The 117,442-nt window shown below is 41.5% G+C and overlaps 2 protein-coding genes across 4 annotated transcripts; one reads left to right on the top strand and one right to left on the bottom strand.

Moving 5' to 3' along the window:
- The first annotated feature begins 5,470 nt into the window (after nucleotides 1–5,470).
- ESCO1 (establishment of sister chromatid cohesion N-acetyltransferase 1) lies at nucleotides 5,471–36,422 on the top strand. 3 transcript variants are annotated; one of them, XR_015183865.1, is made up of 12 exons: nucleotides 5,471–5,490; nucleotides 5,695–5,893; nucleotides 6,463–7,834; nucleotides 8,489–8,600; nucleotides 9,900–9,963; nucleotides 12,113–12,227; nucleotides 21,437–21,568; nucleotides 28,975–29,064; nucleotides 31,448–31,591; nucleotides 32,498–32,685; nucleotides 35,208–35,481; nucleotides 36,322–36,422. XR_015183865.1 is itself a non-coding variant. In XM_009952031.2 (11 exons), the coding sequence occupies exons 2-11, from the start codon at nucleotides 5,697–5,699 to the stop codon at nucleotides 35,353–35,355; spliced, it is 2,562 nt and encodes an 853-aa protein (XP_009950333.1). In that variant the 5' UTR covers nucleotides 5,471–5,490; nucleotides 5,695–5,696; the 3' UTR covers nucleotides 35,356–36,219. The 3 variants fall into 3 exon arrangements, 2 of the variants coding, with proteins under 2 accessions (XP_009950333.1, XP_086328732.1); XM_009952031.2 differs by lacking the exon at nucleotides 36,322–36,422 and having other exon boundaries at nucleotides 35,208–36,219; XM_086472606.1 differs by lacking the exons at nucleotides 31,448–31,591; nucleotides 36,322–36,422 and having other exon boundaries at nucleotides 35,208–36,219.
- A 3,368-nt stretch (nucleotides 36,423–39,790) lies between these two features.
- Nucleotides 39,791–101,775, bottom strand: GREB1L (GREB1 like retinoic acid receptor coactivator). The gene is made up of 32 exons (XM_086472582.1): nucleotides 101,607–101,775; nucleotides 101,173–101,370; nucleotides 92,355–92,531; nucleotides 89,182–89,358; nucleotides 87,118–87,255; nucleotides 83,532–83,666; nucleotides 82,905–83,042; nucleotides 82,446–82,565; nucleotides 80,553–80,690; nucleotides 78,637–78,822; nucleotides 73,475–73,801; nucleotides 72,460–72,588; nucleotides 71,739–71,873; nucleotides 68,261–68,458; nucleotides 66,221–66,401; nucleotides 64,704–64,896; nucleotides 63,148–63,281; nucleotides 60,625–60,964; nucleotides 57,404–57,519; nucleotides 56,786–57,030; nucleotides 55,159–55,721; nucleotides 54,561–54,663; nucleotides 50,752–50,907; nucleotides 50,410–50,549; nucleotides 48,523–48,690; nucleotides 47,989–48,193; nucleotides 47,135–47,300; nucleotides 46,001–46,228; nucleotides 44,397–44,538; nucleotides 42,783–42,983; nucleotides 41,506–41,644; nucleotides 39,791–39,954 (listed from the first exon to the last, which is right to left on the bottom strand). Exons 1-32 carry the CDS (start codon nucleotides 101,773–101,775, stop codon nucleotides 39,791–39,793), a joined length of 5,949 nt encoding a protein of 1,982 aa, XP_086328708.1.
- Between the last annotated feature and the right edge of the window lie 15,667 nt (nucleotides 101,776–117,442).

Genomic DNA, 117,442 nt, shown 5'->3' with positions numbered 1-117,442 from the left:
TTACTACCGCCCTTGACGTGCAGCAAATTACTTCTCCATGGAAGGATGTGAGAAAATCTAGCTTTACTTGCTTCATGTTCCTAAGAGGGATGGGAAAACATCATGTTACATTTAAAAGTTAGTGATAACATGAGAAATGCTTTTATCATCCTCCAGGAAATGTACAGGCAACCCAGTGATTAAAGCCTCCTTCACCTGCAAAGTGTCCCCTAGGTTACTGTAGGAGAGCAGGAGACCACATGCAGATTGTCACGCATTAGAGAGGAGCTTTTATAGGGAGTTATAAATAACATTTCCTCCTATCAGCTTTTTCAAAAACTGCAGCTGCTGAAAACTTCCATTTGTCTGGGACGAACTGTGCTTCAGCGTAGTCTGTCCAGAAAGAGGACTTACCAAAGAAGGCAGTTAACAAAGAGACAAAAGAAATTCACAGGCAGAACAAAGTATCTCCAGGTAATTTGATCTTTATATAAAAACCTTTATGCCATTCAGCAACCTGACTGCAATTTCCAACAATTAATCCCGTAAACATAATAGCTATAAAAATCAATAAAATGCTTGGAAGATTATAAAAACGGCCTAAAATCTTTTATTATAAAAATAAAACTATCCACTTTTTAAATACTCCAAACATTAACAAAAGACTATTTGCAGAACATCTACACCGTGTATCTCCCGTGTACTAAAATTACTTGTGTGGTCTGTCAGATCGGCAAGCTATAACCAGAAATCCGTAGATGAAATCAGAAATCCCTGGGAGAAACCCTGTCACGTGCTGCCATTCCAGAACTTCTAACGCCTTCCACAGTCACTTATTGGTTGGCTCATGCCAAGGTGTATGGATGTAACACACCCCTACGTAAATTTACGGCCAAATAAACTGAGGCTGTGCCCTATCAGCAAGTAGAACATACCGACAGGAGCGGGTAAGCCCAGCAAAGCTCCTTCGTGTGGAGAACCTGACCCACGTACTGCATGCGCGTCAGGCAGGACGCGCTTCAGGTCAGCCCCAACCTGGTGACGTGGATGGAGTGCGCTTGGTACGCAGGAGGTACCTCGGCATCAGCGTTTCAGCTAGGATCAGCAGCGCACTTTTGAAGGAAACCTTCTGATTGCTCCCACTTGGAGCGTGCCTGATGGATTCCTTTCGAAGGGAGCCAAACCGACAGGTACATCCCCAGAACATAGCCAACCCAGCAGCCACTGCATCCACAGGACTGGAATAAAGCTTGTCTGGACTGGCAGGTCAGTGGTGTGGATGTCAGATCCTCAGCTCCCCTTCTTTCGCTCCTCTTCCTGGCCAACATAGACATAGGCTCAGACATGGAAACATCCTGAGGCAATGGAAGGTTACACGAGGTACAAATCCATCACCCAGCGTAGTAAGGACTGAAATATTCCAGACAATGGAAAATAAAAATCACAAATCCGTAGTTATGCTGTAGAATGAGTTGTGAAACAGTGCAGAATGCAACTCCTCCAACAGCCAGCTAGCACCTGGAGGGTTCCTGCTGAACTTGGGAAAGCAAACCTCACTGGACTCAAGAAGGCAGTTCACCGGGTGAACTCATTGCTCTGGAGAGAGAACTGGACATGCCCAGGACCCGTCACATCCAACACGCCTCTTCGGTCTGAGACACAGGCGAGCGTTTATCCCGCTTTTATGCCGAAGCGGCGCACACCGGCACAGCGGTGCCCCCGCGTCAAGGAGGCTGAGTGCTGCCCGGGCACCTACAGCAGAGCTCCCCAGCGGGAAATCCCCCGTAACCCCAAAACGTGTCTGTATCCTCCGGGAAGGCGGCGTTAGGGTGGCGCTCGCTCCCAGTCCAACCCCGAACCTGTCCCCAGGGGCATCTCCGAGCGCGTCTGGGAGGAGCGGCGCACACACGCTCCGGAGACGCTGCCGCCAGCACCCGCTGCTGCACCACCGGTTACCGGGAAGCTGACGGGGGGAGGTTTCCTACTTCGCATTTAGCGACCGGTGCCCGCCGTGAGGCGTCACTGACGCACCGCTGGCCCCCACGTAAGCCACTTCGTCACCACCGTCCCGCCAGCACGCTGCGCCGCTTTCTGCCCCCTCGTTTTTGGCAGGCGAGGAGCCTCCCGGCAGAGAACGGGGCTTAACAACCAGCCCGGGCCCGAGCCGGTGCGCGCTGCCCGAGCCGCGGGGATGGCGCCGCCAGGCCGGAGGGGACGGGGCCAGCGCCGAGCGACCGCTGAAGCGGCGGGAAGAGACACACACACACACACACGCACACACGCACACACGCACCCCCCGCCTCACGCACAGCGCGGCCCGCCGGGAGCTCTCGAGGCCGGGCCCGCCATCCCGCCCACCAGCGGTCCCCTCGCCCGGGGCGTCGCAGCTGCGCCCGCGCTGCGCAAGCGCAAACCGACACCCGCCGGAAGTGTCCCGGGGGTGGCTCGAGCGGCGGCGGGGCGGGGGCGGGGCTGCCCCAGTGCCCGGATGTGAGCGGGGCTCGAGGCTCGCGCCCGCCGCCGCTTCGCAAGGAGAGAGGAAGGGGGCGCGAGCCGCCCTCCCCGCGACGCCGCAGCCTGCGCGCGCCCCCGCTCGCCCACCCGCGCGCGGGACCGCCCGCCCGCCCGCGTGCGCGCTCCCCTCCCCTGTCGCGCGCCTCCGCTCCGCCCCCTCCCTCCCTCCCTCCTTCCCCTCCCCCCCCCCCCCCCCCCCCCCCCCCCCTCCGCAGCTGGCGAGCCGGGCGGGGAGGGCGGCTCGCGCTGCCGGCACGTCGCTGACACTCGCGCGAGGTAAGCGGCCGCCTCGCGCCGGGGGGTGACGAGGAAGTTCGCCCCCGCCCCGCCCGCCCCCCCCCCCCCCCAGCCCCTCGCCCCCGGCGCCGCGGCCCGTCCTGGCGCGGAGCGGTGCCGCTGCCCCCGCCGCGGGGCCGGCAGGCCGGCCTCCCCTCCTCGGGCCTGCCTCGCCGGCCCGGCCCGGCCCGGGCTCGGGCCTGCCCGCGGCCGCCGCTGTCTCCGCGATCGGGTTGGGAGGGAGTGGGCGAGACCCTTTTAGCCAGCTGCTCGCGAGTGGGAGCTGGAGGGGCGAGGGGGCTCCCTGCGGTGCTCGGCTGCTTCCCCACAGCCCCCGCCGTGGCCCTCGGTGGCGCTTGCCTTGGCCCGAGGAACTCTTGGCCGGGCGCGGGGGCTGCCCGCCAGGCCCGGCTCCGGGAGGGTTGTCACGGCGGGGCGCTGAGGCGGGTGGCACCGGGCCGCGCTCGGAGGCCTTCCCTTCTCTTCCTTCCTCTCGAGTGCCGTCGTGGGGTCTCAGCCGGGAGTTAGGGTGCGGGGGCTGCGGGGCGCTGTGGTGGGGGAGGCTCACGCGTGAGACCCCGGCGCCCTGTCAAGCGGGTGGGCCCCCAGCCTCAGCAGGGACGTGGGGCTCGCCCCTGCTTTAGGGACCTGAGGGTGTGTTGCATGCCGCCGTTTCTCCTCTACTTCTTGCACCAAAACCTTCGATTGTTGTGTAGTTTGTTCTGGTACTTCTGTGTTTTCCCTTTTTTCCGTAACGTGGCTTTTACTAGAGGGGAATTCTGCAGGGCAGAAACTGCCAGTTCTTGAATGTCTGGAGAAGTCCAGCTCTGCCGTGCAAAGTATGAGTAGGAAAGAAATGACTATTAAAGAGCTAGTTCTCTTTGTGGGAGGAGAGTGTATTCGTCAGCGTCCTGAGAAGCAATACCAGTGAGGGAAAGATTATATTTTCTTTTTTGTACTTGAAAGTCTTTCCCGAGTGTGCCATTTCACGTGGCTGAAAGTGACAGCGGTGTCTGTATGTGTCTGGAAAAAACCCAAGGAGGTCTAGGTGTACACGGTATGTGTCATGGCGTCCTCAAATTCTGAGAGTCAATGCTGTGCTCTAAACTAAGAGAATATAAGACCAAAGACTTACTCAGCAGCTAGAGCTGTTATTTTCAGGGTGAGTGGCTCTGCCGTGGCTCTAATGGATAATCTTTGACTAGTGGAAACCCGTAGGCTTGCTAAGTGTCATAGAGCTCATGAGCTATTAGAAGTAAGGCTCTGTTCCTGGCTCCTTAGGGAGAGACATGGAAATAGCACCATGAAAAATGCTATTAGAGATTTCTTCCCTGGGTAGAATTAAAAATATGAGTCACTGGTCGTGCAGCTTCTTTAAAGGAGAAAGTCAGAAGACAGCACTGGTGTCTGAAATCTGAGCATTATCGGTCTTGCCTGGTTAGAAATGTCTTCATAAAGCAGTGGATACGTGAAAAAAAGGCTAAGGACAACTTGAAGTCTGAAAGAGAAAAATAGTACAGGTCTTCACTTTTTCCTTTTGGATTATGAATAATTATTAAAAGAAGCTTAATGTAAGTATCTTTCAAACTGTTAGAGAAGGACATGCATTTGACAATACTGGAAGGCTTACTGTAGGTGTAATGAAGTGAAGGTATCTGGTCTGTGTTATACAACTGGTAACTTAAAGTTCCTGTTTGACCTTAAAATCTGTCAAATTTAACATCGGATTAGTTGTGGTTTGAAAAGTAATATAACTTTATTACAGAAGTCTTTCTTTGTCAGTCTGTCAGTGGCAAAAATTAATAGCTAATTCTTCACCTAAAAAGGTAATACAGGAGTTCCGAGCACTGAGTCTTCCAGTAAACTTGTTTTTAAAAAGATATTAGTGAAACTTTGCTGAACAATTATTACTTATGCTGTAATACAAAAAAACAGTGTCTTTGAATAAGAATTTAAAGTTTCAGAAGCCACAAATAGATGTGAAAGGTATGATCAACCGAATCTGTGAAAACCTTTCGCTGAGGATCTCTGCTGGTTTTCTGACTCTTGTGCAGCTTGACTCTGCATCGTTAGCATCATTTCAGTTCTCATGAAGACATCATCTTTAACTGCCCAAGGCAAATGTCTCAAATAATGCCACTTTCTAGGCTTTCTGTCTCTGTTTTGTAGCTTAAGTCGTATTAGAAGGAACAGTTACAGGCAGTTGCTGATGTCAGTGAAGTTCTGTAGTAGCAGCCACCAAACTTAGTAGTTTCTAATGGATTTATTCCCTGTTGCTGTGAGGCACCGTATTGACAGCAGGCCCGCGTTTTTGCAGGCTGTGAAAGAGAGCAGCATGCTTCTTTTCTGGAAAAATGCGAACGGCTGAGAAACTTCCTTTCAAGTTATCTGCCACCTTTCGAAAGGGAAGAGGGTAATGCTTGAGACAACAAAGTGCCAAAAATTGTTGGATATGGAAATAAATTCCGTAGGATTTTTTTTTAAAATTGATTATCAAAGAAACTTTAAAGCTAAGCGTGGTTTGAAGGGATGGAAGAGGGTGAGAATGCCAAATTCGGAGTCTGAGAAGGAAGTTAATACAGTGCTTACTGGATGAACACTTTTTTATTCCTCACAGGTGGCATGAAACGTCCTGTTCGTAAGCATATACATAAGGAATGCTCTTGGCACACCTTGATAAGTTACTTTGGCCTGAACATCGATTGCCTCTTGTAAAAACCTGTAAGTAAAATAAGCATGATTTGGTTTGAGATTGGTTTGATGATTTGCTTTCTGATCACAGTTAGCATGATCTGCCTCTCAAAGGAAAAGTGATTATTGGTTACCTAATTTTGTAAAATGGGCAGATCTTCGGTTATGTTAACTGACACTGTAACAACAGTTGACAGAGACTCTAAAAGCTCAATCAATTGTTGTGTTTTGCAGAAATGGCAGCTCAGAAAAGGAAGTCTATGTTAGTAGAGCCTTCTGCTAAACGTCCAAAGCTGGACAAGAACAGCAAACCGTCATCGGCGAAGAAGGAAAAAGAGGTTTCAGATACAAAACATGTCTCAAATAAATCAAAGCCTAATCAGTGTGCAGTGCAGGACAAAACTGTACTCGTAACTTCTGTCAAATCTAACAGGTCAGTGACAAAAAAATAAGTGATTTTTCTAGGTTATCTTTGTAGACTGAATTAGTGCGGAAACAATTAAGCAGAATGAATTTGAGTTAAAGATACAGCTAAATAGTTAAATAGTACTAGTGGGGAGACCAGCTTTAAATCATTAATTATGATATCTGCTATGTGATCTTTCTCTGGAACCATGTTAGCGTCTTGAAATCCAGAGACTTCCTCCAAAAAAGTGTCTGAAGCTAAAGTAAATCTGATGGTACATAAGCTAATACTTCATTTGAAAGCCACAAGTCTCAACAATTAAAAACTGCTAGAGGTGTTGAAAAGCATTCATCTGGGGTTCATAGTTCAGTCTTGCCATGCATAAAAAACACTAAGCACTGCACTTAAGGGTAATCAGGTGGAAGTGAAGTCTTTTTAGAGTGATTCTAGAGAAAATTCTTCTAAAAGTATTGAGGGTGTAAGATCCAGTGTTTTAAAAAAGAAAAGAAGGAGGCAGAAGTTAGTAGGAATGAGAAGAGTCTTACGACAAATTCTGCTTTTTGGATGCTGGAAAACTAATTGTTTGAATCTTTCAGTGACAACACCAATGAACCTGAACTAGGAATGCGTATGACTACAAGATCATCAGGATTGAACTTGAATAATAAAACAATACCTGACAAAAAGGTGCAGCAGCAGCCTAAATCTACAAAAAATAAGGAGGTATGCCAGAAAAAATCTGTGCAAGAAATTCCCAAGTCAAAATGCACAGTTGCACCAAGTGAGCCAGTAACAAGGAGATCACAGAGACTGCAGCAGTTAACACACGTGCATGTACCAGCAAGATCCCTGCGCAGCAGAGAGGTTAAAGAAGAAAAAGCTTTGGAAGTTAAACAAAGTAGCCAGGCGAAAAGACACGCTCACAGTGTGGCAGCAAAAGTACTTAAATCTGCTGGAGGGAAAACGGAACAGAAAAATGCAAAAACGAAGCCAAACAGTACAAATGAGGATAAAGAAATACACGTGGAAGTTACCAGCTCTCTGAAAGAGAAAAAATGTAAAGCAGACAGTAAAAATGATAATTCCAGCAGCTGTCAACACAGCCCTCAAGGATCATCATTATGTCCTGGTGAGAGCCCGGAGGAAGTTAGGAAAGACCAGACTGGCCCTGTATCTCCTGTTCCTAGCAACGCAAAGAAAGTGGAAACAGATTCTCTTAAGCCAAATTCTAAGACAGTAACTAAGGAAAAGCAACAAACACATCAGAATGTAAAAACCACTACAAAAGCAAAAAAGATTTCACAGCCATCTGTAAGTGAAACAAACGTGGCCGATCAGCCGGAGAACGATGCGAAATCCAAAAGGGTAAGCATCCTTGAACTTTGTGAAGAAATCGCAGGTGAGATTGAGTCGGATACAGTAGAGGTGAAAAAAGATTCCCCTAATGCTGACTGTAGCAAAACAGCAGAAAAGCATGCTGAAATACAGCTTCAACCAAGTGGAATGCTTACTCAGAAAGAAGCGAGTCAAAGTGCTCAATGCAAACGTTTTTTCCCTAGCAAAAAAGGAATGCCTGTCAAATGCACTCTGAATGGTAGAAATAACTCCTCAAACAAAAACTCTAAATGGACCAAAATTAAATTACTGAAAGCCACTAACATGAAGCAAAGCAACTTAAATTCAGCAAACACCCCCAGGCTTTCTTTGTTAAAAGATTACCCTGAAGTTTCAGAAGCGAGTCAAACAGCTACAGAAGCAGAGCTTTCGAAGGCACGAGGCAAGCTGTCAATCACAGGACTTTCTGAGAGTGAAAGTGCAACTTGTGTGCAGGAGAAACGGGATCCTTCATCTGAAAGAGCTGGAGCTAAAGAAGAGACATTAGAAACAAAACAGCCCACAAAGAGAGACGCAGAAAATGGTTTGTTGCATAATTTGACAAAACATTTATGTGAGCCAAGACCAGATGAGGTAAGTCATTTTAATTAGGGTGTACGGTGGGAGGGTGTTCTGAATCTGTTCTGTTCTCGGAGAATGCCGTGCTCGGAAAGCTTGTTTTGACAATGACTTTATTTTGCAGTAGCTTAAAGTTTTCAAATGTGTTAAAGATCATTTACTAGTGCGTTGTCATAGGCGGGGTGATAGTAAGTGGGAAGATGAATCTGTTCCACCCTCCTAAGTTCTGTAGTTAACTGAATGGTGATGGATAAAATTTCCCGCTGGAGCTGGAGGTTTTGCAGGTTCACATGGACACTTTTTGATGACTTAAGCTTGCGTAGCTGTTCTGTTCTGAAAAGGTATATTAAAAGAAATGAGAGAGGAAAAAAGTGTTCTCAATCTGAATGAGCTTCTGCTAAAATGTAAGATTTTAAGGACAAAGGTGTTCTGCAGGAAATCTTTTACAAGCTTGTATATAAATGAAGAAGATTTTTGGCAAAATTAATACCGCGAAGTTCAATATGGACTGGCTGATCAGTTGCATTTTGTTTCCTTAAGATAATACAGGAATCGGAAACGTGGTGCTGTATTCAAGCTGTTAATACTTACTCACCCGGTGATTTTATTAATAGGTTGGAGGCATCAAATAGCACAGGTTTTTTATTGAATGTTTTCTGTTTTGTTTAGAACTTTCGATTACATCTGGAATCAAGTCCAGAAAATTCTCCAGTAAAACACGTTACAGCTCCTAAACCGCCAAAACAATTAAAAAAAGAACCCGGAGAAAGTGAACCTCAAGGTAACTATATGCTACTGATTTTTCCTCTTCTTCTGACCTATTATATGGGAAGCAGAACTCTTCCTTTCAGAGGAGTGTTTCACAGAATAAGTTACAGTTGGTGCAGAATTAAACTTCTGGGATTGCAGCTGTTCACCAGGGTTTTCATGTTTCTTTGTGTGCTACTTTAGTGGCAGTGAATGTCCTTTTGCCTCTGGGCCGTATAGTGGGAGAGAGGTGTCTGCTTTTTCTACCCAGGTGTGATTTTAGTGCGTCTGTGTGCTTTATGCATGAATAATTTAGTGCTTAAATACGTACCATTTTAATAAAAGTGAAGTGACAGCTTTTAAAAGAAAATAGAAAAAAAAACCCAACCAAATCCTTTCCTTTTCCATGTAATAAAGTAGTAAAACTTCCATGTTTCAATTGGGTTCTTCTCTTGGGTTGCTTCTGTAAGGATTCTCTGTTGGTTATTGCGTCCTTGGAGTAAATGTCAGCATTTCTTTCTCTTAAATTGCTCTACTTGATCTTGACCAAATTATTAGTTGAATTATCACTCCGCAGTTTTTATTACATAGTCTTCACTTATCAGCCTGTGAATTAAGTTTGTCAAACCTTATGATGAGTGTGATGTGAATATTTTGACTCAAGTACATTTTGTCAAAGGAATATTATCGATGGATCACTAACGCCTCTCTTCATAGACTTCCCTCTTGATACTTCCTCCTTTTGCTTTTGGGTTTTTTATTTGTTGGGGCTTTTGTTTTGGGGTTTGTTCTGGTTTTCTTTTTTAAATCTGAACCTGATGTTGAGTGCCCTGTTTAACTATTTAGCTTTACTAAATAGTTTTGTAAAAAAATATTTAGCTTTACTAAATAGTTTTGTAAAAAACTATTTAGTAAAGTTTTGTAAAAAATGTTTTTTTCTTTCTTTCTCTATTCTTGTTTGTTTCTTTTCCTTAAGTGTTATAGAACAGATCTCGGATGGGGGTGTACTATACATTTGTGATTCTAATACTATACATGGAGCTATTTATATGAGTGTTGGTATAAACAGATTTAAACTCCTATGTAGTTTCACTGCTGGCCTTGTTTAGTTGCTGGCAAACTGCTATGGAAATGCTGAAGAAAATTGCGTATTTTTAGGAATATGTGAAGGAACGTCTGAATGCTGCCTCAGGGTTGCATCTTTTTTTATTGGCCATGAAGAAATTGCAACATTGTCTTGAATATGTTTTTGCAAATCGCTATTTGTGTAGCTGAACTATCCTTTGTAATTAAAAAACTTTATAATGAAGTTACAATCTTTGATTAATTACAGATTTGGCTCCCAAGCAGTTGACGCGGACTTCATTTACAAATCAGACTTCTGAAACTGAGAACAGGTATAGTATTTCATACATTATGAAATTACAGTAACCTTCCATAGAGTTATGAGAAGTTTTATTATAAGACTGTTTTATTGTCTCCTAGCCTTAACTTTCAGTTTCAAATACGTGATTTGTCCTTTTTAAAAATAGACTTTTCATTTTACTCAGTTATTAAGGGATGTTTTTATTCTGTTAAGAAAATTATTAAGCAAGATATTTGTAACTGCACATTAATTTTAAAAAATAAAATTTAACAGAGTTGAGAAAACATTTTCTAATGGTCTGTTCCTCAAATCAGACAATAACCAGAGAGTATGGGATGGATTTACCACATGATTTTGGCTAATGGAATTGTTTCACTTCTGGAAGAGTTTTGTAATTCTTAAACTATGGGAGTCTTGTATATATGAAACCTTTTTAGGTGGGGAAGAGGGGATTTAGTTTGGGATTGTTTTGTGATTGCTGTGAAATGAAGGTGTCAGCTACCATATTAAAAAACCAGTTCTTGTTCTTACTACTAACTGCATTGTTCTTGCTACTAACAGTTCAAATTTACGTTTTGTCCTTGATCATGTTGGCCGTTGTAGTTTTTGAACAATTCTGAGTTAGTCTCTGGTTTTAGCCAATTATAAGCTAAAGAGAATAATTTTTTCGTACCTGATACCTTGAACAGTAACATAGTTGGCACAGCGGTTAGTACATTGACACTGTTTTCTATATTCATAATGGAGACAAGAAGAAATTATGCAGTTCACTTTCAGTGCATCTGTCTGAGGCCAGATTAACAATTCTGACTAAACAGCCCTTTTGTACATGTTGAAACACTCTGCTACTATGGAATTTCACAGAATATGGATGGTAAGGTAGTTATAAAACTAGTTAAATGAATATTTTTAGATTTTTCAATACATATTGCAATAACTTTGATTTTTTTTCATATTTTTATTCTCAGCTGCCAAACAGCTTTATGGTTTCTAATCAAATTTATTAACTTTATTAGCTGAACAAGCCCATATTGCCTTATTGTAACTTGGATGTATATTTTTCTTGTGAGAGCTTTCTTATCCTGCTCTCCATACGCTGTCCAAGACTTAAGCCATCGTTCTTTCTGTGGTACTCCTGCCATAACGTAGAGTAATGTGCATAGCTACAGCGTAGCTCTCTTCAGGGCTTTGTAAGAAAAGGTTGCAGCAGGAAAAGGCAAACCTTGAAGTAGCTACTTAATGCAAATTTGGGGACACTTGACAGGAATAAAAAAATCGGCTCTGGCTTAGCACAGAACCCACTGTTTTAAAAATGTTTGGCAAGAGTTTTTATTTTCGAAAAAGCTCACTGAATTAACCTGCTACATGTACTACAGCAGCTGCTACAATTTGGCCCTATAGCCTTAGTTTCCTCAGAAACAGAAATTATGTGGATACCTAGTTGAAGTATGGGTACTTTTAGTGTGTGTTTTGCTTTGGTGATCTCCATAAGTCTTATCCAAACCTGGAATTAATGTTACTTTTCCCCTAGTAGCAAGTTCATAGAATAACTTTGTTGTTGATGTATCTTGGTACTTCCCAGTGTTTAAGTTGTGAGAAGGGGAAGATTAAATTGAGTAAGAGATTCCAGTGATACCCATCTACTTATTGCTCAGCTCGTCTGCCCTTTGCTGACAGTCATTAGACGAGAACAAGTTTGAACTGAATTTCAGATTTATGGTGTCTATTTTATATTGCCCACTTATATTTGTGGGAATATTTACGTGGTCTGCTTCGGCAGCCTGATGTATGATACCTAAAACTAGAAACCTAAGCCTTACGTAGGAAATATGTAGCATTAGGCACCATCAGTCGTGCTCTGAAAATGCCAGTTAAATGCTTATGTTAATGGTTGTGACTAACCTACCCCACTTGATTATAAATTTTATATTTAATTTTTTTTCATTTAAAACCCCCTTGTAATTAGGCCAGTCACAAACTGTATATTTTGGTTAATCCTTTCATTTCCTTATTTTTCCATTTGAATTACAAATTAAAATATATAGGACTGTGTTTTGGGTAATTAACTTGGATTTGCATCTCGTTAAAGTTTAGTTATACCAATCACAACGGCTTTGGGTATCTGGGATGACATGTATAAGCAGTCCCTTTTTTAACATGAAATATATTTATATTTCAAGGGTTCCATTGTCAAATCCTTCATTAGCATCAAAATGCGGTAACTTCCTACCATCTGAGGAACATATTCAGAAGCTAAAAGAAGCAGGAAAAGATGGTGATAAGCAGCTGATCATAGTAAGTAATAACCTTTTAGTAAGGCTTGTAGCTTCTCAAAGAAATTACTTTTGAAGTGCTGTGTTTTATGAACTTGTGTAAGATCGTTACTTACTTACAGATACTACTGTTACCGCTGTAAGTGATTTGTGAAAGCAGAACCTGTGCTAGATTGTCGTTCGATGTTGATGGAAAAACGATGGCAGACAGACTTAATGTTTAAAGCTGATTCTTGTTAAAACAAATTCTGCATTTTTTTAATAGAATGGCTATTCAGTAAAAATACAGTTGTTTCAGTGAGAATGAGTTTGCCTTTATTTATGTGCAAAATCTCAGTTTCTTAAAATTTCAGAGTTATAGGGAGTGGTGCATCTGGCAGATTGTGTGCAAAATTAATATCAACAGATTTATTCCCGCATCATTTAAATGTCCGTTGTTCTGAAACAAACTTCAAGGTTTTCGTGTGGATGCACTCATTTGTACCGTAATACTTAAGCAGCAATACTAGTTTGGTTATTTGTTCCTGCCCTTTTTGCTATTAGCTACCGAATGCGGATATCTCTTTTAAAACAAGAAAATGCAAAATGAGGAGGAAGAGAGCGACACGCAGCCTTTTTTCTGTCTTGTAGAATCACACAAGTGAAATAATTGGAGTTTTTAGTTGTGTTTCACTTTGTGTTTTTAATAATCCACACATCAGATAATCCTTGAGAAGTGAAAGCTGGAGCTGGGAAGCTACAGAGGGAAAGGAATGCAGGCCATTAGGAAGGAGGACTCTGTAGTAAGCTTCTAATTAAATTACCCCTCTCACATATATAACTGGTGGTCTTGCTACATAGCAATTTTTTCATGTAATACATGGGTTATACACATTAAAATATTAACTGAAATAGAACCAGAACTTAAATAAACACTCTGTAATATCCCTACTGAAATAGGTTAAAATCAGAGCTTCTGAGAACTGAACTGATAAACATATCACAAATCTAGGCACTTGAGTGCCCAGTCACAGGGCGATAAATGAACTGTATCTAATCTTTAGGAAGTATCTCAGCTATTGCCTCTTTGAAACTGATTTTACCAACACAGTTAAAATGCATGATCAAGTATCTTAAGTATAGTAAAAGGCCTATAAGAATATTCCTTTTCATTTCAGTAAAGCTAACTTAGTTTTTGCTCATACAGTAATAGAACTTGACTGAAGAGTTGCTAGGATCTTTGACGAGAAGAAATACATGACTTTCTGCTTAGCTGCTGAAGAGAGGTTGTGTAACTCTCCTCTACAGTATTCATATAAAGGGATTTTTTGCAACTTACTGACTATGCTGGTAGTATTCTTGTTTTCAGCCCAAATTAGGAGATTAATATTTTTTCCCTAGGTATTCAACAGTGAAAGTTTTTAAGTTAATTACCTAGAAAATTTTAGACTATAAAGGATGTGTTATCAATGCAGAATACTAGGGAAAATGGGAGACACCTGGCTTCTAGATTTCTGTGTGTGTTTCTGGAAAATGCAAGTGAGCACTGTATTTAGTTTTTAAATGTGAAAGTAAGAGCTTCATAAGATCTAATCTATTTCAGCACTTCGTACAAATCTAATTCACTTTGATTTCATTGAGTTCAGAGTAGGTTTTTTATGATGTTGAAAGGGCATTTTGGTGATGCCTGTAGTTTGCTTTACCAAGAAAGCATTAGGTAAGATACTGCTCTTTTATTCTTCTGCCTGAGGGGAAACTGTTTAGCATTGTCAAAATGTATAGAGGAACCCAAATATTTGTTAAGCCATTTTGTAAAATACTATCCTTGACATCAGTTACTGTGTAGACAAGACATAGTTATGTCTAGAGTAGTTTGTGCTAGCATCTGGAGGGGAAAAATTGCAAAATTGACTTCTGAAGTACCAGACTTTGCTGGTGCAAATACTCAAAAGATTAGAGATTAAATGCATGTAATAAAACAAGGTACGTTTTGTAATTAATGGTTTTGTTTGCAAAACTATGGTCAGTTTCTTAGATGTGGATTCTGAATGGCTGGACTTCTTTTTTTAGGAAATATTTTCAAAGGTGTTTAGGTACTTCTGTCACGACCCTCTGAGAACAGAAAAAAGATCCATTTGGTTTAAAAGCTGTTCAGGTTGAAATTTCTGCTGTGCAGAGAGTAGTTCTACTACACACAGTCAAATCACTTAAATTGGCATTTACAGTGTCTGTAAAAAAATTTATAGTTAGTAGCTAGAAATCATTTTTATTTCAGGTTTCTGGTGAGTTGTGTTAAGAGAAGCAGTTTCATTATTCTTCACCTTGAGCAAAGTTGGGAAGTCATGCTTTTATTCTTCGCAAGGAACATTTAACTTGCGCTTTGTTACACTTTTAAAAAAAATTAAGTTCCTGAAAGGTGCAGTTTTGGGCTCTCTACTGTGAGATCTGATTCTTTTGGAGTTCTGTCATGCCAGTCCATCTTAACGTATGTACAGAATCCTTGTTTTCTTGTAACTGAAGCTGAAAAACTACTTGGGCTTAGTTTGACTCACCACATGATACACTGCCTTTGTTTTGATGGTTTTTTGCTACTGAATTTTCCTAGTCTTCTGTATTTAAGTTTGACATCTGTCCTTTTATCTGTCTGAGGGTCAGAGTTGGGGATGTTACAGTATTATCTGTGCATTCTAACATTTTCCTTTCCTGAAATGAATGACCTTTAGAGAGGTGTTATGGTAAAACTAGTCTTTGTTTCCACAATACGCTTTATTTTTTTTGTATTTAATCCTTAAAGATAGATCATACCTTCCTTCTTCTCCCGTATGATTGCTATAATGAATAGGTTAATTTTCTATTTTTCTTCAGTAGTATAATCTTTAACAAGCTTTAAGGCTACGTGACTGTAACAAAAGTAAAAGAGTACAACTTCTGTTTGTAGAAGTATTTAGAAGCTGTGCTTGCACCATTCCTCTTTCTTGGTACACATCTAGTTATCTGAGAAGCTTTCAAACATAAAGTTTTTGTCATTTTGTAGTACAACTAAGTCAAAAGACGAGTTGTTTCTGTTTTCTTCAGAGTTGCTTGCTGCCACACATCTTAAAGAGCAACTTCAGAGCATAGAAGTTCAGCTGAAAACAGGAAGCTAATGCTGGAACAAACTTTGTAAAAGTGACGGGAAACAATGGTGTTTGAAGTGATGTGCAAAGATTTAGGTTCAGACTGAGGAGAGTATGATCAGTTTTTCTGGAGGAAAAAGATTAAGAATGAGGCTAAAAATACGCTATGTTCCAAATCCATGACTTGCTGTTTAGAGACATACTCTGTTCAGAATATTTGTGAACTGCACCCTCGTGTCTTCATTTAAGTGTTCGGGTGGTAGGTTCACAGGTTCCGTGAGGCTCCATGTTGGAAGTTTTATATAGTAGTGCACTAACATTATTCTTTACTTTCCCAGTATTTGAATCTGATGTGCAAATATGAGAACTTGAATACGAAATCATCGGTTCCTTTAACTTCTGAAATGGAAAGCAATACAAATGTGCAAAGTATGTGTTTTCAGTTTTCGTAAAATGAGATAGGTTTTACATCCAAGACTAGGAAAGTCGGTTGTTCGCTTCTTGTAAAAATTCTGCTTGCCTGCCAGATCTAGGAGAAAATTTTGACTGTAAGAATAGGAATTGATAAAAGCATTAATGCCACAAAATAACGTTCTAAATAATGGCCTGTGAGGTACAGGGGTACTTCTTCCATTTTATGCCACTAGGGAGACGTGTTCCTTTAAAAATTAAGCTAGTCTTTTGAAAATTATACTCATCAATTTTAGGAAAGAACATGCAAAAGGAATGAACAGTGAAAACAAGTCATTGAAGTGATGAAAGATAGTAGAGTTACAGAGACTTTTCTGCCTTTCTAGAGATCTGAGTTAATGCCTGGATGCAAGCAAACATGCTTAAATGTAGGTAATCTTTATAAGTATCAGCAAATGCATGGATCAGGATTGCTTGATGGAAGATGCTTTTGATTCTGAGGTTTGAATTGGTGCTATACGTGGGAGTCATGTGCAGCCTAATTCAGTTTACGCATTTGGGTATCATACGTGAATTTTTCCTTACATGTATTTTGGTTAAACTTGAACATAGTTTCCTGTTTGACTGAAATATGTAATATATGAAAGAAATATTTTGATTTAAGCTGAAAACACATCCTTGGAAATATTAAGTATAAAAGTGATTTATTACGCGACTGAAGAAAGTTGCATAATTTAAAGTTGCTGTTTTCTTCCTTAAACTGGTATAGTCCAGTTGGCAATTTGTCTGAAGAATTGGAAAGTGGCTTTGGGGCAACGTTTTGTTGGTCACATTAGTTAAGTACTGCCTCTTTTCTTTCCTGTATTCCCAGTGAAAACAGGGCAGTGGTTACTGCATAAGTGACTGAGGAGGGAGTTTGGTAGTTGAGAGCAGTCCCTCTTCCTTTCTTGCCACACCAATCTTAGCCTTTGGGACAGCTCTGCTCTTAGCGGGGCGGTAATGGCCATCCTTTCTTACTGTCACTGCTTCCCATTTCTACCTCACGGCAGCAACCCAGCTTTCTCTAGCAAATTCGTGTGGGTTGTGTGTGGTGTCCTTTGTCCTGAAGGTGAGAATGTTCTGTAAGGTTAGCAGGGACCTGATACAGGAGTTTGGGCACCAAGGCTACTAACATTGTGTTTTGGGTTAACCCTGGCAGGCAGCTAAGCACCGTGCAGCTGCTCACTCGCTCCCACCAAGTAGGATGGGGGAGAAAACTCATGGGTTGAGATGAGGTCAGTCTAACAGGTAAAGCGAAAGCTGTGTGTACAAGCAAAGCAAAGTAAGGAATTCGTTCAACACTTGCAGGTGTTTGGCCATCTCTGGTAAAGCAGGCCTTCATCAGGTAGCAGTTGGGAGGACAAATGGTGTAACTCCAAATGTCCTCCCCTTCCTGCCTCTTTCCCCGGCTCTTGCTGCTCGGCATGATGCCACGGGGTGTGGGAGACTCTGGTCAGTTGGGCTCAGCTGTCACAGCTTCTTGTGCCCCCCCGGCCTGCTCACTGGCACGCGGCGTGAGAAGCAGAAAAGGCCTTGATGCTGTGTAAGCACGGGGCGGCAGCGCTTGAAACGTCCCTCTGCCAGCGGCGCTGCTTTGGTCACAGGTCTAAACCGGCACCGCCGCGGCTGCGGTGCGGGAAATTCACCTTAGCCCAGCCCAGCCCGCGTTGGAACACTCTGTAGGGTTCTTGAGTAATGTTTTTATGTGGGTTGAGAACAGATTAGTTGTCCGTTGTAAATATTGTGCCATTTGTTTTTTAATTTCATATTTTTTTCATATTACTTTAGCTAATGACCAGTGACGATATCAATGATCCTCCATTTTCAATTTTTCATATATGTTAAATAAGATTAGGTACATCACAGTTCTGAAAGTTTCAAGTTGATTTATATATCCTTTGGCTCAACTAGCTTTTCAGGAAGGTGGATACTGGTGGGGGGGGGCGTTAGTGGTTGTTTTGGGGGGTTTTTTTGGTATGGGAGGTTTTTTGGGTTGGTGATTTGGGGTTTTTTGTTTGTTTGTTTTTTGGGGTTTTTTTTGGTTAAATTCCACGGTCTTCATTTTGAAGTGAAGCTTGTTTCTGAGTTGGGTCATGTCTTCTGATCCTCCTGGTCAGCAAGGGGATCTACCCATCGGCTTCAGTCTTGAATGCATCTTTCGTTGAAATAGCATTCTTTGACCTTTTTGTTTTCTGTGGAGAGCCCAAAAATCTTTTTGTTTTTCCTTCCTGCTCTTCTCATATTTCCTTTCCAGCCTGCCTGTTTCTATGGCTGGGTTTTATTCTTTGTTCTATGAAAAAACTAGAGGAAAAAATAATCTTCCTCTAACTAACACTAGGTAATCAAGGAGGTGATCTAATCTGTGCCTGAAGAGAGAGAAAAGAAAAAGGAAAAAAAAAAAAAATATAAAAGGGCCCCTTTTCATCTCCTACAGAGGCACCAAATGCCTTTTTTGCTTGCAGGGCTCCTTATCCCACATATGGAGGATCAGCAGACATGCACCTTCTCAAAGAAGATATTGGTAAGACTTTTCTTTCTGTCTAACACAGAATTAAGAAACCCTTCTGGAGATTAAGGCAGCATTGTCCAATGTTCAGTTACAGTTAGCCTTGAAACAGTGGATCTCGTATGTCCTGTGCTTATGTTAATGAGGATTGCCTGAGATGTCAGGAATGCTTAATTGCCATCTACACGTGCAGAATTTGCTTAGGAAATAAAAGTATCCTTGCTCTTTATTGTTACTGTTTAGAAAATAGAGTTTGAATCGTACCATTTTCTGCCTGGAACCCCACATTTTCTTAAATGCTGCTCTGAAAAACATTGATCTAAGTTCTGAGAGTCAAACCTCTTACATCTTCTGGTTGTGACAAGTTGGCAGGTTATTCTCCAGTACCCACTATCGGATCTTTGCTGTCAAGAATTTTTCTTTTTTTTTTTTTCCCCCAAAAGAAAATGCCAATTTTAAGTTTTTGTTTACTCTCATATGTGGTGCATAGGGTGTTCTTGGATTAGGTTTTTTTGTTGTTGTTCCTCCCTCCCCATTAGGAAGGACTGGCAACCTTTAATGCAGTATCATTGTTTGGGAGCACTTTTTCCCTCTTGATGTGTGCCCTTTCCACTTTTGCTTATGCAATGACATCGAGTTAAAAGTAGTCAGATTCTGTAGATGCTTTCTTAAAGTACAAAAATGCATTCTTCATAATTCCTGACTTTGTTTTGCATATCCAGGTTTTTTTGTGGTTGTTGTAGTCTGCACTGGATTTACAAAGCTGCTTTATTATTATTATTGTTATTATTTATGAAGTCTGAGGCATTATATCCTGCAGTGTGGCTTTGAAATAGTACTTCAGTTACACAAAAAGGCTATCTTCTTTACTGGCCTCAGGATACTTTAAAGTATTTGCTAAAAAGTATAGTCAGCATTTATTAGGGCTACAGACTTCAAAAGATCACTTTAGATACTACAGTGTGTTTTTTCTGATAATTCACATAACAGGGTTTTAATATTTAATATTGACCTCTGTGTGTAGCCCATTGATACAACTGAATGCATGTAAAAATAGTAATATTAGTGAAGTCCTTAAAAAACAAAAAACAAACAAAAATCCCCTGAAAAACGCAAACCCACTGATACCAGCAACATCCAAGAAAGAATCTGTTCCTGGAGACTTGCAAAACAGCATGTTTATTTACAAGGCAAGGTGGGGTGAGCTAAGGAGTCCAACAACTTTGAGGATATCCTTGGCCCAAATTTTTTTATGTCTTCCTACATAGCTAGCTTTTTTTTTTGCTTGAGATTTTTGGTTGTAAACTATCAGATACTTAAATACCTTTAGCTTCTTGATCATTTGAGCAGAAAATGTTTCGTGAGACTTACTGCAGTACTGATATGCCCTAAGTTTTTTTAGGAGTTGCTTTATGTAGCTGATTTTCTAATTTACATGTCTTAATTTTTGAAATATATTCCAAGCATCAGAGTAGACTTCCTCTTTGCTTATCCTACCCTAGAAATAAGGGATATATTCTCCATCTTCAAGCCAGGAATTGCTAAGTTTGGTTCAGTTGGTTCATCTTAAGATAATCACCATATGTCATCCTTTCTGCTGAACTGCCTTTTTTTTCGTCTGTCATGTATAAACCCTTGAATTGCAGTATATTTTCGTGGCCAGATGGGTACTCTGTTTTGAACTATATTGCTGCTTTAAAGGAGGTCTGCAGGTAAAATAAAATGTGTGGGATTGAATTTTTACACCTTTAGGAACCTCATCTTGTTCTGACTTTGCAAATCTAACCTCAGGTTCAACTTTCCTTTTTGCTTCAGAAGATTCATGTGCTCCTGTTTCTCCTTCTGTGCACAGTAGGAATGTATAAACTGACGTACCGTTAAAGCAATGACTTCTCAGATTCAGCGTCTGTCTTTTGGCCGAGTTCCATGTATGTGCTCTTAAAGAGAAGTTCAGCTCTTTTTGCCTGGCCAGTTGTACCTTTTGTCTTGGCTTGGAAGGAAACTGATGCCTACATTTTAGATTTCTCTAATGACTGCTTGAAATAAGTTGCTGTTTTGTGGAGAACCGAGCTGTCATCTAGCTCTTAGATGTACTTAAACATAGCTCTGAAGATGGAAGGAGTAAGAAATTATTTGTAAACACTGTTGCTATGTTGCAAAATGCTCTCTTCTGTAAAGTAGGCTTTTTTACTATGAATATTTTCAGCTCTTAGAAAACAAAATTGAGTTTGGGTGATCTGTTTTCTTGCAAATTGTGCACTTCCAATTTATGCACGCAGATTGATTTCCTTTTAAAAAATACCCCAACACCCTCAAGTCTTCTTTTGCTTATATAGTATCCTATTTTAGAATATACAGTAACTTTTTGTTTTTCTTGTCATGTGTGTTAAAATAGATTAAAAGTGACATTTATTGCTGCTTAGATAAACTCAATATCCAAATGTAGTTAAAGAAAAAAATGTATTTGAGCATTAAGCTATAACTTAAAACATGCCTTTTGGGCTGGAGGCTTCAATCTAACCTGTATTCTTTTGCTCTTTGCAAAGGGCAGCCCCTGCTCCTGACACGTCACTCTTTCTTAGGCACTGACTCCTTAATCTGAGCATACTTCCTAATTAATAACACTGTTTTAATGAATAAATAGCAAAGTAATAGGTACTGAGTAGTGCCCTTAATTTGGTAATGGTTGGTCATAGAGTAGGAGGAGAACCTAAAGGGTCATGAGTAAAATTTCTATTTTATTTCCATTTCTATTTTAGCTGCTATCCAGTGTCTGAAAAATAGAAGTTACGAACCCTGTGCAGTTAAGATAATGCGTCAAACATCAAGAGTTAAGATTTAAGTCCTGAGAATATATTAAATGAGGCTTTTAATCAGTGAAAAGAGGGATAAAAATCCATAATCCTATTTGCTTGCCTTGAAATATTTGGTTTTCATAAAAACCTAAAAGGTAGCGATCAGCTGTTGCAGATGTATTGCTGATCTTAATGATTGTTTCCATAACTTGTTCTTTCCCCTGTTTCCCTCCATTTTAGCCTTTGTGTTGAGTTTCCAGAAGATAAGTTATGAAAAGCGTGTCTGATGAGATGAAAGTTCTGTTGAGTTATATTTACTGTGCTTGCAATTGACGAATACCTTTCTTTTTTTTTTTTTTTTTTTTTTTTTTTCTTTTTTAAACAGGATGCAGGACAGAAGAGATTTGGTGCTATTTCCTGTAATATTTGCGGAATGCTTTACACTGCGTCAAACCCAGAGGATGAAACCCAACATCTGTTATTTCATAACCAGTTCATAAGTGCTGTAAAATATGTGGTAAGAAAACCTTATCTTTTTAAAGACATAAGCATTGTCTTTTACTTGCTGTGTACTAGTTAAAATTCATGTTACATTAAGTCGTGTTTTAATAGATTAGTATCACAGTAGGCCATAAATAATCCACTTTGGGAAATAAATGTTTTTAAGAGCCATGGTAGACGGGTTAAATGTAACGTATAAAGATATTTAGTTGGATAGTGGTGTTTCATTGCCATTGTATTCTTTCTGTTAGAATTCCCTAACTTGGGATGGGTGATAGGAAAACAAAGGAATGTCACTGTTCTGAAAGTACTAAATACAGGTTTCCATACGACTGGTGTTTGCAATGGTTGGCTTGATAGTCAGATAAAAAGCTGATTGTACTGGTTTTGTAATTGTGTAATCTTAGAACACTTCTAATTACTTTTTCTTAATTATGTGTAATTTGAAGAGAGACTGCCAAGGAATCCAGCTGATACAACTTCATAGTATATTGAAACTTTACTGAATTTATAGTGTGTTTGTAATCTTTAAATATCAAGTCCAAAGTATTACTCCATAACTTCATTGTATGTGCTGTATCTGAGTGTATCTCTCATTAAAGCTCAGATTTGAAAAATTTTGTACAATTTAAAGTATATTGTAAAATCAGCTACTTCAAAGCAGCTGATATTACAAGACTTACGGGAAATACCTGTTCACATGTCTGAAATCCAGAATAGAATCCACAAAGTCTATTTTCTTTATCACACATGTTACCTTCAGTACTCTACACTCTAGTAGATAAGACCTCCAGGATAACTGAACTGAGGCCACCAATTCATTTCATGTAGGTACCAAATGGCTGTTGGGCTACCCTTCAATCTCAAGCTCAATTTTATCCCACTGTTTACAAACATAAAGATAAATCTTCGTAGCTGAAGTGTTTGAAACGATCTGGTAAATAGTTCTGGTATTTGTTCTGTTCTTGGTTAGTTTTTGCTGAATAATCCAGACATCTTGAAAGGTCTGATACACACTAGCTACGTTGTAGGGTGGGGCTGGGCAGAAAGAGGATGGAGCGCAGTAGTTATAATGCCAGCATGTAATACATTTCCCCGTCTTAGTCCTCTTTGCCATCCCATCCCCCGTCCTGTCCCACCCCAGGACTTTCAGATCTTGACTCTTACCAGAGATGTAAACATAATTTACAGAATGTGCTGTTAGTTCTTTTGGACAGAAGCTAGCAGATGAGTTCAGTAGTTACTTAAAGCTGCCATGTTCATGTAGGTAGGAAGTTGCACCAAAGTTTGAATATTTTGGAAGGTGAAAGAGCTGAAGTTTCTCGTCTGTGTGTACGTCTAGAGTGACAACATGATTAACATAAAAGTGAAAGAGCAGACTGCCTTAAACCAGTTGTAAATAACTATGTATAAAGTTAGGCATGCTTTTAATTTGGGAAAAACTTTCCCTGTTGTTTTCTCAGTTGCTAGGCCTCTTTTTAAAACTTCACAAAATGTGTACTCAGGCAAATTATTCGTGTTGTCAGTTCAGTGAGTAAACAGCTCTCTCTGAAGTGTTTGAAGACTCTAATTGCGCTTTGTGACATTGCAGATGGCTGTGGAGCGATGATTTAGATGGTTATTCTAGAATAGAAGCTGTAGGGTAAGGAGGAGAAGGAAGGAGTCTTATGAGTCTTTAACTTCCCCTCTGATTTATTTTTTTTCTCATAACAATTTGACTGATGCTGTTTTCTGCATGGGCAAGTAGCTTTTGCCATGCTAAATAACGAAGTCTTTAACGCTAGTCATTTGACTCGTAGTCAGTGGTTCTTGGTGTGGTAATGTCTGTGACGGAAACATCCTCACCTCCTCTTAGAAAATAATTTGAATTTTAGGTAAGCCTTCTTGCCAGTGAATTAGTACATCAAGTCTCTGCTTCTTAATGCTTAGTCATCCAGAAATTCCAGAAGAATGATTGCTAGTTATCCTGGTTTTGCTAGGAGGTTGGTAGTGGGTATTGTTGGGAGGATGGCTCAGAGGTGTGCTGTGCTTGGTTTCTGTGTGTGTAACTACCTTCCTTTCCCTGACAGAAAGTGTTAACTGGACAGTAGCATCGTGGGATTAAAAAAATTGTACTAGAGAAAGTCTTAGTAACTTCTTGGTTAGACTTTCTGGTCCAGGAACATCTGGTCTTGGTGACCTTGGTATGTTACTTTATTAGCTCTCTAGATACTCTTTTTTTATGTAGTTAATGCATTTGGCATAACTGTTGATTTGGAGGCCACTCTAAGGTATCTTAGAAGCATTTTTTCATTCTTTTGGTATTTGCATTCTTCGTGCCATATGATGCAGTCCCAGTCTGACTCGAGAAGACTTTTCTTACGTTTTTTTTCTCCCTTTTGAATATCTCTTGCTACGTGCCTAGTAATTCTATTGAAGATTCCATTCACAGAATCAAAAAAAAAAAGGCCTATATACATCATCAAGCTAGAGCTTGCTGTGAACTGTGAAAATGGACTTTATTGTTAAGTGTCTTGCCCACCTGCATGCAGCTGCTTTGTGGGTTTTTTAAAAGTACTGAGTAGCCAGAAGATAGTTTGCACGTAAATAATAAATTATTTTTTGTCTCCAACAAAATATGCTTGGGTTTTTTTTAAAGGCCTGTCTTGTTTCTTTTAGTAAAAATCAGAAATTCCATGATGCCCCCAGAAGTAGGCCAGGCTAATAAGGAGATGGTATTGGGATACTTGTTTCGCCATAGATGGCCAAGAGAGACAATAAGGAAATCGCAGGCTTTGTGTGGAGAGAGAGATTTTGGCAAGTTTAATGACATTTTCTAGTTTTGGGAGAGATGATTGGCAAGGACTGATACGGGCTTTCTGAAGGGTGCCATTTGCGATTAATAGAAGGGTGCCAGTTGAATAAGCAAGAAGGTAGGGTGGTCAAGGGTAGTGCTGGAGCAGGAGTGGATTAGTGTGAGAGGTGTCCCCTACTGCAGACAAGTGCAGGAGTCTGTCTCACTGTCCTTCTGGTTTCAGACATCTGAAAGCACCCAGAAAAAATATGCCATTCTAGCGTGTGCATGCATTGAGTGATGACATATATCCCTCGAGTGATAACTCCACTGGGATGGATAACTTTGTGGGATGGATATGTGGTTCAGTTTTATAAAATCCTCTAGTTGTGGTACCACACAGTATCAGTTGTCTGTCTTCTCTGTGATACCACGTAGTATCGACTTAGTATTTCTGCAACGTTTTGTTAAGAGCAAGACGTTATTTTTAGTGACGTTTTTAAGTTGCAAAGCCAAAAACTTAAGTTAGGAAATGCCTGTGGATTCAGGTGCCTGATGTGAATGCAGTTAATGCATTTCTATTTCAAGCTCATTCTCTTAGCTAAGAATATTTTGAGCTGAAGAAAGCAGAAGAAGCTGTTATTTGAGCAAATGTCTAATCTGATAAGTTGTAAATAGCTATTCTGCTGTAACTGCACACAAGCCCATCTGTGAGGTTCTTCGCTTTTCAGATTAAAAAAAAAAAAAAGCAACATTTGACTTCTTGGGACCAATAAGGTTAATAGAATATCGGGATTGAAGGTGATGATGAACCTCATGTCATCTTAAAAAGATTTTGTGCTTATCTTGATTTACATTAATTCTGAAAGTGATACATCTGTACGATATAAAACTTAATAATATTTCAGATAAAATTCTTACATTAGCTGTCTTCTGTGAGAGTATTAGTTTTAACAGAGGGCAGTATTTGGTAGTTACATCCAAGGATCTTAATGTGTTCTACAGTCAAAACCTTGTTCTCCATATTACGTTCATAGGAAAGAGAGGCAGAACATCTGTAATTTGATGAAGACCTCAGGAAGAAGAATGCAGTAGACATAATTTTCTGCTACAAATGACAAAGGATAAAAGTGCACAAAATTTCGTACTGAACTTGATTATTAGGGGAAAATTTCATAAATGCTTTTCCTGGTGAAGATCAAGGATAATACAGTATTAAACACATTTTCCTCACTACCTCAATATTTTGGAGGAAAAAACGGTATAAGAAAACACCACCGATTTTCGTGTGTTTGTATCCATTTGAGAGACAGGGTGTACAGACAAGCCAGAACTGACATATAGAAAGATGCTAGGTTTGCTGTCCCAGTTCCTACCCTTGCATAAAAACTTCTAAAACATGAGGAGATGCATGGGAAGCAGTCTGTTGTGTCTTCTAATTTATGCATTTAAAGACAAAGCTACATCAGAGATTATTTTAAACTATAAGCAGAACATAGTTCATATGAAATTGAGTGCTGAACGTTTCAGTGACCATGCTCTTAATGTTGGAGCCAGCTTTACAACTGTATTCTACATCACTCATTATACACATATATAATATCCAGTGGATGCAGTGCACTACACAGTGTAGTGATAATTACTGTCTGTGCTGTCCCATGATGTGGTAGCAGCTGCTTGTCTGCATTGCCCTTTTTTGAATGATTTCTTTCTTTTGCAGTTATATTGCCATTGCGCCTTAATAAACAAGCAGAAGCAATCTTTAATCTTGTTTGAATTGGGAGGAAAAGTTAGAGGTAGACTGAAAAATGAGTTGGCTGTGCATTGCAGAGTTGCCTTATGTTCTCAGACAATTACAACTGCCTGTAGGGTAAATCGGTGTAACACGGAACAGGGGAGGGTATCGCAGCAGGTACTACACACCAGTGGGGCTTCGTACAGCACCAGTCTGCCCAGCTGGGGAGATAAGGGCATATGTGCCTTGCTACTGCTGGCTATAGGTAATCTGTTGTTGAGCAGAGACTTCCAGTATCGGGGAGGAGCGTTATAATCATGTTCTTTTACTCCAGGCCTTGCAGAATGTGTATCCTGGTGGGAACACTAGCTTTCCTTTTAACTTCTTTGGTCATCACAAGCGATGTGTATCAATGCTTGGGCGTGTCATTCAACAGTAAATGCCCTAAAGTAATTTCAATTAAAAGGAAAGGAAAAGCAATTTTTCTGACATTGCGGTAGAATAATATAGAGTATAGTGCAGATGTAATGTCTTTGTTCCTTACTGCAGTGATCTGCCGGAGTGAAGCAGTCCTACTTTAGTTCTCGGTGTTCAAAATACCTTGCAGACTGGTGTATATTGCTTTAAAATAGGTGTGTTAAGGGAAATCAGACCACGTGCAAGATGCTTGTACTAAAGCATGTTTTGTGTATTGTATATATCTAATAGGATCAGTCTCAGATGAAGCTATAGCGCATTTTCCGTAACAGCTTTAATGTTAGACTGTGACAGAGCTGTGACCAATCTTGTGCATTACTTCCATTTGTCTGGTTTAAAAGAAGCACGGGTCATTCCTTACTGAACAATAAGGATACTGAAGATGCAGGTACTTATGTGAAATGCTAGTTTTGCTTTTTGAAATTCTTAGAGCTGCATCAATAACGAATATGACTTTAAAATGTCTTTGCTAAAAATCTTGGATGAGCTTAGGGTTTGCAGAAGGGTTTTGGGAAGCTTCATTTAAAAGATACATTTCTGAATAAATAAATAAACTTCAATTTAAAAACTACCCCTCCTGTGAATATGATCACTCCCTATAATACTGATCACTTCAGAAAATGAACAGGTGGACAGTCAAGAAAATCATGAATTCTAAGTGTTAGAGAGTCAATGATGGCATTTTTACAGAATTAATTTTAGACTTCTGCTAATATACTGTTGCTTAAAAGTATAACAGCAATATGATGTTCAGAAATGTTTTCTTCCATCGGATTTAATTTTGGTGGAAATACCTGGCTGTGACGTTAACAAGATACCTTCACTTAAAACTTAGGGTTGAATATTCTGCCTTAGGCCTGCAACATTCTGGCTGCTGTAGGGGTAGGGTTGTCAAACGCGTCACACTTACCTGCTGAGTGATGGTCACGGTTGGTTTTAAACAGGCTCTAGAAAGGGAGGGAAAACAGGGAGCCGAAAGGCAGCAAAAGACAAGAAGTTGAGAGAGGTGGTGTTTGAGGGTGGAGAGTAGTGATCTTGCCTGAATCTTGTGACGCTTTTCCTGACAGTCTCAAAAAGCATGTCACAATCCCACAAATTGCACTCTTCTGCTTACCTGAGTACTGCGACGCTGCTGTTTACTGCCCTTTGTGCTCAGACCATAGTGTATATAAATTCAAATAGGATCTTAATTTGCGTTGGTGTTTAGTGCAACTACTACTGAGAAGAAAAGCAGGCAGAGTCAAAATGGTGTCTGTGTTGCAACCGTTGCCATGCTGGGTGTTAAACTCGTGCTTAAATAGTTCCTGGGCTACCAGCAAGTAGAAAAATTTCTAAAATTATTCTCATCATGTCTTGTTTGGGGTGAGGGAGTAAAATCAGCATGATTAAAATGAGATACAGATCAAGTATTATAACACTTGTCTTTTTTTTTGGTGGCAGTATATATGGCATTCATCCAGTGCCAAATTCCATTGTTTGGTCTTTAGTTGAACATTATTTTATGGGAAGGTACAGATTTCAATGAGAATTATTCCATCACTATTGTTTCTTGAAAGGCTTTTTTATTTAAAGTTGCTTTGAGTAAGACTTGTAGAACAGCCTTTTTAGTGGCTGAAGTTAATTCTGCATTCAGTATTTTTAGGTCCCATCAAAGCAACTTGAGTTCTAATATCTACCAGTCCCATCTTACTAGATTTAAGTGGCTTTTTTGTTTTGTTTTTTTCCATGCAGGTACTGCTCATTATTCACCACGAGTGTGGATCTGAAGAAGAGTTAATTACCTCTATTTTTTTGAGTATGTTTATACTTCAGATACACACAACGTAGCCTCCTTCCCCATTAGATTCTTAGAAGGTAGTTATAAATTTTTTTCTAGTATCCTTCTTGTGGCTTTAACAGTTATGATCAGTAACAAAATAAACTATTCCTTACATTTTGGGCAACTGCATGCCAATCAGTTCACTTAGAACCTCCTGGAGGTCTTTCGCATGCCAAACTTTAAAACTGAGTGTGTATTTGTGGAGGTAACTATGTTAAAAAGAAATCTTTTATTAAAACTTAGGGGTTTTCCCATTCACTGGACTTTGGAAAATTAAGTATTACCTAGGTTTGGAAATGAGTTATGTGAGACAAGTTTGCTACTTCCGTTTGCACTGCAATCCTGGGGGAAAAAAATGTAGTTGGGAAATTAAAAGACACTTTCACAAATTGTTTCTAGATATAGTTAGGCTATTGTATAAATTATTGTGTAAATAAGATCATACTGTATCTGTTGTGCTCATTTCAAAAAGCTAGCTGAAGTTTCCTTCTCTAGCAAAGCAGCTGCTAACTAGTGTGAAATCTCTGCATAAATTCAGTGTCTAGAACAATAATATGCAATTTCTGCTTGTGAAAGTACATCTCGTATATGGTTTAGATAAGTGTTTGTTTTATTTAGGGTTGGAAAAAAGAGAGAATTTTGGCTGAATATCCCGATGGAAAAATAATAATGGTTCTTCCGGACGACCCAAAGTATGCACTTAAAAAGGTATGGTGAAAAGGACTGGGGCTGGTGCTTCTCACCTTGTTTGATGTTTCCATGTAAGTAATGAGAATGTTCGTAGTAACGCTTGTGTAATTTACGTGTGAGCAGTTGAAGTCGGACTCAAAACTGCAGCGGTTCTGTAGCTTTTTTCCACAAGCAGGTCAGACGTCTCACTCTTACCGCACTGCTGCTCCCTTCAGAGAGAGGATGGGACTGAGCAGGCGTGGGACAGCATCAACCAACTGGTTATTTTTAATTTTTTTTTTTAATATACTTGCTGAATGTCTGCCAGATATTTTAGATTATATAAACCTCCTACTATATTTAAACAAACTGAAATGGCTTCACTTTATTACACAGCATGAATATGGGACCATTCTCTAAATGATTTTTGGATAAAACCAGATTTAGATGGAAAGGGCCCTCAAAGTCATCTAGTCCATTCCCATGTCCAAAGCAGGATCAGCTCTGGTTATGACGCCTCTGACAACTTTCTAGAACTTCTACCCCTGGAGGTTTTTCTGACCTCTTGAGCCTCGTGTTACAGTGCTTCGCTCTCCGTAACATTAGGTAATTTTCCCTGAATGTCCAGCAGAATCTCCATACTGCAATTTAGGCTCATGAGTGCCAATCATACCGCTGTAGCTGTAGAAAACATCCTTTTTTTCCTCTTTGCAACAGCTTTTTTGTGCCTGAACAAACTCTTGATTGTTTCACCTTAAGGAGATTGATGGGATGTGCTGGTTTTTAGTTTATACTCCTAAATAATGTTTTCAGAGAGCTCTGATTGTTGTCGTACTCTTCTCTAGATTATTTCCATTTGGGCCACGTCTCACATTTCTTTTGAAACTCTTGATCTCCAGCTGGGCACAGTACAGTAGTGAGACTTAGGAGCAGCAGGGTGCTTCGGTGGCTGGCTGGCTGGCCTGTGTTCGTGCACCTTAACGTGCCATTACGTTTGTTTTTTCAGTAGCGTGGCATTGATACTGTTTAGCTGGGGATTTGCTGTGACTAATAGGTACTTTTTACAGTGCCACTATCACAGGATCACAGGATGGCTGAGGTTGGAAGGGAGGCTGAGTTGATGCCCAAGACAGCTCTCTGATGGCGTGACTGTAGTGGGTTCTCTTTAGACTAACACAGAATTTTTTAAGTTATTGAATTGAAAAGAAACTACAAGTTGTCTTTGCAATACTTAATGCAGATAAGTTTGTTTATTAAGTTTTGTTTCTCTGGTGATATTATCTTAATTTTAGTACATTCATTGCTTGTTCATTTTTTACTAAAATGGCTGAAGAAAAAATTACTTAAAATACCTAAGTGGGGCAGAAGAAAGGAAGAGTGTAGCAAACGAAGTCATTTAGGATGGAGTTCTGTGTGGTGAAAGTTGAGAGAATTTACAACTGTTACCACTGTGGGTGACTGACTTCGAGAACGGTTTCTTAGTGTTTCAAATTGGCTAGTTGGACCTGTCATTAAAGGACTGGTACCTGAAGGTTAGATGAGAAAGCAGAGAGTAACTATCAGTACCACCGTGCCTTTTAAAAGTTATTTTAAAAGCATTTTTTTAAGATAATTTTCCATTGATCAGTACTAACTTCATATATTGAAATAATCAGTCATTCTAGTTTTGCTTTACTCATGTAACCCCAGCATGCATTAAAGAAGCTTGCACTGTTCAATGCACTGCATAGGAAAGGCGCCTTATTTCTGTCTCGTGAGGTGATAGGGGGGTGGTAGAGGTGTTTCAATGCCCGCTGGTAGGTACAAGAATCCCCCCGTAAAATCTCAGCTCGTGCACAAGCTTTTGTTTACATTCATGCTGGAGTTTATATATTTCTTCTAAACTTGCTAATATTAAGCAAAATTTTATTTTCAGTTACTCTTGCAAAACTAATTGAGGAGCAGAAAGCTTGAGGAAAGAGACGACAGTTACTCATTCCTTTACAACAAACGCATGTGTCTTCTAGCTGCCTCGGCACTGTGCTTGCTACCATCAGCTCAAAACCCTTAATGGATTAGTTCTCAAGAATTTAAAAATAACAGACAGAAAACCTTTAACTAAGCTAGTTTAACTTCTGGCCTGGATCTCATTTACCTCTAGAATATCAGGGTCCGCGCTTTGATTATCTGCGTTCTCTCCATTAGCCTGTGACTAACCGAAGCTTGCGCTCGATGGAAGCTGACTTAGAGGTCTCTACTCTTCCTATCATTTAAGGAACGTTTATGTGGACTGATGTGTTGCAGGTCACGTAGGGTAATCCTTAACTTCTGGAATAGCTTTTGGTGTTCTAGATGCCTTTGTGCCTTTTTGCAAATACGCGTTATTTATACAAATGTACGTTCACGTGTGTTTCTTAAACAGCATTTAAACTTATTTTGACAGGTTGAAGAAATTAGAGAAATGGTAGACAATGACTTGGGATTTCAGCAAGCTCCACTCATGTGTTACTCTAGAACTAAAACTCTTCTTTTTATTTCTAACGACAAAAAAGTTATCGGCTGTTTAATTGCAGAACATATCCAGTGGGTAAGTGATTGAACCGGAGAAAGGCAGTCTGTGTCAGTGCTTAGTGGCTGTGTTCTTTGGACGTTCTGAACCTACAGGATTACCTTGGAGTTCGGGTCTGTCATTTAGCAAATAAGTATTCCATGTATGCCTGGTCCAGAGAGGAGGAGACTTTTGGTGGTAGACCATTCTGAACTGTAGTTACTCATTTTCGTATAGCTGACGCTGAGCTGAGACACATGTACGTGTCCTCCTTGGCTCAGACCTGCTCATCTAAGAACTTGCTACAGACGAAGGGTGGAGTTTTTCTTCCTCTGCTGTGCTCACGCTAGCTCTGGCTCGCCTCTCGCTCACTGACAAGCAGATGCAGCTCCCTGCCCGGCAGAACCCAACATGGATGAACAAGTGGGTGCTCTGTAGGGTTGAGTTGGCTCACCCTGGGGGCAGACAGCTCCACAGCGAACAGAAGCAGAGGGCAGAACTGTGCAGTGGAGAGCAGGACAGGTTGTCGGGCCACCAGTGGCAGTTCTAAAAACTGCTGTCAGAACTTTGTCACCTGTTCCGTCTGTTCCCTCCTAATCTGTGGAGTTCTGCTGTCCCTTGGGAGTAGCGGACTAGGAGCAAAACAGTCTTAGTCAAAGTCCGAGAAATTGATGCAAACACCTTAAAACAGGTGGTAATAAGAACTGGATTATTTGTTCCTGTTACTTTAAATCGCGTAAAGGGTTTTTTTGGTTTAATCTTGTATAATCTGTTCCAATTTTGAAACTGTTAAGAGAAATTAAATGAGACCTAAATATGCAGCCTTTTTGGTAAGGATTTTAGCAAGTGAGTATGTTTAACTGAAATAAATCACACAAGAATTGTTTTGTTCAGTCATTAGTGATGCTTTTATAAAGTGACAAATATGTTTTACATCACCTGCAGGGCTACAGAGTTATAGAAGAGAAGGTTCCAGAAGTCAGTTCAGAAAATGAGAAAGTCATATTTGAAAGACAGAAAGCGTGGTGCTGTTCAACTTCTCCAGAGCCTGCTATCTGTGGGATTAGTCGGATATGGGTATTCAGCATGATGCGTCGAAAGAAGATTGCTTCTCGGATGATAGAGTGTCTTAGGTAATATAAAAAAATCGTTCCTCGGTTACCTCTGTTTTGGAGAGATCTCAGTGCAAGACATTTGTGTGCCTCAAGCTTGTATTGTTAAGCTGCTGGTGATACTGGGGATGTAGAGTTGAGCGCAGTTGACAGCTCCAGTGTTATGTGGAGTTCAGTGACTAACAACAGCATTCTGCAATAGCTTGTCTTCAACAGAAATCTTTCTGCTCAGTGCAGTTGTCATGAGTCACCCCAGCAGACTGCCAGTGAGCTTGGGTGAAGTCCTCCGGGGTAGTTATGAGTGAGGGGAACGAGACTGTCTTTGGTCCAAGTGTAAGATTTCCCCGGTGTGAAGGACGGGGACCCAGCCAGCGGCCGAGTCTTCATTCCGTAGAGGTGGAAAGGGGGCAAGAACAGACGAGTGTACCGAACTACTTGCTATAGTCTGGTGGCTTTTTTTCTTTACTCGGGTTTACTCAGCGCTATGAGATATTTTCAATTTCCATGGAGCTTTAGTAGCTAGGGATGAGTGCATTCAGCTGAATGCTCAGTGCGAGATCCATAAAAGGACACAAACATCCGCTGGTTAGATAAACGTTAAAAATGTTGAATCTCTAAACCTTAGGTTTCTTCCAGTGACATTTCCTAGAAGTTTAAAAATGCCTGCTCTGAGTAATGCCAAGAACTACCCAAATGTTAATACTGCTGGGCTGTCAGGTTTGTGCTAGCCCCATCTTGTTGGAGTTTGTGGCACAGGTACCGCTGTGTCTGCCAGTCCTTGCCCTCTTGGGGGTTTGGAGAGCCCAGCAAAGCTATTCCGCTCTGCAGAATGCAGCTTGCGTGGCTGGTGGAGTGACTGGAAAGGTCTTAACCTGATCACGTTCTGTCTGAGCTACTGACTGTAAAGCTGGGTTCAGCTACACCTGTTTTACCTTGGTGATTTCACTTCCTTTTTGGCTGATTTTTCATCGTGCATTGAGTAGCTTCCTAGAAACTACTTCTAAAGGAACGAGTTCTTCCCCAAAGCGATGCTGGAATTGCTCCCTCAGTTACAGCTCTAAAGGATCCTTAGAGTCCATTTTAATGGCTCGTCACAGCTAGCGAGAAGGGGTCTCGGTTTACCTCTTAGCTGTGCGCTGCATCGTACCTTGTGCAGTGCTCTGGTGCTTGGTCGGCTTCCAGTAGCTCATTGCTGTGTTAGTAGAAAACAGGCTCACCAAAAAAGAGCTTTGTGTGTTACTCTGGTGCTCGGTTGGTTTGCAGAAAGATCGGATGAGCTCTAGAGCTGGCATAAACGGGGGAGCCCAGAAAGCTGCAGAAGGCAAAGGAAAGGAGTGGGACTTGCTTTCTGATGGCAGTAGGCAGTTAGATCTGCTTAGCTGCCAGTGAAACTTCAACCTAAATGTCTTTGGCAGCAAAAGGTAGTTTGAACGGGATGATTCTGGTACCAAGCTAAATCCTGACTTGAAAATGCTGAAGGCATCCTAGCAGAGTTTTGAGTCCCTTTTGAGAGTGTCTGCCCCATTGCAGCTGAGCTGTCATAGCTGACCTGGAGTCACAAAAACCCGGTCAGACAGTCTTAAGAACGCTGTGAAATCAACTTCCTAAATACACTAAAGAGAAGGGAATAAGGCTGGTAATAATTAAAAAGGATTTTGCTCCCACTGTCTTTTCCTCGAGATGTAATGGAGCTGTCCATATGACCGAAGCTCATACCTGCTCTGCAAGTACATGTCAGTTTATTTTATAGGAATGTAAACAGTTAACTTCTTTAATGGGAGTGTCTTCTGTTTCTAAGGATAAGTGTTACCTCCTGCTTCCTCTGATCCAGGTCTTTCTTAAAGCCTGAGGTCAGTTCTCTAAATCTGCTCACATAGCCATCCAGCAAAGTACAATGGCGTCCCTGGGCTCTCTCCTCTCTCTTCAAATATGAATAAAAGATATTTTCATGAAGTTAAGCAAATTGAATCTTCCTTTTCATATCACTATTACTGAAAGTGTTTCACTTATGAATTATGCCTTGAGGCTGTGTTCTTAGAAGTTCTAAATTAACCCAAGATGTGCTCTCATGCAAGTGTCACGTTTTTTTTTTCAAACCAGGAACTTGAAGTTTCGTCAGGTCCTTTCAGCCCCTCTTGCACCCAGACTTGGTTGTAGCTTGTGATGTGTACTAGGGGTTGCAGTCATAGTCTGAGCAGCCTCTTTTCTATGAAGAAATGGTTGGAAGGAATTCAAACTTTTTTTTTTAAAACTCTGAAATTGAACTCTTGATGCACCTCACAAGCAATTTCTCTGTACAAACATGGCCTCTGAAATACCAAAACCTTATAAAAACTGTCCCAGAACAAGTGATCCTCTGCGCTGTTTGGAGGGGGATGGCTCATATGAATCGAGTCATCCCCTCCTAATAGAGCTTCTCCCCTTTGAATGTCTGTGCCACTGGATTAATGGGTTGTGGCCTAATTAATAGCATAAATGTTCTTGCAGCATTCCCTGAGCGTAATTGTTCTTTTTGTTTCTTTGTTTTTTCTCCTTTTAAACAGGAGCAACTTCATATATGGCTCGTACTTAAGTAAAGAAGAAATCGCTTTCTCCGACCCGACCCCTGATGGGAAGCTCTTTGCCACGCAGTACTGCGGCACCGGCCAGTTCCTGGTGTACAACTTCCTCAACGGGCAGCACCAGACCTAACCGCTGCTGGGGAATTCCGTTTGTACTGGGAGCCTTCTGCCGAACCGCACGGGGCGGGCGCAGACCTTCAGCAGAAGCCAGGGCCATTTTTATTACAGTGAACTCAGGACTGGTAACAACCGAAAGGTTGTACTATTTTATTAAAATTGTAAACAATGCAGTAATAGGCTAACTTTGTTTTTTTAAAAGAAAGATATTTTATTAACTTTTACAGAAGTTTGATTGTATTTTATCTAGTTAGTCATGTTTACATGCAGCAGAAAATTGTTCATAGTGGACTGTAAGCTAATGCAAAGACTCTGGTCTCGCTGACGAGTACATGGCTGAAGTTCTTACCGGGGGGATATACCAGTGCCGCTGGGTGCTGTAGCGCTGCTCCCCTCCTGCCGCCAGCGCCAGCACCGGGGTGAGGCCGTTACTGGTTGCTTGCTTGGCAGAGGGCAAGGCCACGCTCAGATGCATCAAGGCCAGAAGCTTTACGGTGCAGGCGGGGTGGGTGACTGCCCTCACGGGCCCTACAGTGGCTCCCCGGGCGCTGCGAGGTGTGAGGGAGCCTCCTGGGTGGCGGCAGCCTCGGGGACGTGTGCTGCCCCGTCCCCTTCCCCCCAGATTACTTGTGGAGTTACGGGGGGGACGGGGAATGCAAACCCCGAGGACTGGCGGGCTCGTCCTTCAAGCTTTTTGTTAAAGCACTGTACTGAGTATATACCTTTGTTAGTGACTTCACTTTGGTACTCGTCATGCCTTCATAAATCTCTCCTCTTTTAAAGGGTTTGTATGTTGAAAAACTGCTGTGGCCTTTCTTGATCTGTACATAATGTAGATAGATTAAAAATAAAATACTTGATAGCTTTTTTAAAGTTACTCTGTATCGATACTAAGCGTGAGTGAATCTTTAGTGTGTTTCATACTTCTGTCCGTGAAATGTCACCGTAGTGGCTAACGGCAGCGTGTGTTCTGAAGCAGCCTCTGGAGAACCCAGTCCCTGCCTCTTCCCCGTGTCACCGTGCGTCTGCGTCACACCCCAAGGATCAGCCCCAGCAGCTCCGGATCAAAACCCTCCTGGTACAGAGCTTACAGCAAGGTGAGAGGTGATGCCCTCAGCCTCGAGTAATACCTTAAAACCCTAACACAAGACAGGAAAGATCTAATTAAATTGGGGTTTATTTTAATTTTGGAACCTCAGTGCAGTTAGGATAACTTGTTGACATTGTGCTGTCCTTACCCTGGGGCTAGAGCTACAGTGAAGACCTCGCACCACCTCCGAAATGTTACTTGGGTCACTTAAAGCTGAAGCAGCTGGACGGTGGTGAGCTCCGGGCTGTAGAGGCTGCTGGTTCCAAGGTGTGACTTGTCACGTTCAGGGGGGCTGGGAGCAGGGCCTAAAGGGCTTGGTCAAAGAAGTGGGGCGGGTTCACAGAAAAGCTACGGTGATCCCAAAGGGCCGAGGTGCTTCTGCTGCTCTGAAGTGCTTGCCTGAGCAATACCGAAGCGTGGCCAGAGCAAACCCCACCTGAGCAATACCGAAGCGTGGCCAGAGCAAGCCCCTTTTTCAACTGCTTATACTTAAAGGGGTCTAGAAGTTGGTATTTACAGCTTGTTTACCGCCTCCCGCTTGTCTGGTGGAAAGACAGCTGCTCTCCCAGCTCACAGGTACCCGCCTTGGAAGAGCTCCAGCACAGGCAGCACACCCAGTTAGCTCCAGAAGAGCAAGGAGGGGAACTGGTGGCAGCAGCAGGAGGGGGTTTCTCAGGGGCACGCCCTGAAACAGCGTGTCCTGTGCCCAGGACCCCTTAAGAGAGAGGCAGGCATAAGTGGTAACTTAATATATTCAAATTTAATGAGAGCACATTATAAACATACCATAGCCACAACTTCAGACGGTTTCAGTTCATAAACAATAACATGAGGTAGACTGACTAGTGAAGCTAAATTCACCAAGTTTTTGGTTAAGAAAACTTTACACTAGGAAAGCAACATTTTTTTAACCCTCCTCCAAAAGTCACAAAAAGCAATTACATAAGTTAAGCAAAAAGCATCTGCATATGATTCTTTAAATTTTAGTTTACATTCAGATTTAACCTGTGAATAGACAAGAACAGCTACAGGTAAAACGTCACGCTGGCCAGCGGAATACATTCATGAGCATGGCCTTGGTGGCGAGGCTTAAACCCGAAGGGGAACAGCGCTAACCTAGATGTCAAGGACCGGTCTCCTTCCCAGGGGCGGTCAGGGGGCAGGCCTGCACCTCCAGGGCCACTTCTGTGCGCTCTGGCCCGAGTGTTACCGAAACTCCTGGCTTCCGCAGGGGAGGGGGTTCAGGAAAGGGGTCACTGTTGGTTGGGGAAGGCAGGCGGACACGCTGACTCGCTGACTGCGTGCTCAGCCTTCAGGACAGTTTTGCACTGCTTCACCAGCGGGCTGGCTAACTCCTAGTAGTCTCAGCACCTGGAATTTTAAGAACTTAGTGCAAACATCAAATACACAAACAAAAAGGAAACCATTTTTGAACACGTGACACCTGAAACTCCTACACCACACTAAGACTCGGGGTTGGCCTTAAGCCCCTCTGGTAGAACCAGACCTACTGGAATACATTCAGGTGTGTATCAAAAGCTTCAAGAAGCATCTTACATACCTACTTCATCCAAGTGTTAAAATAGATAAGGCAGGTTGTGTCTGAAGGAAAATAAAAAATAAATTTACAGAAAGGGGTTGTTCATCTGAAATTTGCTAAATTTACAGCATCAGAGTTAAGCTACATTAACACAGACATTTGCAAACCATTCTCCTTTAGCCTCTGTCAAATATATTATGGTTTTTCATCTGTAAACATCTCTCTTCACAAGATAAAAAAAAAAGTTGCTTCATTAACACTATGCTTAAAAAACCCCCGCAGCTTTGGCAGGTCCTTCTCCATGAGTTGCAGGTCAAGTATAAAAACGTGTTAATTTCATTGCTTTTTGGGGAGTAAACTGATATTCCTGAATCACGTTTAAGAACACGCTGCATTTTCCTTTTTAATAAAGGGGTCACGATGTGCAGGAAGATTTTTTTTTCTTTTTTTTTCTTTTTTTTCTCTTTTTTTTTTTTTTAATGGAACCACCTTGGGGTGACCCACACCAACTGCACGAGTGGAACAGTACCGCTACGGTTCAGCCCTGTCACCCCACGGCTGCTGCACCGAGTTCACTCCGGAGCTGCTTAACACGGCTCCGTAATACACCCGTGAGCAGAGCAACGTGCGACTGCCCCTACGGCCGGTACTGACGGAGCTTGATCAGGAAACACAGGGCTGGCAGCGTCGGGTGATGCCTCCAAGGATCTTTGCTTCTGGACAGAGTCTCTCCCGAGCAGTCCCAGCTCCCTGGGACTTCTCCCCCACTCCCCACTTGGAGCTACTGTGAAATACCTTCCGTCTCCCTCAGCTCCAGGTCGGGCAGCGTTGCCCTCCTGCACGTTTTTTGGCGTGTTGCGTCACGGACGGGTACGACGTGACAGACCTGACCTCGGCTCTGCAGCCAGCCGGAGCTGAGCGGAAAGGACACGGCGAGTCCGCTGCATGCGGCCCAGCACGAAGGCGCCGGCCGTGCGGCAGGACTCGCTTCCAGAGGCAAAGGAGGACGGACCACAGGTTTTCAAAGCCCTGACGAGACTGAGAAACTGAAGGTGATTTGCTGGCAAGTTATTCTGGCCGCTAACGGAGGCGAGAGCAGCGGTGAGAAGCCTTTTGCTTTGTCCCTGGAGTCGAGGAGGAGGGGCCTGAGGGGGTGACATAAGGGTGCTGGGAGACCCTGGGTGCACAGTGCCTGCCATGCGCTTGCTGATTTGTTCAGGTTTTAGTAGTAAACTTTGAACACCTGTGGAAATTTTGCCAAAGACAGTTTCAATACATACACAGTTACAAATGTTAAACTAACACTGCACAGAGAACAAGACTATTCAATACAAATATCTACGTTACATCGTATGTCAAAGCCCTGAGTATTCCTGTACCGCAGTACAGAGCTGAAGAGACACGGTGGGCTCTCCGCCACCCATCTGCAATAAATGCCACGTGCTGGGTTGCATTTCATGTAACACATTCACGCTCGCAGCTGCTGGGAGCAGCTTCTTCCCCTAGCTCAGCTGAATATAAAAAGGATTCTTCTTCAACCAAATTACATCCTCTTCCTCGATCCCACAGCTGGGCTGGCTGTGATTAGTGTCGACGGTTGTGACCGATGCGAAAATAACTGGAATTCAGGATCCTTTAAATCATACCTGATGTGGTAATTTTATCCCTAGGAATAAAGCCTACTCCGAATTGTGGGGAATCCTTTAGAGCAGTCTAGATAAATATCGGTTGCACTTTGCTCCACAGTGATTGTACTTTTTTTTTTAAAAAAAAGTTCTTTGTTTTTTTTTTTTTTTGTTAGCGGTGTCTTAGCGAAGCTTATATATGGCGTCCAGTAAGAAAATAGAGTGGTTTGTCATCGCTGCTGTTAGCAGTTTGAAACTCATCCCGAAGCCGGAACTGCCACTCGTCCTCCAACTCCAACCGGACTATTGTCTGCCGTAACGAGCTTCTGTCTTGACATATGACACACAGGGTGGCACCTTCAATTGAAAAGCACGTTAGATTCCCAGGGTACAGGAACAACGCTTATTTCCTTCCTTCATTTTCCTAAGCTATTTTAAAGAAATCTCTGCTGCTAGGAAGGCGAAAAGCAGCAGGAGAGGGGCTATGGACAACAGGCCAGCCGAGGCTCAGCTCAGCGCCGGGGCAGAGGCACGGGTGCCCATTTGCAGGGAGAAGCAAGCGCGGTGTGGGGTCTGCTCGGTAGCGCAGCACCTTGCTGCCCAACTGCCGTCAGCATCATCAGCTGTAGCAGAGAGAACATTCACTTGAATCCAAGACCCTTAAATCACTACTGATAATTATACCAACAGAAAACAGAACAAAGCCCACTTTTTTTTTTTAACGGGACATTTGGGTTTATACAAGGTCAATGAAACTCTATGAAGTCAAACCACTGTCAGTCCCACAACCGACTCCTGAGGAACTCTGCTATAACCTCCCTTAAGCATGAGAGCTCCCCTTGGTAAAGCACTGCAAGAGGGGTAACAAACCAAATCCCTCATTTCTGTGGCTTAACAAGCTCGCAAGCTTCATTCCACCTGGTGGTACCAGACTGCGGAGTCATTTAACGCACGGGAGAGCTGGGCCCCTTCAGGGCTTCCTCTGCACGCGCCCGACGCGCGGGACGTTCAGGTTTGAATCCTTCCCCTGACGGATCTGAGCAGGGAAAGGCCCTTCCTACCATTCACCCACTGCCCGTTTTTGTGAAGGAACCAGCCCTTGCTCAAGAAACCACCAAGGAAGCAGCGCCTCCGGCCGCATTCAGCCCCCGTCAGCTCCAGGGCTCGGCAGCGGCAGCGCCATCCCCACCGCGGCTGCCGCACGGCGGCGCCGCCCTGCCCTGCCCCTGGGGCCAGGCGGGTGCGGGGGCAAACTCTGAAACGTGGCTCTTGGGAATGGCTCAGGGTCACCCCCGCTGCACCCCCCCTCTCCCGGCGCGAGGGGCCAACGGCTCGGCCGTGCCCTCACAAATGCGGTGGAGCTCTGTAACGCGCTTCGCCATTACTGAGGACCTACGGCCATTTGCTAGTTGTTCGTATTAAGATAAAATGATGAAGAATGAGGTTTATAAGGTTCTGGTGAAGGCAGACCCCGTCATCCTCCAGCTAAGAGCTGCCCCAATCCACAGTGCTGAATACTTAGTGCCATTATAGACAGATTGCTTTAGCAGAATTTCTTGTCTTCATCAGTAACACCTATACTCTAAACTCTCAAGCCCCTGCCTGCACAATTCACTGGCTGATTTCCAGGTATCCTTGCACCTATTTCCATTGGATGTCACTTTAGAATAATTTAATGAATGTGATTTATCAAAGCCTAGTGAAGGTTCAATTACTCACACTTAATACCAACAGGAACAGAAGTTTTATATTCTCCCAAAGAAACACTCCATCCATTTCTTTCGAAAACACTAACTGTGAAAATAATGGAGCTGTTGACTCAAGCTGGTTATTCCTCCTTTCCCTTTTTCTCTGTGCTATTACTTGGCAGGAAAGCACCCGGGATGCACAGCAGAGCAATGAGATTACCTTTCAGGAACCTGAACCGCTTGAGGAGGTCTGCCCCAACGAAGGAGTCACAGAGATAGAGCAGAAGTCCGCTGAAGAACACCCCTTCGCAGTTGACGTTGACTGAGTGCGGGCGGGAGCTGATGTAGCATATAGCCACCTGCGAGGGAAGGGGAAAAGAAAGGCAGCACCTCTGCTTAGAAAATCTCTAACTATGACGTGAAGTGGAATAGAAAGTCACTTAGTGATACCAGGCGAGTCAGCTGGCGCTGGTAAAAATACAATCCAACAAGAGTGCAGGATTGAGCCAACTTCCCCGTGGAAATCACACACGGGACAAACGTCTAGATTCCCATTTGGTCACCAAGCCTGCAATAGGTTACTTCTTGGCTCTCCATAATTCAGTTTGATTGTTTGCTTCTCTGTGGATTATCTGCTTATAAAAACTGTTGAGATTATTTAGGTTGCTCTAACGAGGATACATTTGTCAAACGCAGAGAGCCAAGTCCATGACCGCAAGCATCAGCTAAGTGGTTCCCAGCACTGGGGCGCTCCTGTGTTTCAGTGCCGTGATGGCTGTTCTCTGTCAAAGCGTTCCTTCCCTATCTTGCCACTGACCTCCATACAATTTGTCAGATCAAACCCCTTGTTCGACTTTCACCCTGCTTCAGACCCAGCTCAAACTGACCAATGGGTTCAAAAATTCGGATGTCCCCACCTGCAGACATCTCCGTGCAAACCCCTAGTTTCCCTAGAAACCCAGGTTCATAAAAAGAAAAGCATCTAAAAGGAGAGCTGCAGGACAACGAACGAGCTTTGCCCATCAGTGAGGCAAGCCTCCAGACAAGGGTCGTATCAGAAGCTCTCTTAGCCAAAGGACGTTTGTTGCGAGGGCAAACACAGATAATAAAAAGCTGCCTGACAGGGCAGGGATCTAAAAGGTTTGTGGATAGTTTCTGTACAGACGATGCAGCACACCAAGCTCTGTCAAGAATGGCATCGCTTTGGGGTTTTTGCTTCAGATGAAATATTTTTTCAGACACCCACGCCCAATTCCTTTGCAAATCACCTCAGTCCATCACAGACCTGTGGTCTCTACCCACACCAGCCAGCTAGGAGGCTTTACCACCAGCTCTTCCAGTAGACTTGGTCCTTCAGCTCCAACAGCAGAGTCTCGCTGTTTGAGACCCAAGTCTTCAAATGAGGGTTGATAAAAGAAGGGGTTTTCCACACAAGAAAGAAGCTGAAGTAAAGATTTGCATTCACTCCTCCCCATTATCCCTGACAATATATTGTACCTCGAACCCGATGTTCAGGTAGCAGTCAATGGCCAACACCGGGTTCTTGAAGTTATGAACGGCCTTCGGGAAGAGTTTGTACGTCGCATGTTGAAGGAATTTCTCCAGGAGGAACTGAGACGGGGCTGCCAAGAGCGTATGCTCGCTGTCAGGGGCGCAGACGTACTGAAGAGGCATTATTGGTGCCAGGCTGTCCGAAACCTGCAATGAAACCGTGAGGAGGCCCTTTTAACCCACCTACTCGGTATATCTTCTCTGCAGGAGTTCCTCTAGCTGGGGAAGGGATCACCGTGACGGGGCAGGAAGAGAGAGAAAGCTGGGGGAAAGAATCAAAAATCCCCACTTGATTTCAACATAGCACCACAGCACAGAACTAAGGGAATTACTTGTTCTGTGGTTCCTAAGTACTTCTGCAGCTATCTGCCTGCCTAAAGAAGGGACAGAAAATCAGGAGTCCAAATTGTCACAGTGCCCCTTCCTCCCGCCTCACTCCTGGACAGTGCAGGAAGTGACATCCCCCTTGTGAGGAGTCATCCACAGAAAATGTTTCTGTGGAGTTTTCTCACAGGCCAGTCCGTCACTACGGATTGCACTGCAACCACAAGAACAGGAAAATTCAGAAAATGACCTCCCAAAATACTGAAATCCAGGGTTTAGTCAGTTGAATCTGAAATACAGGGGTGATTTTTTTAAAAGAAGATCATCGAATGGTTTGGGTCGGAAGGGACCTTTAAAGGCCATCTTGTCCAACCCCCTGCAGCGAGCAGGGACACCTTTAGCTGGATCAGGTGGCTCAGAGCCCCGTCCAACCTGACCTGGGATGTTTCCAGGGATGGGGCTTCCACCACCTCTCTGGGCAGCCTGTGCCAGTGTTTCACCACCCTCATTGTAGAAAATGTCTTCCTTGTATCTAGTCAAAATCTGCCCTCTTTTAGTTTAGAACCATTGCCCCTTGTCCTGTCACAACAGAGGGATGGTGTGGGAGGTGTTTAAAACAACGAGGAACACAATGTGTAAGATTCCTGGATTAAACCCAGCCCTTTGAAATACACCTCCCTTTAAAGCCGGCACAGGTGTAACACGCTCTGTATAAAATATTTGGTACCTCACATCATTTTTGTAAATATTCGGATTTCCCAGGTGGATTTCAAGGGTTCCAATTTTCAGTGCCTTTCCTCGGGTCTTTTTGTCAGCAAGTGCAAGAACTGAAAGCCATCACAAACCAAAAACCACTGGAAACTAGCGGCTGCGTTAAAATTATTAAAGCCAGGTCCAGTACGACTTGCCTGCTTTTGATCAGAGCGTCTTTTGATCAGAGCGTATGTCTGCAAATCCTTCCTCTGTCAGAGATACCACTGGATAGCTAGACCAAATTGTTTCCAATCCCAGTCCTTCTTCTAATAGATTAGGAGGATTATTGTTAGTCATTTTTAATTAGCAAAATATTTATTATTTTCTGTTTCTGATGTGGCAGCCCTACCATGGACTAGGCCATGAATGTCAGATGTCAAATAAGCATGAAAAAGCAGAAAAGGCTAAAGAACTCATCATTTCTAGGGGAAACAGGTCCTGATTTTACCCTTTATGGATGACAGAGCACACATCCACACTCACCACGATTTTTGGCTTGACGACAAAGTCCTTTTGTCCTCCAACCTGGATATGTTTCTTCATGACGCTGAAGTTGTTGAAGCGGCAGATGAGCAGGCCGCTGCTGTTCGTCCGCAGATTAAAATCTACATCTTCACAGAAATACCTGCACGTTGAACACAAGATCAGCAAAGCAGCTGCGTGGCTGCTGTGCGCGAACGAGCATTCGCACACCCGCTGCTGAAGCGCACTGGAAGGGGCTCAGCAGAGTTTTGTGAGACCATCTGACACGGCGCCGATACAAATTCCCTACAGAGCTCTGAAGACTCCTTCCTTCAGTGAGCTCCTGGTGCAGGAAAGCTACTTCTGGTCACCTTAAGGCCAAACAAGTCTTCACTTCTCAGTGCACCTGTATGCTCCTTCCCATACAGCTCGGGCTAGCCCTCTCCTCCTCACCATGCACTGGCATCAATCAGTTCCTCCCCACCCTTTCCTTTTTCCTCCCCCCCACCCCTTCTTTTTAGTTCTTTTTTTATACGTATTTTAGAACAGAGAGAAGCTCTGCAGTGACCAACCTCCATCCCTGAACAAGCCAGCTCTGTATGACATTTTTTCATGAACTAGAATCAGGGGCTAAATGTGGCTTTGACAAGTATTTGGCTACGGGAGAGAAAGCAGCTGAGAAGTAATGCTTGTCCTGGGCTATTTACAGCGCAATTGCTCGCTTCCGTGGGCTGATTCCCATCTCATGATTCAACCAGCCAGAACATGTGAACATCAAGAGCTCTGGAAGCCACACCAGACCCTGGCTTGCACTGGCAGGCTACAATTCCCCACTCGAATACACGGGATCCCTGAAAACAGCAGCAGGAGACCAGGGTGAGATGCCCCAGGGCCAGCCTGCGGCTGGCAGAGACAGGGTTTGTTCTAAACTCACTGGGCCGGGGAGGGGCGGAGTTGGATGTTGCTTCAGGCTGTGATGAGAACTAGCCGTAAAGTCCCAGGATACCAGTGCTTTATTGCAAAGGCTTCAGGGTGGAGTTAGGTGAGGAGGGAAAAAATAGGGAAGGAAATAGTGGAAAGTTATTTATTCATCTGTTTTTACTGCAAACCCAAGCGGCAACACGGAGGATAGCCAACTGGGAAATGCAAGGAATCCCTCCTCATACTGACATCGCAACGGCCCAGCCATTTCCTATAGTCCTGTTCTTGGCCACGCAACGGGCTCCTCCTCTCACAGAGGCACTCTGGAAGCTCCACGCTCTTCCTGTGACTGGTGTCATTTTGGCTTCTTTTGTCTGGTTTTGGTCTCCCTGTTACTTTTTTCTCCTGAAGTTTCTTCTTTCCCCCCTCTTTTCAGTCCTCTGTAGTCCTCCTTTGCCCTTCCCTCATGATCTCTCTCTCCGAGGTTTTTTGGCTGATGATAAGTTTATTTCGATGCCTTATTCATTCAGATGCAACGTATATCACTCTGTGTTTTCCTTTTGGGATTGTGCGCTCATTACCTTGGACATCTTCCTATTTATCTCACAGCATTCAGAAATACAGTGACAAGATTCTTATCATGCCAGCATATTATTTTACCACGAGTGTGTATGTGTGTATATATATATATGTATTTAGCCTACCTGTTTAGATCATATTGCACATTCTGGGTCAGGTCTATGTTGAGCAGTATAAAGTCACGCACGTGGCACCTGGAGAACGGAGCCTTTGCTTTCCTGGCATTCAGCTTGCTGTTCCACTTCTGAACACCCAGTATTGCATAATGAACAATTTTGGGGGTGGCTTCAATGTGTTGAAGGACGCTTTTCAGAGACACGTTCTTGCTGGAACCCCCAGGCTCCAGGGACTGGCTGCAAAACATGATCATACACAACTTGCAAACATAGCTCGTTATTTCTCTATAACATATACTGCATATATACACACGTACGTGTATACAAAGGACCACAAAAATCCATTAACAATTGGGAGTGTTTACTCTAGATGCTGTAAAAATAGACACATAAATGCAGACTTTTTAAACAATAGCCAACTAATCTTATCCCATCAATTTAGTCACTAGAAGAAAATGGGCCTTTCAGCAGAATAAGGTCTCACACAGCAATTTAGAAATGGAAAAGGAATTGCCTTACGCACCATTTCTGGAAGGCTGTTTTCTCCATAATGGACAGCGTAAGTGCTGAGAAGGGCAAGAGCTTAATGCCTTCTAAAAAGCTAAAGCTCCCAAAAGAAACTACTTTCATTGAGAAACATAAATTGAATCAAAACAAATCAGGGAAGTGACATATTGAGAAATCACTCAAATAGTCACTAAAAGCAAGAATGGCTTTAGGCAAAGAACAAGCACAAGCCGAGGTTTGTTGATGGTACTGACTGTGGGACATGGATGTCAGGGTAGAGCCGGGTAGAAATGCAACAGCAGGAGGTTGGATGTTGGTGGTCAACCAGACAAATCTACTGCCTTCCTACTGCTCTGAGGGAAAGAGCGGATTTTTTGCCTTTCAGACAATATATCTAATGTCTAAGTGCACAGTTCCTGGGCTACCTGAATAATAACTGAGTGAATAACAACCTCTGTGAGGCCCTTTGGACAGGCAGCCTGGCGTCACTGCATCGCAGCCACTGCCCAAGGCTGCTTTTGCTTAGCGACATTTCGAGCATGTCACCAGCAGCTCCACCTGCCCCACTTTTCCAGGTGTCTGGTCTCTCACACCCTGTCAGATGCGCAGGGACCCCAGCGCTGGGTGGGGACTTACCTCGACTGTTCATGGATGCTGTGCATGTTCCACAAGACGCAGGAATCGTCCATGACCACGATGAACGGCCACACACACTGGCGCTTGACTCCCAGTTCCTCCAAGCGGTTTCGTTCCAGTTCTAGGTTGTGGTAGGAAAGTTCCTTAATAAGAAACCTGGCAGCACCTGAAAATACCATAAAGACGTACAGAGATCTCTCTTAGGCTTTGTCTCTGTCTTCTCCCAGAGAAAGGCTGCACGAACACCTGCAGTCATTACCCTTTATGAACTTGGTGCTCATAATATCTTAGTTTAAATAGTCCCTTTTTCAGGGTGAGTAGATCTAAAAGGCAGACACCAAGAAGACTGGACCTTTTAAGAGACTCTGCAGAACATGATTTTGTGGGCATTAATAAAGTAACTTGAACCAAGAAGGGGCTGAGATGCTAGAACTGAAGCCACTTAAAACCTCTTGCAGGAAAAGCTCAGCATCCATGAAAATGACGTCCAAAGTTCAAGCCCGCCATGTTCAGCTGCAGCGAAAATTTGGCTTCAGCTAACTAAAAAAGTTGACATTTGAAAAATCATGGGTAAAATGTCTAGAATGAGCATTCACAGAGCAAGGCTGAGTAAAATGAGTGAATGTGGCCTATAACCCCCCAGATATTGAATCGAGAGGGCAGCGATCAATACAAACACACACTCCACGTCCCCAACAGCAGCTCTGGCGCATCACTCCTTTGTGCGGACACTGCTGTTACTATCACAGCCCAAGCGTGAGGAGCTGCTGCAATGTTTCCTTCCACACCATGATCCCCATTGTCCAACACGGATTTTAACACCTTCACAGCAACGCATTGATGGTGTTTCTTACCAACGCCAGCATTGTTGAACGTGCCTGGCAGGACAAGCATGATGTGGTTGGGCCAGTATTTACGGTAGAGCGGCATTTCGTACTCCTTGACTACAAGGAGGTGAAGGTGGCTGATGCCTTCCATGGCATGGTAGAGGTTCAACAGTCCATGTTCATGACGTCCACTTGATGGAGTGAAGATAGGACTCTTGACTGCATTCAAATTCTGCCGGAACAGGAGATATTTTGGCAACATTAGGTAAAAAACAGGTTATTCCTGATACAGATTTTTGTTTATTTATTCTTTATACTGGATTTAAAATTATTGATTATTGCAACACATATGAACTGGACACTAGGAATGCAAAAAGGGATGATTGTCCTCACCAACTCCAGTTCTAAGGACAGTCAGGCAAGAATTCTGCAAAGGACTTTAAATCAAAAACAAAACAGGGGAAAAAAAAAAAAACCACAGCCAACCATCATTAATTTGCAAATGTACATCAAGTTGACGGCACGCAGCGTCCGCAGCCAGCAGATGGGTGAGCGCAGCACACGCACCTTGTCAGAAACGAGCGGGAGACGCATGCTTTCCAGATGTTTTCCCTGCTTGCTGAAGACAAAATGGTTCTCTTTGGACTTGGGGATTATAAAATGCAGTTGAACCTCTTCTCCTAGCATCGAGGATGAGAACGTGAACGCGTGCAGAGTGGAGTCAGATATCTGTATACAAAACAAAAAAAAAGATTGGCAAGCTGGTAGCACATAAGGAGTATATGGTAACCTGCCCTTGCAGGCACAGTACTGGAAGCCGTCAGAGAAGAACATCCAAACCATTCTGTTTCAGTAACTGAAGTTAACTCGATTGTATCCTCATTTTCCTTTACCATAAACCGCATTACTTCGGCATGTAACTGGCCCTGCAATTAAAGGAACCAGTTTTCTGTACCAGAAATGTTCTTTGGCCAAAGTGGCCTCTTCTGAAGTCCATTTGAGTTGGAATTTGTTTGTCAGTATTTACAAGGAGAAGTGAAAAATGTATAAGCTAGGAAACAAACTGTCCAAACAAATTTTGCCCAAAGATTCACAGCGCAGTGTAGTGTGTGGGAGCGCCTCCACGGCAGAAGGCACTGCCATTCGGGCACCTCAGCAGCAGCGTGGCTCCGTTGGCGTGGTGTTTTTCCTGTGGCAGTACTCTCCTAAGCAGCTAAGCAACCAAAGCAGACCACACCATTAACAAAGCTATGAAGAATTCGGGTGAGCTTAAGTTTGCACAGTGCTTCGCTGAACCATACTAAGTGCACCCAGAGTGCCTATGTACCTGGTAAGATCCACCCTACAGAAGCATCTGTCTTACTACAAGGTCAAATCATTTACTTTCAGCAATGAGCTGTGTATAATCTTTGCTAAAGAACTGAAATAATTAGCCTAAGTAAAGATGAAAAATGAAAGGGGCTTTATTTAGGTTCTCTTAAAGCATTCAAGAATCTCGCTTCCTTCTCGCTTGCTATCCCACGGCTCCCCTTTGGATGTGCAATTTCTCCAAGTTCAGTTATCACACTTCTCTATACACAACTCACGCTTGCACACACAAGTAAATGTTTGTCTTTGTTACTACTCGTTACGTTTGACCACACGCACAAAGGTGAGTGGAGGGAACAACAGATGTCCTTTGGGCGGACTGGCTCGTGTCAACGTACTTAATGAAGCATGAGGTTTAGATCAGGCCTGCCAGTGCGGCTCCGAGGTAACTGACATTGTACCTTGCTGGGTCAGTGTGTTGATGCTGTGAGAGCTTCATAGCAAGCTGTTGGAAAAGATTAGCAAGCAAAGAAAGAACCATTGGAGATAAGGAACTTCCAAGTAAACTTGTTCTGGTGGTGAAGAAATAATGTCTGAGTGTTAACCGGGAATAATCTTACCTGCCAGCCTCCTCCGAGCAAAACTGTTTGTTTTAGAGATCAAAAGTTTTTTAACTAAAGAGTTAAAAATGATCATTTTTGCCCACTGACTTGTAAGCTACTGCTGAGAAGCACGCAGTTACACACAAAGGGAGGAAAGAAGCAGGCCTTCCAGTCTCCCATCGCAGCAGCAGATGGCTGCCATTTAGGCAAGACAAACATCTCTCTTAATTCTACAGTCCTCTCCCACGAGGTACTGTGAACCCTCCGGGCAGGCTGAACAAGGCTTTGGTTTGAGACAACCAGTCACAATATTCACCCTTTGTCAGAGGCAGCTGGAGAGGAGAACTGCTCATGCAGAACGCAGCAGACACAGTTGATGCTCCAGTGTCTGTAGCTCAGTATCTCCCCTGAGAACGGAAGAATTAAACAATTCCATCTCAGGGAAGGTGAAAGCATGAGTCCTGAGACCAGAGCGGTACGCCTGGAGAGACCACAGAAAAATCAAGGATGCAGTTTACCCTTGGACCTTGACACCAACCTGCACGGCAGGATTAATGTCCATATACTGATGGCACTGCTCACAGTGATGGAACGTATTGTAAGCTGCATATTTAGTCAGCATCATGGACACAGTCTCCCTTTTCTTAGGTTCCTCTGGTTTTGTTTCTTTGCCTGTTTCTGTGCACAAAGAAAAGGAGTAACAGAAATTTTGAGTGTTAAAAACCAGAGACTTTGATCTCAGTAACAATTGTGAAGAACACACAAGTTGTTTTGTTCCATTTTGGAGATTAAAGGCTCTCGTGAACTCATGTGTTCAACCGAACCAATAAAAACTAATTATTTGTAGGAAAGTATCCCTAGAAACCTACGTTTTACTTACCTTGTTTCACTCTGGAGAGTTGTTCTGTGTATACGGAACTTATAGTTCTGTACTTGGGGTCATGTACGCTCATGTCAAAAGACATTTTGCTGAAGATCTCAATGTCCGGCCAGTGGTCATTGCTAGATTGAGTAATTTCACTGTTTTCTGTATGATCTGCAACAACACACTTCAGGTAAGCAGTATCACATACCCACTGAATGGTGTCTATGTGATGTTTGCTGATTTACAACAGCACAGAAAGTCACACAGGTGCCCCCCCCCCAGACAGACATCTCTGAACATCATAAATACTACCCAAATTGAAACTATAATCCACACAAAGCCATTTCAAAGAAATGGCAATTCCTTGGAAACTGCGTGCAGGCAAAGGAGCCTCATAGGTATCTTTCTGCTCTGCTCCTCATCAAGCTGCTGAGGTATAAATAACTCTGGTTTAAGCATGAAATGCTCAGTCTGAAACGCACAGACTCTATCTGTGCAGAAGATACAGGTTTAGTCTCCAGCCTCTCTGTGGTGGAAGCATTGGGTAAACGAGAAGCAACAGTGTCCAAAAGCAGAAGGATAAAAGCAATGAGAAAAAGGCTGGCTAAAATTATGAACCAGTAGCTGGTGGTACATGATAAAGGCAGTAGAAGACACATTCCTGTTAGAGAATGGGACGTGGGCAGCAAGGATCAACTGGAACTTCTTTGCTTTGACCCAACAGAGATAAGTCTAAAGTAGAAAACGAAGCGTAAGTAATGGGAACATTAGAAAGCACTGCCCAAAGAGAACAACCTTGGAGAGCAGCTTGGGCATGGGTCGGTTCGGTTTGAAACGAGATGGAAGAACACACAGAAGTGTGTAATTGAGGTTGCTGATTTTAGAAAAGCAAATCCAGATGAAACGAAGGTTGGGTCTACAGAGAAGCACGTGCTCACCCTACCCTGACTGATGCAACAGGACGTGAGCCAGCAGCAGGTCAGAGGCCACTGACCTCACCGGCACAGCGTTACGCTCACATTAATACACGCCGCCGGTCAGGTGAGGGGTATTAGTTTATCCATACAGACAAATCCTGAGGAAATTCTCTCTAAGTCAGCTGGCCTAAGGAAACCAGGGACTTGCCTATGAATGAAGCTTGAACTTCTTGGAATTGCAGTCGCCAAACAACCAGTAACCAGCACACCAAGCAAAATAAAACAGCAGGAGGAAGGGGCTTCAGAGGGACTACATCAAAAAGGACACCAAGAACGAGCAAAGCCCATGAGGAATGGAAAAGGCTCACCAGTGAATGAAGTTTTGTCCCAAATGTCAACAAGTGTGAGATAAAATAAGCTTTGCCAAACGTCAAGCTGAGGTGGACCTCAGAAAAGTGCATGAAAACAAATAACAATTTTCCTTCCTGTATCACTTCGACTATATAAATTAAAATAATTTCTTTAATTTTCTTTTTAATTTGATGATTAGATTTTCAAGGGCATAAAAGGTTTACTATAAGCCAAGATAGAAACAAAACTAACAGCCTGATACACACTCAAAACAGAGAGAAAGAACAGCCTTCATGTCCATTTCCTGAAAGATCAGTTACGTGGAATCAGGCAGCAGACCGATTTCAATGCAAGCATAGCACATCTGTCACCACCATTTGAGAGGAGACACAGTCATCTACGGAGCTCTGGGTCCATTACTCTGACCTTGGTAATATTCAAGACTGGGGGAGGGTGAAGGAAATAATTAAAGATATTGAAGTAAATGAAAAATGTAATAAAATGCAACAGGGGTTGACCAAAGAAATCCCGTGTCCCTTTCACTCTACAGCTACGATATGTCTATTTCTCTGAACAAAGGAAACACAATGCATCTTATCCTTCTGGACTTAAGTATTTGATATGATACTATATGACAAACTATTAACACAGCTGAAGAAAATGGAGACAGTGAATGGTCTGTAAGTTGGAAAAGTTGATTAAACAGAAGATGGCAGCATGTAGCATCATAAACATTAAGGCAGATGGAGATTACCAGGCAAGTTAAAAGATCAGTAGAGGGGCACGCTATTGAATATTTTCAGTAATGTCACCAACTCAAAAAAAAACTGGCTTAAGTTTGCTGGTGGCACACTCCAAAAGTCATTGTCAACACAGAGAAGGAATCAAAGATCATCCAAAAGGAACTCAATCCAGAAAGAATACAATTTTCAATTCCAAAACTGTAACAACAGAAACCGGGTTGATATTTAACAGAAAAAATACGAGTCATATGTACAATCAAGGGCTGATAACAAACATTTCTGCAGCAGGTTGGGAGCACCTTGGTTGGAAATGACCAAGTGGCGGAGGAACCACCAGTACAAGCTACGTGTCGGTGCCAGTGAAACGGGAGGATGGAAGAGACCAGTGCAATCGTAGGTTTCATCAGTCACAGGGCTCTCAGTGGGGGCAGGGGAAAACACAAGCTGTTGTATGCCGGGTCGGCGAAACATCCCGCAGAACACCAGTCAGTCCTGGTCACCCACGTACCAGACGGGCAAGTTGAAAACAGATGTGCAGGTACGAGCTACGAAACCAATACGGAGAATCGTTTGTGAGGACCCTGTATGAAGACCCAGGCTACCTTGGTGAGTGCTGAGAGAGGTAAGATTGCCGCCTGACCACACCATAGGAGCAAACATCAGAGAAGAGAAAAAGAATTTTAATTTAAATTAGTATTTTCTTTAGTCCCAAAAAGAATGTTTCTAATTGGGACAGGAACATCTTTGGGTGAAAGAATGAAATAATATTTTCAATCATCAGAACACCAGGGCTCTGGAAAAGCATTCCAACAGAAGTAGTGGTAGCAAAAAAGCCACAGCCAAAAAACCCCAAACAAAACAAACTGCTCTTCTGATGGAGTTCCACGCATTCCTGGTAGGGGCGTGACACGTTGCTGCGATCACAACAGGCCAGATGGCATGACGCAGAACTTCTCGGTTATTTTGATATTTCATCCTAAGTTTCTGGGATACTTTAGTTCAAATAATGAGAGAATAACAGCTGCAAAATCTCTAAATAAAAGGAAAATACTTTTTTTCTTTTTTCATTTCCTAGCACTTTCTGAGCAGAAATACAAATTAGTCTTCTCAAAGGTTCGACAGCAACTACATTTTCAGGATTCCAGTCTAATGGTCATGAGATTTATGCACCATGGAGTTATCTTCACTACAAAACCACGTAGTTATATAAAGAACACCCTGAAGAGGACTAATTTTTGAAAGGGTTTGTGCTTCTCAAGGCAAAGTCCTGCCACAATAGTTAATGGATCTGTGAGATCTGACAAACGAGCACAAATCCAAAGAGGGTCCCCCTCCCCTTTTTCCTCAGCATAAGATCTCTAAATTGCAGACAGAAGACAGCCTTACTGAAAATTGGTATTTAGTTTATAAATAACCATAAATAATAGTGATGTTTTGGCCTGAAACAAAATACTCTTAAACATCCTGTCTGCTTAAAAGCAGCCAGTGCTTAAAAACTAGCAAGGAGAGATAACATGGGCAGATGTTGCCCATTTCTGGGCAGTTTTGTGTTCACTTTCATTTTAGTGCTATCCAAGTATATAAATACAAAATAAATTTGATAGTTCTCAGCTAAGCCAAATATAAAATTTTCATTTTTATTGATCTATATTGAAATACATGCAGAGGCCTACAGTAAGTCTAGCTGCACACTAATGGACAGGACAAGGGGAAAGTGTAATTTATAGTCTTTCCATGAACCTAAAAAGTTGTCACTGCTGAATAATCCATAACAGAGGCTCTTTACACCACGTATTGACTACTAAATACTTACTGGCATTAATCTCTTCTTCATCGTACACATCCACTTCCAGCAACCGGATCAGCATGCGGAAGAGGATCCTTAGGAACTGCAAGTACGAGCCAGTCTTTCCCACCTGAGCCAGAGATGGAAAAAAGTCCAAATCCCAACTCAGACTAATGCGAAGGAAGGATATGCTTCAGATAAATGCCTTTGGGCCTACCCCTTTCTAGCTGTGCCTGAAAACATAACCAGATGTAATACTCCCCCTGATGCTGAACAGTATTACAAAATTGTTTTGTAAGCACAACCTGGCCCACAGCCCGAATCGCTTTTGCACGGAGGGACATCAGCAGCGATAACTGCTTCTCTACACACATGCTCATGGCAATTTTGTGCCCAGTGCCATCCACACCTATTTCATTTAGGCTAAAACAGGACATACGGCATCACCCATGCGCTCCTTAAACACTTGCAGCACGGACTTAACCTTGAAATTCAACTGATTTTTGACCTCGAAATACATCACTGCGTGCAACCTTGCAGGGTGCCTTTACAGTACATTCTCCAGTCCTCATCATTGGTCCTCTCATCCTGCTAATAAGGCAAGAGGAAGGAACTGTTCTCTTACTTGCGGTGGTCCTGTCAAAAGCAGCCGCCTGGGGTGAAAACTCCTCGAGCCAGACGTCTCACCCTGACTGCTGAAGTCCGCGTGGTGCTGTCGGGCTGTCGTCCACTGCCTGTAGTAGAGAGACTGCTCTTTGCTGTTCATGTCCTTGTGAAGCAGAGGCCTCAGCGAGCTCAGCCAAGACACGTCAGCGTGAGGCAGGAGGGAAGAGGAGGAAGGCAAATTCCCACTTTTCTGCGCGCTCAGGAGGCAGTAGGCAGCCTTTGACAGGATGACGATGCGTGGCAGCGCGGCGCGGAGGGCCTTGCTGTCTTTGGCCGAATGGGCAGGCCACCGAAACGTCTGGGAGACCGAAGACAGGGATGACAGTTTTGAAGTGGTGCTACTCGCCATCTGGTTACCCAGGAAGTCGCATTCTTGTTTCAGGGTCTCGCCAGCTGGGAGACTGGGGTAAGTTCCCTCATCTACGGAGCTGTGCGCCACAGTCTGAAAATTAAGCGAAGGAGCTTGCTTCTGAGACTTGTCTGCAGCACTCGAGGAGCTCACGCCGTTGTCTGCCAGGGAACCTGGGGAAACAGAGCAGACAATGAACAGATACTGGCTGACATAAGAAAATGTAAAGAAATCATTAACTCATTTGATGTATGGGACAATCCTAACCTTCAAATACTTCTGTTCAGTGAGCACTGCTGGGCAAGCTCATCATGTGGCTTTGGGCAGTGTTTCACCATTTAAAAAGAAGTCACTGACACCTATCTTTCTCTCTTGCTGTGGAGGCAACACCTCTTCTCTTACGGTTCAAACACAAGTGTCCCAAACCCAAATGACTGCTAAGCTCCATACGTTAACCACCATTCCCCATCTGGGATTTGGAATTTGATGGTACAGCCTTCTGAAATTCAAGTATAAGACACCACTATGTACATAGATCGATTTGGCACTCCTTCCCACGGGGAACAGAACATTCATTTCACTGCAACTTTAATATGAACTGGGCTACGCTCCCTCCTTCACACCAGTCAGGTTCAGTTCATGCATGAGAAGATCTGGGCTATAGCAAAGGTCCGGTTCAGCTGTCTTAATACCTCAAACTCGTAGGGAAACAAAGGGAAGGACCCAGAAATGTCTGAGGAATGCAAGGAAGGGCAGGCCTGGTGGGAGATGGTGTTCCACCGATGCCTGAAGAGCCAGGGCAAGACTCAGCCATTCTGTTGGTCTTGGCAAGGAGGCAAATATCCATCCTCACCCACAGCTACCCACGCAGTTACAGAACATTTTTCTATTCCTAAAATGTTATACTATCCATTTCTACTCTCGAGTTTTCAGATCTTTTCAGGATCTACCAGAGGAAATTAGTAACAAATGTGAAACGTTAAGTTTAAAAATAAAATCCACAAGGGACTCTTAACTATGGCATATCATCCTCCCACTGCAACACCATCCCCTCTTAGCTGTACACAGGCAAATTGCTCACTGTGGAAAGAATCTGCTACTAGCATTTAATTGCCTAGCTTGCAGCAGGATAGAGCTAAGCAACTCACATTTGACTAAACATCTCAATGTTTGCATTCAAGTTCCAACGACACAGGAACGAAGACTTGTTTTTGAGAGCAACAGCAGAATAACTGACCTGAGGTTCCAGTGACAGCACTGCTATTACTCTGGGGTCGGTCCAAGTCTATCAACAGTTCATCAGAGTCATTCTCACTACCATTAGCCTTCTCATGCTCCTTCTCACTAAGGTCAAGAGCTACAATAGGCCCTTGAATTGCCTCCTTCGAGACGTAACAGCATGCCAGGCCTACTTCTTGCTCTAATGCAGTCCGAGTTAAGTAGCTTGAGTCAATTAGTCGAAGGTCACAGTATTTCAATGACCTAGAAAACCCAACCCAAGAAAAAAGAAAGTTTTGTTTTCTCTGACTTTGAAGAGCACTCCCAATCTTTAATTGCTTATTAAATATTCATTAATAATTTTATTAGGCAGTAAATATAACATGATTTTAAAATATTCAGCACGTAAGTTATGCTCCTTGGCATTTTACACAGACATTCAGTGACCCACACAGTAGAGTAGCGTTACTTGTCACAAACCACACTTGCCAAAATTTTAAACCGTTCCCAAATAAAGTCTAAAACACTTTTTTGAGGAAAAAATAGCCAGATGGTATCAAACCACTTATCCATCCCCCGATTTATCTACACACACCATATTGCAAGAACAACCATATTGCAAGAGTAACAACAGCACCTGGGGAAAGTTTCTCCTAGAGGGTCCTTGCCAGTTAGAATAACAATGCAAGGTAGACCTTCCAAATCCTGATAGGTGCGAGGGATCCAGTCATCCTGCTCATTTCCCCTCCATGCCTGTGAACAGAGAAACTTCCAGTCACATTTAAACGACACCTTCTAAACCTCCACCTGCTGTTTCGGTTTTGTTTTGTTTTGCTTCTCTCCCAGCTCCTGCTTTTTCTCTGTATACAGAGTTCGCTTACCCAACCGCCAACAAGAAGGAGACCTTAGGTACAGGCATGCATTTTCTTCGGGTACCAAAGTGTTAGCCAAGCATTATATGCACAGAAAAAGGATGCATAGCATGTGTTATTCAGTGCTGGAAACATACACCTGGTGTAGTATTAGTGTGGCCTGTCAGAGAAAAATGCAGTTGATGCTTTCGATTTCAAGCTGGTAATTGATGTAAAGCTAAAGTAAGACCTTCAAGTAAAGTATGAAAACTACTCCATGATCCTCAAATATTTGCTTAATTATTCTATATAATGAAGCATTGCATGAAAGAAAAAAAAAGTTCCCTTTCACTGGAGGTAATCCCACAAGAAAGGACTCCTTACCTACAGTCTACCAAGGCCCTAGACCACAAAACTGTACCATTTTCCCTTAACACTGGAAAGGCTGGTAGCATCAGTCCCATGTCCTTACACCCTTCGGTCCCCTTTGTTCCGTGGAGCTTACTGAACCCGGCTGAGCCCATTTGTGTTCTCTGTGTTGGATGCAGCCTCCTAAAAACACTGTTCTATCTTGAGCAACAATATCTTTCTCGTTGTGTTGCACAGTGCCCAGACTTCCAGATGCATGGTCGAATATTTGACCAAGAAAGGCATGAGCATTCTACAGCAACTGTTAAAAGGGCGTAAAGCTAAAAGACTCGGAGAGTTTCACTTAGAAAGAAAGCAAGCCGTTCTATCTCCACAAACACTCAAATTGTATTATATAAAGCCGAAATGCAGAAATGCAGGTTCATGTCCAGCCATTCCTGTCAATACATTATGGGTACCGCCAGGAAAACGGACAACACAGCCTGTAAGATCACTGACCAGTCAAGACAGGATGGGTCAGCAGAGAAGCTCTTTCCATATAACCCAGAGACTTCTCATTTCCATGTTGATCAGACATTAAGGTCTCTCCAGACAAGGAAATGAAGCCCTAATGGTTACAGAATCATCAGAGCTACAGCATATTGCCGTGCTGGAAAAAGTTTTTCCTTCTTTCTCATTACTAATGGACAAAATCAGTTCTGGAGAAGACTTTCCTAGCCAAGGCACAGAATCTACTTTGCTGAGTCATGACAGCAAGCCGAACCACTCAAACTACGCATTAAAAATAATATAAATATCTTACACTCTCAGCACAAATGTGCAAGACAATGAGACACAGCTCTCTTGAGAGAGCAACAAGACTTACGCAAGCTTTGTGGAAAACATACCATGCAAGAACCCTTCTATCTTGAATTCCCTCTTGCTTCTTCTAGTCTCAACCTGCACCCTTGACCTGTTCTCTCCTCACCCTTCCTCCTCCCCAGAAATGCCATGCTTTATGAGTAATCTTCTCAGGTAGATGAAGGGGATTGAAAGGAAGGACTCACTAGTGGATCAGTGACTCAGCATGCTGTTTGACCTTTTGGAAACTTCCACTGACCCCCCCCCCCCCTCCCCCCCCCGATTATTTTTTTCTTAGCTTCGGAAGAGCACAATTTAGAGTAATTATTCCCCTTTTCTGCTGTGGCTCTATTCTCTTTCCCTAGTCATGCTTTCTTTCCCCTGCGGATTTCTGCATCCTCTGTATAACATGTTCACAGAAAAAAAAATTATTTCTCCAACTGCCTAACAACGTTTACTGGCTCAGTAAAGCAGCCTCGGCAACAGAGAGATATTTTCTGGCTTGGCAGGGTTAGTCTGGCTGTGTTATCCTGCCTCTCCAACAATGGAAGTTTCTGTGAAAGTGCATGGCTAGAAAATGAAATAGGGGAAAACAGATACAAAGCTGATACAAGCCTAGAATCCTGCATCTTTGTTTACTCCAGAAAAGCATCTTATGTTGTGGGGGAGAGGAATAAGAACTATCTAGAAGTTTCTTCATTTTCTGCCTGATTGAATTCCTCTATTTCACATCAATGGCTATATGGATATTCACCTGCAACAGCTTCACACTCAATCCTGATCCTCACTAAAGGCCTCACAGGTTGCTCGAGCACTGTGTAAAGGCTGCAGCCCTTTGTAGCAAATATATAAAGAAGCCCTTCACAGGACTCACAGTCCAGAATGGTTTAAGGTTGGAATTAACACCTAGTCAAAAAACCCAGCAGCAGAGAGCTGCTATCTCACGTTGTTTTCTCCTTCGTGACTACTGCTTTCCTCTCTCCTCTCTCCTGCTGCAGACAAGGTTTGAGAAGCAGAGGTGGTACCTTCTTGATTATTTTATTTGCTTTGGTTGTAGGTGAGCTCTTTAAGAAGGGCTCACAAAACTCACTCCTTTTCTGTGTGATTTTGAATGCACGGTATAACTCACGGTAGAAATGGAAAATTAGTATCTCTGTGAGGCTTAGAGCAAGGATCAGGACAGATAACGAGAATTGCTTTCAGGCTGGTACCTAAGGCAGGCAATCCATTTCCCTTTGTTCAATGTAGTGAGACTAATTTGGGAAGTGGGTTTGGTTAGTTGAACCATGCTCTTACACATGCATGCAGAAGTTTAGCTTGGTGCATATATGCTGTGCAAGAGGCTTACAGCGTGCCGCAGTTTAAGAAAAGAAGTCTACGCAAACAGAATACTTTACCAGTTATCAGAAGGGCAGAAGATGGACGGACAGAGCAGACAACAGACACTGGACAGACAGATAAGTTGGTGGAAAGAATTAGTTTGCCTAAGGAGGTCTGAGCTCTGCTTTCTGAGATTCAGAGATGAAACCTATTTAACCCATGCTGTTATTCCACTTTAACAAGAGAGATAACATCCAGTGCTTGACTTCGTGCACCAATAACAGCTCAATTTTCTTCAAGTTTCTGAATCATTTGTGCTCATCAAAAGTACAGTAAACTTCCATGGAGACAGATACAGAACATGCACCCTTTTCCTATAGAATAATTAACCTATAAACACGTGGGAATGAACGCAAAATGTGTACGACAGCCAGATGACTACAACGGGCACACAAAGAAATATTTAGTTTCTGCTAACCTTCAACCGTGTCACAAAGTGTTTTGCGACAGTAAGCTCTGAGGCAGGATTCCCAAGGAGGATCTCAAAACGATACTGCAGACCTAACTTGTCTCTTACTTCTTGTAACCTCTCCTTGGCCAGCATGGCTAGCTGCACAGACGGCACCCTAATGACGAGCATGTGGCCACAGCCATTCTTATCCTTCCCTGGAGAGGTGATAAGGTCATCCATTATGCTGAGTGTTTCGGGGGTGCTGTGATCTCTTAGTGAGGCCATGGTTGTGAGAGCCATCAGAGCTTGGGAATACTGCTGAATGAGAAGGTAGCAGCGAATCACCATGCTGTGCAGCCGGGGGTACCTTTGAGGAGATACAGTTCTGCATTAGCACATGCAAAATCACAGCAATGTCTGAAAAATAACCAAAACCCAGGACCATCTGATGTAGAAACCATTTTTTTCTGTAGTGCTTAAAGAATGAAGCCTTTGATTTCCACAGACAATAATTCTGCACAAAATCTGGGTTTTAAGTAAATGCACGTAACAGTGCAAATACGGAAGACAGAGCCAAGTTCTGTGCTCAAGGAACTGGAATTATAAACTTCTGTTACCTTCATTTGGGCCAGAATTTCAGCCAAAGGTCTTTAACTTGATGAAGCTACAGATCATCTCAGATCCAGTTCATTTCAAGAGCACAGGGTAATAATTGCTTTGCTCTCCACAAGTTGTTTTTTTTTTTTCCTACAAACCTGGGGGATCATCGCTGCTTCAAGTCATTTGTGAGAGAAGTATTTCATAATTTCACATCTCTCAACCTCTCACCAGAAAGTCAGACTGGGATGGCTGGCTCTGAGCCAAATCTGAACTTCCATTTTGCCTTTGAACTCACATAGCCAACGTTTCTTTCTAGTTACAGCTATATGCAATGACAACAGATACAAACTCACAAAGTAAAATGCTAAGAAAAAATAAACTGAAACCTAACGCAAGCAAAAAATGTACCGTATTTCTAGACATTCCACGTGAGTTCACTCACCACCATAATACAGGAAAAAACTACACTATTATGCCTTAAGTGCTAGTCTTGCACAACAGAAGTTCAAATGACAAACAACTAAAATTTCCAAATTTCTCAGGTCTCATTCTTGAGTAATTTAATAGATGAAATGGGTTCCCTATGAATAAAATTTTCTGTCTGTCTTTAACCAGTACAGTAGCTCGCTCTATATACCATAAGCCGGTCATTAAATCAATAAATTTTTAAACCACTTTTTATTCCTCCTCCCATTGAAGTACCTACTGCACTTCTGCTACTAAAACAAATGGATCCTTTTTTATAATGCCAAAACGACTGCAATGTTTTCAGACTTGTAAGCATGTATGGCTCACCCACCCAGAGAGAATAACCCAGTTTCTTGAAAAGAGAGGCTAAACCGATAAACTGTGATGCAAAAGCATATCGTGGCGCCAAGGTAGAGGTTCACCTCCCATCAATTTCTAGTCTTACCCTAACCTCAATATCAGGGTTGTATTTGCACATGCACTAATCCTCCTTCATCCTTTTCCCCATCCACATGTTAAGAACAGAAAGACAGCAATAGTGACCACTATCCCTTCCACTGGACGTGACCAGAAAGCCTGTAAGAAGCCTAAAGAGCTGACATATTGTTAACTCACCTTATTATCATCACATTTATTACTTACATATTTGTAGATAATAACAAATATTAAGCATTAATGATGCACTTAATTATTCATTTATGTTGCTAATTTAACACATTTGATACTGTATTCTACTCAATAAATATAGTTACATTTACAATTATACTGATCTAAATAACATCGGAAAAACAGTACTGAAGACAGAACAATCCTCTTCTAGTAAACATGAAAATACAATGAAAACTTTAGCATGAACTATTATAAGGGATCCGTCCTGCTGATTCCCAGAATAAATTAACTCCACATTGCTGGAAATGACAGTAGTGCCTGCATTCCTGTAACGTCCACGTTTAATAACATCATGGATATGTGCTATGGAAGTAGCTTGTTCAGGCAGCTGCAGGGTACTAATAAGCCACTTTCAGGCTCTGAGCTGCAGGAAGCAAAAAGACAGGCAACTAATAAGATAACAAAAATGATGTTTTGAAACGATGTCCCTCACCTGGGCCACCACTCTGACAAATCTGCTGGCAATCCTAACAACAGAGACACCAGAGATGGTGAGGTATGAAATCTCTGGTACCTTCTTGGCTTAGTGAGGGCTGAGCCAAAAGAAGACAGAGGTCCAAGAGACGTCCAGCTGAGCCTGGACCGCTGCTGAATGGACCTAATCTAGTCTATAAACAAATTTTAAGGATATCCCCTCGTTCTTCAACAGCACTAAATCTGTTACAAAAATAAAAATTGCACATACTTCACAGATTCCAAGAACGACACCAAAGGCCATCATGTCTCCATCTCCCTGTGGTGGGGCTCACAAATGTATCTGTATGCTTAAGATCCCAATTAAGCAGCATCCCAAGCTCCCATGTGACTATTTACCTTTCTAAAAGTGTGTTGACCATTTTTTCAAAGGTTTCATCACATCTCAAAAGGGGACTTGTGACTCCCCATTGGAGGGATTTGCTGTATTCATTCAAACCAAAGTACAGCTTGTCTTCACCTGCTGCGTCGTCCTGTTCCATACAGAGATAGCAAAAGCATAAGGAAAACTGGAACCAATTTTAATTTCTTTTGTCATTTAAAAAAATAAGTGGAAAGTATTTTCTGAAGCAAAGTATCCTTTCTTTTCATTAATTCTCCCTCAGTGATCCTACTTGTTTCAAAGAATACAATAAAACGTAAATTGTTTTTTACTTAACTTATAATTTGCCTACAGCTAGGAAAGACAGATGTAGGTCCTTGCAAATTTTTCAATATATCTCCTACCTGTGACTGCAGGAGCTTTCTAGAATCCTGCTAATTATTTTCTGACCCACTATCTCTGGCTTTATATCTACTGACAACTGTTATTTCTATTTAAAGCAGAATCAGAAAACAGAAGGATTATTAATTTCCAAAATTCTTCTTGATTGTCAGATTCTACACATCTCTAATGGCAATCAGAAACGAACAATTTCTTTGCCAGAATGTAAATCTGCAGACAGCAATCAGAATATTTGCTGCCTCAGATTTCATGAGGCCTTTGCTGGAAGCACAGCACAGTCTCCAGTGCCTTTACATCACCAGTAATCACTAGGAATGTAATTAATCACACACAGTCTCCCCCTTTTTTTTTTTTTTTCTTTTTTTTTTTTTTTTTTTTAAATCAGAAGCCTGAAAGTTGCTGATTTTTTTTACTTTTGGGAAACAAAAAATCGTCTAGACCATTTTACAGAAGGTCACCACACTGACTTATGTTATCAGTCAACCAAAAAGCAAACTTTAAATATTCATTCACTCCCTCATTTCCACCATCCTGTTTGACTTTAACTATTTTTTACAGCTACCAATTTAAGATGCTTTACAGACACCAATGGTCCACTCCACACAATAAAGTCAAATACCAAACAAGGAATAGGAGAAATGACTATTTTTAAAGCAGATTTAGCCAAAACATCCTCAGAACCAGCTGTCTGAAATGGTGAAAAAAGGGAACAGTGCAAAACGTTGAACAGACTTTCCCCCCCCTTCTCTGCACAACGACAGCACCTACTACACCACGACTTAACCTAGCACACCACTTTTTTTAGTACCAAAGGAGTAACGAACAGATTTGACAGACTACGTGACATATAAGCAAGAGTCCGACTGCTTGAAAATGGAAAGCCATCTCCAGAGCTTTATGGCACGTCTGCATAGCTTTGTCTGGCCAGAGCGTGGAAAGTAATTTCTCATACTACATGACTGGACAAAGACATCTGAGCAGTTCCTGGGCCTCAATGCCAATGCTACCTGTACCGTCAGCATCCCAGGGCTACGTATCTGGAGCCTGAGAGAACAAACTCCAGCAGAGTTAGGAAATTCTAACAATTTTCTTTAATGTGCATCTGCGAGATTCCCTGAGGCGTGAAGCCCACATTAAAATTCACAGTTAAAATGAACAATTAAACACTTACCACAGTGTCAAATTGTATCCAATGTACCTCATTGCTAGAGCTGATCCTGGACTGCTGCGTTTGCAAGGCATAAGGAAAAGAGCTGACCTGAAGAACAAGGAGGTTGAATGCTTCAAGGACCTCCCTGCAATTAATAACTCTATCAGCCAGACCATGACTAGGCTCACCATGTGACAGGGAACTTGAAATGGCACTGCAGAAATAAGAATGCAAAGAATTGCCTTACTGACATCCTGAGATTCAACGGATTACTCGCTTCCTGCAGAAAAATCTCCAACTGATCATGGCACTGAGAATCACAGCTCAAAAACCTCTTTGGAAGGGTGAAAGATGTCAAAACCATGGGAGTGTTCTCTGTGGGTAGATTCAGGCAACAGAGGGAAAAAACCTAAACAAAGGACCGAAATCTGATGACAGTAAGAAGGTGCATCAGTGTACCAACTTAAAAGAGCACTGGATGGAGGAAATAAAAAACAAGCCAAAGCTGATGAAAACACTCTCACTGAGAAACGCTGTTGCATGAGATGCAGGGTTAGCACATAGTAACAATTTTACAAAATCCAGTGGATTTTCCAGCCTGAAACAACATATTTCTAAAAGACTGGGGAACTTCATAGTCTCCTGATGTCCACATTTTGAGCTCCTGAATTATCTTTGCCTCCAGGATATTCAGGGATTCCAAATTCGGTGTACAGCAAAGACAGTAACAAAAATGTGACGGTGGGGATAAGGAAGGAAGGATGTTGCTTTTATCTATTTTCAGCTGCCCTTCAAGGAAAATACTTTGCTCATTATAACACTGATATTCAGATGAACCCCACAGCCTTACGCACCATGTCTAAATCATGTTAAGATTTTTCTCCTCCGTTTACTCATGGAAGAAGAGCAGAACAATTAGCTTTAGTTATTTATTTTTTTCCCATCGTAAAGTTGTCATTCAGTGTGAAGAAATTTTTCTGCACGTGTGTATGTGGTGTTGTGTTCAGCTCTAACGCTGACCAGATTCGACACCGCTGTTTTTTAAATCCTTTTCTTACAGTAGCTAGGGTGTTTTTCAGATGATGCAAAGAATTAAATGTCTGTAAGCCTTCTTATATTAAAACCAACACTATCATCAAGGATAAAAACATGAACTAAAACGTAAGTGGCTTGTGAACATGGGACAGATTTGGGTTCAAACAGAGAAAAAGGGGCGGAATAGGAAAAAGACAAGAGAAACAAAGAAAGTTCCAAAATTCAGCCCTTTTCCCTGGACTTCCATACCATAGCACTTACCCCTACAAACAGTCTTGTTAGGGATCAAAAAATCTGAAACTAGCCTCACCTGTCTTCAACTGAATCAGAATTAGTTAACAAATATCACCGGCAAGCAAAAAAGATGATTTCTGATTTTGAGGCACAAAATGTGTTAGGCCTAGAGAAAGCACTAGGTGTCTTAAGATGGTAAGTCTTTCGAAAAACCTAATGGAAAGATACTGGAAGAGGATGGCTTTCCTTTGGTAGATTGAGGCAGCTACCTTGTTAAGTCCACGTGGGCATTGTCATGAACCAGCACAAACAGCGTATAGGGATTCTGCTTCACTCGTCTCATGAAAACTTCAAATTTTGTTTGAATCTCATTGTCTAGTCGAACCACGTATTTCTCAGCTCTCTGATATGCTGTTCCATTGTCTTCTAGGCCCAAGTCCACAAGGACACCTGTCAGAAAGGAGAATGCAACAAAAATCTTTTCCTTTGAGCGCATCCAAAAATGAAGTGTAACAGTAGATTGCCACTTGTCCGCCAGTATCAGGATTAAGCCAAATCACTGAGGTACCCTAGAAAGAAGACAATTATCCAGATGCATTTTCTCTCACAATGGGGACTGAAACGTGCTTCTTGGCTTCTGGATTTCCTCCAAAAGTGCCTGAAGACCTTTCAAAGACTCGTATTACCAAAAAGAAAAAAAAAAAAACAAACAAAACTTCAGACCTCCATAAAAATTTCCAGATCAGTGCTCAGCTGGCTACACTCCGTGATCCTGTGCCAAACTTACCCACATTTAGGTAATATATTAATCCTGCTTGAGTCAGAAAAAGTTATCCTGACCTTTCCTTTCCAAAAAATGATAAATTTATATAAAACTGACTCTTACTAATATTACATCCTTTTTTTCATACCCTGCTTCAACATTACTGTCAATACAACCACTCTCCAGCAGTGTTTATAATGACAGATTGCCATCATATTCATAAAGCAGGCATGATGCAATGTATTTGGCTTTGAACACCATTTGAATTAAAGAAGCAGCAATAAGCCATTGTGAAATGTGGTCAACTATGTATTTGCCAGGGTCTTAATAATTAAAAAAAAATATTTTAAAAAGTAAAGTAAAAACCATTCACTTAAAAAAAAAAAGTTAAATCCTGCTAAGAGATATCAGAAAACCTCTGGTTTAGTGTAGCAGCAAATAAAGTACATAAAATGTCTGAAGAAACAAGGAATGGAACAAAACACCCCATAAAGATACGTTACAAAGAAAGAGAAACTTGTACTTCAAGTAACCTATTTTATTCTTTTCATTTTACTAGGAAATTGTGCAGAGAAAAAAATACAGAGATGGACTACAATATTGAGCAACATCAAGGCATACCTGCACAATGAAAAAGCGTGGGACTGTTTAGTTGACAGTAGAAAATAAGAAGTAAAAGAGCCAACACCTACACAAAACCACTCACAGACACATTACACCAGAAGCTCATATTCATGTCTTTCAAATGCAAATACAAGGGATTATTAGATAAAGCTGAAGGCAGAAAAAACTATCCTAAGGATTTCACTACTCCCAGATATTGGAGATCAAGAGCTAATAAGGACGAAACATCTATACAGATAGTCCTTAGTTCTATTAGACAGTCATTTTCTCCATGAAGAGACTCTTAGGCTTTTCTGGATACACGTCAGTCACTAACAGAGTGGGAAACAGAGGTCATTCTCAATGGAGGCATATTCCATAACCTATCCACTAAAGCTTTCTTGTTCCTCTTGAAGCATTTGGTGCCAGCCATGGTCAGACACAGAACCCCAGACAAGAAAACTCACCATCTGAATCCGCATGGCAATTATCGTGGGCCAACGTGCATGTATTACTCAGGCATTTGTCTTACCTACCTAATAAGAGAGCCGCCCACATGAAATCTGTGCTAATACACATGCCAGCATACGCACAAAAGTGCACTTAGAACGAATGGCACTAACAGGTCTAGGGGATGCAAGATCTGAATGGCTGCATTTGCTCGTGCATTCCCTCTCTTGACGGCTGAATGCTTCTCCAGGTCATACATTCCTCAGAGCTGCAGGAATATAGCATCTTCTTTTGACACTTCTATGGCACAGCTTGGGCCCCGTTTATGAAAAGAAGATATTCAGAATTCACCAATGATACCAACTAAAGGAGCTAATATTGGACATGCAGAATGCACGTTGGAGCAACTTACTTCTCCATTTATACCAGATATGATCTAATAACAACACCACATACTTCAGTTTAACAGTCTCTTTTCTCTCCCCTCCCTTACCTGATTGCCGAATCCGTTGAAGTGTCTGCTGCACCAGGACTTCTGAACGGGGAACTATAACGATGAAGTCTACTTTGCTGAAGTGGCCCAGATCCAGGCTCTGATTGCCACTGTCTGCTATAGCACAAACCTGGGACAAGAGCTTTCTGGCAACCGTGAGCTGTGGCTGGTAAATTTGGAAGGTATCAACATCCAAATCTAGAGTGCGTTTATTTGAAAAAGAAAACAAAACACAACAAGAAACATGTTTACTTTCCCACCCCCCCAATAAACATGACCCTCCAAACAGCCTACCCTCTGTTATCAGAAAAAAAAAATAAAAATCAATCACCAGAATAAATCCTGACACTCTGGAGAGCTGAGTACATATCACAAATGTCAACTTCCTTTTTTTGATCAAAATACAATCACATATCAGACCTAAAGTACAGCACTGCCAATTTTTTAAATGCCCTAAGTGTTTTGAGGATTTTTCACAGTGCAACCCAAGGAAGCCTCAATGCCAACACACTGAATTGCATTCTGTTAGGTGAACCAACAAATACATAATATGCATGCATATATATAAATATATATATATAAATAATGTGTATATATATAAAACAGATCTCTGTGTGTGTATATATATATACACAAATGTACACACAGCTTGAAACTCCTCCTGAAACCTGCATTTCTTCAGGAGCATCCCTCTATCACTCCTGCTGGGAGAACCAGCCACGGGTGTTGAGATTGCTGGGTGCTGCGCTCAGGGCACAATGGGATGAGAGCCAGCACACCTATTAACCTGAGGAAACTGAGCCTGCGTTGATGATCTTGCCCAACAGCGGGTCAGCTGGGAGTTCGTTTGTACATCAGCTCTGCTCTGAAGTACTGAGCCCCACTCTAAGTCAGCACCGAGACGGCCGCATGTCTATACGTACACTGACAGCAGTTACTGAGAGCAGCCCTGCCGAGAGGGGCTTGGGGGCACTGGTGGATGGAAAATTGGACATGAGCCGGCAAGGTGAGCTCACAGCCCAGAAAGCCAGCCGTATCCTGGGCTGCATCAGCAGCAGCGTGGCCAGCAGGTCAGGGGAGGTGGTTCTGCCCCTCTGCTCTGCTCTGGTGAGACCCCCCCTGCAGGGCTGCGTCCAGCTCTGGGGGCACCAGTACAGAAAAGACCTGGACCTGTTGGAGCGGGTCCAGAGGAGGCCACGAAGATGCTCAGGGGCTGGAGCAGCTCCCCTGTGAGGACAGGCTGAGAGAGTTGGGGGTGTTCAGCCTGGAGAAGAGAAGGCTCCGGGGAGACCTTAGAGCGGCCTTCAGTGCTGAAAGGGGCTGCAGGAGAGGTGGGGGCAGTTGTTTTAGCAGGACCTGTTGCAATAAGACAAGGGGTAATGGTATTAAACTAAAAGAGGGCAGATTCAGACTAGATACAAGGAAGAAATTTTTTATGATGAAGGTGGTGAAACATTGGCATAGGCTGCCCAGAGACGTGGTGGAAGCCCCATCCCTGGAAACATCCCAGGTCAGGCTGGACGGGGCTCTGAGCCACCTGATCCAGCTAAAGGTGTCCCTGCTCACTGCAGGGGGTTGGACGAGATGGCCTTTAAAGGTCCCTTCCGACCCAAACCATTCGATGATTCTATGATATGCTGCGAAGGGAAGATGGGCAATACACCTAGACAATAGATCTCAGTTATGGGAGGGGGGGGGGGGGGGAAGTATTTATTTGTTTGGAGGTTTCTTGATTTTTAAGAAAATTTTAGTCTTATTTGAACTTCATAAAGAGAACTGTGGGACTAGAGTTTTGGTTTCTATAGACACATACCAGAGCATTCATGTTTCCTCACATAAAAACATGTTCCTGCATTTCAGTATTTCCAGTAGGTAAATTCTATGCCAAATAATCCATGTTTCACTCCCCCTGAATATTTTGCGCTTGCAGATTACCAAATTAAATCCTATAATGCCGTTACAGTTTTTGTTTATGCCATTTTTTTTACTCCAAATTAAATTCTGATTAATGGACTGCTTATCATTAAAATTACCTAGAGCAAATTTCTTACAAAAGCAAAGGAAAAACTACTGCAAATTTAATACACAAGAACTATTGTTGCTTTTTTAAGTAATAAATCAGTTTATAAAATCTTGCAATTTACCTGAAAGTTGGAAGGTGTTTGGGGCAAAAATCTGGTATGTTATTTTTATAGAGACACACGTGTGTGTGCCTGTGTGTGCATTTATCTCTTGCTCAAACCTGCCTCAGTGTCCATTTCAGTAGCTCTGCTATGGGAGAAAGGTCCCTCTCACTGCCTAGGAGACTTACCTCTCCTTATTTTCTTTCATTCAGGCAGATTCACAGCAGCTTCAGTCATTGTACAGTCACATTTTAAAGACAAAACTAGCTCAGAATAATTGTTTGAGAAAACATGAAGGTTTAAAAAAGCACTGCTGCACATCGTTACACAGTAAGAAACAACAACAACACAAAAAAACAGAATCAAAAGCTCCTTCTCCCTTCAAATTAATCCTGTGAGGAAGATCAAGACTCTTCTGTGGCTGCCCAAACAAAATACCTGGCAGCCTTCCTAATGGGATCTCCTGATCCATGGGGAGACTGTAAACCACTTTGTTTTCATTCAGATCTAACACTGAGCTGATTAATTTAAGCTAACTAACATTAGCTAACTGATGTGAATCAAGCGCATATCTTTCTTTCACAGTGAGGAGCTTTTACTGGAGGTTGAATTTACGCTGATACTAGACCTAACAGAATCTCAGTATACCTTTTACAGCTCAGTATACCTTTTACCATTACTGTCGTATGAAAAGGAAAGTATGGTTAAAACTCTGAATAATGAAAGTATTCCAAAATAGGAAAATTATAATTATCATTTTTTAGACAGGCAATCCTAGCTCATCTTCTGCATCTCATCGCATTACACTGAATAAGAGACATCTCAAATAAGCAAACTGTAGATTACACTTGCCTAGCACTTTCAGTCCAAGATCCCAAAATACTTCCCCTAAAAGTTTAAGGCTCAGAGCACAAGCCTGTAGTACATTTTATTGCCATGTTACATGTGGAAAGTGAGGAATGTCAAAAGTTAAGAAACAGGAGGACACTTGGGAAGATCAGAATGAGAATGCAGTTCCCCTCTGCCTTAAGCCCAAGGTTACATTCCTTTTCTAGGTGCAAAAGGATGAGCTGATTCCACGCTGCCATTACAAACGAACATCTTCTCTACTCTGCCTAGCACATAACAGAAGATCACCTACTTCAGCTTAGGAATTATAGGGGAAAAACGTTGCTGAAGGTTACCACAGAGATCTTCTGTCTGAGAGACTGCTGTACTGCTATATTCAGCTGGCAGCATTGGTATTTGAAGGCTGGCACATTGCAGCTGTGCCCTCAGGCTCTTCCGAGGCACACACATTTTGACATTTAACAAACTACTTGCTTATTTCACATCTTGCACATAAAAAAAATTACCTGGTTCTTGTGCAGAAACCATGGCAATTGCCTCCTGAGGTGACACGCACTCGCTAACATCTCCATTAAAAGGAATAATGACGCTTTCCCCTCTCTGCTGTAGCATTTTCTCCAGCAGCTTGTCCAAATCATCACCTAGATAAGAATTGGCAACACCAAATTATCTGGAAGTTGTTTCAGACAAATGATGTAGAACATTACATACTCACATGTTCTCACATAGCTGATATTAAATCTGTGAAGGGGCAGGGGACTGGAGATACAGGGAAGAGAGGGAGGGAGAATATTTTTCTCTTTTATTTACCTATTTGCCAGTTGAATGAATTCCAAAAAAAAGAAACCACAGCTGAATAATTTCAACTCTGTGCCTTTACAGCTAGCGGTGACATCTGATGATTACACAGAAACACACGCTATAAAACAACCTCTAAAACTTGCGCTAAAAGCACGAACAAGACGACTCATGCCCTTACGGGTGCCCTGCCATCACGTTCAGCAGTATAAACAGTGTTAGAAATGTTTTGACACAGGGTGCATAACTTGACTGCGTGGGTGAAGGAGACAAGCTCTCCTTTACACACAGGGAGCGGAGAGAAGAACGAACGCCTCTCGGTGGGGAGGGCAGAGCTGTACTCATGCGCGCTTTCAGTGCCGAGCAGGAGACACACCGACCCTAAAGAAATCACTGTCTTGGCTAGAACTGTTTCTTAGGATCACTCACCTAAAGATGTATTTTTGAAATGCGATGCCAGGAAACTAACTTTCCCTGTGATGAGCTCATAACTGATCTCTTTTAAAAATTCACTGGTGGTAAGCATGCTTTCTGCAAGTGCCCTAGATTGATATTGACCTAGAGGAGATGGGGGGAAAAAGCGAGAACAAGCTTTAATACAGTGCACTATCAACATAACTTTTTCACCCTAGAAGTGCGGGGCATGTTGATCTTCAGGCATGGATCTCCACTGCATTTACCCAGTAGACTGGGAGAGCAGTCTCAAGTCTGTTTCATTAGTGGTGGAGGAATTAGTTACACCAGTTTAGCACACCCTTTCTAAGCTGTTGCCCATCGTTGGGCACCACCACACCTGCGTGACAAATGTTATGCAAAGTAAGTATTTGTACCTCAGATAGAATGGAGGATTCCGGGCAAATATGAAAAAGTAATTATCCCTAGCGTGAAAAAAGTAAAAGATTGACATTACTGCTTTATCCGCCTACAAAGAAAAGATGACTAGTCAAAATTCACTTCCATCCAGACACACTCACGCACACACAAACATCACAGCCAGTCGCCAATGTAGAATTTGAAAATCAACATGGCAAAAATGAATGTTAAAAATGGCAAAAAGCATGTTCTGTTTTACAGCGGTCTGCAGAAGACTGTGGTCAATCCAACACTGCCATGTGAAATAGCACAGCTGTTACACAAAACAGAGAGAGCCAAAGCAACTATATTGTCACTGGGTCACTTCAAGATATTTTCTAAGGTAGCCACACAACAGTGAAGTCTCAGCCCTCTCAAGGAGTAATGACCAGCATACAGCTATTTTTCTAGATCCTCATGGACATCAGAACTCGCAAGTCTTGATGGAGGAATACTGAACTGTGACACTGCAGTGTAACAATACAAGGAGAACAGAAAGAAGAAAAGGGATTTAAAAGCTGGAACGACGACTTGAGAAGATTAATTAAGCAAAACTGCATTGGTATTTGAAGCACAGTGCAAATATACTCACCCAGGACTACTACACAGAATTCATTTCCTCTTATCTTTGATGCACAAATGGCAACTACATAATCTGGCAGCTTTTGCTGATGTTTCATTTCATTGAGAGACCTCAAGGTCTCCGAGATGCCCTCTGCCAGCGAATTCTGGGTAACAACCACGTGCACGAGGTCCCGGGACACACTAGCGATTAACCTAGCAAGCCAAGGGAGTTGACCTGGTGTCACAGAGGCACACTGTGCGCTCATTTGCAAGGATCGCTCTCTCAGAGTGAACTCCTGCATAGCTTTCAACATGATCTGCTCAAATTCTTCCCTCAGGGGTATCTGGTCAGGACCTACATTGAAAACAAACAGAAAAACAGTATCTCATATCAAAATGTTATTGAACCAGGAATAATCACAGACCTGTCTTAATCTGACAAGCTCCTTCCCCGTATTTTTTACATTTACAACCCACTCGCGACTCAGTGGATATCCACCCACATGGCTTGTTCTTGGGGTTTCATATTAGAAGCCTGCCTCTCCCACCATCTTCCTTTTTTTTTGTTTTTAAAAACAATGAGGTATTCCAGCTCACTCCTAGCTTTTCTGCCCGCAGAAACTGGTGGGACAAACAAGGGAGTAGGAAAAGATGTGCCTTTTGCCTGGAACAGAAGGATTAATCATGTAGCCTCCATATGTTTTTACAGCAGAAAACCCAAATGCTTATCCTTGCAGTCTAACTGCAGCCATGCAGCACGACAAAGCCTGTCAAGTGGTCTTTGTTTTGCTTTTTCTCATCACACATACTAGTAAACTAAGCACGGATGTAAACAAACATATTTAACCTCTTCTTTTACTTTAGTTAAATTAGATTAATTTAGCAAACCTTCAAACTTCTATACTATATAGTACCTTTACTATACATAAAGAGGGATATGCAACTTTAGATCTACATTCCCCAGACTTTGTAAACTATATTGCGAACTTGAATTGAAAAATAGAAATATAAGCTATCCTATCTTTGCCTCAGTCCCCCAGCTCAGCTTCAATTAACCTTTCGCTCAGTAAGATTTGCCTCATTGTCAAAGATACTCAGGAACAGATAAAAACATTCACGAAGGCAGAGTAAAAAGTAACCATAGCTTAAAATTGGCAAGCTCTCCTGTCAACACCAAAGGAGACAGCTTCGTGCTTCAGCAGCTTGCTCTTATATGACAAAGAGGGGGGGCTTAAATACCAGAGATACATGAAATGCTGGCTTTGGTTTTATGGTAGGGTTTTTTTTTTTCCAAGTCCAAAGACAACAAGCAAAAAGGGCAGTGAAAAAAAAACAAAAACAGAAAGGTTGTGTGAGAAGTAGGGCAGGGAGCGGGTAAATAACCTCTCATACAGAATCTGTAACAACTGCTGCTTGTTGTCATTTCGCCTTTTTGAGAAGCAACATATGGAGAGTGTCACCATCCATTTACCATAGGATGGCAGGACAACTATAGACTTGTAAATGCGAGGCTGTTTTCATTTTTGATGCAAACCGAAAAGTTCTGGTTCAGTCTAATTTAACGCAGCATGGGTATAATTCTCTCTCCATAGTTCTCTTTTTTGGAAATACATTTTCTTTTCCCTCCTAAGAAAGCATCACGCATTCTAGGTCTTTGAAGATCCCGAAACAAGGAAAATATACATTTATTGACAGAGATAAATCTCCTGCAGAAATAAAGTCTATCTACAACATATCAAGCACAACAAGAGATGTTATACACTATAAGAAATAAAGCAAGCTTTTGCTGATTGAGGGAGGTTATTTAAGAGACAGGCTCTAGACACAGGGGTCATCATGAATCCAAGAGGAATAAAATAATTGTACAAATGGAAAGACTTCTGTATGGGAACACACACAACTTCATTCAGATGATTTGTAAGAGAAATACTTTTAAAAATAGTCATCTGAGAGGCACTAATAAGGAAATATTTTTTAAATCAGTGAAGTGTTTAATACCACACTTGGCTCACGGCAGTCTTTCTCCACAGCTATCCAGAAAAATAATGGTACTAATATCAGATGACACGGAAGACAAAACAATAAATATGGATTTTGATTGTGAACAGTTTCATAAATACATATACAGGAATCTGGCAAGGTTAAAAGGGAATATTTGGAAGCTTCTCTACAGAAATGAGTATGCAAAGGATCATCTTGACTTCAGAAAACAAAACTGCAAAATAAACAACGCCATAAAATATTAATATCTGAAAAGGACCTTATTAACATAGTCATGCTTCCTACACCCAGAATTTAAGACAACATATTCAAATGCCATCCATTTCTGGGTAGACATACTTCATGGTGCATCCCACAGAGAACTACTCCAACCATCTAAGACGAGGAGAATTGCTGGAACAACCTCTTGCTTTGAGTGCATGAATAACCCTTCCACTGAAGACAGAGGCTTGTACATCTGGATGTGCATTCAGCTACAAAACCACCTCTGGGTGTCACGGTATACACATAGTCAAAGTGATTCGAATGCACCACAACAAGAGAGAAGGGAGAATGATTTTGTAATTCTGAACGGGAAGTTAACAGAAGGTCCAGAAATCTCCTCCAGCTGAAAAACCAAACCACAGACCTTAGCTCTGCGAAGGACGAGATGTGTTTGTAGAAATGGTAGTGCAACAGTAAAAAGCAGACAATTACAAATGATAGACTGTAACCCATACTGCAAATACGGGTATTCTGAGGTATTAAAAAGCAAGCTTGAGAACACTTCACTATGAATGCTGCGAGAGATAATAATTGTGAATTCTGAAAAAGCACAGGAGACAAACTGTAAAAAAACACTGAAATCAAACACGCCTCTTGATCTTTTTTTACTTATTCCTTTATCACACCCAGTGGAATTTATTTATAGCAATACCATGGCTCACAATCACAGCTTTAACTGTATACAGTCTTCACAGTAGGTTTAAAATGAAAGCACCAGAAATACACTTATTTTGTTTGCTTTGGTTTGTAGTATCACTGTGAGATTACTCCGCTGATTTCTGAAAACACAACAGCATTATCCTACAACTAACAACGTTGTCATAATCTTACAGAAAAACTGAAAGGAAATCCCCGATATATTCCTTTTCCAAAAAAGAAGCACTTTCATATATAATATTCTTATGATCTGTGGTCACAGTCACCTGCAAACTTATTTTGTACAAGTAGTGAGATCTGAAAAAATTAGGCAAGACTCAGTATCTATTTCATTCTTCAGTCTGCTTTTTTTTTTTCTTTGCCTTTATCTTACTCTTTCGCAACATACTCTGGAAAAAAGAAGAACTTTTTAGTCCTACTTTCTCAAGAAAAATAGAGGGTCACATGAATAAACTGTTAATTTATGCGTGTATTTGTCTCTTGGTCAAAAACTTTTGAAGCTGGCTGCCCTCCAATCATCTTTAATCTGCTTTTACAAAATGGGATAAAGGCTACAGTTCAGCGCAACTGTCACAATTCCAACAGTTTTAAGTTTGTAGCAATATTCAAACCAGCAACATGTTTTGATCCCCATGCTCTGCAGAATGTTTTTACTTTTCTTCTCATTAGGCTCTTTCATCTCACGGTGCTGGCGCCCATCTCCACATAAGGCCGTATGGAAAACTATTCATCTTTGCACAGCTAAGAACAAAAGCCAAACTAAACACCTGCTAACAAGGGAACTGCTTTATGCTGAAGGCACGGTGCTCACTAGACAGCTCAGCTCAGCTCCAGCAGCTTTGCATGAAGCCTCCTCCAGTTTGCAGCAAGTATAGACTTGCTGCATCCATCTAAGGTTGGATTTGCTCATGGACTGTGGTTCACTGACTCGATAGGTTTCAATAAATAGTTTATTTTTAATTGGAAATGCTGTACCAGCTGGCTACATGCTGCTTTAAAAGAAATTCGCAAGCTGCCACTATAAATCTAGAACCACGCGAAGCAGCTGGTTTTAACATGCAGACTCCACAAACTTTCCAATGAAGATTAAAACCTTCAAATAGATTTAAGCCCACTGAGAGAAGGGCAACAGAAAAACATCCAGCCTGCAAAAAACAAACAAACACTCCCAGTTCTAAGACGGCATCCAATGGACTATTGAGGCAGAGAAGGATAAATAAAGCGAAAGGGGCGCTTAGAGAGCATTACAACGCAGAAGGCGGCCTCCTCCCTGTCTGTAACAGCACTGCATCAAGGGAGACTCAAAGCTTAAGAACCCACGGGTGAAATCGGCACAGAGCACATTTGCTCCCCACATTACAGGGTTATCACCAGTTGTGCTTCCTTTGAAACGTTTGCACATTTCATACCGTTATGTATTACAGATCATAGAATCACTGAATTGTTTAGGTTGGAGAAGACCTTCAGAATCATCGAGTCCAGCCGTTAACCTAGCACTGCCAAGTCCACCGCTAAACCATGCCCTGGCACAAACCCAGTACAGGAAAAGCAGTGTGCTCTTCACAAAAGTCATTTCATGCTCCTCTCTGATAGACAGCATCTGTTCAAATACAGAAGTTAAGACCGGGACTGCTGTGAGAAGTTTCCCAACACTATCCTGCATTATTCTTTGACCTCTAAATCCTTACTGTTAATACTGCCGATTTCTACTCTAAGGTAAGGAAAAATGTCTGGACCTGCAGTAAGAGAAAGAAAATGCGTTTTGCTGGTTTGCTCTCAAACTTGCAAAGAGTCCATTTCAAAAACATTTACAAGAATGAGATATTCACTGAATCATTTGCTTTAGTCTGAATAACAAATGTGGTTTTCATGTAAACGGTGCTGTCACCAAAACAATGCTGACCTTCACACATCTGCCAGCATTTGTCACAAAACTGAATAAAACAGACCGAGTGTCCTTAGAAAAAGCTGTGATAACTGATGGTTTGATACCCTAAGCAAATGAGTTATCTGCATTGCAAATCCATTTTCACAAAGGTGACCTGGTCAATCCCCATATGGAGAGCAGAAGCAGTATCAGCCTTTAAATTCACTTCACTTCTTCAGGCTGATGAACAAAGTAGCAAAGCCACACACACTAGATGGAGCCACTTACCTCTTCCCAGCACAAAAACACCCAGAAAATTGGCTCTGTAATGGGCATAAAGAGGGTGGGGAGAGAAAAGGACAGTCACAAATAAAAACAAGTACTTATGACAAATTGCTTACCTAGTTGGACAAGATACTGAATAGTTAAAAGTATCATATTCTCCACACTTAGCAGCTGACTGGTGGTCAAACCCAAGAGATCCAAATCCTTGTTTTCCAGCTGTGGAATCTTGTAGCAATTCACCAGCATGGGACTTACAACAATATCACCGACATTTCCATAGAAATAAGGTAAAGTGCCATAACCTTTGTTAAAAGAAACAAAAGACACACCAGAAATTCACAAAACATGCCACTACGTGAAAACTTGCACAACGTACACATTTCCAAACTTCTCCTTAATGTTATCTTGCAAAATATACCGCATCAGTGACTCCTCTTGGCGCTGAAATTCCTTACAAAATAAATGAGCTAGGTCAGTGATCCTTTGCTGTATTTTACAAGTGATCACATAGATCTGCAAACACTAACAACTGCATACCAGCAGGATGGTAATTATTATTATCCAACTACAGATGAAAATATTATCCATTAGGGTCTTCCCTGACCTTTAAATACAGATTCTCCATAATACAGTGTACAAAAAAGAAAAATCAATGGAAGCAAAAGCACATTGATCTTAACATTATAAAAGCAGCATAATTCACACTAGCATTGATTCAGCCGCTGTGGTACTGCTGTGATTGACTTCACTTTTTTGCCACGTTTCCATTCTGTTTTCACAAACAGGTTAAATGAACATCAACAACTAAACACGCTGCTCTGTAAGGTAAAGCACAGGAGCACAGGCCAACTCCTCTTTTCCTTGAGAACGTTTTCGTTTAAAAAAAACCAAAACCTCCACACAGATTTTGCCACACCCATCCCTTCGGGTACATCTGGTTCTGTACTATTCACAGAACACTGTTTCTCAGGGCCACTAACATGCAGCCTCACTGAGGACTTCACTGGCAGCTCTCCAAGAGCCTGAGGGATGCATTCAATTTGCACTTAAGCTGATGACTGTAGGCACCCTCATCTTCAATAAGGAAGCCTGAAAACCGTTAGAGCACCATGCTGGAGCTTTAGAATACAGGCTTCCAGAAAGCATCGCTGAGCACAACAAACCAGACTAAGTGTAACCCTATCCTTGGACGGATTTACCAGCAGAGATGGCCCTGTTAGGTCTCTGGGAATTGCGTGCATTAGGATTAGCTATGCAAGCGAGGACCTGGAGAACTCGATAGGCATGTTCTGCTAACACTGAAGCTACTTTATACAACCATCTGTACTAGGCTAGACTGAGAAGAGATTGAGAGTCAAAAAAATCACTCACCAAAACACTGGCAGTACTAGCTGACCCATCTTTTGTTACATAGTGTGCCCAAATAGCTCAGGTTGAAAGGGCTATTCACATTACGAGTCATACTTTTAAAGTAAAAGCAATGTCTTTCTAAGGGTCAACAATGTACTTTGTACAGCTGAAGGATTTTAAAAGCCTGTCTGTTATCTCAGTTGCTTACAAGAAGTATGGACTATAAAAGACAAAAAGGTAGTATGATTTACTTCTGATTAGTCAGTTCAAATCAATTTTCTGTTCTCATGCAGAATCCCTGGGCTTCAAGAGCTGGACTACAAATGCTGCAGGAAATACTTGCTTGTTTTGTAAGTTGTTTACACTGGAAAGCTATTTTCATTACATGGAAATATTTCTATTCTTGGATTTTACAAAAATCCTATTTGTACAAAACTTCAATTTGGCCAGAGGTTTTGTATAAATCTGACCTAGTCATGACCCATTTGCAAATCAGGTTCTCCAGAAATCGCCTAACTTCCAATTTTAAATGTTGAGCAACTAAAGCAAACTTTCTATGACAAACTGATTTTGCAGCGTACTGAATGCCAGAACCAACAGAAACAAACCAGAACCCCCTTTCTCCTAGGGGAGCAAGTATTTGTTCAAAACGCAGCATTGCATTCCCCAGTGTAAGACTTACCTATCAGAATCACTGGTCTGACTCCTGAGTTATTCAGCAGGTTTTCAGGAACTATTACAGTCTCCCCTGCTGAGATGGGTTGAGGCTGTAAAATTCCAGTTAACATCGATTGAGGAACTGGGACTGACAAAAGAGGCTCTATAAAATAAAGAAAAGAGAAGCTTCCATTACTAAAAGGCCCATACTGTGATTTGGCCGTATGAACAAATAAAAAAAAAATAAATTACTGCAGATCACTAACTGTAATAAAATTCAAAAGGTCTCTGCATTTCCTGCTATAGTTTTAAGTAATTTAAATTAAGAGCCTATATCCTCCTGTAGCCCGACCCCTAAAATAAAACTTTTTCTTACCACTGTATTGTTGGTGGGAATGAGAGAGGAAAACACAGGTTTGAATATGCATCTTTAAACAAAGCCAAGTACTGAGCCAAAAGGCCACCTCTAAGGAAGGAGCTACCTCTCAATACTGCCTCTCAATGCAGGGGAAGAGACTGCTCTGACTTCTGACCTACAATATACGTAGATAAGAAAAACAAAATCAGGCCAGAATCTCAAAACTGTCCTTAGACAGTCGCTACAAGGACAAAAATTAGGCTTTACTTGTGAGAGTGTAAGAGCAGCTTTCACAAGTGAAAAAGAAACAAAGTGCAAGAATTTTGTGATCTGTAATCAGGTTTCAGCGTGAGCTTCAGAAGTTTTTCAGGCTTCGTTTGGTGGTTTGTAATGGATTTTTCAAACAATGCCATCAATAGAACAGCATCAAAAGCACCATGAATGAATGCATATGTTTTAACAGTGAAAACTGTTTATCTAACAGAAAAAAACCACTATGAAAAACTTAGGGAAAATGGAGTACACACCAGAGGTAGTAGATTGGTGGAGACAAACTCAACAAAAAGGGAGAGATTGCCTTATATCACGTATCTTCAGCAGGTCTCTGAAGCAGAAACCTACAAAAGTTGTGATTGATTTGAGGTGCTCAAGTAGGCAGGCCTGCACTAGCATGTAACCTTTCTTTCTGTGATGAATACATCTGAAAATTAATGCCAGAATAACTCAAAACCAAGCCCTCAAAGCAGAGTTAAAAATACAGCCTGCAATTTGACAACTGGCGCTTTTTTCTTCCTTGTATGTTTATTGTCTCATCTAAAGAGACAGGAATAAGTAATTGTTTACTCCCCTTTACAAAGTATGCTGAATCCCACAACTGAAAGGTGTTTAATTAGTGAAGTTTTATTAATAGTTATGTCTATAAATGGATACTTACATGGATATTGATGAGTATTCACACATACTCATAATTAACCCTATTTCATGTCATGACATGACATATCCCTCCTACAGCTTTTCCACACACAACAGACATTTGGTCTCACAAACTTTACGATTTCAACAGAAGATGACCTAGTGGACACCAGCATCCTTTGTTAGCCCAAAATTATATAAAGCCATTTTTCCTGTGCAGGGATGGAGTGCACGGTTTCTGTAGCACGCCACACCAGGCTGAGACACCACATTCAAGGTGAAGACTAATGAAAATCCTTGAAATATGTTCATGTATCCATATGCCTGCACAATTTTAGAAGAACTGAGTTACATTTAGGGGACTTGGACAGCTTTGGATTTTTATTTATACTATTGACATCCTCCTTTCCTCTCTCTCCCCCAACAGATCACTTTCCCTCTGACCCATCTTAGATCACGGCAACAAGGACGAGGCAGCAAACATGAGTGCTTTGCTGGGGCACCTGAAAAAAATCTCCGTGGTGTCCTTAACTACTTGAACAAGCTCAGTTATGTTTTCTGTGCAACACAAGAGAAACAGCACAGGGCTACTGGTCTGGCTCAGTACAGGTTTTTACAAATGACATCTCTCTGTTATTCAAGTTTTACCTGTTCTTGCCGAAGGCCGAACTGTAGGAACAGGTACCGCTAAACCAGAAGGAGGGACTGGGGACCCAGGAGACCATCCCCGGTGACGTTTCTTTGGTGGTCCAGAACTGGACATCGACGCTGAAAAGGAAAGCAAAAACTAATTCTAAACCCCATCCTCCCAAATGACCAGATGCCAGCCCACATTTCCATTTCACATCGGTGTTGAGTTGGTATCACGACCCTGAGCACCAGAGGTTTACACCTAGATTTACATGAAGCCAGACTAGGACATGAGAAGTGTTGTCACCTGCGTTAAAAAGTACAGCATTATCATTAATGGTCATGCCAAAACCCAAATGGATATGTAAAGACTGAATTGTAGAAACAGCTATGATGGAAAGAACCACAAAATCACCAATTTCAGGCTCAACAGCGCCAGTGTGGCTTAAAATAAAAGAACAGAGAAGTTTTCTTTACCTTGGTCTCCAGCTGCACAGCCAGGACTTGGAGATGTCAAGTGAGGCATTGGCCGAGAAACTGTAGAACTCAATACGTTATTTCTTCCTCCATTAGCGTTTCCATTAGCAACATCAGTGGCACGCAGTGAAAGAGGAGCTGAGTATAATAAAATACAGAGTGTGTGGCTTGAGACATCTTGAAAACAAACAAACAAAATAACACAGCCACATGCGGACACAAAAGAACAGGGCAAGATGCGTGACCGACACAAACATACTCCAGGGAGAGCATGAAGTGTGCTTGGCAGAGAATAGATTTGGGCACAGGCTGCAAAATCCTAACCTTGAAAAGGGATCTCCAGATTTCAGGGTGGGGAGGATAGATGGAAGAAAAAAATCCAAAACAAACCCCACCAAAATAAAATGGAACATTATACGCACAAAAAAGTATTGGGAAGTTTGTGACACATTTTTTTCTGACGCTGAAAAATAATTTAAAAAAAGCAGCACATCATTAATTCAGTTTGTAAATATTTCTAAGGCACTTTGGTGCATCTATTTATTTTTCCCCAGTCATCCATGTGCCATACACAGTGAGTCACTACAGGGCTCTCATCTAAAGCTGTCCTGGAAAACAAAGCTGTACCTGCAGCAAATGCCTTTCCTACGAGCTGTACTGACAGAGCCAGAGGTTTCACAACGCTCTTGTTCCGGGATGGGTCTTGGGTTCCACTTAAGTTAACAGCAGAAGATGATTTTGCTGGACTGAATACTGAAGAATCTGAGAAAAGCAGTTGTTTAATTGAGTAACGATTAAAAATTATATATATGTATTATTTGCCTATATCATTTGTATTATATACACATGAACAGTCATATACATTTATCTAAACTCACCTCTGCCTATAATGCCAACAATTTTTTTACACTCCTAAGAAATCACCACATATCGGTATCTTTTAGTTGTAACAAACATTTAACTGGGCATTTATACAGAATCTTATCATCTGATCTCTTCCACAATAGTTTGCATTCACATACGCTCAAAAAATACTTTAACTGTAGAAAGGGCTATCTCATTGCTCCTTAAAATACCCCTGTGGGATTGGCAAGTAAACACAGTTATCCCGTGTGACAGATGAGAAAGCTAAGGCAAAGAGTTTACGTGACTTGACTCCAGCAAGCATAGGGAATACGCACTGGAGAAAGTTGCCTAAAATGGTTGTGGCATCTCCATCACCTGAGATTTTCGAGAACAAGTTATTGAACCTCTGTCAGATACAGCTGAACTTGACTTAGGGCAGAAAAAAGTCAAATACATAACCTCCTTACAGCACTGCTGTCTATAAGGCTATGAAAAGTGTATGTCCATTTATAAGTCTGGGTAAGAAATGAAAGGTATTTGAGCCCAAACTGTTTGCATGAATTAGCAAACAGCAACTCCTTAGAGCACTTTACCAAGGCTGAAAAAATATAAACCTTATTTTAAAGACGGATAAACTGAAGAACAAACAAATTCTAATACTTGCCCAGTATGAAACTGCAAAGCAGAAATTATTCCAAACCTCCCAGCATGTAGACCCCCTAATTTAACATCTGGCATTTAATATCTGCAATTTACTTGAAAAAAATTAAAATCAACGTTTGGATGCTGATACACTGACAAGTCCAAATTAACTGGAGTGAAAGACTATTAACTCAGCGTCTGTCCAGAAGGTAGTTTGCAACAAGCAGGCAAAGCAGGCTAAGTTCACCTACAGATGTCCTAGTAAAACAGCCAAGTAAAGAAAAGAGAAAGACCAACTTGATCTGCCAAATACATTCACCCTCAGGCCACGCACCATTTGGCTAAGCAGCGTGGGGAGGAGGGTCTGCTTTGCCAGACAGAGTAACTGAGATGGGAACGAACACAGAAGCCTCTGCTGCTGCTGCTCCAGCAGAAAACCTTGCCCACATTCACAGGTAATACACTGAATGGCTAACAGAACAGACCACCAGGGCAGGGGCTTTGGAGGAAAATGCTGGTCTCTCATTAAATATGATGTAGCAAATATGTAGCGCTAAAGCTTTCCTCAAAGTAAATTGTCCAGAATCCAGGGGTGGTTTTCCTCTCTCTAGTTCTAATACATTTTCTTGAAATTTTATCTATGAACACAGAAGTGGCTGGTACATGTTTAAACATCACACCGGTACCTAAGCAGAACTTGTAGTACTACCAGTTATTAAAATTGCTCATCCTTCCATTGTAAAACCCTATTTCTAGCTGCTTAACACCCTTTTAACACCTGCATTGAAGTTTTCCCTCCCGTGTCTGCCTAAAGCTGAATTTTTGATACTGTTCCAGGTTTCAGCCGTTTTTCATCGCCAGTCACCTCTCCTTTGACCCAGAACTGCATCTTCCCACGCTGTTTTGAAAGGCGGACCCGACACCTGACTGCAATGTCATGGCCACACCAAACTGTCAACTTTAACTATGGTATTTCAAAATTATCTCGTGCTCTAATTTCTATCACAAAATGACCATTTCAATGCAGTACTCTGAGTGTGCCCGTAACTGTCTGCCTACCTTCTAGAACTTGGGTACTGAACTGCTCACTCACAAGGGCAGAAAACAGAAATACTTACACAACTTTAAAAGGAAAAAAATGGGTATGAATTGACAATAACCTGAAAATGATTTCAGAAAGCAACTTGCTAATAAATAGTCCTGTTGTTTTAAAACAACTGAGAAGTCAACTCGAAGTACAAACAGCTAAGCAGAGCCTAGGAGAGAAATGCCCTCCATCCCAGGTGACACATGTCAGACTTCACACCACCAAAAAAAGGTGCTCTCCCTCCTTCTCTCGGTCACAGGGGATTCATATGTATGCATGTGGCATTATCTTCACTAGAAGATAACAGTAGGAGGGGATGAAAAGGTTTTGACAACCATCACCTAAGAGTACAAACAGGGACACACAGAAACGCCAAGCAGACTGAAAATTGCGGGGAGTGATAAGGAGAAAACAGTATATAAAAGGTGTATCTATCAACTTGGCAGGTACAACAGAAGACAAAGCTGTGTAAATACTGGATCACTTGTTTTTTTCAAATAAACAGGTTCTCATGCATCTGCACAGTCCTCATGCCAGGATCTGGAAGCCAAAGGATCATGCAATGAAATGCAGATGTTCTTTTAAACAACACTCTCATTTAATTTTAACCAAAGCCTAAAGCATATAGCTTCCTAAACAGAGACAGGGTGACCACCTGGGGAAAACACCTCTGAACATACTGATCAGTGATTACAATTTCATAAGAATGCATATGTTCAGCTTTTGTTTGTTACTCCTTTTTTAACATACTTTGTGAGTGGAAAAATATTGTAACTATCTTGGGTTTATATCTGCATTTCACACTCCTCTAGAGAAACGTACGTTCTGGTACATACGTATCAACTGATTATAACAACTAACAGAAAGTTTTCTCCTGTTTTTAATTTTTCAAGAAACAGCACAGACACAAAACCAGACACAAAAGCACAGACAAAGCTGCAATAAAGCAATGAGGAAAAAAAAAGCTCAAAGAAAATCACCTTGGGTATTTGCAATAAACAAATAGACAAGTGAAATTAAGATGCTGCTTCTTTGTCAGCCAGTCTGTTTGATTTTTCTAGTTTCTCCTTATTTAAGTATGCCATTAATACCCTTCTATAACAGTTATGAGATACATGTTAGCTCACATAACTCAAAACCACTGTGTGTGTATGGGGAAATTGTTATTCTAGATACACCCTTGTGTGAAAGAAAATTTAAATAAATAAATAAACAAACAAACAAGTAAATTAATAAAAGCTGTCCCCCCAACCCCAAAAGGAGATGATTTTCCTTTTCCAGACAAATAGCCTAGTCTATATACTAAGTAAACACCTCCCCATAAAGCTGTAATTCAAGTTTTTTTGAGAGCCACAAAAAATTAAATGAAACAAACACAGGGAGACACAGAATCAAATAGAGGAATCAAAAGGTCTTTTAATACTTTTTAATCAACTACTCCTATGAGGAGTAAGCTAACCTTCAGCCTCACCTGGGTCTTAACCTTTCACAAAGCGAATTTTGAAAAGCATCCTCCCTGCTGTAATCTATACATGGCTTGAGGTAAATACCCAGTTGTTTACAGCATCCCTGAACCACCAATATCTGAGGTAACTTACCACCCCCAACGGTTATCTTTATAGCACTTTCAGCTCCTACCTGTCTGAGTGAACCCTGATTTGTATCCATTAGCTGATCCACCCTCTGGGGTCGTGGACGGTGACACCGAAGAATTTGGTTTAGCAGAGAGGCTAGCAGCAGATGATTGCCTGCTTCTACATTCTGCAAACGAAGCAGCTACAGTCCATATTAACAAGGCCTGCCTTCCAGGAGGGAAGGTCAGCAACGCGGCGGCGAGAGGCGACAAAACGTTCAAAGCACACACACAGCACGTACAACAAACAGCGGCAAATGGCAGCACTCAACGAAAACACGGCCCTCGCAGTTTAGTCAACTTTGTCTTCTAATTACGGAAAACCTCCCTGGGGGGCACTCAGAGGCCAGGCAAATACAGACCAGATGCTGCAAAATGGCAAGAGCCCTCAGTTTGCAGCTTCCAAGAGATTTGAAGGTATTGGGCAGATCCCAGGAAACACTCAGCGACTTCTGGGGCACAACCTTTATACAAACCGTCCTATGTTGCCCTTTAAAAGGAGAAATTGTGCTGAAACCCAGATTCTTAGTATGCCTCCACAAAACCTTCAGGGATATCTCAGCGGTGTGACTGTCTAGATGAAGACTGAGCTGAGGGAGCAGAAAGTCACCTTAAAGATCACACATTAATCCGTTTTTAAGACCGAGATCTAATCAGGTTTTGTTTGAAGAGAAGGGTGTGTTAAAAAGCATTTCTCTTCTTCTAATTAGACCTTTAATGTAAGTAAAGGGTGAAGGGTTACCAGACTGATGGTAGCAATATGGAGATAGAGTCTATCAAAGTAATGGCCACGAGGTCAATTCTTGGTCGGTTTTCTAAACCTTCATGGGTGCCGAAAACACTTACAATCAGCCTATAACCAAAAGTGACCCCAGTATCTGCCTCTTCCACGTGTGCGTTACTCCTGACTGCATTTACCAGGACACACACCAACCCCAACTGCATGAGCATCAGTGAGGGGTTTCAGAAAAAGGATTTCAAAAGTAAAATAAGTTTTCCTTTTTCTGTATTTGGAACTTCATTACCAAATCAAGTCTTTCTCTAGTTTTTGTGAAAAATGCTGCTGAAAAACACACCCACTCTAAAGCAGTAGTTAATTATACTTGTAACTGAGAAAAGCAGCTGAAGCCAGGCTCCCTTTGAAGCACTGACTGATACAATACTATAATCACTCATACAGCTCAGTGATAACCATCTCTTTCTGGTGTCATGCTGCTATTCGCATGAGGATGTGACTCTTCAGATGTGTGTCAGTCCTCCTGTGGAGCTTCTCCTCTCTTCACATCATCCTCTTTGGAACAGATCGAAGTCTGTCTTTACTAAGTGAGAGCACAGCTGAGGAAGACAGGAGTCTGCATATACACCAGCTTAGTAGACAGTGAGTAGGTAAACCATTCTCTCCTTGAGTCTTTGCATGGCTCTAGCTCCAAAAACCTGCATCCTCCAATAACAGACCCCATGGCTACCTTGCCTTGGGGTCACAAATGTAATCTCTTTAGCACATAACAATATTGCACAGGCTGCTCCAGTAAAGGGTAAGCCCACGCGTAAACCACATCGTAAATGGCAAGAGTATGCAAGATTTCTCCTCTTTCCCCACGACCAGTGACCTGAGCTTTCAGCTTTCGGCTGCTAGCTATCCTCAGGCATTAGACAGATTGAATTGCACCTGCTAAGATGAATATCAGTGGAAAGCCAATGTTGGAGCCCTGGCTGTGAGTCATCTTGCTTTAGGCACAGAAAAGAATCAGCAGACTAAGCAACCTTATTTCTTCTACCAAAATGGCTGCACATCCTCAGAAGGGCAGATTTAGGGCTCCCACTGAAAGTATGGGGAGATGGAGGAAGACCATTTACGACTGCATGGTTACTCTTAAGACTTAAATAAGCCTCTGGCAAAATCCAGACTTCAGTGAAAGCAGTGGGAATTTTTCCTCCAAGCAGTAAAGAAAGTCATCTTCTACAGTTCCTTTTGAATGCATGCATTTTCAACAGCAACTTTCAATATTTCATTCAACATTATGCTAATATAATAAAAAAACCCTTAAGTGAATGGGCACCTTTATTACCTTTCCAGCAAATAAGGGGTCCCTTTGACAATACACCTTGGGAGCTTCTTACTAGGTAGTACTTTAAGTGCTTCTGCTTCTTTGGTTGAGTGGTTAATTTCAGGTTGATATGATTGGAAAACTCTGTGAAGTACCGAAATCCTCTTTCTCCACAGCCTATACAATTCCCAGAAAATCCTGGAAGAATGAAGCAGAAGATACACAAACAGATGAAATAACTTGTACTATCTGCTAGGAATAAGGCCCTTTCAACCTACCTGCACATCCAGTTGACAGCAACTGGTGGCCTCCAGCCAGCCAGCTTCCGTAGATGTCCTGCGCAGCATGTGTGTCAGCAAGCAGCTGAACATGGGCAGATTTTAGTCTTAGCTTTTCTGAAAGCTTTTCCATCTTTCTAGGTCATACTAACTTACGCCAAAATCCTACCACCAATTTTCCACTCTACAGTGCAGACAGGAATAATGACTTGGCAGGAGGACAGCTATGATGCCAGGCTAGTAAATCTCAATAAGGAAGAAAAAAAAATTTCCATTTTTTTCTACATTAAAAAAACATGGGTTCCAAGCTCTATGCATCTCACTCTCTCTAAACAGTGGCTCATCCACAGTAGCCACTGCAACGTCAAGTGACTAAAATTAACTTTACTATGTAAAAAATTTTCTCTGAGACTTGCTATACAAAGTATTTTCCAAGTAAGCTGGACCTTACAGCTTATTAAAGTCTCAAAAACAATCATTTGATGTCAAGATTTTCATGGCAAAAGTTAGGAGTGCTTCAGAAAGTTTTTAAAAACCTACAACCTCTCATGAAAGTAACAGATTTAGGAACAAAGGCAGAAGACTGCTTTTCTGCAATATTTCCATAATGGTTTCACAGAAGGGGGTGGAATTTTGAGTTGAGGTCTGGAGGACAGGGTCCAGACTGAGGATTATAAGCGCCCTTGACTTCCAGTGCCATTCACAACTACATTAATGGGAATGTTGCATATAGATGGCACTGCTCTAACGTCTCCTAGAACAAAGCACAGGGCATGTTCTGAAATGGGCCTGCCTCAAAACCCTTGGTGTTCGAATAAGCCCTCTATTACCTAACACGGAGCTCCTCTGGCTTACTTGCCACTCCACTCACCTATGAATCGCTTCCAACCCTTAAGGAAGAAAAATTTTATATTCTTTCTAGAACATCAATAATGATTTACAATAGTGCTGGGCAGACTAATACCTAGAAATGCTTTATTTTTGTGTGTTTGGGGTTTTTTTTTTCCGTTTACTAATCAGTTCAAGATCTGTAACAGAACCAATTTTTTGTCTTCACTACTGTCATTATTTTTCCCAATGCCAAGCACCTTGGAAAACACTGGTTCCTATCAGCCAAATTCGTAGTTTTACGAAAAAGATACTTAGTCCTTTTGTCAAACTGCATTTTCCATAAAACTCTTATTAATTAGGCACTGTCTTTAGCCTTACTGTGCCTCATTATCATCTTTTACCACTGAAGCCAAGAAAACTCAATAACAACTCAGTGTTATGAAGCAGGGATTCTTTATTGCGGTTCCGGGCAGCATGGGGGATGGCTGCTTCCATGCGTGCGGGCCCAAGCGTTAGGATTCTTGCCTTATATTTACAGCTTTCATGTTTACTCACTTAATTTCTAAGAAAAGGTTGGGTTATTCTAATTATTTCTAAAAGCTAGTTTTCTAAAAGCTAGTTAGCCATTCTTTACACCATCACGTTTCTGAGAATGCCAAGAAGTAAATTTCTTCATCCTGATTCTCCTGGGACTGAATCAGTCCTTCCCTTCTCATTGCAGCCCCCAGGAACTATTGGTGCATCTCCATAGTTGTCAAAAACAGCCATCGGGGTCTCACAGAGCTACCGAGTCAATTCTTTGCCCATAGGTACCAGTTACACAGGCCTAGAGGCATTCAAATATGTAACAGCAGCAACGCCAGAGCAGAGATGCGAGTCACTAGGCTCATCATCAAATGATATCAGAGATGATAGATGGAAACAAAGCCGGGGGGGGAAGAGGAGCAAGACTTACCAACAAAGACAAGCAGTACCACATTTAATCAGACTAAACACCATCTGTCTGTCTATCAGATAGTTTTTATTGATCAGCACTTGACACTTCCCCTGCTCAGTGGGGGAGATGCTCCTCTAAGGATGGCAGTATACACCAGAATACCCCATGATCCCACATCCCCAGCAAGGGCACATCACACCACAGCTCCTAACTCAGGCCAGTGGGATTTCTGCCTTAGGTCCAAAGGTTTACAGCGTGTAGTAGCATATTATATGGGTTTAAGGGAGAAATAACAAACCACATAAGCACAAAAACGAGGTGTTTTCAACAGTTATGCAAAATGTTGCTGGTCTGGACCAGATTTTGAGCAGTGTGGTTAAATCAGGGTATTCATGATTTATTGTAATTTTTTCCCTGTTGAAAGTTCTTTCTGAATATATTCTAGGCAGCACAATGACTGGAGGGAGAAATGAGAGAGTAAATTCAAAACAGGCTAAAGGAGCCAAAATACATTAAATCACTTTTACTAGCCTGTTAAAATGCATACCAGTTGGGAGCCAGACAGGAAATCTAGGTGCACATATGCCTGTCTTCAATCACCAAGAAGCATTTTTATATTAAAATTTTAAAGCTTACAAACGTAACCAATTATGACGTAATGGTGCAGGTTTTTTTCTCCCTATGTATCAGATTTTGAGAAGCAAACTGCCCTCAGAGCTCCTATTGAGAACGATGTTCCTGGTGCAGCCAAGGGCAGTATTTGTCCCTTAATCCACAGAAAAATAGATAGCTCATCTTCAACATTGGCATGAGCATATTTCTTCTTAAATGAAAATGCTGTAAGCACCAGTAGAGATAAAGAGTACGTGGATAGCTCGCATTTAGAATGCCAGGGCTGCAGTTGACTTCTGCCCACACAGAAATCACCAGCTTTGATTGTGGTTAATTGTGGAATCAGGGGCTTGTTTTAAAATGGTCTTTTCAGACAGGTTCAGCTACAGATTTAATTTAATAAAAACAAGCCTCTCCTCAACATATTTCTAATAGAAGGTCATTAGCTGAAATTACTTTAGATAATTTTGAACAGACCTTTTTCTCTGAATTATTACGACACAATTAAAAAAAAAAAAAAAAAAGAAGTCTCTTACCTAAAAGTGCATTTTTTCCGTGATCATCTGGCAAAAACCGCTTGTCAACAGCGCAGACTAGAATGTGCTCAGGAAGGTTGGGAGATTTGGCTCCTACTAACAGGAAGCCTGCTGGGATATCAATTTGCTCCATGCACAGAGATACTAACCGTAAATCCTTGCCTGCTTGACAAAAACCTAAAAAACAAACCAAAACAAATGATAAATCTTCAAAAGATTTTGTTTAATTTTCTTCTTTTTATCAGTTACAAAAGCAAATGAGGCTTCACAACTTGATGCTGTAACTGAGGATTTTAATATAACATTTTCAAGGGAAATTGAGGAAATGGAGATAGCATCTCATCAGATCCACTAGCTCAGGGTTTCAGAGACAACAGATAAACACTATTTTTAAGAGATCCTGAATGCATTCAGGCAGAGAAGAGACTTAAGTCTCTGAAGACTAGACATTAAATGGCTCAGAAACTCTGTTTTTCAAAAACATTGAAAATAGGAAGGAAAGTTTGTGGGTTTATAATAGAAAACAGCTCTTAAAACACGCCAAGGAATATTTTTTTCTTTGTCAAATTTCAGTTTACAGTCCTTTCAAGAGAAATAATTTTGTCGTTGTTGCTTGTAACACTCTGGCATCAGTACATAAACATCACTGAGTAATACAAAGGAGTAATAAAAATTGATAACTGAAGTTTAGTACTGACTACTAAAGGAAAAACATTTTAAAATCTGATTTTTAACTTGTTTATACTTTTCAGGAGTTCCAGCAAGTAAATGTTAATTCACCGGTTGTACAGATATTCACCATGTTTTCTGTAAGTGACCCATTGAGTCTCTTGAAGCCTCAAAGGGCTGAGTGACTTCAAGTCTCCTACTCGTTTCTTCCCCACCCAAATACACACATGCACACAAAATAAGAACATACTGTTGCTTCTTGTGCTGCTGGTCAATGTAGGGCTAAAGCCAGAGGCAGAAGTGGGCAAAACTGGGGACTGGAGCGAGCTTCTGCTGTTCCACATCCTGCAGGGAGCAGGCGGCAGGCTGGGACACAGGAAAAGCACGGCAGGGCAGCCCGGAGCTTTGGCCGGGCACCACAACGGGGCCCTTAGGAGCTCGGGACTCGGGGTGAGCTTGGCAGCCATGCACCAAGCAGCCACAGTGGGGACTTTCAAAAGGCTGGATGGGACAGCTTAGAGCAGTTACGGGACCTCTGGAGGTCCAGCCGGTCCAATCTTTTGCTCAGACCAAAGCCAATGTCAGAGTCAGCTTCTTTTGACTAAGCAAATTAACAACAACATCCAAAGACTCTTCCATTAGCTTCAACACTGGCCTTACAAGGATCAAAATCACCCGTCACTTTTTTGTACAGCTCCATCATATTATTTTTGAGTAACTTCTATTTTCAAGCAAGGAAATGACACGTGTAAGAGAAAGCAAGTCATGTGGCTTCCTCCACAGGAGAGGATACAATCACCCTCAGCCTTCTGATTTACCTTAGGCGTAAGGCAATGAAAGCACTACCAAGTTTTATGAAGAACCACACTCTTACGTTGTGTTTCCCTTCAATTCTCACTTCTCCATCTTCAAGATCAGTGCTACAGTCTGGCATCTCCCAGCAGCAGCTGGCGGATCCCCCCCTTATTTCAGGATATCCAAAGACATCACCCATTTATCCATTGACCTTCTCACTTTTGCTACAACCATAGAAATATCACAACATAGACAAGACATCTGCATGAATCAATATTTGAAAATAATAATCACAATGATTAAGCACTGGAACAGGCTGCCCAGGGAAACGGCTGGAGGTGTTTAAAAAACGTGTAGATGTGGTGCTTAGGAACATGGTTTAGTGGGCATGGTGGTGTTGGGTTGACAGTTGGACTTGCTCATCTTACAGGTCTTTTCCAACCTTAATGATTCTATGAACAATCAGCATTACTGTTAAAAACAAACACATCAAACTAAATTAGAAATTACTGTAGTATCTATTAAGAGTTCAGCTATTAATGTATATTACTTACACTTAATTTAAAATATTATTCAAGTAGTCCATAGTTGTTACAGAAATTGTAAGGAAAAAAATCAAGCCACTGGAGAAAGACGCAGACTAAGCACCTGGAAACACAATGTGATTAACTAAGAGCCGCCTCAGCCATTATTAATATGTGTGTCTGCACTCTTACCTCCTGTGCTAAAACCCATAGCTCAAAACGTCAGCAAAAATGATGAAAGTCAATGTTTTTTGGTTTCATCTCAAAACCGTACCAGGCAAAGCACGTGCGCAAAGTGGAACGCACAGAATCAGCCAGCAAGAACTTCCCGGCAAGCAGCAGCTTGCTGAAAAAAAGGGTCTGACACACGTTCAGTCTTGTGCCTGCACCCACGATCTGCTGAACCAGTTCTTGGCCAAACAGTTTCTTCAGTTATTCAGTCAACTCAGTTCCAGCAGCAGCTCATTCAAGCTGAAAGCTAGCTTGGATTCACCCCTCACACACACCTTCTTCCAGCCAACAAATTAAAATGAAGTGCCCAAAGTTTTTATTTACAGATCAATGGATTATAACAATAACTTACCAATAAGAAGTTACATATGTTTGAAGGGAAAAGCATTAAAAGCACATATTTAAAGCAAAAATTATTCTTTTCTGATTAGATGCAATTTGATTTTACTACGTTAAACTCTTTTTAAGGTGTATTCCTTAGAAACATATTGATCCTAATCAAATAGAAGGCCAGGTACCAGGCTAAGTATTACCTAGACTTCTCAATGTAATTTAGAAAGAAACAGTGGCTGATAAATCTAGGAAGAAAACTCTCTTATATTCAAAATAGAATTTGCTTATTCAAATGTTCATGCCATCTGGGTATTATGTCCAGAATTTTCAAAATGGGCCCTAAATATTTAGGCACTCAGTGAAATCAGAGTAGCTGACACGCTTAGAAAATACCACTCTACATCCAGATTTAAAATAGAGAAATTACCCACTGCTGACAATGTGGGCAAACAGGAAATCTGCAGATAAGGATTATGAAACAGCAAGTGCAGCAAGATTTCAAGACAGATTTAAACCCGTGCTTTTACACATTGTCTCTACCTAAAATTTTCAGGAAGCGCCCAGAAGCACAAATGGAGATCAATATCAGGCTTTTGCATGATTTGTTATCAATAGCAATACTAGGACACCAAAGAAAGCAGGATTTTGGTTGCAAATGTTGTTAACAGTTATGTTTCGGTACAGACTTGCTTTCAGAAAGAGCACACGATATTGAGAGGGATGAATATCATATGAGAAACTTAGAGTCTCTTTGGATGCTTGAGGGTTTTGATGTCCCAGTGAGGTGACACAATGCTCCAGCACTCCACAACATCTGAGATGAAAGCAAAGATTCAGCTATTATGCAGGCTAGGAGCAAAACAGCTTCAGCTACACTTTGAGAAGCCGCACATCACCATCCTGCACAGTTTCCCAGGAGAGAAGGGGCAGGAAAACCCTAAGGAACCCATCACATCATCTTAACAACTTCATAAGCATTGCTCAGTAACATTTCAGCAGTACCCATTGAAACAAACTGATGTATCTCAGTCCGCTATCACAGCCAACAGCAGCCTCTAACCTGAGAGACTGTTGATCTGAATATACTTAATATTTCCCGCCATTTCAGATATGTGGGACTGTACTTTAGAAATGCCGCATCCTGCCTAATCTGCAGACAATACCTAAGATTTACACCCTGTATCATCTCTTACTCCACCCAAAGCGCTCCCAGATCCCTTCCAAGTTCCCCTTCTTCCTCCTTGCACAATCTCCTCTGGCATCCTCCTCTGCTTTGGTTGGAGACATCTCTGGATCAGAGGTATGTATGTGGAGACTGGCTGGCCAGCACATGCCTCTGTAATGTTCAGGCTGTGTAAGAGGAGAGCTATAATTACTTTTCTTCCCCAGGGTACATTAGTTTGGGGACATCGATGTCATCCAACCAGCTCATGAACTGCACAAATCTTGCTGAAAATCAGCACCTTTAGGATCTCTGCCTCTCTACCAGAAGTGGCAGAAAGCAGCTGCCAGCTTCCCGACAGACAGGCAGCAGAGCTCACGGGCAACTCCCGAAAGCTCGTTTTCTGAGGGAGTGAGACCAGTAATAGGGCTGGCACTAACAAGGTTTCCCCTGGCTCCCCTTCTGCGGAGGTGAAAGGGATCCCGATGGGTGAGCGGCAAGAAGGGGCAGCACGGACAGACCCTCGGAGCCTCGGGGGGCTCTTCTCTTGTTCGATCAACAGCTGCAACAAGAGAGCCAGGGAGGGCTGCGGAGCTTGGCCAGGTACAGCTGGGGCTCAGCTCCACCAGCAGATACGGAGAGAATGCAAGCCTGCTTCTGTGCAGTAAAGGTCTTGAATTTTCCTTCAAAGACATGCAGATGGTACACTCAAGAGCCCTTCATTATCCTTCTTTCTCTTGGCTTTTTGGGGCTGCAAATCACTCTTCTAGTTCCAAGTTCTGCTTCTCTTTTAAACTGATTAAGAAAATTCCACCCAAGAAACACTGATTTGACAGCAAGTAACTGACTGTAGGGAGAGGAAGGAGGGATTAACCCCTTTCTCTGCTACATTGTCTTTTTCTAGCTAGCAAGCACCACAGAGACCCCAACCTTATTTTCTTTTCTTCCGCATGATTTTGCATCGATATTTAATTACCTGTTAGAGGTAACCATTTCCACATTAGGAAAGATAAGACACGATGTCTCTGTACAAGTAGAACTTGTGCTGCCTGTGTTTAAGATTTAGAACATGCAAAACTATTTACATCTCATAGCTATTCATTTCTAATTGAGCTTGCACCTCAATTTCTAGTGTCAAGCAGCACTAACACATATGACTCTTAAGAAGAAAGAACGGCATTTTAGTGTCACATTTACCTGTGTAGCTTTTATGGACATCTAAGTATGAAGAAGAGAAAACCAATGAGCCTCTACAACAAACCAGCTTCTCTATGAAATTGTTTATCGACATGTAATTATAAAAAGTAAAAGCACACAGCTGAGCTGTTTCATTTAAAAAAAAAAAAAAAAATCATCTTCCCACAGGATCTCAGCTTTGTTTTAAATAAAGAACAGGCATTTATATTCTGATTGGAGATTTGCAAATACAGAGAGCAGTCACAAAAAAAGAATAATGAATAGCTTTTACAGACATTATCTGCATTTCTTTGAAAGAAAATTCATTAGTTTTTGCTTCTGAGAAGCACATTTGCATTCTGCAACATCACTTCATTTAAATCAATCCAGTCCCATCTGCCCAAAAATGAAAATGTACCCCCACAACTGTCAATACCTAGAAGTGCTGGAATCTTCGTACAAACGAAATTTGTAGATATTTTCCCTTTCCCCACCAAGAAGTAGTTTCAATGTGCGGTACCAGCCCCTTGTCGTTCTACAATAAATGGGGTATTTGCATAAGGAATTAGCTTCCAAGAATTACATATGAATTACCGGTCACTGTCACTTGCTATTGTAACTTCACAGTAACTGATCAGGTGTTAAGTACCTGCTTACCTAATTGCTTCTGAAACTACCTTGGCCCTTCTTTAAGCATCAGGTAAATTGAGGATTTACTAACAAAAGGAAGGTGCTACTATTTTGTTTCCCACAGCTTGCATAAAATGCTAGTCCACAAATTAGAAATAGCCTCTTCTAAAGCTACAGCAAACAAGTGATTCAGAACAGCTTCTTGCATTACTTTGTTCCATAGTTGAGGTACCTGTATGAAAATGAAGTCTTTTTCTTGAAACCTTATTTTCATGGAAGGTGTAATTTGGTTAAAAAAATTTGTGTTAAGCAGAAAAAAAAAAAAAAGCCCCTGAAAATAAGTTTAACCCTTTTATGACTTATAGTAAGGATCAATTGCAAATGCAGTTGCTCTTTCCAATGGGCTAACAGGAGAGTTAAGGGATCCATTATTACGGCCAGCTGAGAAGGAACCTCCAACAAACTGTCACTTGTGAGGCACTTAGTTTTTTTTAACTGGTGAATAAAGGCATTAAGATCTACTTTCTGCACCCACGTGACTGACAACGCAGCCATCTGAATAAAAGAACAAGTCACCACAGAAATAATATGACAGTTATGGCACACATCCTGAATTTAGGAAAAGCAAACAGCACAAATACCTTAAAAAGCAAAAAGGTTTCACCCCACCTGTGCTAAAAGGTGGGAGACAGCAAGCAGAGCTATGAACTGCAGGTTCTAGTACCAATATTTTGCTCTCGGATAAGCAATAAAATACATGCTTAGTTTAAAGCATCCAAACACTTACACTGACTTCAATTAGTCCATCAGTATTCTTTAACATTTTCGTAATGTTACTTATCTTTGTAATTAAATAACTGAGATAAGGGATGTAAACAATGGCAGCGATCCTCTTACATCTCTGGAAGGGCATATTCATGACATGAAAGATGAGCTATCAGATTAATATCGTGCTGAGATACAGTCTGCAGCATGAATGTTTGGGAACCTGGGTGTTTCAAACACTTACATAAAACTGTCCTAACAGATCATTAGCAGTATTTTAAAAAAATGTATTTTCCTTTCCTTTTCTAGACACAAAACCGCTGCTCTCTTAAATCAGCTTCTTGGGAACAACACTGAAGAGCGAGACAGATTTTGTAAATTCAGAATGGTAAACTTGGCAGAGACTAATGAGAAATCTTAAAATTCTGCAGATGTAACACAGGAAACTTTTCTAGGGTGCTCCAATCATAAAAGACTCATAGACAAAAACCAAAATGCAGAACCGCGCCTGGAATGTCACCTTTTCCCAGGACACACTGAAAAGCATAAGGTTACATATACACATGAGCATGTACATGTAATTATAGCATAACTAGGCGTAAACGTGTGACATGCAGTACGTGGCCACGGCATAGCGGTCTGCTTTGCAGTGAGTGCTTGAGAGCTGAGCACCTCCTTGCCGTGCCGCGCCGGGAAGGGCAGCATTATGAAGCTGAGCGGAGGCAGCAAAGGCACTGGCAAACGTGGAACAGTTTGCATGTGGGTGGAAGGTCACCTCCCAAACAAAGACTTAAACATTTATCTGGAAGCTGACAGCTAAACATTTTTGTCTGGACATGGAAGTACAACCAGTGATCACCAGAATGCGTGAGCGAGACTGGGAAAGACCTCCTGATGTCCTATAAAAAGCTCTTGTCACAATCAAATGCATGGTGGCCTTCGAGCCGGTAACGTTTTCACTCCTACTCCTGTTACTGGCAGGCTGGTCCAGAACTAGTTACAGAACCTTAAACCTTTAACTTGAATGCATTCACAACCATTTTATGCATCCATTACACTTCCACGGGGCCCTGTTAGCACGACAGGCTCTTCTCCCTCCTTAGTCTTTTATCCTTGATATATTTAGAAGGCGTAAGTATACGTTGCCTCAGCTTTTGTCCTGGGAGGGAAAGAGCCCCATTAACAGAACTCCTTCCTCTTACCATCCTGTTAGTTCCCCTCTGCATCCTGACCAGTTTATTTTACATTTCTTTAACAGAAGTGATCAGAACCGTTCCTGCTCTCCACAGGAGATTTTGCAGCCTTTGCGGATACTTGTCCTCAATTGAGAATACCTTCCTAGAAATACACCATTTTATATTTTCTCCTTCTCCCACCAATTTACAAGCCTCCAAAGGACAGCAAGCACAGTTCTGCGCGACTAGCAAATCCTCCCAACAATATTCCCCAGCTTCCCATAGCAGCCAGCCTTTCTATTCTTTGTGTTACAGGGATCTGGTGGTACATTGTTATGGAGGGTAAACACGCTCATGTAAGCTCCATGTGGAAGGGGTAAAGGCAAAAATGTCAACATTTGCCACTAACTAACCCCCAAAAATGTCAACGAATTACCAGTGATTAGTGCTTACTTCTACCACTGCATATAACCATGCACGACAGTGAGGTACAAAACCATTCTCTAAATTACAACTTTCTATGAACTCTGCACAAGGAAGCCCGTAATTTAGGAAGAAGTTAAATTAAATGTCAAGAAGGGCTTTTGGAGCTGGTTGTTTTTTTTCAAGTGTTTGAGAGGGGTGGGGGGATGTTTTTAAGAGAAGCACATCTAATAAATATGAATAGATCTTATTTCTTTAATGAAGTTAAATCTTCAGAATAGAACAATTATGGGATGAGATGAACCAACTACATCACATTTACTTGGTCCAAATAGGTGTATGCATAATATTCTGACCCTTTCTTTAACACATTAAACCAAACAAAAACAGTACTGTCAACAATTTTGCCCATCTTGAACAACAATCAGGGCAGCTCAGGGTAAGCAAGCAATGGCCAGCAGGCATGCAGGGAAGACGAAACAGATAAACTTCCACTACCATCCCTCTTTTCCCCTTGGCAGCAGAAGTAACACTGTCTCTTCCATTTTCTCTCTCCAAACTCTTCCTTCTGCCCATGGAAGCAACTAAATCCAACTTTGCCTGTTTCTGAGAATAATTTAGGGATATACTGAGAACCAGCTGTACTGATGACAACTTACGTAACTTCTTTGAGGACAGTAAACCACTGATAACCACAGAAAATAAGGGGCTTTCAGAAAGTAACAAAGTGCCACAGCCAGTCTTAGACACTGCTTTCAAATAATATATTACATTTTATGTTCTGAAACAAGTCCTTTTAATCTGTATTTTATCAGATTTTTTACTACAAACTCTATTTCTAGACTTCCTAGCTCAAGAGTTTCTAACTATAGAAAGTGCACATTATACTAAGAATAAGTTGTAAAGATCACACAGTAAGAAAAACGGACACCAACCATCAGTAGTGCAAGACCCTTCCGGGGCTGGTTTTTGTGAATACGGAATTGGTGGACTACTTGAATCTGACATGTCTTCATCCTCCTCTTCATCTTCCATTTCATTAACAGTTTGGTTGGTAGAAAAGTCCAGGTTTCCATTTTGGGAATAGCGATGTACTAACTCTTTATCCAACTCTTCTACCTTTGGCTTCACATCTGAGAATAATAAAAAAGAAAATAAACTTTTCAACAGTACTTGCCTATATCTCCTTTTAAAATAACCAGCATGCCATTCTTTCTCCTTAACGAGGCCAGATTTTGTGTGACACAATGAACTGCTGTGCAGTTTTTGGTTTGTTTTTTTGTTTTGTTTTGTTTGGTTTTTTTTTCAATGAAACACATCCCACCCTTTTCTCACACAGAAAAACAACAATTGAAATAATGTGCCATACTTTCATGGTTACCTTCCGGCAAGAAAGGAGGCTGGTCAGGATCCAGGTACAGCTGCGAGAAGATTGGCCGTGGGACAACGCTGCTACATCTCAGAGAAGCTTCTATAGAGTTATGAAGAGCTTCTTCAAAACGGGCAGATTTTAGTTGCCCTGCATATGAATTCCCCATGATCTAAAAACACAAAGAAAACAGCTGATAAGGGGATGGGAAAGTGTATACACAGACCATTTACAAATGAAGAGTGAGGTCTTATTAACGTCCATCAGGACAGTGATATACAATTAGTAAGAAAGTAGGCTATGAAAATAACACCTCTAACTAGCACTACGTGTTCACATTTCTCTCTTAATCTGGTAGACTGTATCCTCTTGTTTCAATAACAGCTTTTAGCACATTTCCACCACACTGCTTTGTGTCTTCTGCATACACAGCCTGTCAACAGCCTCAAGAAGCTCCCTGGTGTAGAATTTAATGGAGGGTAGATAAAATCATTATTATTGTCTTTTTTAGGATTTTCAGAGTAGGCTACAGAAGTGTCCGTAACACAGAAAATTAAAACCACCACGTTTTGCTTCATGACTAGTTGTCAATATGCCATCATTTGCAGAGAAACAATACATAGAGGCAGTAACTTGAATTTTTGCTCTTGCTAATATTAACTGAAATTACACAGAAGGTCAGTTCTCTGTCTTTTCAGGTCTTCACCTCTCGCCTTCAATGTAACACTACGATTTACATGTAGTCTGATCCATATAATTCAAACAATCTAATCGTACTCTTACAGCAAAAGATGTAAGTAAAAAAAAAAAAAGAGAGAAATAAATAACATCCAAACCATACAAGCAAATGCTGTGAAATGTTTTTATTTTAAGTTATGTTTTATACTAGTACAGTGACAACAATCATTTAAGTATCTGCTTTGACAATTAATATTTATGTTTCTATCAATGATGAATTTATGACCTTTGTGAATATTCAAGCACAAACAGACCTGTAGATCATTACTTCTCCTTAGGTAACATTATACAGCCCATAGACTGTTATATTTGTGCCCCCAGCATTAGGATATAGACTCTCAAATGTAAACATTTAGTAGCAGGATAGCCATGGAAGGTTTTACAGTGAGCTAAGGGAGACGCACTGAAACACGACATTTTTCACTCTGCTGGATCATTATGCCATAGGACATATGCTCTAAAGAAACAGCAATCTAACATTTTCCAATATTGTGAATGCAAGACTGCATTTTCGGAGAATTTTTCTTTCAACAGAGATTAAGTTTTCCCCAGTTAAATCAATAAATAGAAAAGTACAAAACCCTACAACGTTATCTTTGTACTTCCCTTCACTAGATGTCACCTAGCCCTATGACCAGGAAGAGACCTTGGCCAAGAAGATAAGTTGGCATTTAGAAAACCTACAATTCCACTCCTGCTTTATCACTGGGTTGCTCAAGGTCCTCAGGGCCACCTGTAAAAAGGCAGTAATGATGACAGCCACTTACAGCACCATTTGAGATGCACTACTGGAATACAGAGGCGTGAAGCTTATCTAATTACTCACCTCCAGCCTGGGAGAGAAGCGTAGTTCCTTGTTCAGTCAGAGACTTTATACAACTTCGGGAAAATAATTCCGAAATTCCAATTTAGACTAGCTTTTAACAAATTTTGGGGCAACAGCATTTCCCTACCCCAACAGAGACAATATAAACACAATTTCTTAATATGATGCACTTGGTTTTTCAGCAATAAAATTCTCAAGACAAGCAGATCCTCTTTTTCATTCTGTAAGTTCTCATTGAATTTGGAAAAGGCAGGGAGTGTGTACAAACACACAACTGCAAAGTGAGTTAGGGGAAAAGTTACACTGAAGCAGGATTAAGGTTGCAGTACACCAAATCCTGTCAGGTGCGTTTGAACAAGGAATTCATGAAAAACAGCTAAGTGACTGACATCCTGGTTTTACCGAAAGCAGTGATGATATTTCCATAAGTGTCAGTGAAAGCATGACAAACTATTATACCGTTAAATTGCACACCATCAAATTTCATTTCCGTGCTATGGAACTCTACGTCAGGTACAATGTGCATAAGGTAGGATTTCAGGAATATATTCAAGTGAAAAGACTTGAGCTAAAATACCATAATAAAAACGAATCAATCTTTAAGAATCAGAAAATTTGCAATTCCCACAGCACATCACCTGCCTGAAGTCTGTTCATCCTCCGTGTTTTCTGCAATCTATATGTCGTATACAATCTATGCCAACTATTTTCATTTTGATGGGAAACCATTAATAAAATACAGTGCGCACACAGCAAAAATGCTGGCGAGCCAAGGCCATTTAATTCGCCTCCCTGGCACCCGTATGAAGAGACCTGCCTGTGGATGGCGATTATCGCGGGTTACCCAAGAAAGCGGGTTAATATTACCGGAGGACAGTTCTAGCTTGCCAAGAAAAAACAAGATTGCAATTTGAAACGCCAAGTAAAGCTCCAGCTTAGGAACCGCAAGTTGTGCGAGCGCCCGTCTCCGCAGCAGGGAAGCGGGGCAGGAGGAAGGCTGGTCGGGGATGCGCTGGTGCAAGATGGGGCAGGTGGAGGTACCAGAGGGCAGGGGGGCCGGGGGTCCTGCTGGGCTGTGGCAGGGCAAGCTGGGAGCCCCGGAGCCAGCCCTGGGCAGCTGATTGCCTAACACCGCCTGAGGCCATTAGGGCAGCCAGGCCTCATCTGGAGTTCAAGGGAGCTGCGGGGGGAGAGCAGGAGACTCTCACTCTGCAGGGGTGAGGAGCTGGGGAGACCCTCCGACAGCGAGCTGCTGGCCGCTTCGGGCGGTGCCATCCTGACCAGCCTGCCCAAACGCCAGCAGCGCCAATTCAAGGTATCAATGCCTTCGTGTTTCTGCTTTGGATTCTACCCCTAAACTGGGTGCAAATAAGAAGGGCTTCGTTTTCCTCCTCCCGGTGTAAATGGGAGGCAGCCCACAGCGAGCATCCCGCAGCAGCGGCAGAGGAGGCAGCAGGAGCGTAACGTGCTTTCAACGTGCTCGTGTGTGCGCAGGGGGGGTTGAGGAGGTGGCAAAGGGTCTGGAGGAAAAATAAAATCGGTGGAATTTGAAGGGAAGGAAAAAAAGAAAAAACATTTCTGTTAAGATACGTGCCTGCCATAGCTGCATTTTAATGTGACCATACCCAATGATTTATTGTAAGTAAATTAATGCTCATTGTTAAAATAAGTTATCCAAATAACATGACTATCCTACATTCCTATATGAGGTTTGGTCAAAATAAAACTAACAAACAAAACCCCTGTTGCTTTCTAGAGTGAAATTAAGACAAGTTTTCCCTAAAATTCTGCACATCTGGTACAGTGTCAGTGAGTTCCAGGGGATGTAGGAAAGACAGTCCCAGGTTGAGTGCAGTTGAGACAATCTGACACAGTGTCTGAGAGAAAACGGAGCTGGACTTGACTGAGGACTCCTCCCCGATCTCACACGCCTGTTTTTCTCCTGTCAACACCCTCACACCCACTGTCCTACATCCAGCCATACTGTACCGAACTATCCCAGAGCCTACTTGGGTGCACTGTGAGGTGGCTAATGGGCAGGAGGTTTGATTTGGGGGTAAATAATTCTTTCCATATCTACACGTGCACTACTTGCGGCTAGCTCAGCACAGAGCTGGTTAAATTCCCAGCGACGAGCAATTTGCACATCTGCAACACAGTATTCCAACCCTCACCTTTCCTCTTGCCTGCACCACTGGATACCAGTGTAATTCATAAGCTGCCTACTTCTCTTAGCAACCTTTTCAGCTCTGTTTTGGATAGGATTCTGCAGGATGTTAGTATGTGTGTTATGCATATAACCCCTGCAAACCCCCTGCCAAGGAAGGTTTACTTTGACAACAGCCACTCTCCAGGCTTCCCCTCTCTACCTCACCAACTTCAGCACTCTACTCAGACAATTTTTATTTCATATCCTTAAAACTTACTACAGAGAGACTAGAAGACACAATTAAAATCAAAATTAACTCTGCAGCATGAAACATGAAATAAGAGAATTTCCTAACATGCAGATCACCTGCACCTCCAGGGTCTAGCACTCTCGGGGTACTTCCCTGCAAAGATTTGGATAGCAAGGCACCATGATTACTACCCAACACATCTCCACTGCTGCTATGCTTCTTCAAAGCAGAATCCCTAAACCTACTTCAAGTCTTCTTTGCAGCGGCCCATCACTGAACTGGAGGATTAACTGAGATTTGCTGGAGTTTGAGAGCTGCCTTACAACAGAGCTGGAAGGCAGCCCTGACGTCTCAATCTGGATCCTTACAAAGACACAGGAACAAGGCAATCATGAAATTCTACTAACCTGACCACAAGTGAAGAAGTATTAATGCCACAGATTTTAATAAAAAATTAAATATGGGCAATTCATTACAGAAAGCTAAATTACAACTACCAGGAGCTTCCATCAAAGCAGACAGAACTGGAAGAAACAACAGCAAAATTTCAAAGATGACTGATTTCATCACCGCATCGCTTAACTGGGTGGTGAAGGACCCAGGGAAATTCTGATCACTCTTTCAACCCCAGAAGCTGAACTCAGAAGAAAGTCTTGTCAATTCAAGCAAATAATCTTGTCCCTTGTGGTCATCCAGGTTTCAAAAGATCTGTGCAGAAACATGACACTGGTTCAAGAAGAACCAGAGCTCAGGTCCACAGACCAGCAGTGACTAAGTACAGTAAACACTACCCACTTTTAGTTCGAAAAATAGGTGACTACGGTGCTTCGCATACCAAAAAAAAAGTAACCTCTGGAAAGTGGGTTGTTACCCAATAGCTCTTGGGAGCTAGAACTGCACATTGAGTTGAAGGCTTGGCTAGTAAAAATATAATCAGATCATTCAGTACACCAGATACCACATATTTGGCCTCCAGGTGGGTCATGACCCCAGAGACTTTAAAGGAGAGGAACTGAACTGGAGGATGGGGGAGGGGGTGAGTGGTGTTGTTATGGCTTAAAGCAATTTCACAATTACCTGATAGCGAATGATGAATCTGATGCAAACACCCTCCATTAAGTCGGCTCTATCAGCTCCTTACTTTGTGTTTAACCTAATGATGTAATTGTGTTCTCCAAAACACATAATCTGGCTTCTGATCTGGCCTAACCCCACAGGAAAGTTTCTCTTCAAAGGAAAAGAAAGCAAGTTCCTTCACAAAGGCACTGCCAGGCCCAGCACAGCTTCTGTATCTCAAAGGGTTATCTTAGGCAAAGAGAGACCAGGCATCTATTTATGCTGTAGAACTGTCTGTGAACTGGTTGTTTCAGGTACAGCTAGCATTTTCTGTTATTTATGTCATTCTTGTTGATGTTCTGGGAGTAATATTTTTATCCCATTAGAACATCATTAGGATGTATCACAAGCATGCACACAGCAGAAAGAATGACAGTTAATAAAGACAATAACAAATATATACGCTAATTAAAAGTGTAGACTTCAAAGTCAAAAGTATATTAGCATCCAGTGGGGAAAGGCTTATGTGCGAGTCAATACAAGAGTGCAAGGCGAAGTAGTCTCATTAACAGATCCCTTATCTCATAATCTTTGCAAGATCCTTTTTTTTCCCTCTACAGTCCTTTCAGGATCCTGAGATTCTCACCCTGCTTTTGTCTCGGTTCGGGATATTCAAACTCAACCGTAAAAGAGTCTACAATCTTATGTAGCAAGTGACAGACAAATAATTTGTTCACAAAGTCTTTCAGGAAAAATGAATTATTAGTTTGTATTGACTCTGCTTACAGTGGAGTTTCCCTTCATTTTTATTTTTCATTTTATTTTGAAGAAAATACTGATAGCATCCAATACCATTTAGAATCTTATCTTTCAGTCTGATGTTGCTACTACTGTGTTAGAGGAATGGGAAAGATCGAGACCACCTATTTTTTCCTGACAAGGTTCTCCCTCTTATCACTCAGTTAATAGTACCTGTACTTACAGTATTGCATCAGATTACCTGGGATTGGGACAATTCCTTGGACAGAGACAGACAAATGGATGCACGACAGAGGTACATGCAGGATGGTGGAAAGGCAGCTGTTCCCCCCCAATATGAAACAGAAAGCAAATCACAAGTGGTGCTAAAATAGAGGCTGCTGTGCCCTTACTGTTCCATCCCTTCTGCCCCAAGATTATCCCCACAGTCTGCAGGCACCCCTCACAAAACAAAAAACATACTAAAGGTAAAATTCACACCTGAATTTATGATGGTGTTAGTAAGTTGAACTAACATGCATGAAGCTGCCAACTTCAAATCACCCCCAAATACTGCAAAAATTAATTCTGAATTGCATTTTCAAAAGTGTAATGATTTGGGAGTTTTCAGCTTCACAGTATAAACCAGCAGTGATGTAACACTGAGGCTGAAAGTGGGAAAACCACCAAGAAAGAGAAACTGAAACTCAATCTCATCTTATTTAACTAAAATTTGAAATGTCTCGTCAGTTCTTTTTAACAGTATTATTTACTGAGCCATACACATAAAGAGGAATTTACAACTGCAATTAAATACAGAATATATTGCAAGGTGCAATGTTACAGAAGTCACTACTGCACGTTAAGTTCAAGTCAAATTTTACAGTAGTTCAGCAGTTTTAAGTTAGGAGTTCAGCACTTGTGTTCATTGCCTAACATCCCACATTTTCCTTCATCTTTCAAATGCTCTGATAAAACTCTCCCAGAATCTTTAGACAGAATCTTTTGAAAGCTTAAAGTTTTAAAACACTATTTTAGAGTTAAGTCTGTGCAGTCAGAATCAAACTACATAAACCCAACAACAGTCAGTTCTTCTTGTCCCCAGACTGGAGCTGGAAGTCCTTTCACAACATTTCTGCACGTGAGGTTTTGTGACAAGAACCGTACAGACTTTGCACTGGCTTTACTCTTCTCCAGATTCTGGCTCCCACTCAGAAAAGAAATGTTGCATTCCAGGTAGGCTGAACTCTGAGGGCACAGCGAGAGAAAACCTGGTGCAGTCAGTGCACTGGGGATGCTCAACGCATTGCTCTAGTGACGACTGAGATGATTTAAGGATCAAGCAAGTGCCAAACTTCATTCGATGCCGTTTCCTCAGTAAACACAGGCAACAAGCAGATGAAAGAACACCTGACTCACTACTGAATTTACATGAACTCACCTACAGTGACTAAGCAATATGCAAAAACTACGGAGTACCAGTTTCTGTGAATAAATGATGCTACGCTAGAAGCATTTGAAGCAATATATGCCCACCTGAATATGGAAAACTACACAAAATACTATAAAGAGACTGGAACATTAATAGAGCAAAACTGCAGCTGACACCATTTAGTGGGGTACTTGGAATCAAGGAACATCTTTTGATGACTGTTGTAAATGCACAGCTCGTTTCCACAGGCAAAGATTGTTTTATGCAGCAAATGCTCATATACAAATAGGCACTATATATTCTGTCACCAGCTGCATGCACCCATACACTTTTACTCGCTTTTACACTCTCATCCACGCACACGCACCTGTTCACACAACCCTTCCCCCAGAAGCTTTTGCAAATATACCATTTCCCTGATTATTCCTCCTCTGCCTTCCTACTGTGGAAAAAGGAACTTAGAAACCATAGATACACCATAGTTTGTGTTTATAATATTAAATATCTATAGCTATATCTAAATATATATCTCTTGTTTTGTCTTCTCCCATTGCATCCCCTGGTGTTTCACAGAAAGGCCGATGACGCAGGGTTGTGGACACTGACAGGAAGTCAGATGACAACAAATTTGACCATAAAGGCTATAAAAGAGTAGAAGAGTTAATAAAAATTCAGTTCCCAGTAATACAAAAAGAAATGCTCAGTGGGATACAACCAAGAATAACAAGATGGACTAGACAATCCTTGAGGTCCCTGCCAACCTGGTATTCTAAGATGATATAGGGGAGTATGAATGAACCTCACATGAATAGGCTTATAACCTTCATGATGCAGAAGCTTTCAGGAGTTAATTATGTCGACTTAACCTATTCTGACTGCAAGGCTTATAGAGCCCTTTTAAATGGTATTATGAACTTAGCAGATAAGTTACTGTGAAGGTTTTCTGGGGTTTTTAAAATTACTTTGTAGAAGATTGAGCAAATTCTTTCATGCAGCTGGGAACTTTCACAATGTACATAGGGAACAGCACATTACTTTGTACTTTCACCAGAAGAGGTACATTTTCTCTTTTCTTTCAACATAAAAACCTTCAGGTGAAAAAGAAAAAAAGAAAAGGTTATCACCCAACAAGCCTAGCTTTTAATTTTGAAGTTTTGGTAATGTTAAAAGAACATTATTTTCAGAGAAGGACGCACTTGCACTTGGATGCTCACACACTCATTGCAGAGGCAGCACAAATAAATCACTACGGAGCAGTTTTGAAAATCTCAGCCTGCTTCCTTAAAACGAGCACGCTCATACATAGCCTTCCCCATTTATGTTCCCTGCTCTAAATCGATGGACTATTAACCACTCTATTCATGCCAGCGCAATACAACCAAACCAGAAATGGTGCTTCATCCCAGCTCTAGGATCGAGGCATATTTTTGCTGTGTAAGTTTGATTTTGCAGTTGGATGCAGACATGAGTTATGATTTATTCACCTAAACTGCGCACATTGGCACAGTCAGGCAAGTTACATGTTTGAATCCTTTCAGCTACCACCGCTAACACCACATCAGGTAAAACTAATGTAGTACCTAAGTAATTTATATAATAACTATTTAAATAACTGTAACTGCATGTAGCATTTTGCTGCTTACTGACATGTTTTTCCAAGCTCTAATACGTTCCCCAAATTATGTATTCAAAATCGGCATGTTCCCAAACCTAACAGACTTTTATTAAAATTTTGTTATTTTTACATACTTTTCAAAAACATAAGTGTACAGTTGTTTACTGACAATATTCTCCTAGTAATACACAGATCTTACATTAAGTTATTAGCTAACAACTATATTTAATAATTACTAATTAAAACTAACTATTCAGTACTATTAGAGACATCGAATGTATTTATGTAGTTTACAATAACCCATAATGTAAACTGTATCTTCTCAGATGCACCAGTTCATTAATTTAAAGCTGTGTTTTTCATGGAGATCTCATGTTTATTTCAACGGAACACTGTCTAATATTACAGCATTTAAAAAAATTGTATGTGGACTTATTTTCCGTGACTGGGAAGCTCAGTGAACTGTCTAGTTACAGCTTTCTAAATACAAAACACAAGTCCATATTTGCCAACAATTTTAATGCCGATACCTGTCACTAGTTGCTTACTTTCCATGAATTAGGTTTTTTTTCCCCTGAGGGGTTGCTTGTATCCTGAGAAAGTGAAAGGGAAAGTTAGCAGTGTCTCAAGAGAGCCACACAATGACATGAAAAGGAGCATTAATAACAGCATCTCAACTTGCACTGCTTGTGAGAATAAAAGGGGTGATGATCTACTAAGCATACGTGGTCTGACGTCGAAGCTGAGCACTTCACCTACAATCCCAAGCATCCCTTGAATGCCTTATCAATAAAGCTTGTTACCATCTCTTCAACACGACTGCACTAACGAAGACCACCATATGAAGCCGATGATATTTAATGTCACTGGGTTTGCTCAACCTGTTTGTAATTCTTATCATTTTTTTTTTCCTCTCTACACCATTTATCATGATCTGCCTTCAGACCTCAATACTGTAAGTACACATTCACCTGCCTGGTGTTGTTTTACTGTCTTCCACAGGACAAACAGGCTGAGCAAACCATGTATGCAAATGATTGCGTATCCTTAGGCCACCAGGCTGCAAAAATCTGGAGTTTTAAACATCATAGCTTCTGCTATTTATTTATTGCATGCACAAGTTACCATTTAGATCTGAACTTATGTATATACACTGCTTGACATTTTTTAAGACTGCTAACAAAGATGACACTATTTAATAGAACAGCAACATAAAATTCACAAAGATAGAAGCTAAAACGTAATCCGCTCTGACACATCTCATCATCAGATTGTACAGTACAAGCACTAAACAGAAAAATCCTTAATAAAAATCATCCTAGGTATCTACATCTGTAGTAAAAGTGGTTTTCTCCATGCTCTTTTCTTTCTTTTTTTTTTTTTTTTTTTTAATTTACAGTTTTCTCATGCGAAAGTGCTACTAAATAAGGGAGACAACGAAATTTTTATTGCCAAGCAATATAAACTAATCGATATTCACCTTGCAGAGACATTATTTGCTCTGAAAATTCTTAATTCTAACAACACATACTAACTGACACTACTAAAAAAATGTCTTTCTGAGTAATAGCCATAATGATAATAAAGATTACACTGGCTCTTAGAACTTTCCAAACAGAGATCAGCCAATTCTTCAGGAACATCCACTCAGTATTTTCTTTTTCGACAGTATTCATCTTATCTGGTGCATGTTCTGGTTTGTGACAGGTATAACAGACTGAAGTGAAGCACTGGAGTAGGACTTTGTAAACATCAAGCTTTCCTTTCCCGTAAGCGACCCTTTCCCCGCCACCCCTGAAGCTAGCAGGGTTGGAGATGTAGCATGGCAGTTCTTCAAATATGCAACCTGAAAGTAATTTCAGGGTTTCCAACTTGAAAAAGAGACAGTCTCTGCAGCCAGAGTGTGTCTGTGACGCTGTACAAAGGAGAACACCCTGCAACCAAGAGCCTCACATGCGGCATTTCCCACATCTCTTTCATCTGTAAAGTGCATAATCTTGCCAAAAGCACCGTCGAGTTTTGTTCCTTTCCCTCTCTGGGAAGATTATGGAACGAATCCTAATATGGATTTCTGGATTCAAAACTAAAATAAAAACAAGGAGTAATAAAGAAAGTCTTAAGTAATCAAATTTGCCTTCACTAACACACATGAGTAGAAGAAGGTTAGGTGGGTTGTCGGTTCCACACCTCCTCCAAAAATGACTGTTTTCTTCCCTACAGCCCTGTCTGAAAACAAGGCAAGTCTGAAAGAGTTCTCCGTTTTTACAAGGCTTGGAAACCATCATCCCTAAAAAGGAGCCACCAAAGGTGGAAACAAGCCCCTCTTCTTTTGCAGAGATGTGTCAAAATGTTTATCAAGTCTACTCGGAGCACATTCCTGCACAGCTCTTCTGAAAATACCATTTTCATATAGGTCAAAATGATCATGTTTCTGCTCTTTTGAATTCAGAATATGTTTTAGAAAGAAATAAACAACTCTTTTCTTATCTGAAGCTCCCATGTAGCCTCTTTATAGAGAGGCATAGCTAACATCGTTCTGCAGTCACTTTTAGTCCATGATGCAGAGACAAAAAAACCCAGCAAAACTTTCATGACCATTTCTATGCAAAAAGCAATGCACTGAATGGACAAGAAAACCCGGCACAGGTCAAAACCATAACAATCAGCTTAAACAATGCAAGTAACATCAAGTTTAGTATCACTCGGACATTTTCTGCAACTTCTCTGCTACTGCGAAACAGTCTCTAAATTGCTCATAGAATTTCTATTTTAAAAAAACCCAATACATTTCTCATATTTAATTTTAGTGGAAATGAACTTCAGAGTGTTTTGTAGAGCTCTTCCTTTTCCTTTTACACACGTGTTTGTCATGTGTCAAAGCTGACTCTACTTTCTCCCCTCCCCAGAATACCACAAATTCTTCTGTAAAATAAACAAAGCTCTGTCCAGAACCTCTGAAATTACCAGAGGCAGCCCCTGTTTGAGATCAAAGATGCCCATCACTACTGGGCCTTCTGCAACATCCCAGATTCCAGTTAAGATGAAATTTACAACAAACAGGCAATCCACAGAACAAAACTTTAACATCACATCCCGGGACATATCTAAAAAAGAAGAGCTTTGACATTCAAGCTACCTTTCTATCTTTTCTAGGTACCTGGGAATCCCAATAGGTATTTGTGGGATAAATCTCCACAAATGGCATTTTAATCATTTTTATAATGTCATTTTGGTCTGGCAAAGAAAAACATTTATCTTCACTTAAAACAGAAATGCAAAACCTCCAAATTACATACTATTAACACTTAATAGGGGAAGAGGAGAATTTTCTGTTTCTAATGCTTACATTTGTTCTGCGATGCAACTCATCACTCACTACAATAAATTGTGTATGAGGTCTTTCTGCCTTGGAAGAAGAAAAAACGATAATAAAATACACTATTTGTTGGAGACATCAGATGTGCTTCTCTGCTTGTTTTTCCTCACAAAAGGAAAAGTCTTAATGATGTTTGCATGCTGGACTTAATTTACCTGTAACACAAACATGCTAGCAGAGGCAACTTTGATTCCTAAAGCTCCTATTATGGTTTAGTGAGTTAGTAAGACAGAAAATTCACAGGTTCTATGCATTCTTGAAGGCATGCATATAAAACTTCCAGGAAATACTGACATTCGAAAAACTAGTGCTCATCATATTTTTCTATGACCATTGCCACAGTAGAATATAAATAGTATGCATAAAATTCTCACTGTGGGCTAAATTCACTTGGAAAAAAACAACCACCTGATAAATAAACACTTTATAGATACAGAACAAGTTTCTCCAGCAGATGAGAAAAAAAACCTTAATAACCCACATACTTCCATTTTACATACTTTGAGTAATTAAATTCTAGGGTTACAAACAAAATTAAACATTGTAGCTCAAATATGTATTTCTCTAAGCAGTTTTATTATACAGCTTATTTTATGTAGCCCTTAATTCCATATAGATATGTGAATGGGATATTCATTGTTTATAGGGATAAAGCTGAAAATAGACTCAAACAGACATCTCATTGAGTTCCTCCAGCAAAAGCCAGTCCAATCTAATTGATAAATAAATCACCTTAATCCTTTCTTCATTTGTTATTGCCTTATTGCAAAAGCATGAAGCTGAAGCCTAGAAAGTCAAAGTTAAGGCCTGACCTTCCATCTCTAGCCTATCTGGCCGCTCCCTTGTGTACCCCTCAAACACACACGCTATCATTTCCTGATGAGTTTAGAAGGGGTTATCAGGAGAATTTCAAGACATGTGTCAGCTTTGTAGCAACCTCAATGCTATGCAAACATCTTCTGTGTTTAATAGGCGATTTGTATTTTAGTAGGTTTATCCATTCCCAACTTTATTTGTTTAAAGGTGCCTTAACCTTGACATAAATCAATGCTAAGCATCTGTATAGAGCACTTCTGAAGAGTTTAAAAATTAAGCTCTTTGGAGAACTACATTTTGCAAGCACGTTTGTTTCAAAAAAAAAAACCCCACAAACCAACTTGTCAACTTCTTGGCTCATTTTTTTTCCTCCTTGAAAATTATGCAATTTATTCTTTTTCACTTTGCTTATAGTGTTCTTTCAAAGATCACGAAGAAACACCGGGTTAGTCACTATAAAAATGCCACCACCGCAGGCTCCCAAGTAACTTTTTCTTCCTAATACAGCAATGAGTGTTTGCGTAAAACAGTAGGGCCAAAGAGTCGGAGGCCCCGCAGTTGTGTCTTGCAGCAACCCCCCCTTCCAAAGGAAAACAAAAAGCACTGAACCTTTTCTGCCACATGCCCGGTCCGTCCCCCACCACCTCTCTGGTGAAGACAGCCATTATTACATTTCCTTTCGGGTTATTTACAAGGTCTTGGCTCTGACATTGATTTCTTATCTGTTTCTATGACAAATGTTAAGTGTTAAGAAGCTGTTGCTTTAAAGAAAGATAATGCTAAACAAATCATAGGAATGAATTACTCAAAACCTTTTCTTTAAACTTTTTTTTGTAAGCATTGAAACAAGAACAGCAAAAAATTGCTCAAGACCAGAAAAAAATTACTAATTTTAAGTGTTAGTAGATGAGAAGTTATAGTTCAAAACAGGCAGTATCCTGATAATCTAAAGTGCATTTGTCAGGGGATATAGAACGATTGGGTGGGTGCAGCTCCCTAAGGAACAAAGTATTTTAATTTCTAAGTGAAGGTTTTTACTTTTTACTTTTTCAAATATTTTATGGTATAAATTTTAGGATCGAATGTGAAAGTTCAGAAATCTTTTCAGTTACAGAACCACTAAAATGATAAACATTTGGGATCCCAAAGTACACTTCTACTCTAACTGTCCTTTCAGACCTGCATTGACCACACTAGAATAGCTGCCAACATTTGGTAAGGATTAGCCTTTCATTTAGACAAAAGCAAGCATTCCTTAGCTAAATCAGCACTTTTTGCCATCAGACTCATAAAACCTTTTCACAACACAGATTTTGAAGAGAATCCTTTAGGGTTTTAGGATGCTGCTCCTTTTACTAAGTAACAAAATACACCCCAGGGTGTCTCATTGACCGCTCTCAGCTGTCCTTTGACCTCCGCAATTGTTTAGCCTAACTTCAGGGCCACAGAATCTGCCTCCCCCCATCAAAAAGGCTAATGTTGCTTCCTCCTAGCACCTGGTGAAGCAAAATCCTAGAGGTTCCCCCCTCTTCCAAATTTCTACCATGTTCCAGATGTTGCCAAGCAAAAATGTTCCTGGCAGGCAGGTTTTGGGAACCCGCAAGTGCCACTCAGAACCTGGGCTGTGGCCATGACCCCCTTGCTCTGCTCAGCGCTGCCCTTGCCCCAGGGATACAACAGGTCATAAAGCAGGAATAGATCTTCAGCCTTCTGGGCACGCTGGCTATTTAAATGCAACAAGAAACTATGGAAGCCCAATATTGTATACTGAGACAAGCCTGCCCCCATTAAGAAGCAAGAAAGAGAGACATGTGAGAATCTCAGCTGGGAGCACAAATCTATCTCAATCGTTACAAAGATCTGCATTCTTCTTCCCATTTGTTTTAAACCCTTTGAGAGGACAAACAAACAAACAAACATTCACCCTCCAAGTGCATAAACCAGATTTAGCTAGTTGCTTAGGTATTTGCAGTGCTTCTAAGCAAAACAGCAGAAGAAAGTGGTTACAGCTTCAAAAGAACTGTCATCAAATAATGAAGTTGACCTCATTGTAGATATGTAAGAAAAAAAATGGAAGCACAAATCAGCCCTCTTTGGTGAAGGCTGTTTAATCATATGAACTGGATTTCAAGGGGTTTTTTAAGAACTTACGGTATTGTACATGCCCAAAGCAAAAACAAAACTGTTATTTACAGTCCACACTGTTCCTAAAATGCAGTCAAAGGAAATGAAAGCACAGATGCTGAACGCAAACATACAAAGTCTATCACGAAAGGTAAGTACAGTACCTTCTCAGATTCCTTTTAACCTATTTGAAATGCAGTCATGATTAACAGATGCTGCTAAGAGTTTGTGAAGCCTTGCCGCGAAGTTGTTTAAAACTCCTGACCACCTGAAAAATAAGAAGGGAGAAAAAAATTAGAATGACTTGTGCCAGCATATAGTTTATAGCATGACAACAAAATCTGCCTACCTAAATCTGGTCTACGTCAAAAACTGAACTGCAGTGGGAAAAGGAGGGCTGACCACTTAAAAAAAAGCATCTTTTTGTTTATAGGAATACTTGGTTGACACTGCATGGCTGCTTCTCTGCATTCTACCAGAAGTAAAGTACAAGTTTGTCAAAGAATCTGCACATTTCTGGCACTGAAGTTGGTATTTGAGATATTACGAACTTAGCACATCAATATGAGAAAATTAACTGCCATAGAAAGATAAAAAAAATAGATGACAACGTAGAAGTAATTATTTTACTATTGGTTTAAAAAGAAACAAACTAAATGGGTGAGCAGTTACCTACGCTAAACTGGAGACCAATGTTCAAAATGAAATCAGAATTA

Source organism: Leptosomus discolor, chromosome 13 (assembly GCF_034619465.1).
Source record: "Leptosomus discolor isolate bLepDis1 chromosome 13, bLepDis1.hap2, whole genome shotgun sequence".
Taxonomy (NCBI): domain Eukaryota; kingdom Metazoa; phylum Chordata; class Aves; order Leptosomiformes; family Leptosomidae; genus Leptosomus; species Leptosomus discolor.
Note: the sequence above shows the minus strand (reverse complement) of the source record. Positions and strands in the feature narration are given on the sequence as shown.

Bases quoted from the DNA above. Each gene is read 5' to 3' on its own strand.
- ESCO1 (XM_009952031.2), top strand. From the start codon at position 5,697: ATGGCAGCTCAGAAAAGGAAGTCTATGTTAGTAGAGCCTTCTGCTAAA. The intron at 7,835-8,488 runs GTAAGTCATTTT...TGTTTTGTTTAG, and splicing joins GTGAGCCAAGACCAGATGAG to AACTTTCGATTACATCTGGA. The intron at 9,964-12,112 runs GTATAGTATTTC...TTATATTTCAAG, and splicing joins ACTTCTGAAACTGAGAACAG to GGTTCCATTGTCAAATCCTT.
- GREB1L (XM_086472582.1), bottom strand. From the start codon at position 101,775: ATGGGGAATTCATATGCAGGGCAACTAAAATCTGCCCGTTTTGAAGAA. The intron at 78,823-80,552 runs GTAAGTCTTACA...CTTTTAACAAAG, and splicing joins CAGACCAGTGATTCTGATAG to GTTATGGCACTTTACCTTAT. The intron at 44,539-46,000 runs GTAGGCTAAATA...TTCAACGTGCAG, and splicing joins GTGCAATATGATCTAAACAG to GTATTTCTGTGAAGATGTAG.